Below are 144,179 nucleotides of genomic sequence, written 5' to 3'. Positions count from 1 at the left end.
GACAAAGTATTCCTAAATACTTTTGATAAAACATGTACTTGTCAATAAACCAGCGAACACTTTTGTAAACCCAACGATCATTTATGATCAAAGAAACCTCTAGATCTGAGAAAGAAATGACAGGTACTACTTCATTTGCCTTCTGCCTACCATTTTGTCTTTCTCTAAGGGGAGCTAATACTGATAACATGTGAGTCGATTCGGTTTAATCTGATGGCTTAATAATTATCTATTTACTACAATTAATCGAGTTCGTTGTTTAAGAAGAATTATCATCTTGCCTTCTTATCATATACATAATCTGTATTGTATTTCGAATGTGTTTCAGCAGCAAAATAGGAGAGCATGGAGGCCAATTGTTCGGAGGTGAACGACCGTACATTGTTCGTGTTCTTTCCTTAACTGCTTTCCAATCGAACGCTGGAACCCCCCGAGATATTTTCTCCAATCACTTCTCTTGTAGTACGTAACATTTTATACTCGGAGTTATATGGGTTTGATAGGTTACCGTTGTCGAACAATGACGGCTATCAGCCTACTCATTGGCTTGATGCGGTTCCGCTTATAAGAAAAGTAATTATATGATGGATCAGAAAAAGTAAACGTTTTTGTCAGAATTACAGAAATTCCTGTGACCTTCACCGGACGGTGCTCCTAGGGAAATTATTGTTCATCATCAACGTGGCTTGCCTCCATGCCGCGACAGTTGATTTGTGTAATGTCATTTGTCTTATTAACGGCTGTTTAATGTCGCCATTTTGAGAAACGTTATATTCAACGTCTCATTCCGAGACGGAAGGTAACGCCACACTATGCAAGCTGATCCAGATGAATTTAGGGTCACTGTCCGCACTCCGATTTATTTTCAAAACATTTCGAGTGTTCACCTAAAAAACTACAGTACAGTTTATCAGTTGCATGAATGGGAGGAAAAACGAGTAATAAACCCCTGTTTTGAGAAGTTCACGCGTTTTACAATTAATTATCAGTCCCGTGTTTTCTCAAAACACTGGCGTGGGCTTTATTATGCAGGAAGGCGTAACGTATACGCGCTGTTTGTCGAGCCGTTGATTTACATTTACGTACATTATCTGTTTAAAAGCATATATCAACAAAACAGATTGCTGTAACACGCCACCCGGCTTATAATAGTTACTGCTTCTTACCAGTGTAGGCAGCTTGTTGCTTTTGACGAATATCATTCAGTCTTTGTGTATCGTTTTGGTATATGCAACGCTTGTTACTTATTTGCTTTGTCGATGAATGATTTGCCTGTATGTCTCATTGGGTTATTTTGTAGAAATTCACGGTGTCTCACTGTTAATGATACTTAAATGTAGTGAGTATTTTTGTCGGATAACGTGCCATTTCAATTAGTGAGGTAACGGTATGTGATCCTACATTAACTAATTATACCGAGTAAACATGCATAGTATGTGATCAAAAAGAAGCTGCAAAATTTACAGCATACTGCATGTATTGAAATAAAAGAAGGCTACAAATAGAACGATCAGCGTAACGCTGCGACAAGGCATGATCTCCTGAACGATTTATTTGGCACTCTGCCTTACGAATGAACATGATGCGCAGAAGGCATTGTGTATTTTATGTTATCTTAGAGAACTTGAAACCAGGTTCTCTTCATATGAACACTATTAATTTAAGTAATTCATTAGATACAAAGATGGGTGATTGTGGTGTTTTCTTCTTTTATTATTATTATTATTTCTTTCTTTTCTCAGACGTTATGTCTGATCAAAAATGGAAAGTGACGCGGACCTTGATAAAGCGTTACTTCCTTTTAACTGTACGGTATATGTTAAATTGCATTTAGGAACTTTCGGGTAATTGAACATGTATCAATAATTACAGATTTCTGTAGTTGTATATATACGTTTGTATGTAGCTGTATTGCTTTGATGTATTGGTGGATATTGTGTGGTATGACTCCTGTAGTTGATAGTATAATTGGTATAATGTCAACTTTATCCTGATGCCACATGTCCTTGACTTCCTCAGCCAGTTGGATGTATTTTTCAATTTTTTCTCCTGTTTTCTTTTGTATATTTGTTGTATTGGGTATGGATATTTCGATTAGTTGCGTTAATTTCTTCTTTTTATTGGTGAGTATGATGTCAGGTTTGTTATGTGGTGTTGTTTTATCTGTTATAATGGTTCTGTTCCAGTATAATTTGTATGCATCATTCTCCAGTACATTTTGTGGTGCATACTTGTATGTGGGAACGTGTTGTTTTATAAATTTATGTTGTAAGGCAAGCTGTTGATGTATTATTTTTGCTACATTGTCATGTCTTCTGGGGTATTCTGTATTTGCTAGTATTGTACATCCGCTTGTGATGTGATCTACTGTTTCTATTTGTTGTTTGCAAAGTCTGCATTTATCTGTTGTGGTATTGGGATCTTTAATAATATGCTTGCTGTAATATATGGTGTTTATTGTTTGATCCTGTATTGCAATCATGAATCCTTCCGTATATATTGCCTTTTCTTAGCCGTGTGTTGGATGCGTCTTGATCGATGTGTGGCTGTGTTAGATGATACGGGTGCTTGCCATGTAGTGTTTTCTTTTTCCAATTTCCTTTCGTCGTATCTGTTGATGTTATGTGATCTAAAGGGTTGTAGAAGTGGTTATGAAATTGCAGTGGTGTAGCCGATGTATTTATATGAGTGATTGCTTTGTGTATTTTGCTAGTTTCTGCTCGTTCTAGAAAGAATGTAGGTTTTTTATATCGATAAATCCCCTTCCTCCTTCCTTTCTGCTTAATGTGAATCTTTCTGTTGCTGAATGTATGTGATGTATTCTATATTTGTGGCATTGTGATCGTGTAAGTGTATTGAGTGCTTCTAGGTCTGTGTTACTCCATTTCACTACTCCAAATGAGTAGGTCAATATTGGTAAGCATAAGTATTTATGGCTTTTGTCTTGTTTCTCGCTGTCAATTCTGTTTTCAGTATTTTTGTTAGTCTTTGTCAATATTTTTCTTTTAGTTCTTCTTTAATATTTGTATTATCTATTCCTATTTTTTGTCTGTATCTTAGATATTTATTATTATTATTTTGAACAGTTGTGTTTTCCACACATTGTTTATAAAAGGTCAGAACATGTGGAACTGTTCGAGATGGAGCACACTTTCAAGCGGAGAAGGATGACGGAAAGGAACCTTTAGTACGCATCGCAGAGTATCTTGCGGTATATGCAAGTAATTGTAGGGAAATCAGTCGCTGTGTTTCTTAGGAACTTTTATAACGCTCGCATGATGTGATTCATGGCGACATCACAATATGCAGACAGGAATTAAGCTTCTCATCTCCCAGACAGTAGTAAATTCTGCATGGTCGATCGGTGATTCCAGTTTGCTACCCACTCACCCAACGTGAAAGCGAAGGTGATCCGGTGATGAAACATTGGATACATATTCATAAGGTATTTTCAGGGTTAAATTTTTCTTTCGATTTCATATAACACCCCAAGTGAGTTATGGAATGTTTCGTTACCTAACACTGCGACTGAATCGTTTCACAAGTATACGTTTCAAATATATAGGGTCTAAAAACTTTACATAATCGGGTAAAGATGAGGAGTAGGGATAATGTAAGAATTCTAAAGGCTGAAGCTCCACCAGATTGTTTCTTAAGAGAGTGACTTTTGGGTCTTATGGAGTCATCACCGAACCAGCCCCGGCAGCATACACCACAGTAAATCTGACATTAATTGAATTTGCCATAGTTTTAATTTTTATGATGGTAGCATAATTAGAAACTAGCGAGACTATTCCCCAAATCAGTATATCAGTTTGCGAGAGTGAACGGTAGAATGTCAGAAGCGAACAACAGCACTCACGCATCCACACAATAGGAAGCAATATGGTACCGGAGAGAGGCATTTCTGAGTAGGCAGTGATCGAAGAGGTGAGGAAATTTATCTCTGGCAGTTACCCATCTGGGTGTCACGAGAAGTTACCCTCTGGCAGCTGGCTGACACACCCCTAGGCTCGTCCTATCCAGCAATTTTTTTTTTATTCCCATATCGGTATCCTTCCGACACGAAGACGAGCTGCTGTTTCATCCAGGTGACACTCGTCCAAATAAGAGAGCACCTGTGTCGAAACGTTTCTTTGTGGTCTATAGCTATTCTTCACAGCAAGATCTCAGAACTCTCACCTACTGAGCACCAACGGAACAAAGTAGAACAAAAATTGCCTCGTTCCTTACCGGCAGCCACACCCTCTGCCGAACGTTTACAACAGGTACAAGATATTTGAAATAATTGGTCACAGCCTGCTTGTGAGATCATCTGCATGCAAGAGGTATGATCGTTTGGATGCTATAAGCTAGCCTACGTTGCTACCTTTGGGGAATAAACAGTTTATTAACGTTCCCATTGTGACATGCTCTGCTATGAAAACATCCGCTTTGCCATCACGTGATACTACTGTCGGAGATCACCTATCACTCCGCTGTACATGAGGTTGAAACAGTTCTTGAGGTTTCTGCACCTTTTTTTGAATAGGGATGATAAGCATTTAACGTCCTGGCGACAATCAGGCTAGTGAAAACGTGGCACAAGATGGAACTGGAGTAAAATGAGGGAGGCAGTAGGCCGTGCTCTTTTCAAACGAACTTCCCAGCGGATGCGTTCCTCAATTTAGGGACATCCTGAAAGCACTAAAAGTGTTATGCCTCTAGAGGATTTTAAGCGCGCTCCTTTCGAATGTGAAGGAAGGAAGAAAATGTAGGGTTAAAAGTTCCGTGGATGTAGAGATCATTAGGAACAGAAGGGCACGCGGTTATGGGGGAGTAAAGGAGATCAGCCATAGTCTTTTCAAGGGACCCGTCCCAGAATTTGAGTTAAGGGGAAACATTTTGAAACCAAACTCTGGATGATCGATCAGGGGTTTGAATCCTCGTCCCCCCGAATGTGAGACCAGGGCCTAAGCTTTTGGACCACATCACTAGATGCTTTTCTTCTCCGGTAGCTTATGATGCTTACCCGGGAAACACATTAACATTTTACGACTGTTTCGAGACATCATAGAAAGAAAACGATATCATATAAAGGATAGCTATTTCTGTGTGTAGGAACTATTCTTAACCCTTGTATCAACCAAAATACTGTAGCAAGAATGATATTTTTAGTTGTACCTTTTTTACGGCATTGGAATAATCGTGATGTATGGAGTGGTAAAATGAATTTTAATGCTTTCAAAGAAAAATTTCGCAAAAATAATTGGAAATGTAGTAATAAAGGGGATAAACGCTGTCAATAAAACGCAGTTTCCCTTCATAGCCATACAAACGAAAGTGGGAACTGAAGCCTTACATTCAGATTAGATACCTTTTTATCGATATTTTAGCGTAGAGTTCCATTTAAATAATTACCAAGCACTAAGCGTCGCATCTTTCTTTACATTTGTTGAATGTCGTTAAAAAAGGACATCGCTCCATTAAGTGTTTCAATAGAGTGTTGAGGAATGTTGCGAATGTTAATCACACACAAAATAAGCCGCCGTTTTCAATGCTGTCACTTTCTGTAAGCTTGTTCCGACGTCTTTAAACGAGAACATTTCCCGGCACTCCCGAGTCACACAGTCGGGCACATCACACTACCGTTTCGAACGTCCACTTGATACTGGTTTAACGTCGAAATTGGCCAACCATGGAAATAAAGTTATTCGGTCGTATTTAGCTTACATATAATCTTTCAAACTGTTCATAAGTCTCCGTCACTACATGTAAGTAAGTTAATGTTGCCTTGATCCGTTTAGCGCATTTCAAGGGTGTATGTCAGATACACCATTAAACTAATCCATTAGATTTCGGGCGTCCAATCGCAGAAATCCTACTTTTGGTTGTACAGTATTCTTTTCGACCACCTTCGAGTGAAATGACAACTCTCACTCCGTTTTTTGAAACTCACGTCCAATAAGCAAGAATCAGGGATGCTGTGGTATCGATGTATCCATAGGGGCTGCACTGTAGCGATGTCTTTGAGAATTTATTAAAGAAAGCGCCGGATTCCGGACCTCTGTTAATTAAATTCTTCATCAAAAGGATTTCTACTGCTTCCTTCATCACTGAGTCCCAAAACGATGAAGACTACGCTCAGAATAACCGGTGTCGATGCAGTGCTCCGCCACAGATGATTCATTGGGCGGTAAAAATGTACCGTTGGTGTTTCCTGAATCTTTCATGGACAGGCTGCCATCTCCTATACAGGTCGAAAACTCATTCTAACGCTACACTTCGTGAGGATCCCATCTGTTTCTGATGACAGGCTTCCTACGTATGGCAAGAACGCCATGAATTTGAATCTCTGTGTATCATCCTCGTTATGGCCACTCTGGCCGACCGGAAAGAATCAACTGATGGCGTTAGACACAGATCAAGGCCGAATCACAGGTGAGAAAGAAATACCCGAGTATATTAAAAGTTTTTATAGCAACGTGTACAGTAAAGTCAATGATGATACCTAAATCCTAGATAAACTGGGTGCTTCTGTTTCCCAAATCCCAGAAATACTCCCGTCATGAGAGAAGCATCCTACAGGCAATTTGAAAAGAGGAATTGCTCCAGGTATTGATGATCTCTCAGTCGATATTCTAAAGCTGACGGATGAGAAATATATAAAGCATTTAGCTATAATATTTTCCAGTTGTCTGCACAGTGGGAATTTACCAAGAGATTAGAATAAAGCCAGAATAATCCAAATACATAAGAAAAGCTGTACTAAAGACACATAGAGCTGTCATCCTATCAGGATTCTGCCCATTACGTACAAAGTTTTTGCATAAAACATTCTTGGGCTTCTTGCCGCGTCAATTCAGGGAAAACCTCGAGCTTTCGAAGATTACCGTCATCGTCTTCGTCAGGAGCAACTGACTCAAAAAATTGCTACTGTGGTGGCCCAGTGACGACTTCTGATTGGTTGGGAATTACGTCAAGCTGCCGCAGATGGTGTCAACGCCTGCAATGATCGTGCCAACGCTCCCGCCGTAACGTAAACATTGCGTGGATTACGACGAATATCTCTGATTCTCCTCTGCATCGAGAGCTCGCTTCACTGTCCCGGCAAGATTATATCCGCTGTCACGGTTGAGGATTTTCTCACACACACTTATTTCTACAGCCTCCTTAATTACAGAATTACAGTATTTAGGAATTTGGCATAAAACTTTGGTCTCATCAAACAGTATTTTATGTTTGTTTGTGAGGCTGTGCTCAGCAACTGAAAATTTCTCCAGTTCTCGATTTTTAATATGTCGTTGATATTCTGCACAGCGGTCGGAAACGGTGCGGCTGAACTGACCGACGTTAATTGCTATCGGACTCGGCCTCAGGATCCCTGGGATTTTCAGCATCCCTTGTGAGTGCAATAACCTTTCATTGGTCAGTGCATTCGCACCGTTTCCGACCAGTGTGCAGAATATCAACGACATACTGAAAATCGAGAACTGGAGAAATTTGCAGTTGCTGAGCACAGCCTCACAAACAAACATAAAATACTCTTTGATGAAGCAAAAGCTTTCTATCAGGTTCCTACATACTGTGATTCTATAATTAATGTGGCTGCAGAAACAAGAGTGTGTGACAAATTCTTCAACCGTGGCAGCGGATATAACCTTAGCGGGGCTTGGAAGCAAGCTCTCGATACAGGAGAAGAGTCAAGAGATATTCGTCGCCATGTTTACGCTACGGCGGGAGCGGTGGCGCTATCATTGCAGAAGTTGACACCATCTGCGACAGCATGACGTAATTCCCGACTAATCAAAGCCGTCTTTGGGCTACGTAAGGCTACGACTGTGAGTTGTTCCAGACAAAGATGATGAAGGTAATCGTCGAAAGCTCACGGTGTTATCCCGAATCGACGCGGCAAGAAGTTCGAGAATGTTCTGTACAACAGTGCCGTCGCGAAAAACTTCGTTCCCGTACCAAGTTTTTACTAGAATTTTGAGTACTAGATTAAGCACTACACTTGACCTGGCTCAACCCACTGAGCAGCGTGGGTTCCGCTCTGGATTTAATACAACTGGTTATATTCTCACTCTAGGAGAAACAGTTTGCAAAATAAATGTTTAACATCTCCCTTCTTACCTTGCCTTTATACACTTTGGAACGACATTCGATTCGGTCAGTCATCCAGCTGTGCTTGAGGCTCTAACAGAACAAAATATAGACAGGGCTATACTAAAGTCTTATATAACACATACGAAATCTCCACAGCATTTGTGATTGTTGTTGAAGAAAGCTATGAAATTGGAAAACAAAGAGAATCCAAATTCTGTGTAACAGATTAAATAAACTGAGGTATGCTGATGATACAGTTGTATTTGCACATAGTATAGAAGAGCTTCAAATGCTGGTTAACGAATTTGCCTTAGTCTGCTCTAAAGCTGGTCTAAAATGAACTATGATAAAACCAAGATAATCATAAATGAATGGACACCGGATGGAAACAGCTGTTGGAAGTACGCATCTGAAAAGGGTCATTCAGAAATGGGAGAAACTGCAGGGTTCCTATGTTGCACGCTGGCTCAAAAAACCGCATCATCAAATGATCGAAGTGGCTGATGAGAATCATGATGATGATGCTGATATCATCTTCCTTATTTCTCGAGTCCACCTTCCGTGTAGGCCGCAGCTTCTTAAGTATCTGTTATGGAGGATAGCCATTTGCTCCAAAAACTGGAAGTGTTCTCGATTAGCTTCGGATGAAAAAATGTGGAATTTGTTTTGGGACGTCGTGAAATATTCCCGCTTGAGCGCCTATAGTTCCATAAGTTCGCTAGCTGGCGGCGCTATACGTACCCTTCAAAATGGCATCTATAACTGAAGTACGTTACGAGCATGGAGCTGTCACTGAATTTCTTTTGGCGGAGGACCTGAGCAACGCAGATATTAATAGGCGCTTTCAGAATGCCTACAGCCGGCCGAAGTGGCCATGCGGTTAAAGGCGCTGCAGTCTGGAACCGCAAGACGGCTACGGTCGCAGGTTCGAATCCTGCCTCGGGCATGGTTGTTTGTGATCTCCTTAGGTTAGTTAGGTTTAACTAGTTCTAAGTTCTAGGGGACTAATGACCTCAGCAGTTGAGTCCGATAGTGCTCAGAGCCATTTGAACCATTTTTGTTTTCATCGCAACAAGGTCGCGCAAACCCGTACAACCTCCCGCGAACCGGCTGCATACAGCTGTGATTCCTGTAATTTTGGAACGTGCGGATGCTCTTGTTCGAGGTGATCGACGGATCACAATCAAACGCTTCGCTGCACAACTGGACGTCTCTGTTGGCAGTGCTAACTCACTCGTCCACCAGTTGCGCTACTCAAAGATGTGTGCCCGCTATGTTCCTCGCTGCCATATAAGACCACAAAAAGCAACAAAGGACCATCTGTGTGGAGTCGCTTGCTCGTTACGAGGCTGATCGTAACAGTTCTTTGCGCAACATCGTAACAGGCGATGAAACATGGCTTCATCACTTCGAACCGAAAACAAAACGGCAATCCACAGAGTGGCACCACACCACCTCTTCTCCCACGAAAAAGTTCAAAGCCGCACCCTCACGGCAAATGTCTTCTGTGATTCTGAAGGGGTTATTCTGTTTGATGTCCTCCCTCACGGTGCAACGATCAACCCGGAAGTGTACAGGTGCTACCCTCAGGAAATTGAAGAAACGACTGCAGCATGTTCGTCGCCACAAAAATGCAAACGAACTTCTCCTTCTCCATGACAACGCAAGGTCTCACACAGGTCTGTGCACCCGAGAGAAGCTCAGAAAACTTCATTGGGCTGTTCCTCGTCCATTCCGGATTTCACGCTTTCCGGCTTCCATCTGTTTGGCCCAACGAAGGATGCACTAAGCGGGAAGCAGTACATGAATGATGGGGAGGTTAGCTGCTGGAGCAAAAAGCTGGCTCCGACGTCGACGAGTAGAATAGTACTACGCGGGTATACAGGCCCGCCCAGTAAGGTGGCGTAATGCCGTCGCAATGAACGGATATTATGCTGAAAAATAGTATTTTTTAGCCAAAAGAGCGAGGAAGAGCACGGTGTGTTGGAAACCTGAATAAAACCAACCTGCTATAAGAAAAAAAAAAAAAAAAAAGTTGCCTTACGTATTGAACGCTCCTCTACATCCATCATCTACACATATTCTCCGCAAGTCACCATAAGCTGCTGGTGGAGTGTACGTTGTTTCACTATTAGTCATCCATTTCCTGCTCTATTCGCAGATGGTGCCCCGTAAGAGCTGTAATTCGTGTTTTGTTGTCTTCGCGATCCTTACGCTAAATGTACGTCGGCTGCAGCAAGCAGAGCCCCTCTGCAGTCAGTCGCAAATGCCAGTTCTCTCTTTTTCTCAAGAGTGTTTCGCGAAAAGTACGGCGTTCTCCCTCCAGGGATTTCCATTTGCGTTCACAAAGGATCTACGTAATGTTCGCGTGTTGATCACACCTGTCGTTAAGCTGCACGCCACTGAATTGCTTCATTGCCCTAATCCGAATTGGTAGAGGTCCCAATAATCAAGCAGTGGTCTAGAATGGGTCGCACTAGTCTTCTACACGCGATCTCCCCTGCTGTTCTCGTTCCCTACTGTCGACCTCATGAGCTCTTCCATTTCATATCTCTTTGCAACATTACGCCTATATATTTAATCGTAATGAGTGTGTCGAGCAACACCAGTACTATATTAGAGGACTGCAAGATTTTTCTCGAATTGATCTGCATTAACTTAAATTTTTCTATATTTAGAGCAAGCTGCCGTTCATCACATCAATGGAAATTGTGTCTGCGTCCTCGTGCCGTCACAGTTACACTCCAGCGTCATCCTATTCCTTACGTATTTGAATGATCTTCCACTTGAAATTCAACAAGCAGAAATGGTGCATTATTTTATAATGAATCTCATTATACAGAACGCAACTAAAGAGACTGTTAATGATGTTCTTCCAGAGATATGTAGGAATATGAAATTTTGAGAACACACATTATGTTCAGTTCTGTGTAACAAATATAATCATGCCACATCTGATGTAGCACACGAACAAGAGTGAGTAAATAGGGTAGAATGGTCCACATCTTTGGGTAGCATTTTTATGAAAACTATAACTGGAATAAGCATACGAGGCCTGTTCAAAAACTTCCGGGATTTTCGTAATTTCCCGCTAATGGTATGTTGGAGCGATATGCAGTTGGCACCCCTGCACACGTCTCTGTTTGATGTGTAACTGCCGGAAGTTTCATTGTTGTATTTCTGTTAGTTATTGTTCAGTGCTGTATTGAGTAGAACGTCGTGTCGCATAGTTTACGAATTTCAATATGGCAGAGTTAGAGGAGCAACGCGTGCACGTTAAATTTTGCATGAAACTCAAATGGTTCAAATGGCTCTGAGCACTATGGGACTTAACATCTGAGGTCATCAGTCCCCTAGACTTAGAACTACTTAAACCTAACTAACCTAAGGACATCACACACATCCATTCCCGAGGCAGGATTCGAACCTGCAACCGCAGCAGTCGCGCGGTTCCGGACCGAAGCGCCTAGAACCGCTTGGCCACCCTGGCCGGCATGAAACTCAAGTAAACGTTTACAGAGACACAGAAAATGATGCAGGAGGCCTGGAGTGATGAATGATGAAGCGGTACTCGGTGTTACGAATGGTTCACACGGTTTAAAGAGGGCAGGACGGAAGTTAAAGATGGCACTCGTTCAGGACGCCCTGCGACGTCTACCTTCGCCTCGCAATTTGTGAAGAGCCTTTGGATCGCGCAAATGAGAGGCCTGGCCCCTGCGGATTTTTTTATTTCTAGAGTTGAAAACCCCGTTGAAATGACGAAGAATTGCAACGATATACGTGATAAAAGAATAGTCGCAATCCAGCAAGAGCCATGCCAAGATTGCTTCCGGAAGTGGAAACGGCGTTGGGAGCGGTGTATCAGTTGTGCAGGGGAGTATTTCGAAAGATACCATGCACAATAACTGAAAGGTAAGGGTAGAAAAATTTTGTGGACGAAGTTCCGGAAGTTTCTGAACAGACCTCATATTACCGAGCTTCTCAAACAATTAAGTTCAGCTACTTTTGCTCTCCACATAGTTTCTAGTCTTGTAAACAAAGGAATCAATGTACGACATACTCTGCATAATTTCACTCAATAATCTCTTAGGGAATAAGCTTCTGGAATAACTCATCACCGGCCGAAGTGGCCGTGAGGTTCTAGGCGCTGCAGTCTGGAACCGCGAGACCGCTACGGTCGCAGGTTCCAATCCTGCCTTGGGCATGGTTGTGTGTGATGTCCTTAGGTTAGTTAGGTTTAAGTAGTTCTAAGTTCTAGGGGACTAATGACCTCAGAAGTTGAGTCCCATAGTGCTCAGAGCCATTTGAACCATTTGAATAACTCATCACTTACAAAAGTACTGACATCCCAAAAGCGAGAAATACGAATAGTATGTGGTGTTCATCCGCGTCCTCTTCGAGGACAAATAGAGCATCACAATTCGAGGAAAACAGTTATGCCCATAATTACAACACTAAATGAGAAAAACGATGTTTATTATCCGTTATTAAAGCTGCCAGATGTCCAGAAAGGAGTTAAATATGCAGCAACAAAAATTCTTGATCATTTGACAAATAACGCAAAATGTCTGACAGGCAGCATAGCAAGTTTTCGGTCTGACCTAAAATCATTTCTCCTGTGCAACTCCTACGACTGATTGGACGAATTTCTATTCAAAAACTGGTGGCCTGTACAAAAATGTGAAATAAAGCTAGTTTTTAAGTGTAGTTGCATCAGTGAGGTCATAGGGGGCTATAGATAATTTCATGGGCATATCTCCAGCGTTTGGATGTCACGAACGCGTAAGCTCCTTTGTACTGTCCCTGCTTTGCAAGACGCGCGAGATGATGCGCACTGTCAATCGTGAGATGAGGAGAGACAGTAGTTAGCAGTGGTGCGCCATGAGTAATAGTACGAGATGGTCCGAATGATAAGGTTGTTGTTATATGCTGAGGAAGTGAAACATGTTGATTTACTGATTAATTATTTGAGATGAGGAAAGAGATTTTATCATAACTATTTTGATGAGTAATTTAATATAAGGTAACTGATTTCAAATTTTTTTATTATATTGCGGCAGCTCATTACGGATTCTTGGTATAGACATCCATAGACTTGACTATAGGGAAAGATGAACAGCCATGGATAATCCAAAACTGAATTTGAGGGTAAGAATAACTGTTGAACATTTAATGTCTTTTTTACGACTTACATTTCTGAGATAACAGTTTACGTTCGTCCATTCAAGAACTGCCGTTTTTTGTATGTTAATGTTTTTGGATCGAAGAAAGAGCTAATTTTTCAGTACAGAACTTTTCTAATTAGAAAAATAATTAAATTGGATGTTATAATTTATGATAAGTCGTTGTCTGTGTCCAAAGCTTATGCCAAAATATGAGTTATCACTTTTTATTCAGATTTTTTTATGGAGCAAGTATACTTTGTCTATTTTTTTAAAAAACAGAGAGCGCATTGCAGCAGGTGCATCTCAGTAGTTAATTGTAGCTCAGCAAATGTGACGCGCTTTCAAGACAAGAGCAATGTCACTGTGTTTGAATTGTGCAACAGATCAGCCAAAAAAGGGATAATATATTTTTTCCAGAGCCAGTTTAAAAGTTTAATGATACGCATTGTTGAAGTCAGACAGTACTCCTCCTATTACGAATGTTTAAACAGATAGGGAACCGGATAGGCACTCTCAAGTTAGTTTTCACAGTCAGATTTTGCAACACATTCTCGCAGACGAATTCTTATGTGGAAAGTTTAGTTTACATAAATTTACCCAAAATTTAACGAATGACATTATTTTCATTATCATAACTTCCAGGGGCTACAAGTTAATATGTTCCTAAAATGAAATTTTCGCTCTACAGCGGAGTGTGCGCTGATATGAAACTTCCTGGCAGATTAAAACTGCGTGCCGGACCGAGACTCGAACTCGGGACCTTTGCCTTTCGCGGGCAAGTGCTCTACCAACTGACGTACACAAGCACGACTCACAACCCGTCCTCACAGCTTTAATTCCGCCAGTACCTCGTCTCCTACCTTCCAAACCTCACAAAAACTCTCCTCCAAACCTTGGAGAACTAGCATTCCTGGAAGAAATGATATGTTCATTTGTGTTAAATTAATCACGTCGTGCAAACTGACTCGTTCCGCATCGTTTCGATGAAGGAATCGTTCAAATGATGTACGAAACGTGTAACTAAGAAATTATAAGTTGCAGACTGCTGCCCTCCCCATCTGCCAGATTGCTTACGTGGACAGAGAACAAAAGCTGTCCCATCCTTCTTACTTGGAGCAATCCTGACAATAACGTTGTCCCTGATGGGCACCCGCCGTTAGGAAGTTTTCGAGACACTCATACATCTGAAAACCTGTTCCGTATGTTAGGACCTTCGTTATTAGTCTGCGGTGGGGAACTGTGTCAAACACTTTCCGGAAGCGTAGGAATATGGATTTCACCTGTTCCCCTTCACATACTTCCGAAGTTTACGACATCACACAAAACGGACCCTTCCAGCGATGACAGTTTTCTGTGGTGTTATAGACACACGGTTGTTAACGTGTTGCGCGGGTTTAGCCGAGCGGTCTAAGGGGCTGCAGTCATGGACTGTGCGGCTGGTCCCGGCGGAGGTTCGAGTCCTCCGTCGCGCATGGATGTGTGTGATATCCTTAGGTTAAATAGGTTTAAGTTGCTCTCAGTTCTAGGGGACTTATGACGTCGGAAGTTAAGTTCTATAGTGCTCAGAGCCATTTGAACCATTGGAATATCAGGTGAAGAAAGAGAGTTTCAGCGGTTGCACGCTCGAAAGCCTATGGATGATACATTGCGTCGTGAAAATCTGAAGATGTGATAACGCTTCTGATATTACTGAAGCTATGACCATTTCCGTACTGAATGGCGTTCATAAACGATGCAAGAGGGTTTAATTAAATAGAAAGGACCAATATTAATGAATAAATGCAATAATTTTACTAGCTGTGTGACCGGTTACGAAGTCTCGTAACCGGTTGGCCCAGACTAGTATTAAGACGCAATCTGACTACATAAAATAAAAATAAAGAATGACAAGGTATTTCCATTAACACAATTGCTTAATTAAGTCCCCTGCAACCATAAAAGCTACGAAACAACAAAGCACAAGTGTAACTGTTCTGTGTGTGGTAGTGTGGCTCAACGTACAGGTATCTGGCTCGGTTCTTTCTCAATACGACAAAATATTTTAAACACCATTTACAATGAACTAATTGAAAAACCAGAATTACAAGTCTGATAAATGAACACGATCCAGATGCTTTGTTGACTGTACCTGTGAACAAGAGGGATTGTTATTAAAGAAAACTGTAATACCTTTTTACCTCATTATATATTGACGAAAATATTCCATTACACCAGCATCATAAATCAAAAGCCCATCTCCTTTCTCAAATATGTTCTGACAATGGCATCTTCTTCCATCTATACATTACCGAACAGTACAACATTTCAGTCAACACATCGTCTACTCTCTCGCCCAACAGAACAACGACTGCTCTCGACATCCTCTGAACTACTACTGCGCCCAGTGGAGGCGGCGGAATAATAATCTTTGGCTCAATCTCTGGCGCTGTGACTCAGTGCAGCCAGCTTTCAACGACTTACGATAATTTGATGCAGACATTCACGGCTTGTAATGAGGTTACCTCGGCCGCCAGCTCTGTCTCCCAACCTGACACTCCTTTTCCAAAGGCACCATTACCCAAGTTAAGAGCAGCCGAGCAGCTACAGGCAGCAGTCGGTAACTGACTTCCGAGAGGATGCGGTCGTGCGGGCGCAAGCGGCCGCGCTCGCTATCTGTAGCGCTACACTCACTCCGTCTATAAAGGCCAATCTAATTTCCGCCGGTCCTCGCCGGCCTCGGTGTTCCAGCAGGTGCGTCCCTTGGGGATCGAGGAGAGGGGAGGCGAAGTGAGCGACGATGCCGCTAGCCTTCCCGGTAGGTCTCTCCCTTTAAGGGCACCCTGTCCAAATCGAGGCCAGAGTCGCTTTTCTCAGAAGCCTGGCGAAACCTCGCAAAGAAGGGCTGAGGGACGTTATCGACGAATCGATTACTCGCCCACCGCTGACAGCGTGGTGAAGAGGCTAATAACACGGTGTCTTCTCGGTAGAGGCGACAGGATCACAATGCCACCGGTGGCATATCGGAGATTAGTTGAGTAAGCTGTTTGAATTTTAGAGTACGTATTAATCACGGTGATAGAGATATGTTCGTTTATAAAAACAAAACTTTCGAAGTCAGCCAGATCTACAAATAAACTGTTAAAAATGAATTTGTACCACACACATGACTTTTTTTTATTTTACGGAAACCAATTTCTCAATGCTCTTTTGACCGCAAGAATTAGCATGCACAACCACCTGTATAACTGAGGTAAAAGTAAACCACTGTTGGTGTATCTTTCTACAGCGTGCTGTATCTCCAGTTGTGATGTTTCCGTCAGAAACCACTCGTTCTTTCGCGGGTATATTTGTTAAAAGTTATTGCACCGAGTGAAGTAGCTTTTAGCGCGGCCGGCTACGGTAGCCGAGCGGTTCTAGGTGCTTCAGTCCGGAGTCGCGCGACTGCTACGGTATGAGGTTCGAATCCTGCCTCGGGCATTGATGTGTGTGATGTTCTTAGGTTAGTTAGGTTTAAGTAGTTCTAAGTTCTAGGGAACTGATGACCTCAGATGTTAAGTCCCATAGTGCTCAAAAACATTTGAACCATTTGAACCTTTAGCACGAGACAGCGAGTCGTTTAAAAGTAGGATACAAAACTATCTACCGATGCCTGGGCAGCAGTATGTAAGAGTTTAAAATTTTCAGCAACAATTTTGTGTTCGAATTGGTCGCCTCAACTGCACTGGTGGTCAACTGTAAGTGAATTAAAGCCTAATATGTGTGTTTCATGAAGATGTGTGTGTTTCCTATATGTGTTCGTTTTAATGTCGTAGCAGTCGATGCAAAGTAATACAGTCGTACAGCGGCGAGAAGGCGATTTACGGCAAAGCAGAAACCAGGGCAGCACGGAGAAAACAAAAAATGGCTCTGAGCACTATGGGACTTAACATCTATGGTCATCAGTCCCCTAGAACTTAGAACTACTTAAACCTAACTAACCTAAGGACATCACACACATCCCTGCCTGAGGCAGGATTCGAACCTGCGACAGCAGCGGTCACGCGGTTCCAGACTGAAGCGCCTAGAACCGCACGGCCACACCGGCCGGCCCGGAGAAAACAACCGTGCAACTGTCCACATCAGCATCGACAGTCGGCTGCAAATAATAATAACTGGTAAGCATTCTAGGTTATGTGAAATAGTGAATACTCTTTTTCAAAAACTTTCTCCTCGTGTTACGTGTCCTTAAGATATCGCATTCAGTTGCTGAGAAGTGCTGATTGTTGGTTGCCCCTGCATTGTACTTGTGACTTCTGTTCTGAAAGTAAACTTAAATCTTAGTGAAATGCTGAGTTTTAGTAATGAAAATGAATGTAATTAAATGCCAAAAGAAACTGTGTACTCAGTGATAACTGTTTCACTGAAACTCAATAATGAAGTACGTTATGAATGTTACGAACATGAATTGCAATGTCTGACTTGAAATATCCACAAAACAAAATACTGCTCAACACAGAAGAAAATAACTGTTTAAGGTTACCTACTCTGTTCACTGCAAATTAAGCTGCTTACTTAGCACAACACCGAACATTCTGACTACGTACTGTTTGCTCATAAGAATGCAAAGTGAAATCTGCCCTAAAAGAAAAGTAATTTACCTCATGCTCAGGATGCTGTTTTGTGTCTGCTGTACTGAAATTCTCGAAAGCAAATTGAAATCAGCAAATTCAGCAGCTAAAGAAAAATAAGGTACTAGCTACTAAATTTTTCTTTGCTTGCCCGAAACAAACTGTGGCAGCGTGTGGCGTAATGCGCAATGCACAGACGACAAAAATATTTAAAACTTTACTAAGAATGAGGGAGGAGGTGGGTTTTACTTAAAAAAAAGCGTTCTTGAAACACTGAATTCTAATTATTGTCAAAAAAGACTGTTCAATATAAGATTACTCTAACAATTACAAAATTCTCTCATTATAAAAAATTACAAATATTTAAACCAATTGCTTTATTTGGGACACAAAGTAAACAAAGAAATCAAATTAATACTAAACATGAATAATATAAGTTATCTAAGGGAGAAAGATTTCCGTCAGTTAATAGTTCTGACAAACAAAATTTCGTTCCCTGCATTGGTTACCTTAAAATATTCTTCCAAAAATCTTCTCCGTCATAAATTCAAGAAAATATCCTTACAGATAAGTTTTCGCCTCCATAATAAAGCATTCCAGATAACTCCTCCCAGATACACAAATATCAGATCTCCTTCTCTAAAACTCAATTTATCGCTACTAAGGCTCTAATAAGAATGCCCTAACGCTGCACAACTGGCTGGCGAACCAAGAGATTCAAGGATCTCATTCACTAGTCGTGCAGCGCACTCATGAATTTTTGTCACAGTACAGTACGAAATATTTACAATGGCAGAAAACATATGAAAACGTTACGAACTTGATTGTTAAAAACTGAAGGGAACGCTGTCCATTTGCTTGGAAAATGGTTCCGAATGAAATTAACACAGGTCTTATGGTCAGTACCTGCTTGGGAGATGGGCAGCTCCGTTTTGGCTTGAGAGTCAACCGTTCAAAAGTGGTAGTGGGCAGTCGGGAGCTGGCTGCAATGGTATGATGAATTCATTATTATTCATCCGGTAACTCAGGTGCGACGCGTGACTTAATGATTAGCAAAGAGTCTATCAGTATGTGGCCAATGTTAAGGATTTGCTATGAGAGAGATTATTTACGCGAATAAGTATCGGAGATTTGAGTGTCGAGATCTGAATATATTACAAGTTAATTTGAGGGTAATTTATTGCGATTTAGTTCACCAGTACTGGAAGAATTGCAAGTGCTGTTGGCCTTGGCCTTTTGAGTGTTGGAGGAGGTTTGAATGCATTTCTTTGATGTCACTGGTTTAGATCGGAAATACAGTGTTCGGAAGTAATAAAAGTAATGTCTCTGTCTAGCTCGCTCGAAGTTAGTTAATTTTGCGACTCATTTTGAAGGTTTAATTTCGTCTTCTCTGGAACTGAACAGATAGCCACGGAACCATTTGACTGAGAAAACCTGATCCGTCCACTGTGTGAACGGAAAGCTACGAGTGGCTAGACGTAACGTCTTTAGTTTTCGCGGATTATTGGTCCAACGCCTTAAGTAATTCTGTAGCCTAACCTGATAAACGTCAGCGTTTAAGCGGCAGTGGTCCTTATTGGTTTACTTTTGATATTTAGTCCGCTTGTCAGGCTGATACCAGCCCTCGTAACATATCATCGTACGACAGTACTGAGAAAGAGAAATAAAATATTGTTGTTCGAAGTTAAAGAAAAGTATATCTTGACTTATCAATACGTTGAAACCCACGTACTATCATTTGATGCTAAGGAAGAAAAAAAGATGAAATAAAGTAATTATTTTAATAAAGAATAACGACGAAATCAGAGACGTTTGACAAAAGAGATACAAGCTTTAAAGCTTGTGGAAAAATCAAAGGTATTAAAACGTGGTTATTAGTTGTGAAAACAATAAAGTTGCCTAAACTAGTATAAAAAGAAGCATAATATCACTCGGATGGAAGGAACAGAAATAATTTGCACATTATGAAAACAAAATAAGATATTGAATAGTTAATATTACCAACTATTTTGTAATTGTAACAAAGAAAGAGATTATCGATAGTCAGTCTGGCAAAGATTATATTGTTTGCGTGTAATTACGTTCATCGCTGACTTTAGAGCAAAGATTTTTCCTCTTTAAACGATAATTTTTAGCATTGATGTGCTGTAGGAAAATTGGAATAAAAATAATTTTGAAGAGCATTACTTTAATGGTACATGATTATGTGAGTACTCATTCCACGAGTCGGAAAGTTACATGAAATGAGACACAAGGAAACTAAAGACAAGTGCTACTAGTGGTCATTGTTTTATATCAATGGGAAAAGCTGAACATTTGCGCCGAAGCGGAATTCCAATGCCGGAACTGGAATCCCGGTTCACCACAAATTTTCAACTTGCCCCATTGATATAAATCAGTACCCACTGGCAGCTAATGGCTTTAATTCCTTTGTGCCTTGATTCATAGCAGCTGTAGGATCAAAGTGGTGTCTGTTCTTTAGGACATGTCGGAAACATAGTATTCCTTATTAAGTTGTTTAGTCCCAAGAAGGATTTTGTGTAGGAAACTAATATTTAGACGAATGAATGTTATCGTACCGATAAGTTTTATTAACAAATTAACGTTGTCGTCAAGTTCGTATTTTGTTTTTATTTGTTTGGAAGATATGATTCTATGAGAGGTATTCCGCACGGCATTCTGGTTACAAGTAACAAGAATATTAGCGAGCCGATTACGTTATCATGTGAATGCTAATATCATTAAAAACTATTACGAAATTATTATTAGATAAACTATGTATGTGTTGAAACAATACATGCGTAACTTACCTGGGAGTTAAACATAGAAGAGGCTAAAGTCAAAGTAACCACGTTTTTCGAAATAGTTGAACTGTAGGAGCGATCGCATGGCAACGTTCTGCGATCTTCTATCATAAAAGAAGTCAATATAGGGTTAGCGTTTCGCTCTTAGAGAAATAATATGAGCATTCGATAAATCTGAAGTTGGTGCGATTAATAGCGATATGCAACATTGTAAGATTGCAGCTGCCTCAGTTAACACAAGCCGCGCGGTATTACCCGAGCGGTCTTAGGCGCTGCAGTCATGGCCTGTGCGGATGATCCCGGCGAAGGTTCGAGTCCTCCCTCGGGCATGCGTTTCTGTGTTTGTCCTTAGGATAAGTTAGGTTAAGTAGTGTGTAAGCTTAGGGACTGATGACCTTAGCAGTTAAGTCCCATATGATTTCACACACATTTGAACATTTTTGAGTCAACACAATCTTGAAGTCGAATGATTTTATTTTAACACGACGTCTTGTAAAGCTCTATTTACTGTGATTAACACTGGTTTACTCGCGTGAGTGAAACGGCGTGACGTGAGTAATCCAAGACAACAGTGATGATGTGTGCCGAAGTGTCACATCCGACGTAGGCGATTTGCTGATTAGACTGTGCATCGTAAATGTGGAAGTCCTTTCTTAAAATAGTGTCGGTTCTAGGCGCTCAGTCCGGAACCGCGTGGCTGCTACGGTCGTAGGTTCGAATCCTGCCTCGGCTATGGATGTGTGTGATGTCCTTAGGTTAGTTAGGTTTAAGTAGTTCTAAGTTCTAGGGGACTGATGACCACAGATGTTAAGTCCCATAGTGCGCAGAGCCATTTTTTTAAAAACAGTGTTTGTGATGCAGTTAGTGAATACAGTTTCGTGTTTCACTCGGACGAAGTGTTACCTGAGAAAAACGGATGCCCACCATAATACGATACACATGACTGTTCATGGTTGCGTATTAAAGTACTGATCCTATAACAAATAAAACAAAGAATAGCAGGTGTTTAGTATGACTCATCAACAAGGCCAGTGACCAAAAGACGTACAGTAATATTTACCAGACGTCCGAGTACAGTGTTGTTCACACGGCTAGCGATACACTCGCTTATCCAAAAGTGGCTCAGTGGAATAGGCAGCAGGGGTTGCCGTAACAGGTGATCCACGTGGGAACCCAAGTTGAGAGAAAAAAGCTCTGGTCATAACGTATGTAGTAGCCTCAGGCTCCGAACAGCTAACGACATGAATATAACCATGTTAAAAATATTAACAATTCAATAACCCAAAACGTCTTAGTAATCATTGAAGGACTTCACAGTGGTATGTAAATCAATAATAAATACAATTTACTAATAAATGGGGTATATTTGCGAATATGACCACCTATGAGAATTTACGACGACGCGCGTAGTTTAGTCGCCTGCACGGTAGCTCAGTGTGTTCGGTCAGAGGGCTGCTCGCTCTCTGTAATAAAAAAACTCAGTAAAGAAATCAACGATCAACTTGAACGGATGTCTTGTGACGTCCGCCCAGACCAAATGCAACGAACAATACCGAACAAAATGAAACAAAAAAAAGTTCAGAGTTACAGCGATATCCACCTTAGATTCAGAGAAGAGGTGGTCTCCAAAGGTATCTGACGTACGACGCAATGCTGTCGTTCTTGGGCCTTCACAGTCGGTAGAATTATTAATTAAATTGTTCAGCTTTAGACAGTTAGATCTTTAAATACGTAGGAATAAAGGGTGATATTTTAATTATATTACGACGCCGGTTCCGTATATTTCGTGATTATTCTATAAGACTGAACTACCTTCAGCTAGAAACACGGCTAAATAAAAGCGTGTTATATTCAAAAGTGGCTGGGAAAAATTAGCAAAGAAATTGAAGATGATTTTAAATAGTATTACTGTAAGATTAAACTGGTGTAACACAAGCAGAGAATTAAGATTAATACAGTGAGGGATAGAAATAAGAAACTGCTATTTGACATACGTAAGTGACAGATGCAAATAATGTATTAAAATTTTGTACAATGGCCCTGAATTTGAAAGTTTTGATGACTATGTTAAAGAGGAAAAACTCATTGAGGAAAACAATGAGAGACCACTGATAAAAAAAACGGAAGAGTTGCTCCTTGCAGTAAATAGGTTAAAGTGAAATAAAGCATCGGTTGCAGATGATATCCCTGCAGAGCTCCTACGAGACCGTGATGTCGACATGAGAGAGTAATTTGTTTATTGCGGTATCTAATTGCTATCGTTAGTCTATCATACATCGTGACTTCTAAAAAACTAGAACTATTGCATTGGCCAAGAGAATTTCACAATTTATGTAACACTAGTCCATCTCTTAATGCATATGCAGCACACATGTAAGTGTTAGTAGTTAAAGAGAGGAAAAAAAAATTACACTCGAACTTAGCCAATGATCAGTTTGGCTTCTGATCAGGGAAAGGAACGAGAGAAGCAATATTTGGAAAGAAGATTAGAAGTAAACAGAATAAACATAGTTAGCGTTTACTGGCTTCGAAAAAGCATTTGATATTGTAGATTATTATTTAAAGCAATGCACAAAATAGGACTTGGCGATTAACTTCGACCACATACAAATGTCAAAGTACTGAAATGGATAGCAATAGTAGTAAGAAAGAAGCATAAATCAGAATAGGAGTAGCCGGCCGGAGTGGCCGAGCGGTTCTAGGCGCTACAGTCTGGACCTGTCCCCGCTACGGTCGCAGGTTCGAATCCTGCCTCGGGCATGGATGTGTGTGACGTCCTTAGGTTAGTTAGGTTTAAGTAGTTCTAAGTTCTAGGGGACTGATGACCTCACGAGTTACGTCCCATAGTTCTCAGAGCCATTTGAACCATTTAGAATGCGAGTAAACCAAAGGTGCCTCTATTATGTTACTTATTCAATGTGTTCGTCGAGGAGCCAATAAGAACAACGAAAGGAAATACTAATGGCAGCAAAATTAATGATATTCATGTTCACTACATCAGATTTGCCGATGACATTACAGTTGTGGCATACCCACAGAGAGAACTAATTAACGTGCTTAAGGTCTTAAATCAAGACACAACAAAATTAAAAACGTATACCAAGAAAACAAAAGTCATGGTGATACAGAAGGAAGGAGGTGGAGATAAGGACACACACAAAAATAGGCGGTGAGCAACTCGAGGAAGCAACCAAATTTCGCTATCCCGGTATCACTGTGAAGGGAAACCATAGATTTCTCAAAAAAATCAAGGGAAGAATGATATCAGCTAATGGTGGCTTCCAAAATAAGAAGAGCCTTCTACTGAACAAGCACATCAACTTCATTACTAAGAAAATATTTGTAAAGACCTTTGTATGGAGAATCGCAACATATGGATGTGGAGCCTGGGTATTAGCAAAGCTGGAGAAAGTTAGCCTAGAAGCTACGGAAATGTGATTTTGGAGAAGAATTACAACAACTGGATGGACTGACAGAGAAAAATAGGCCAGGTGCGCAGGTGCGAGTGGGACTCGCACTATGAACTTTCCGTAGAAACTTAGATATGTAGTCTGGTCATACATTGCGACAATCGAGAATCTTGTCGATTTTTGCTTGTTTCCGACATTGATATTGGCAAGATATCGATCCCGGGAATTCCAAGACTTCCGAGAAGGTTTTAAGTCTGAAGTCAGTTAACAAATGGCAAAAGGAATGTTTTTTCGTGTGATATAATTACAAATTAACGATTTTCGGATTTTCTCCTTTAGATATGCTGTGAAACTTTGCTTCTTGCCAAATTTCATGATTTTAGGTCAACGGGATGATGAGTAATTTTCCAAGTACTAAAATTTGTGACGTAAATGGCCATATATTGTGACTGCATTGACTTAGAAGCGTGCATTTATTACTCCACATAGGGACTGTGGACCTTAGTATGTGACACAAATTTCAAGTTGATACCTCAGCCCGTTCCTGAGAAAAATGGTTTTTAACATTGGGACAGACAGAAAGAAGGACAACGAAGTGATCCTACAAGCGTTCCGTTTTTACCGATTGAGGTACGGAACCCTAAAAACGAATGAGATAGTTCTATAAGAAACAGGAGAGAAGAAAGACTTACTGAAAAATTGTAGGCCAACACAAAGCAAAACTCACCCGAAAATTCGCTGGGCATCATATTCTTTTAAAAACATTTTAGAAGGCAAGAACAACGATCAAAACGAAGGGACGACCGGAGCATCCTATTTAAAATATATGATCAGTGAGATTGGATGTTCGTCATATATGAACATGGAGAACACGGCTCAATGGAGGAGGTTGTGGCCGCAAGGAGGAGACCTTTTGAAAGGTAAAAAGAATTATATAAAAGTTTTCTTTTAACTGTGGTAGAATACCCGCTTATGCAAATGGAATCACTCTCCTAAAAAGTATGAGAGTCGTAACAGGTCACGAAGCCACGAGACAGAGGCCGCGCGATAGGTCACGAGCAACAGAGCACCGCTACAGACTCAGCCAAATGTGGGGACGGGTACATGAAATAATATAGACTACCGGTCGGCGGAGAGTAAGTAACAGTATCACCGATGGAGGGTGTACTAGGGAATGATAAAAACAGAGTGTAAAGTCGCTAGGTACAAAGTGCTTTATGTAAATGTGGCATCCACCAAACAGGGACAGAACTGTAGCTGTAATGTTGCAGAATCCTGAACGGGATAATGCGTCTTGTGTACACTGCTTCGCCAGTGAAAATGTTTCGAAAGATCGGTTCAATATTAGATCATCCTCGCACTGGCACTTCATAGAAAGACGGGTTGTCAGCACTCAAAGCTGGCCGCCGAATTGGCGTACACAACAGAGACGTCATTCGAACTCCCATCCGTTACCGTGAGACGTCAAACATTGAAGAGATGGATCTTACTGGGCGCCCGCGTTCGACACTACCAACTTACGAGATGTGGCTCGTAGGTACCCCGTGTGCACCCAGCAAAACTTTTCGGTGAGAACTTGAAGAGCTGTGTCGACGCAGACAGCACATAATCTTCTCCATGCGATATCTTGGACGTCCAGGCATCCATTACGAACAACAGTACAACACCACGCCCAGACCTCACCGGCATCATAGTGCGCGAGAAAATGTACAGGGGATCGCTTCGAATGAAACATAGATCAGTGGCATCGGTTCTCTTCCTCGTGGGATGCCGGATATGTCTGACTCCCGCTGATTGGCCGTCGGAAGAGTGGAGGCGGCCAGGTACCATATCATATCTCAGGCTTGCAGTCCCAAGGATTCACCATGCAGGGCAGTCATGATTTGATCCTGTATAACGCATGAATATCGAACGCCTCTCTTCGCTGCTCGAGGGTAATGTGTGGGCTGTGTGGTATCGGGACAAAAGCATCCAGTCCTGCAGTCATTTTTTCGGCGATACGTTCGCTCTAATCGTGAACACCTTCCTCCAGAAAGCAGAAATTAACTGATTGTTATTGCCTGTGGTATCTGCTGTCATAAACCTGATTGACCATAATCGGTGTCAGCCGAATCATGCAGAGAGTAGTCGCAGAAAAACTACTCACGAACCTTGTACTCCACAGGCGTTTTATAATTCACGGATTGGAGCAAACTGAATTTAATGTTACCCCACAAAAAACGTTGATTTCATAGATAAGCACTTGCAATCAGACTACCTTCTTTTTAGTTACTGCTTTGATGCTGTGACATGCAAATGATTAGTTTTTCAGAGCATTCACACAAAGCTGGCGCTGGTGGCGACACATACAACGTGCTGACATGAGGAAAGTTTCCAACCGATTTCTCATACACAAACAACAGTTGACCGGCGTTGCTTGGTGAAACGCTGTTGTGATGCCTCGTGTAAGGAGGAGAAATGCGTACCATCACGTTTCCGACTTTGATAAAGGTCGGATTGTAGCCTATCGCGATTGCGGTTTATCGTATCGCGACATTGCTGTTCGCGTTGGTCGAGATCCAATGACTGTTAGCAGAATATGGGTTCAGGAGGGTAATACGGAAAGCCATGCTGGATGCCAACGACCTCGTATCACTAGCAGTCGAGATGACAGGCATCTTATCCGCATGGCTGTAACGGATCGTGCAGCCACGTCTCGATCCCTGAGTCAACAGATGGGGACGTTTGCAAGACAACAACCATCTGCACGAACAGTTCGACGACGTTTGCAGCAGCATGGACTATCAGCTCGGAGACCATGGCTGCGGTTATCCTTGACGCTGCATCACAGACAGGAGCGCATCCGATGGTCTACTCAACGACGAACCTGTGTGCACGAATGACAAAACGTCATTTTTTCGGATGAATCCAGGTTCTGTTTACAGCATCATGATGGTTGCATCCGTGTTTGGTGACATCGCTGTGAACGCACATTGGAAGCGTGTATTCGTCCTGTACGGGTCTTTCTGGATACAGAAAATGTTCGACTGCTGCCCTGGCCAGCACATTCTCCAGATCTCTCACCAATTGAAAACGTCTGGTCAATAGTGGCCGAGCAACTGGCTCGTCACAATACGCCAGTCACTACTCACTACTCTTGATGAACTGTGTTATCGTGCTGAAGCTGCATGGACAGCTGTACCTGTACACGCAATCCAAGTTCTGTTTGACTCAATGCCCAGACGTATCAAGACCGTTATTACGGCCAGAGGCGGTTGTCCTGGGTATTGATTTCTCAGGATCTATGCACCCAAATAGCGCGAAAATGTAATCACTTGTCAGTTCTAGTACAATATATTTGTCCAATGAATACCCGGTTATCATCTGCATTTCTTCTTGGTGTAGCAATTTTAATGGCGAGTAGTGTAGTACGGTACGTTTATTCCTTCATTCCATGCTCCCCTTTAGTCTAAGCGATACTCAAAGTGTGCCTCGTGGAGCTCTGGGGTTCCGCAGTGCCTCTGGAAGGGCTCCGCTGACTACAGTACAAAGAACAAAACACGTCAAGTCTTGTCACACACTGAGAAAATCTTGGTCTTATAAAAGTCTAAGTGCGTACTAACCAAAAATGAGGCGAGAAGGAGCATAATAAATCTACAATAATGTTACGTTCAAAAACTACAAAAACCACTGTGCCGGTATGTGGCAACTTAATACACGTCAATACACGAGCACGCAGCAGCCGTGCTAATACTGCCCCCCCCCCCCCCCCTCCTCTCTCACACACACATGGTGAACACTGCACTACGCTTTCTCCATCTCTCTCTCTCTCACCCACAAATACCTGAAACCACCGCAAAGGATTTCATAGCTTCGCTATCTAAGCTTCACCGCTTCGCTATCTGTGCTTCACCGCCTGTATAAACTCACACCGCAGTGCACAGAGTACAATTCCTACTAGAGTTTGCGTGCGATGCGCAGTCCAGTGTGGCGTGCCGAATCCGTACACCGCTCTCGGACTGCATATTCAATTCGTGTCTTCTAATTGACTGCAGTTGTAAATTTCAATATCTTGTGGTCATATTATTGTATGTATGTCATATTACAAAATTTAACTGTTGATTTTCAAAGATAGAATGGACCGTTGTCTGTAAGGTGTTCCAAAACGCCTTGCATCAAAAGTTAAACGTGATGTACTGGAAGATGCAGCATTGAGGTTTTTTGTTCAAGACTATGAGATCCAAGAAGGTGACGTAAAGACATCAAGAGCCATGGTTTGCAGTAGGGAATTTAACGACTCACTAAAGGTGAAAAAAAGGCACATTGATGAATCTTACACCAATCTCGAATTTCTTTTATTCTAATGGCTCACTCCTCTCCATGTTATACAGCAGACTTGTTCTGATTAGTTACTTGGTACCTGCTAACATCTTCTGACATTACGAAGATACGAATGGTGAATTTTTATACGTAAGAAATGTACCGGTAAATGTACAAAATATCAAAACGTGCGACGAAAAGTCAGACACAAAACAAAGTAAAATGAAAATAGTAAAAAACTCTGAAATTGCGCGTGCAATTAGCTCTCATAATGGTAATTTACAATAAAATGAAATAATAATGGTACAAACAGACTCTATAGGATAATTGTATAGAATCCCTATGCTAATGGATTATTCTTCTACTCGCTGACGAAAGAAACTAACAAGATCGGCGTTATTACTCAATCTCTGTTCTAGTCTCGAAGCTAACACCCGCTACGGCGGGCATTACGCATTGTAATTTGTAAATTTTAAATAATATATGATAATTTATGCTGACTGTGTATTTTTTCCTTCGTATGCCGAGTGACCTTCATGCAGAAATAAAAATATTATTTGTGAGGTTTTCAGCACGCTGGATAAACGACAAGAACGAACGGTCGAACAATCGACCATTCTTGGCAGACATCTTGCGTAGGAAAAAATTCATTATAAATTTCATTGCGTTCCGTCATCAACGGACCCTTTAAAAGACTTGCACCATAATTATTGCGGAAAAGAAAGTGAATATACCATTTTATGTTGTACAAAAGTGAAAACTAAGAAGATTCCATTAAGTTCAGATATTGGCCGCTTCTTGGCAAGACGAAGATTATCACGTTAAGAAAAAAGGGAAATACTTTCTTTCAGTACAAGGTTTGTTTTAATTAAATTTCACAACAGTAAAGATATACTGCAGCAATATTTTAATGTGATAACACGAAATACAATCCCTGAGACAAGGCTTATGTTTTTTTGTCAGTATGAAAGCTCCACGTAGACCTGCGTTTTAACAAATGCTAAAAGCGCATCACGCAAGGCGGTGAGTCGCGCGCTGTTGAATAATCAAGAGTTCAGAGAACTATTTTACAAAAGTATAGATTCAGGTCCCACATATTTTCGAGATTCTTTCTTGTGTCCGCTCCGCCAAATAAGTGCTCTGTTCACGCTCTTGCCGGGCGTGAATATCAGTAAAGTTAGGCGGTAGGATCTTAAACTCTTTTCGTCACCTTCATTGAGTACACGGTAAGTATACTTGAGACGGTGTTCAGACTGAGTGGTAGCGGCACAGGAAGATTATTGAGAAATCACACAAGCTATGAAGTATGCAACCCCAAATGTAAATGAAAATCCGCGGAGGCATTGTATTTGGTCAGGCAACGCACTGTACCAGCGGGCGAAACACACACTATCGCTGAGAATTTAATAAAACCTTGTGTCGTAGACATAGCACAATGAATGCTCGATAAAAAGCCTGCAATGCATCTTTGTACAGTGCCGCTTTCGAACGACACTGTTTCGCATCGAATTAACAATTTTGCAGGCTATGTTAGACAGGAACTAGTTGGTCGCCCTCAACGCAACTAATTCTTCGTGCGGATGGATGCGTGTACCAATGTTTCTAGACCGGCAATCTTGCTGATAACTGTAGACTATGCATAGAAACATGCACTGCTTATGTGTGCATTTTTACAAACTACTATACCAGTAAAGAAATTTTTAACACGATAAACAATTTTTTTTAAATAAACCATCTTGACTGAAATATTTAGAGCGATATTTGCGCAAATGGAACCAACGTAATTAATGGTAAAACAGGAGGAGCGGTAGCACTAGTAAAAAGTAAAGAGCCAAAATGCAATTTCAGCTATTATATCAGGCATAGACAAGCATTCGCGATGAAGAAGATATCGCCAAGTGTTAAAACGGTCTCGGGGAAGCAGTAAAAATAATCAATTACGTTAAATCACGTGCTTTTGAATACTGATTGTTTTCAATATCGTGTGAATATTACTGGCGCAGACATAAAACACTACTGCTCCACACCGAGGTTATACGGTTATGTTAGCGTAAAACCTTGACATGATTATGCGAACTATTAGCTGAATTACGAAATTTAAGACTGACTGCTTTTTTAAATTAAAAGACTGTTGGAGCGACGTGACTTGGTTCTCCACACTACCTCTTTGCCAAATATATTTGGAAAAATGAATGAAATAAATCTATCTTTATAAGGAAAATGAGAGGACAGCTTTAAGTACTAGCAGCAACTTAATTGCCTTAAAAAGTTAGATTTTTGGATTGTGTTCGCAGGAGAGAACTAAAAAGCTTTTTCAAAAAACAAAAAAAAAAAAAAATAAAAAAAATGGTTCAAATGGCTCTGAGCACTATGGGACTTAACTTCTGAGGTGATCAGTCCCCTAGAACTTAGAAATACTTAAAACTAACTAACATAAGGACATCACACACATCCATGCCCGAGGCAGGATTCGAACCTGTGACCCTAGTGGTCGCGCGGTTCCAGACTGAAGCGCCTAGAACCGCTCGGCCACACCGGTCGGCTAAAAAGCTTTTTAACATTGAATGTTTTCGTTGGTGAGACATTAGAATTACCAAATGAATATTTGAAGAACTGGACCATTGTCTTCTCATACGCACACGTCTTTTGGGGCGATTTCCCGAACACAATACAGAACTGAAATTGAATTCATGGGTTCCAAATCCTTTTGTAGCGAATTTGCAGAAGACAAAAAATATGTCAAACGAAATCTATGAATTGTTTTTAGAAATGACATCCGAGTTAAGCATGGAATAATTGTTCGGAAGAATGTCACTTGATCATTTTTGGTACAGGATTCGTGACGAATATCCAGAGCTTGCCACACAGGCTCTGAGGTTCTCCCGTTCGCAGTAACGTATTTGTATGAAACGGGATTCTCAGCATGTGCAACTACAAAGACATAATTAAGCAACAGATTGAAAGCTGAACCTGACAGCTCTCTCCTCCCAAGCCATCAAACACTTGGACAAAAATTTGAAAACATAACTTCATTATCTCCCATTAAACGGAATCAATTTTATCAATTTACAGTGAAATCAGTACAGTGTCATTTTTTGTATTGTATTATTGTGTGTTGTTTTGTATATGACTGTAGAAGTCTATAGTATACAATGTACTTAATTCTGTATGATTTTCATTAAATGATGATAACTAAAGAATGAACATAAAACCAGAAGTAGCTACTTATTTAGAGGCTCCGTAAAATATTTTGTATTTCAAAGATTGAGAACACCTGCTCTATACTGTTAGGACATTGGATGTATGTTTCTTTAATCAGCAATTGTATACACGCACGTTACGTATGAAGAGGCCGCGCGCAGAATTGGGGGAGGGGTTGGTGTTTGGTTTCTATTTGAACTAGGAACATGAGGTAAAAAGTTTTTAGTTTAGCCCGAACCAGCGGCCATCTGTGTAGCCATTCGAATATGCGTCTTGCTACAGCTATGCTACCATATATTAAGCAATGTTCGAACGATGAACCGGAGCTGGCGCTCAGGCAAATTGGCGAATCGATTATTTCCTTATGCAAAAGATTTAATTAGGCTGAAATTAATGTTCAGCTGATGACATCATTTGTATGTGCACCTTTCGAGGTTTACGTGCAAAAACAGAATATTGATTCATTTGGATTTTACATGCAAAAAACACGTTTTCCTGGGGGGCTTTTGAACAGCGCCATTTCTGTACCTTCAACTTGTGCGGAACGGTTCAGACTTTGCACGAAATCAGGTAAATCCAATGATCTTCATCCGTTGTCGAGATACGATCATTTAAAGGTGAACTGAACAAAACACATACAATTCGTCTTATCTGAGTTGATGCGAGGGAACTGTTTAAAGTGAATCAGATAAATAAAAAATGCTTTGAAAGCCCACTTTTAAAAACCTAGCTACATCCGGATTTTTAGGAAAAACACGATTTTTGTAAGCTTTTTACGCGCACCATTTCTATGTTTCAAACTGGTGCGAATCGGTTCAATTTATGTAAGAAGGTAGACAAATACACGTAATTAGTGGTCGTCCTGTTGTTAGTAATAGAGGCTCAGACGATTCTGCGGAGATCTAGGGTGCAAATTTCTCGACCTCCGCTATCGGGTGGAGAAACGTAGGGTCCCCCTGAATAGGTCAGGCGTGCACTACACGCAGGAAGCGGCTACAAGGGTAGCGCAGTACGTGTGGAGTGCACATGTGGGTTTTTTAGGTTAGAGAATTCTCTCCCTAGGCCCGACAAGATGCCTCCTGAGACGCAGCAAGGCAGGAGTAGGCAAAATGCAACAGGAAATAACAATATTAGTGTGCTAATAGTAAACTGCAGGAGCGTCTATAGAAAGGTCCCAGAACTGCTCTCATTAATAAACGGTCAGACTTTGCACGAAATCAGGTTGAAACCAGACGTAAACAGTAATGAAATCCTAAACTCAGATTGGAATGTATACCGCAGAGACAGGCTGGACAGTGAAGGGGGAGGCGTGTTTATAGCGATAAGAAGTGCAATAGTATCGAAGGAAATTGACGGAGATCCGAAATGTGAAATAATTTCGGTGAAGGTTGCATGGGGGCTTAATTAAATAAAATGCAATTATTTTTAATTTTAGTTTTAGTAGCTGTCTGTCCAGTTACGCAGTCTCGTAACCGGTTGGCCCTGACTAGTATTACTCCGCAATCTGACTGCATAGAATAACATCAAAGAATGAAAGGAAATTTCCGTTAACACAATTAATTAATTAAGTCCCCAGCAACTATAAAAGCTACGAAACAAAAACTCCGAAACAACAAGCACAAGTGTAACTGTTCTGTGTGTGGTAGTGTGATTCAACGAATACATCTGGCACAGTTCTTCCTCAATAAGACAAGGTATTTTACGCACCATTCACACTGAAGTAATTAAAAAAAACAGAAATACTATAATTGCACATAGAAACCAGAATTACACTCTAATACATGAACACAAGCCAGATGCTTTGTTGACTGAACCTGTGACCAAGAGACAATGTTAGTTAGGAAATTTGAAATAAAAAAAAAAAATGTTTTTTTACCTTCATATATATTGAAGAAAAATACACTCTGATCATTACAACATCCCCATTCGAACAGCATCGGCTGTCTAGCCCATCAGAACAACTGCACACGACATGCTCACAACTAGTACTGCTATCGACATCCTCTCAACAAGCACTGACTACGGCAACCTCGGAACTACTACTGCCCACAGCAACTTCTGAACAAGCACTGACAGTGGAGGCGGCGGAATAAAACTCTTTGGCGCAATCTCTAGCGCTGTGACCTTTCAAGGTCACGGTTAAAGCAGGCTCAGACATGGTAATTGGATGTCTCTATAGGCCCCCTGGCTCAGCAGCTGTTGTGGCTGAGCACCTGAAGGATAATTTGGGAAATATTTCGAGTAGATTTCCCCACCTTGTTATAGTTCTGGGTGGAGATTTTAATTTGCCGAATATAGACTGGGAGACTCAAACGTTCATAACGGGTGGCAGGGACAAAGAATCCAGTGAAATTTTTTAAAGTGCTTTATGTGAAAACTACCTTGAGCAGTTAAACAGAGAACCGACTCGTGGCGATAACATATTAGACCTTCTGGTGACAAACAGACCCGAACTATTTGAAACAGTTAACGCAGAACAGGGAATCAGCGATTATAAAGCGGTTACTGCATCGATGATTTCAGCCGTAAATAGAAATATTAAAAAAGGTAGGAAGATTATTTCTGTTTAGCAAAAGTGACAAAAAGCAGATTACAGAGTACCTGACGGCTCAACACAAAAGTTTTGTCTCAAGTACAGATAGTGTTGAGGATCAGTGGACAATGTTCAAAACCATCGTACAATATGTGTCAGATGAGTATGTGCCAAGCAAGATCGTAAGAGATGGAAAAGAGCCACCGTGGTACAACAACCGAGTTAGAAAACTGCTCCGGAAGCAAAGGGAAATTCACAGCAAACATAAACTTAGCCAAAGCCTTGCAGACAAACAAAAATTACGCGAAGCCAAATGTAGTGTGAGGAGGGCTATGCGAGAGGCGTTCGATGAATTCGAAAGTAAAGTTCTATGTACTGCAGAAAATCGTAAGAAATTTTGGTCTTATGTCAATGCAGTAGGTGGATCAAAACAAAATGTCCAGACACTCTGTGACCAAAATGGTACTGAAACAGAGGATGACATACTAAAGGCCGAAATACTAAATGTCTTTTTCCAAAGCTGTTTCACAGAGGAAGACTGCACTGTAGTTCCTTCTCTAGTCTCTAGATTGTCGCACAGATGACAAAATGGTAGATATCGAAATAGACGACAGAGGGATAGAGAAACAGTTAAAATCGCTCAAAAGAGGAAAGGCCGCTGGACCTGATGGATACCAGTTCGATTTTACACAGAGTACGCGAAGGAACTTTCCCCCCTTCTTGCAGCGGTGTACCGTAGGTCTCTAGAAGAGCGTAGCGTTACAAAGGATTGGAAAAGGGCACAGGTCATCCCCGTTTTTAAGAAGGGACGTCGAACAGATGTGCAAAACTATAGACCTATATCCCTAACGTCGATCAGTTGTAGAATTTTGGAACACGTATTATGTTCGAGTACAATGACTTTCCGGAGACCAGAAATCTACTCTGTAGGAATCAGCATGGTTTTCGAAAAAGACGGTCGTATGAAACCCAGCTCGCGCTATTCGTCCACGAGACTCAGAGGGCCATAGACACGGGTTTACAGGTAGATGCCGTGTTTCTTGACTTCCGCAAGGCGTTCGATACAGTTCCCCACAGTCGTTTAATGAACAAAGGAAGAGCATATGGACTATCAGACCAATTGTGTGATTGGATTGAAGAGTTCCTAGATAACAGAACGCAGCATGTCATTCTCAATGGAGAGAAGTCTTCCGAAGTAAGAGTGATTTCAGGTGTGCCGCAGGGGAGTATCGTAGGACCGTTGCTATTCACAATATACATAAATGACCTTGTGGATGACATCGGAAGTTCACTGAGGCTTTTTGCGGATGATGCTGTGGTATATCGAGAGGTTGTAACATTGGAAAATTGTACTGAAATGCAGGAGGATCTGCAGCGAATTGACGCATGGAGCAGGGAATGGCAATTGAATCTCAATATAGACAAGTGTAATGTGCTGCCAATACATAGAAAGAAAGATCCCTTATCATTTAGCTACTATATAGCAGGTCAGCAACTGGAAACAGTTAATTCCATAAATTATCTGGGAGTACGCATTAGGAGTGATTTAAAATGGAATGATCATATAAAGTTGATCGTTGGTAAAGCAGATGCCAGACTGAGATTCATTGGAAGAATCCTAAGGAAATGCAATCCGAAAACAAAGGAAGTAGGTTACAGTACGCTTGTTCACCCACTGCTTGAATACTGCTCAGCAGTGTGGGATCCGTACCAGACAGGGTTGATAGAAGAGATAGAGAAGATCCAACGGAGAGCAGCGCACTTCGTTACAGGATCATTTAGTAATCGCGAAAGCGTTACGGAGATGATAGATAAACTCCAGTGGAAGACTCTGCGGGAGAGACGCTCAGTAGCTCGGTACGGGCTTTTGTTGAAGTTTCGAGAACATACCTTCACCGAAGAGTCAAGCAGTATATTGCTCCCTCCTACGTATATCTTGCGAAGAGACCATGAGGATAAAATCAGAGAGATTAGAGCCCACACAGAAGCATACCGACAATTCTTCTTTCCACGAACAATACGAGACTGGAATAGAGGGGAGAACCGATAGAGGTACTCAAGGTACCCTCCGCCACACACCGTGAGGTGGCTTGCGGAGTATGGATGTAGATGTAGACGTAGATCCGTTGCCACGATACGACGATGTGAAGTTACACATAAATGCTCGTAAAATCCGACTTTACGCGAATCGCACGTACTAAGACGTTTTAAAGTGATACTGACAATAATAGAAAATGTATTCTTACTGTAACTATAAGAAAAGTTCGCAAAACTTTTTCTAGCAGCGCTTTCATAATTTGCATTTTTTGCTATTATATGCTTTGAACAAACGATGACAAGAATTTTAAGGTAAGAGATAATAACAAGATGTATGCTTTTCAGTAACTTGTTATCTGTTTCGAGAACCGTTCAGCTTGAGATATACTAAACCCTGAAGTAAGTTTATCTATGTAATATGGCTGTATCGTATGTTTATCTACGTAATATAAACTATTTACATATATTATTATCAAAAACATCGCACAGTATTTACTATCACATTCGGTGTAGCATTTATGTTTGCTGTTATTTTGTGCACTTTATTAAATATTTGCGGTTATTCTGCATATGTCTGCGTATACTGTGTCATGCGTTCATGAATAAAACGTGTTTAACTACAAAATGAAAGATTTAAAAAAGTGATGAGACAATTAAACAAAATTAAAAGACGTAAAGCGAAGCAATAAAAAATAAAATTTATGAAAAAATAAAAAAACAGGAATCCTCCTACGCACCTGCGGCGCTGATGCGGTGATGAGGCTTGCGTGTTCTGACAGTGAGGACACAGAGGCTGTACTGGACAGATTCAACCAAACCAGGCAAGTAACAGTAGAGGAGCCATACTAACGATGCGTAACCCAACCAACGGGGTTCGAAAGACAATTTAAATACCTACAGCGGATCAGTCGGCACCCAAATAAAAAAAATCTCTATACTTTACCAGATTATGGACGTCTAATGTGAAAATTATGGTACAGTAAAAGCTAGGAACCAGAATGAAAAATGCTCCTGTCATAGCACAAAAATGGCGAATGTGTCCTGCCCAGAGTTAGGGGTGTAAAAAAAGGGAACTAGCTTTTCGACTCATCTGGCCCCTTCAAAGACATTTAAGTCAAACACCTTGTCATATTCGCGGTTTTTTACGAGTTAATTCTATTTCCCCGATGTAGTGAACTTTCTTAGAAGCAAAGTGTTGGCTCACCTGCGTCTTGCAATTTATAACCTAAAGTCCCTAATACTGTGCCCAAAATCCAGAAGACTTTCCAGCAATAGTAAACAACATACAACATCATACGGCTGAAGAGCACATATGCAATAGCTAAAAAATATTTTCTGCGGGAATAAAATTTCTAAGGGTGAGTCTGTTCATGGTGGGAACGCCAAAACAATGTTTTGATTTCTGGTTGGAGGTAGTGGATGTTGATTTTTTCTTAGAGGGGACCATTTCGCCCCCAAATCAAGTCCATTTTACATTTATAGTGAGGTGTGTGAGAACAAACAGTCACAAATTTATGTGCTTCTAGAGAGTGGGATGCATCTGAAACAGGAAGTATCCGAAAATGGGGGTGAATAGGGAGTACCGCACAGCGGAGATACATGCATCCTGACGTATAAGGACACTAATAGTACTAAGTAGAAAACACGAATATGTCAAGATGTTATTATTTAAATGTCTTATTATTTTATTATTATTTAAATGTCCTATTACTTAAATGTCTTAAAATTAAAATTCAGCTTCAGCTGCCAGATAAGTCGAAAAACTAGTTTCCTACTTTTACATCCTTAACTGTGCCCAAGACATATTCGTCTTTATTGTGCCGTTACAAGAGCATATACTCGCAGTCGCTTTTAACTATGGTAGCAGGACCTTTAAAAAAGTTACACATATTTTTCCCCATGGTCAACTGGTTTTTCAAGTAAATTAGTTTATACTATTCCAAGCAGTGTCCAAAAAACCAAAAATGTTGGATGTTCTGAAGTTTCGTAATTGCACTGTGTACAAAAAATTGAAAAACTTCTTACAACAGAAAAAACAAAAACGAAAACAAAGGAGTATTTTTCACTCATACTTTATATGATTTATTATAATTTCGTTTTCCATGCTGTCAAAGTGAGCAAAGTCGCAACGAGGACCCGTCTTCATAGTTTCCAGGGATACCGTAGGACGTATAACCAATTCATATTTAGGAGCTGCTAAGCATCTCCGGATTCACTAGTATTTCTAGAAAGCAAGCTCTTAGCCAATGAGACTGGGCATTCTGTGAACAGTTTCGCAACAATATTCCACATGCCCAAATCGATTGCCGGCGATTTTTTTTATGACCTTCCGATAAACCGACAAAATTATCGTATAAAAGCTAAATTCCACCAATGGTCCCACAAGATCACGTGATGTGGACCGGCCGCCATGTCAGCCTATGTCATGTGACATCATGTGGATGCGGTAAGGAGGGGCACGCAGCCAGCACACCGCTAAATTATCTTATAGGAGGCACCGAATTCGAAAGGGTAGTATACGACATTTGTAGAATATCGGATCGTACTGATATCTAGGACTCAGTATCAAAGGACTGCATCTACAAATTGCCGATTTTGTGTTGAGGTCGTATTCGACGTCACAATGAGTGAGTATTTACATGTGTCAAGGTGTTCTATGATTTCGAAATAGAAAAATGTTTATTACATTGTTTCCTAGTTCCGTCGTTTGTAAAACAGTATACGGTTCTTTGTTTTACCAGCATAGCAATACTATATAAACAGACGTCATAGTACACTTCTAAAGAAGCAGTTTCGGTCCCAGTAATAAGATCAGAATATCGTATTTTTTTGGAATATTAGCCAATAGTTACAGCTGATTGTGAGCTTTCTTTCCTCCGTCATAAAGTCAGTTGTAGTTAGTGTTCTTACCTGATAATCTGAGAAATCAAGGCTATAGTAGAAGAAGTATAACAGAAAAAATTCACCAATCTAAAAAAGCGGAAGCAAAAGTAGACTGCAGAACCGATCTACACGACCCTGATAACTGTAGAAGAATCATTTCCCGCGAAGACCTGGCCCCCTAAGACAACGGAGAACGTGAGTAAGCGAGAATTGTTATCAGTATTTTGAAAATGCTTTCCGATAGGATAGATGCTAACATCGCAGATGTTATTTTAAGGTGAATGGGTTGGTTTTAATGTATGTATGTACGTGTCACGGGAGTGCTTCTGCATTACAAGTTACTGAGCTTATAAATTAAGTTGTATACATATTTTTGTAGAAATCATGTTTCGCCAGCAAGTAAGAATATTCTGGGTAGACGAGTAATACCAATAACACAGAAGATCTGTCTTATCACGAGAACGCACCTTCGTCAGCCGAGTGTTCTGTTACCTCTGATATCGAGAGTATTGTAACGTTTTACAAATGACAAGCTGAGCTCCAAAATGTGTGAAACAGTAACCGCAGAATACAAATATTTTGACAGTAACTATGATTCCAGAATGAGATTTTCACTCTGCAGCGGAGTGTGCGCTGATATGAAACTTCCTGGCAGATTAAAACTGTGTGCCCGACCGAGACTCGAACTCGGGACCTTTGCCTTTCGCGGGCAAGTGCTCTACCAACTGAGCTACCGAAGCACGACTCACGCCCGGTACTCACAGCTTTACTTCTGCCAGTACCTCGTCTCCTACCTTCCAAACTTTACAGAAGCTCTCCTGCGAAACTGCAGAACTAGCACTCCTGAAAGAAAGGATATTGCGGAGACATGGCTTAGCCACAGCCTTGGGGGATGTTTCCAGAATGAGATTTTCACTCTGCAGCGGAGTGTGCGCTGATATGAAACTTCCTGGCAGATTAAAACTGTGTGCCCGACCGAGACTCGAACTCGGGACCTTTGCCTTTCGCGGGCAAGTGCTCTACCAACTGAGCTACCGAAGCACGACTCACGCCCGGTACTCACAGCTTTACTTCTGCCAGTACCTCGTCTCCTACCTTCCAAATTTTACAGAAGCTCTCCTGCGAAACTGCAGAACTAGCACTCCTGAAAGAAAGGATATTGCGGAGACATGGCTTAGCCACAGCCTTGGGGGATGTTTCCAGAATGAGATTTTCACTCTGCAGCGGAGTGTGCGCTGATATGAAACTTCCTGGCAGATTAAAACTGTGTGCCCGACCGAGACTCGAACTCGGGACCTTTGCCTTTCGCGGGCAAGTGCTCTACCAACTGAGCTACCGAAGCACGACTCACGCCCGGTACTCACAGCTTTACTTCTGCCAGTACCTCGTCTCCTACCTTCCAAACTTTACAGAAGCTCTCCTGCGAAACTGCAGAACTAGCACTCCTGAAAGAAAGGATATTGCGGAGACATGGCTTAGCCACAGCCTTGGGGGATGTTTCCAGAATGAGATTTTCACTCTGCAGCGGAGTGTGCGCTGATATGAAACTTCCTGGCAGGTTAAAACTGTGTGCCCGACCGAGACTCGAACTCGGGACCTTTGCCTTTCGCGGGCAAGTGCTCTACCAACTGAGCTACCGAAGCACGACTCACGCCCGGTACTCACAGCTTTACTTCTGCCAGTACCTCGTCTCCTACCTTCCAAACTTTACAGAAGCTCTCCTGCGAAACTGCAGAACTAGCACTCCTGAAAGAAAGGATATTGCGGAGACATGGCTTAGCCACAGCCTTGGGGGATGTTTCCAGAATGAGATTTTCACTCTGCAGCGGAGTGTGCGCTGATATGAAACTTCCTGGCAGATTAAAACTGTGTGCCCGACCGAGACTCGAACTCGGGACCTTTGCCTTTCGCGGGCAAGTGCTCTACCAACTGAGCTACCGAAGCACGACTCACGCCCGGTACTCACAGCTTTACTTCTGCCAGTACCTCGTCTCCTACCTTCCAAACTTTACAGAAGCTCTCCTGCGAAACTGCAGAACTAGCACTCCTGAAAGAAAGGATATTGCGGAGACATGGCTTAGCCACAGCCTTGGGGGATGTTTCCAGAATGAGATTTTCACTCTGCAGCGGAGTGTGCGCTGATATGAAACTTCCTGGCAGATTAAAACTGTGTGCCCGACCGAGACTCGAACTCGGGACCTTTGCCTTTCGCGGGCAAGTGCTCTACCAACTGAGCTACCGAAGCACGACTCACGCCCGGTACTCACAGCTTTACTTCTGGCAGTACCTCGTCTCCTACCTTCCAAACTTTACAGAAGCTCTCCTGCGAAACTGCAGAACTAGCACTCCTGAAAGAAAGGATATTGCGGAGACATGGCTTAGCCACAGCCTTGGGGGATGTTTCCAGAATGAGATTTTCACTCTGCAGCGGAGTGTGCGCTGATATGAAACTTCCTGGCAGGTTAAAACTGTGTGCCCGACCGAGACTCGAACTCGGGACCTTTGCCTTTCGCGGGCAAGTGCTCTACCAACTGAGCTACCGAAGCACGACTCACGCCCGGTACTCACAGCTTTACTTCTGCCAGTACCTCGTCTCCTACCTTCCAAACTTTACAGAAGCTCTCCTGCGAAACTGCAGAACTAGCACTCCTGAAAGAAAGGATATTGCGGAGACATGGCTTAGCCACAGCCTTGGGGGATGTTTCCAGAATGAGATTTTCACTCTGCAGCGGAGTGTGCGCTGATATGAAACTTCCTGGCAGATTAAAACTGTGTGCCCGACCGAGACTCGAACTCGGGACCTTTGCCTTTCGCGGGCAAGTGCTCTACCAACTGAGCTACCGAAGCACGACTCACGCCCGGTACTCACAGCTTTACTTCTGCCAGTACCTCGTCTCCTACCTTCCAAACTTTACAGAAGCTCTCCTGCGAAACTGCAGAACTAGCACTCCTGAAAGAAAGGATATTGCGGAGACATGGCTTAGCCACAGCCTTGGGGGATGTTTCCAGAATGAGATTTTCACTCTGCAGCGGAGTGTGCGCTGATATGAAACTTCCTGGCAGATTAAAACTGTGTGCCCGACCGAGACTCGAACTCGGGACCTTTGCCTTTCGCGGGCAAGTGCTCTACCAACTGAGCTACCGAAGCACGACTCACGCCCGGTACTCACAGCTTTACTTCTGCCAGTACCTCGTCTCCTACCTTCCAAACTTTACAGAAGCTCTCCTGCGAAACTGCAGAACTAGCACTCCTGAAAGAAAGGATATTGCGGAGACATGGCTTAGCCACAGCCTTGGGGGATGTTTCCAGAATGAGATTTTCACTCTGCAGCGGAGTGTGCGCTGATATGAAACTTCCTGGCAGATTAAAACTGTGTGCCCGACCGAGACTCGAACTCGGGACCTTTGCCTTTCGCGCACACTCCGCTGCAGAGTGAAAATCTCATTCTGGAAACATCCCCCAAGGCTGTGGCTAAGCCATGTCTCCGCAATATCCTTTCTTTCAGGAGTGCTAGTTCTGCAGTTTCGCAGGAGAGCTTCTGTAAAGTTTGGAAGGTAGGAGACGAGGTACTGGCAGAAGTAAAGCTGTGAGTACCGGGCGTGAGTCGTGCTTCGGTAGCTCAGTTGGTAGAGCACTTGCCCGCGAAAGGCAAAGGTCCCGAGTTCGAGTCTCGGTCGGGCACACAGTTTTAATCTGCCAGGAAGTTTCATATCAGCGCACACTCCGCTGCAGAGTGAAAATCTCATTCTGGAAACATCCCCCAAGGCTGTGGCTAAGCCATGTCTCCGCAATATCCTTTCTTTCAGGAGTGCTAGTTCTGCAGTTTCGCAGGAGAGCTTCTGTAAAGTTTGGAAGGTAGGAGACGAGGTACTGGCAGAAGTAAAGCTGTGAGTACCGGGCGTGAGTCGTGCTTCGGTAGCTCAGTTGGTAGAGCACTTGCCCGCGAAAGGCAAAGGTCCCGAGTTCGAGTCTCGGTCGGGCACACAGTTTTAATCTGCCAGGAAGTTTCATATCAGCGCACACTCCGCTGCAGAGTGAAAATCTCATTCTGGAAACATCCCCCAAGGCTGTGGCTAAGCCATGTCTCCGCAATATCCTTTCTTTCAGGAGTGCTAGTTCTGCAGTTTCGCAGGAGAGCTTCTGTAAAGTTTGGAAGGTAGGAGACGAGGTACTGGCAGAAGTAAAGCTGTGAGTACCGGGCGTGAGTCGTGCTTCGGTAGCTCAGTTGGTAGAGCACTTGCCCGCGAAAGGCAAAGGTCCCGAGTTCGAGTCTCGGTCGGGCACACAGTTTTAATCTGCCAGGAAGTTTCATATCAGCGCACACTCCGCTGCAGAGTGAAAATCTCATTCTGGAAACATCCCCCAAGGCTGTGGCTAAGCCATGTCTCCGCAATATCCTTTCTTTCAGGAGTGCTAGTTCTGCAGTTTCGCAGGAGAGCTTCTGTAAAGTTTGGAAGGTAGGAGACGAGGTACTGGCAGAAGTAAAGCTGTGAGTACCGGGCGTGAGTCGTGCTTCGGTAGCTCAGTTGGTAGAGCACTTGCCCGCGAAAGGCAAAGGTCCCGAGTTCGAGTCTCGGTCGGGCACACAGTTTTAATCTGCCAGGAAGTTTCATATCAGCGCACACTCCGCTGCAGAGTGAAAATCTCATTCTGGAAACATCCCCCAAGGCTGTGGCTAAGCCATGTCTCCGCAATATCCTTTCTTTCAGGAGTGCTAGTTCTGCAGTTTCGCAGGAGAGCTTCTGTAAAGTTTGGAAGGTAGGAGACGAGGTACTGGCAGAAGTAAAGCTGTGAGTACCGGGCGTGAGTCGTGCTTCGGTAGCTCAGTTGGTAGAGCACTTGCCCGCGAAAGGCAAAGGTCCCGAGTTCGAGTCTCGGTCGGGCACACAGTTTTAATCTGCCAGGAAGTTTCATATCAGCGCACACTCCGCTGCAGAGTGAAAATCTCATTCTGGAAACATCCCCCAAGGCTGTGGCTAAGCCATGTCTCCGCAATATCCTTTCTTTCAGGAGTGCTAGTTCTGCAGTTTCGCAGGAGAGCTTCTGTAAAGTTTGGAAGGTAGGAGACGAGGTACTGGCAGAAGTAAAGCTGTGAGTACCGGGCGTGAGTCGTGCTTCGGTAGCTCAGTTGGTAGAGCACTTGCCCGCGAAAGGCAAAGGTCCCGAGTTCGAGTCTCGGTCGGGCACACAGTTTTAATCTGCCAGGAAGTTTCATATCAGCGCACACTCCGCTGCAGAGTGAAAATCTCATTCTGGAAACATCCCCCAAGGCTGTGGCTAAGCCATGTCTCCGCAATATCCTTTCTTTCAGGAGTGCTAGTTCTGCAGTTTCGCAGGAGAGCTTCTGTAAAGTTTGGAAGGTAGGAGACGAGGTACTGGCAGAAGTAAAGCTGTGAGTACCGGGCGTGAGTCGTGCTTCGGTAGCTCAGTTGGTAGAGCACTTGCCCGCGAAAGGCAAAGGTCCCGAGTTCGAGTCTCGGTCGGGCACACAGTTTTAATCTGCCAGGAAGTTTCATATCAGCGCACACTCCGCTGCAGAGTGAAAATCTCATTCTGGAAACATCCCCCAAGGCTGTGGCTAAGCCATGTCTCCGCAATATCCTTTCTTTCAGGAGTGCTAGTTCTGCAGTTTCGCAGGAGAGCTTCTGTAAAGTTTGGAAGGTAGGAGACGAGGTACTGGCAGAAGTAAAGCTGTGAGTACCGGGCGTGAGTCGTGCTTCGGTAGCTCAGTTGGTAGAGCACTTGCCCGCGAAAGGCAAAGGTCCCGAGTTCGAGTCTCGGTCGGGCACACAGTTTTAATCTGCCAGGAAGTTTCAGTAACTATGATTGTTTTGAGAGGCTGCATAGCAATATTTTCAGTTGAATTGCTTTTCGGAGAAGCACACAGACTCTGCTAGGTGATGTTTCATCTACATCTACATCTACATCTATACTCCGCGAGCCACCTTACGGTGTGTGGCGGAGGGTACTTATTGTACCACTATCTGATCCCCCCTTCCCTGTTCCATTCACGAATTGTGCGTGGGAAGAACGACTGCTTGTAAGTCTCCGTATTTGCTCTAATTTCTCGGATCTTTTCGTTGTGATCATTACGCGAGATATATGTGGGCGGTAGTAATATGTTGCCCATCTCTTCCCGGAATGTGCTCTCTCGTAATTTCGATAATAAACCTCTCCGTATTGCGTGACGCCTTTCTTGAAGTGTCCGCCACTGGAGCTTGTTCAGCATCTCCGTAACGCTCTCGCGCTGACTAAATGTCCCCATGACGAATCGCGCTGCTTTTCGCTGGATCATGTCTATCTCTTCTATTAATCCAACCTGGTAAGGGTCCCATACATTTCACTACATTTCATGTGTACTGAAGTAACCTTACCTACTTTTTCATGTTCCCTCTGAAGGGAAGAGGAAAAGAGGAAACTCTAACTGCAAAATTAAATGCAAGATGGCTCGTCATGCCCTTGTACCTCTTCAACAGACAAGTGAAGCCAGTTGAGAATTAAATGCAAAATTTTCAGAATATGAGCGTATTCATGGTTGTACGATTACACATTTTGTTCCGTAGCCGTTGATCAATATGAGTGCGGCGTAATAACCAAACATACTGAAAAGAACAGCCAAACATGTAGCTGAAAGTTTGAAGAAGATACCACGAGAAAGGAACAGTGTCATCATGTCCAGAGGAGCGCGCGATTCCGACCAACCGCCGTGTCACCCTCTGCCAGTGATATCACTTGCATGTGGTATGGAGGCCATGGGATCGGCAGAACGCTCTCCCAGCCATTGTCGGCTTTCCAGACCTTGGATCCGCTGCTTCCCTTTCACGTAACTTTTTAGTTGGCCTCGCAAGTGATCGAAACAAGTCAGCTTTTAATAAACTTGCCTTTGCGATCAAGACTGTTTTATAATTAATTTCAATTATTGCATTGTGATCTCTGAGTTACATTCTATTCTCCAGCAACGTTTTTAAAAATAATTAATTCGTAGGTAAAGTTCAAGACAGGAATCCATACACTTATTTTTAATTACTTACTTAACTTGCAAATGGCGTCAGTGTCCAGTGGTGGCGATATCTGCGTAGTTTTAATACAGCCCATCAGGACCAGGGTTGTGAAAATGACAAAGCAGATTATTATGTTTAATTTCCATTTAACGTTAATCAGTCCACAGTCACAAACACTGTCCAAAACACAACGCAAATGTAAACTCGGAATGCACATAAGAATTATGAACAGATCCTTTGTCTACCGAACTAAAACCAGTCAAAGAACTTTACATCGTGTTCACTATCTCTGATGTGGAACGAATCTGATTCAACTGGCGCCAAGCAAGAATATTATATAGCTCGCAGATTCGTCCGGAGGCTCCCATGAAGTTCTATAGATCGAATTACTGCCCCGGTTTAAATTACTGTAACATCTTCACTTTACAGTTTATGTTTCCCAAATGTAAATTCCTTTAGCGATTTGTGATTTATGGAATTAGAGTAAATATTTCTAAAGTTATACGCTTTATCTCAAAATTGATACCTTCGTGGGATATCGATTGTAAATCAGTAAAAATATAAATACGTACATCTGTTTCGGATGACTTAAAATCACTTTCCAAAGTAAGAATAAGTGATAATATAGAATAGCTCGGCCACAGCGGCCGACTGGTTTGAATTGCTCAGTAGATTGTAAAGGTCCGCCGAGGAAGTGAAACTTTGAAGCTTTTACTTCGTGAATGGAAACTTCGTCTGACAAAACCTCTCACTAATAATGTAAAAGCAAGTACTTTCTAAGATTCCGATTACAATGTTTGTTATAGAATCGGTGTAGCTAACCTGATTTTGAATACGAACATATTTGTGCAAATTACTTTTTAGGTATGCGATTTTAATTAATCGAAAAGCATCTGAATGTCTGTAAATGAAACAGAAAATAAAGGATGGCTATCAGTAAGACTCATAACGGCTCTGTCGTGAGACTGTCACACATAGCGTCCAACCACTGCGTAACGAAAATGTGCCCTGCTATAAAACGCATGTGTTGAATTTACATGAAATTTTGGTAATGAAAACTGTTCTTAATTCTCCCTGAAGAAGTTTATTTAGGCCCTACAATAGATTCTTACCTTGCAACGGAAAACTCTGCTCTGCTCTGTTTGCACTAAAAAAAGGAAGAGCTGAACGATGAGCCATAATAAATCACTGCGCGGCAGTTCGCCTTCTTTCCTTATCAATCTATTTAAACTTCCGTTTCTTTATGAGTGTAAGTTTTATGACATATTTATGGATGAATAGGAAAGTATTTTGAAATTATACTGAATGCCTTCAATGACACAGAAATGATTTATATTAACATGAACAATAACCTTTCTTATCATTGTCATGTACGTAAAATTACCCTTTGTACACAATCTTTAAATTAAATAATGTTCACTCTTTGAGTTTCTTAATGAAATAAGTACCAGAGAAGTGAGGAATCTCATTAGAATACTAAACATATGACTGATAATTGTCCTTGGGTACCAACATGTAGACATCATTAGTCACAGTGTAATCTTAACTTTTCAGTACTTACGGTATTGTAGTGCCTTTGTTATAAAGAAGTGGACCGCTCGCGTAAAGCGGGAAATTCTGATTTGAGCGCCAATATGGCACAAATTTTAACTGTCGTAATTCCATTGTACAGCTGACGGTTTCCGTATTCTCAACTGCGAACACATTTAATGTACTACAGTACTTAGTAATTATCGATTGCACCAAAATAAATTCAGTGAAAAATCACCTTTTTTTTCTACGAAAGAGCCGTCTGTCGACAAAATCTTTTCTAAATTCATCCTTTATCCTCAACCGTCACTTATAAATCAGGGAGCATCTCAATTCTCTGTGTAGTACTTCCGTTATCCAAGCTCGTTACTCTGCCACGCAAACACATTCTCTCCCTCTCTGGCTAACAAATGCTTCTGTCTCCTGCGCTCGCCCGAGACCTACTCAGTAATAATAAAACCACTGGTAGCCACAGAATACGTGTCACTCATGTGTTGGGAACGCAAAAAAACTCAAACTGGTGAACATTCCAAATCAACTGTCAAATATACCGAACACACTGGCATTTCTCATGAGATTTAGTCTTTTGTAAGCATTTATTCTGTAAGTAGGCTGTTTAGGTTTTTTTATTGGTAACGCCACCTCTGTATGAAAATCACTGGCTGTGCTGTGTGCAGTCTGTGGCTGCTTTGCATTGTTGTAATACTCGCCATTGTAGTGTTAGGCAGCTGGCTGTGAACAGCGCGTAGCATTGCGCAGTTGGAGGTGAGCCGCCAGCAGTGGTGGATGTGGGGAGAGAGATGGCGGAGTTTTGAAATTTGTCATGAACTGCTATATTTATATATGATGATATCAAGGTAAATACATTGTTTGTTCTCTATTAATATCTTTCATTTGCTAACTATCCCTATCAGTAGTTAGTGCCTTCCATAGTTAGAATCTTTTATTTAGCTGGCAGTAGTGGCACTCGCTGTATTGCAGTAGCTTGAGCAGCGAAGATTTTTGTGAGGTAAGTGATTTGTGAAAGGTATAGTTTAATGTTAGTCAGGGCCATTCTTTTGTAGGGAATTTTGAAAGTCAGATTGCGTTGCGCTAAAAAAAAAAAAAATATTGTGTGTCAGTTTAAGCACAGTCATGTATAATTGTTCAAAGGGGACGTTTCATATGGATCCTGGCAGGGTCGCCATATGAAACGTCCCCTTTGAACAATTATACATGACTGTGCTTAAACTGACACACAATATTTTTCTTTTTTTTTTAGCGCAACGCAATCTGACTTTCAAAATTCCCTACAAAAGAATGGCCCTGACTAACATTAAACTATACCTTTCACAAATCACTTACCTCACAAAAATCTTCGCTGCTCAAGCTACTGCAATACAGCGAGTGCCACTACTGCCAGCTAAATAAAAGATTCTAACTATGGAAGGCACTAACTACTGATAGGGATAGTTAGCAAATGAAAGATATTAATAGAGAACAAACAATGTATTTACCTTGATATCATCATATATAAATATAGCAGTTCATGACAAATTTCAAAACTCCGCCATCTCTCTCTCCACATCCACCACTGCTGGCGGCTCACCTCCAACTGCGCAAAGCTACACGCTGTTCACAGCCAGCTGCCTAACACTACAATGGCGAGTATTACAACAATGCAAAGCAGCCACAGACTGCACACAGCACAGCCAGTGATTTTCATACAGAGGTGGCGTTACCAATAAAAAAACCTAAACAGCCTACTTACAATTCTAATACGTACTACTTTAAAACTTATCATGTCCTGAACTGAACATTCGCATCGACGCATCAACCATCTAATTTCTCAATACCCGTATTCGTAAATCTTGCATACTTCATTGTGAATTTTATCAGTTATGGCTGCTTAGTATATGTATCATCCAACACAAAGGCATATAGAGAAATGTGTTCTTTAAACGCGTTAATATATCTCTACATCTGGATCTGCCGGTAGACTACGCACCTGTGCTATTTCTCTGACGTTATTACATTCATCGAATATATTTTGTATCATCCCTAATGGCGATGCTACGTAGAAATGAAAGGTTTTAAGTATCGTTTTCCTCAAAAATTATATAGATTTTGGGGTATCGTGAGCTGCTAAAGGAGGAAAGCAAAATTTTTGTTCAACACCATTGTACACCGACAAGCAAAGGCATTACTATCACCTGATGAACAGCACGTTGGTCCAACGCTGGAATGCAATACAGTGGCGTTTCTGCGCCATATGGATCCGGATCCGACATGTTGTTGAAGGTTCTTCGGAGGTACAGGTATGTGGCACAAAATGTCTCACAAATCCCGTAAATTACTCGCCTGTGGTCTGTGGGATGGCGCCATTAGCATCCCAGATGTGTTGTATCGGTTTCAGAAGCGGCTACTGTGGTTGCCGAGACATGAACATGTCTTCACTATCGTTCTCTTCAAACCACCGTAGAATGTTTCTGGTTTCCTGGTGCGAACAGTTGTCCTCCTGGAAGATGCCATCACCATAGGGAAAGACTCCAAGCATGAAGGGATGCAGGTGGTCCGCAATAAAGTTCACGAGGTTCACAGCTGTCTTTATACCTCCGATTAGTATCACAGGCCCTACGGGAGGCTAGGTGAACGGCCCCCATGTCATAATGCTGTTATAAACGGCCTTCGTACTTGGTGCTGTGTGTGTCACAAGCATGCGTTCACATTGGTGTGAGGGCGTTTCCGGACACAGCCATCAACCTGACGTAACGAGAAACGTGATTCATACTACCAAGCGACATCTTCTCACTGAGCCACGATCCGGTCTTGGTGTTACCGTGCCCACTGAAGTCATAAGTGATTATGTCGTTGCATCAACAAGGGAGTGGGTAGGGGTCGTCTGGTGGGGGTTCCCATGTTCAACAGTCTAGAGTGAACGGTGTGACTGGCCGCTGTGGCCGAGCTGCTCTAGGCGCTTCAGTCCGGAACCGCGCTGCTGCTACGGTCGCAGGTTGAATCCTGCCTCGTGCATGGATGTGTGTGATGTCCTTAGGTTAGTTAGGTTTAAGTAGTTTCTAAGTCTAGGAGACTGATGACCTGAGATGTTAAGTCCCATAGTGCTTAGAACCATTTGAACGGTGTGCTCTGAATCACTTCTGTCTGTGTTATATTGCTAGAGAAGGCCGAAATGCACGCTATAAGCTCACGCAGGATGGCGTGAGGTCTGAAACAGGATACGTAATGAATGCTATAAAGAAAAGTACGTAGCTTCTGGAATACTTAACTTTAATCCATCATTTGTATACATCGTTCTTGATGAGACATGCTTCATACGATAACTATCAATTGCTATGGCGCCTTGCTAGGTCGTAGCCATTGACTTAGCTGAAGGCTATTCTAACTATCTTCTCTGCAAATAAACGAGGCTTCGTCAGTGTTGCATCGCTAGCTAAGTCGTCCGTACAACTGGGGCGAGTGCTAGTAAGTCTCTCGAGACCTGCCGTGTGGTGGCGCTCGGTCTGCGATCACTGACAGTGGCGACACGCGGGTCCGACATGTACTAATGGACCGCGGCCGATTTAAAGCTACCACCTAGCAAGTGTGGTGTCTGGCGGTGACACCACAGTCTGCGCCTGCACTGTACTCTGATATCGGGTCTGGCACAGATCGCCCACCTATCCTGCTTCACAGACTGGGCAAGCCTCGACCTCCACGTTCTCTGTTGAGGCGTAGACGTCAAACACCTTGTCCCCTACTCGTGATTTTATCATCTTTCAACCACTTTCCATAGATATCACTAAAACAGCACCCAGATAATCGACCAGGGCCGCCGTTTTCGAGATGTTCGTTCCCAGGCGCCATGTCATAACTATCTGACCTTTATCAAAATCGTTTATGTAAATGGATTTCCCCATTTGCGATCTATATTGTCGCTAGAATCATTCCACATTCATCTCTGCTTCGCTTATTTGCTTTCCTTACCGTGTCAAGCAATCACAACGCTACCAAGAGGCATTTATTATAATTGCGAACGGCGGTCAGGTTATGGCACGTCTGTGAAGACGGCGTAGAAGCTCAAACTAGACACGAAAGCAGGAGGAAATATTTGATATCTTTTCCTGCAGAACCGTATCAGAATTTCCTTTAAGCGATTAAGGAAAAACCGTGAAAAACCTAAATGTCGGCGACTAGTCGAGTATTTTAATATTCGCTCCTCTTGAATGCGAACATAATGCTTTAACTACCTCCCCCCCCCCCCCCCCCCCCTCCGGACTTCGTTCGAATATGTGCTGTTAAATACATGTCAATAAGTAGGTACAACTGTGTCGAGGAGCGTTACACTTCTGTTTTCAGACGAAAATCAAAACTGATGTCAGTATTTACTAATCGAGTATTTCCCCACATCTCCAATCTTTAAAGAACCAAACTCCTACGTATAAAACGTCGCATCTCCTGTAGAATGTGTCCTACAATAACTTTATTTCCCAGGTACTTTCAGTGGTGTGTGTAGCGAGAAGTGTTAGTAGTAAAGAAGGAATAAATTTAACATCATGTCTGATGCGGCAGTTATGTTGCATGAACAGCGAAAACATAGCAATCGATAAACTTCTTTCCTTTCATCTCGTGGAGAGTGTCAGCGACATAAAGTTTCGAAAATGTTTAAAATTATGTGTAAGGTTTGTTGGAAGTTACTAAGTGCTCCCATTCTCAAATACTGGATGATTATAGTCTGGGTAATTTGTGTGCTATGTTTCACGGTAGCGAAGCTGAACAAAAGCTCATAGCTGAGTTATAGAGCGCACGTTTACTAGACTTTTTTGCTTGGAATGATCGTTCCTATTACATTCATCAATATGAACCATTCCTCTTGGGGCAATCCGAACAGTTTTAGCTTTCATTCCTTGACTTACTGTGTGAAACCTTTAACGTAAGATTATACGTCTTAATAAGTACGACAGCATTTTAAATTCTTCAGTTCAGTCTATAATTGAATCGCAAATTGTTGAAACTAAATAAGTCAGAATTTTCCATTTTCGTTTTTTTACTGAATAGTACATTTAAGAGTATAGCCTATCGTTTGGTGTTGAAATGAAACACGTCATGCTCCTACAAATGGTAGAAAAGATGGTGCTCTTTACGCTGTTTGTTGTTGAAACCAAATGAGTCACTGACTTATTTCGTTTCAACAGATGCTGCTCTTTCCCGCGCAGCATCTTTCTTCTAACACTATATGTTGTTCGGCTGTTGATAAAATTATCCATTTCCTTTTTTGTGGCACTGACAGTCTCTGTTAATGTTGGTTGAGCGGTAGTTTGTTGTATTACTATGGCTCCGAAAAGGAAGAATAGTAGTGCATATTGTGATAGAAATAAGGTAAACACAGCTCGTACCAAAGGACTGCCTTGTCGAAATTACAGAGGAGATTACGTTCCAGGAAAAGCAGTTAGAGAATCTTGGAACAACCGTAGGAAACTGTATAGATGTAAATAATATCAACATTACCAGCAATACCAATCTTGTCATAACACGTAAGCTTTCACGGTCGGCGTCTTCATTAATTAAAACTTCGGGGCTGAATTGCCGTGGTCCATACATAAAACTTCTTCTCCTTCCTGACGTTTCGTTGCCTACTGCGGGCAACGAAACGTCAGGAAGGGGAAGAAGTTTTATGTATGGACCACAGCAATTCAGCCCGGAAGTTTTAATTAATGATACCAATCTTATATTATTAATTTCCTTTGAGCTGCAGAATGAAGTGTTCTGACTCCATTGACGTAATTCAACGTGATAATATTTTGGTAAAATTTCTTGATCTTTCTACCAAAGATGCCCAGGACACACATCTGCAGCGCCTTACTGAAGCAATGGGAGTAAAGCAGAGGTGTCCTCGGAAGTCTGATCCAGAATGCTGTGAAAACTGTAGGGATGCAACGTTTCTTTACCATATAATGCTTGGAAGCGAAAGGAAACTGGTTTGCAACGAAACTTTCCTCATTATACATGCAGTGACGAATTCTCGCGTGTTTTGAATCTGTAAATTGTTACTTAAGAGGATCACACCTGTTAACAAACGCGGGAAAAACCCGAACACCAAGAAGACATCAGACAATACCCTTGCACTGATTCACGAGCGTATAAAGCCTTTCCCCACAAAAACCTCACATCATTCACAACACCTCTGAACTAAATGTGTGGATAATGCACAGTATGTCCAATGACAAATATGCAGATTGTAAAGTAAAATATTATGTTTATCGTAATTATTATCGGGACAACGTTAATTATTCCTTTGGCAGATCCCAAGTGGATGTCTGCTGTAAATGTGAAGAGCTTGAACTCAAACTGAAAAGCCCACATTTAAACGAAAGAGCCAAGCTTGTCGCCAGAGCTGAATTAAATGTTCATAAGCGTCGTAGTTCTAAATTTTACATCTCACTTCGGGATGCCAGGAGAAGAGCCCAATCTACTGATACTGTGGGAGCCATAGTTTCTGATTAAATGTGAAACTTGCCTCTTCTACATATCCCGATCCAACAGATATTCTGTCTGCGCCAGCTGTAGGTGTACTGTTTCAGCATGCATGATTTGAAAACTGAACACTCCACTGTATACTTGTAGCATGAAGGCTTAGGAAAGAAAGGTGCAAACGAAGTAGCATCTTTCATTTCTGATTACATAAAAAAACGATCTCAGTAATAATGTGACTGAGCCGGCCGGTGTGGCCGTGCGGTTCTAGGCGATTCAGTCTGGAACCGCGTGACCGCTACGGTCGCAGGTTCGAATCCTGCCTCGGGCATGGATGTGTGTGATGTCCTTAGGTTAGTTAGGATTAAGTAGTTCTAAGTTCTAGGGGACTGATGACCACAGATGTTAAGTCCCATAGTGCTCAGAGCCATTTGAACCATTTTTGAACAATGTGACTGATCTTCTTTTGTTTTCTGACGGCTGTGTCGGTTAGAACAAAAATCACACCTTTAAGCGCATGTGTAAGGGCGTGGTTCAAGCAGGAATACTCAGGAGCATAATACGCAAATTTCCAGAGAGTGGTCACTCATTCCTCCCCTGTGATAGCGGCTGTGGACTATATAACAGGAAAATAAAAACTGATGACCGCATTTCCACCCACGGAAATGATGGTCAGCAATAAAAGGAATGTGACAGTAACATTAGTTAATGGAGAGGAAGTACTAGATTTCGACAACTGGTGGCCAAAATATTTTAGAAAAAAGTGTTTTGTGTGAGACAGTGACAGAACAACGCAATGAAAAAAATCTTCTTCGTCCCGAGGAGCTTCAAAGAAATACAATACCTTCAGACAGGAGAGGTGGTTGGCCTTGCATATTTCGATGGATTAGCAATACGTTTCACTTAAGAAAAAGACGTGAGCCCATCATCCCAGGATTAATGGACAGGATTCCAATGGCCTACCCAATATACCAAGTACCTGTTTCTAGAATGAAGATGGAATATGTGAAGAAAGACATCGAATATGTGCCTGCTGCAAAGAGATCATTCTATAAAGAAGTGCTTTCTTGGCCAGTGACTGACTAAAATTATAGCTAATGTACAGTTAATCTTTATTGCTGTTAAAATAAGAGTTTGTTCTATTTTTTCAGACCATGGTAATGTATTATGAACTGCTCATACTACTAAATCCTCAAAAGCAAAAAATATGTTTGTAAATTGTTGAAACCAAATGACTCAAAAAACTCTGAAATCATTAAATATCGAAATTATGTACTATAAGTTTGTTATTTCGCTCTCAATAAAAGCAGAATGAAGTCACTTTCAGTTCTGAAAAATTCGACAAATGTAGCAATAATGCACATGGCAGTATTCAGTTTTTTGTTTCTGCTGAAAAGTGTAAAATATAGACTTATTTGGTTTTAACAATTGCCGATTCAGTTATCTGAAATCCTGAAACAAAACTTTGTTACGCCTGGAAGCCGTTAGATAGGCAACCTGCAACTGACACATGCACCGTTTTAAGCGGTTAGTAATATACAGTAATGGAACTCATGCAGAATTGAGATTTATCTTAGTGGAAGCAGATCAAGAACGGCTTCAACAGTTCGAAAGCAACTGATGACTTCCCGTTATCTGACACGTCCCATAAGGAACGCACGTTCTTGTCATTTCGAAAACCGACTCACGTTTAGAAGGAGAAGGTAACTAAACGTTTTTCGGGCATTTATGTATTTCCGCGCGCCTCAGATAACATTTCATATCCATTCATCGTGTTAGCTCACTGTCTTACTGTCTCCACTTAAAAAAAGATTGTTTGACAGGCTCTTCATACTGGAGGGAAGTTCAAGAGTAAACCAAGAAAATTTAACGAGAATGTCCATGTATTTCTCTACAAAAGGGGTCCTTATTCGACTGTAGCAGAAAAGTGTACCTTTTTGGCTTAAGATGATGATAAACTCTATGAGTAAAGAGAAATTTGGGGTTTAGGATTTGATAAAGTGGCTGAAAATCTATGGTTCAATGGTAGCATTCAGGTACAGCTTATTTAAAGCCGGCCGTGGTGGCCGATCGGTTCTAAGCTCTACAGTCTCGAACCGCGCGACTGCTACGGTCGCAGGTTCGAATCCTGCCTCGATCATGGATGTGTGTGATGTCCTTAGGTTAGTTAGGTTTAAGTAGTTCTATGTTCTAGGGGACTGATAACCTCAGATGTTAAGTCCAATAGTGCTCAGAGCCATTTGAACTTATTTAAAGTACTGAGTGAATTCCACCTCAATATAACTCCGTTTCTTGCTGTTTTATTGTTTACTATTTCGGTTCAGACCTATTTCATTGTCGCAGCACCAATTAGTTTCTTTAGAGCCCATGCTAAGCGTATTTTTTTTATCCATACTAGCACCTATGATTCGATGCTTATATGGAACGAACATATTTTCTGAACAGCGTGTCGACTTATTTCCAGACATGCGCTTGAGACTTGTTTCTCACGAGTGCTTTTGACTCCTTGATGTTTCTGGTAGTCGGTCACAGTAAACGCAGCGTTATGAGTTTTTCGGGTTGTGAAGAGCTCAATGTGACATCCTCAAAGTTTTTTGTTATTAAAACCAGACTAAGAAGTGAGCTTTAAAAGATTCCTAAATAAAGCACAACTTATTTGCTTACATTTCCGCATTTTAATGAGGTAACAGCTTCATGAGTCTAAGTTAGGTTTTAAGCGTTTACAAGTAGCTGCAGCATCAACGGAATTTATGTGTCAAAACACATGGGAGTGAATTCCTCAGTTTTGCCTTGGAGGGAATGACATAAAAATTCGAAGAAAGCCCACAAATCGAGTTATCAGAAGTTAACCACAGAAGTATGGAGTTAAGCGCAGCAATGAAGGCACCCCCTGTCAGGTCATGCAGATTGTAAACTGACACAACTGGACTCTTACGTCCGTTAGTAAGACAAAATACAAAAAGGCCTGAAAAAGAAACTTTCGTGTTATCCACTCTCTTCCCCCTCGAAAAACGATCTGAATGAAAGTCTGATATATGTACCAAGGATTCTCGCGCAAAAAGCCATTAGCCTTAATTTGTCATGCTTCTCAACAGGGTTGCCACCATTAATTACACCACGCAACAGCGTGACCTAGAAACAAGAGTTCTGGGCGGCGAGACGTCTGATATTCGAGGGAACTGCTCAGAAGAAGGGGCGTTCGTCCGACCAGTTAATGTTACTCGTACCGCAGAAAATATGAGTCACTGTTCCAACTGAGACTGACGTCTTTCGAGATTCCTAAATGGAAAACAGAAACAGAAACTTTGCTCGCGATGAGGAGGAAATCCTTGTTCGTGTCCATTTCCAGGCGCAGATTTCCCAGTTGTTACTCTATATAGGTATTTTATAGATGTAATTGCTACAGGTTAATTGATCGTCCGTAAGTTTTACATAGCTCCTACAATTCAGTCAGTTCAATAGTTTTTGATGGTGTTTCTATCAATGTCTCGTGAATGCGTGTTCCTCCTGTTTTGCGTATGCCAGTAAAAAGGTTCCCATTCGAGACGATAGTTACAATTATCAAGGAAATTAGAGTAATCACTTTGAATTCTATAGTGCACATATTAAACGCAAGAATCAGTCACGACTGTCTTGCTTTAATTATACGTGACTGCTCCCGGAGAGTAATAAGCAAGTCGGCCGCCGCGGTGGTCTCGCGGTTCTAGGCGCTCAGTCCGGAGCCGCGCGACTGCTACGGTCGCAGGTTCGGATCCTGCCTCGGGCATGGGTGTGTGTGATGTCCTTAAGTTAGTTAGGTTTAAGTAGTTCTAAGTTCTAGGAGACTGATGACCACAGATGTTAAGTCCCATAGTGCTCAGAGCCATTTTGAGTAATAAGCAGTGTCGAGTGGAATACCGCGATTACTCCATTTGCGTTGCATCAGGTTCACAGAAATCTTACCATTTCGTTTTTCACTCACTGTGAAACACCTGGACTGTAGCAAATAACACACTTTGTTGAGCAGTCATCATAAGAGTTATGATGCTGATGGAACCACAAAGTAAGTGATACCAGTGCACCTCAGAAACATAGCGGTCATTTTTCGAAGAGTATCGTACTTAAGAAAAGAAACACAACATTTGTGGAATGAGAACCATAAGGACTCTAAGCACAGAAACAAAGCTTTGAGAAATACAGATGTTTGTGAAAATTAAATTTGTAGGCAAACAATCAGTCGCCTATGTTTGATTTGTTTTGCAGCCAAGTCTGAACACCCTCTATTTCCTATAAGAAAAATCATGCACCCGTTTTATATTATGAAAATTTGGTTTAAATTTAGGATTATTGTTATCAATGTTAATCCGAAAAATTTTCATATACTGGTTAGTGGCAGTAGGGTGTTTTTGGCAGTTGTGTAGCTTGTAATTAACATGAAATTAGAATCAGAACGTAAAGAATAGGTATTAAATGCACCACTCACACAACTGCGATCAATCCCAACACTTCATGGTCCTCGTTATCATCATTTTCACGAAGCGCATACTCTGGCTTGAAGTTCAGATAAAACTGTCTGTTTAGTTTGGATATGAAATCTAATAGTTCTGTTAAGTCTACGTATTTCATGTTTGATCTAAACGTTTGGTCAAGTCTTTGTGTTTCAAGTTTGATATTTGCCTTCCACCTAAGTATTTTGGCACTAGATTTTCCAAGGCATCTTCAAACTCCGGGAAAATGACAAATTGTCGTCTGCCTCGACGTGTGTTGAAGAAAATGGTGGCCTCTCACGACTCCAGAGAAGTATGTTACTTTAAACAATAGTGCATGGTAACCTGTTCAAAACTTCATCTTTGTACAATTTTTAAAATGTATATTCTTACCACCAACATCAGCTTCTGGTTTAGTAATAACTTCGGCATCAGTCTTAAAGGTTCTGAAACCCTCGGCATACGTTTTACAGACACTAATGCTGAAACCATGGAATGTGAGACTATGATGGGGCATTCCTTCAAGAGCTTCCAGCTATTATGAAGAAATGGGCGTCAGCGTAACCAGTTAGCGTACCTACAGCAAAGAAAATTTGCGCTTTGGGCCCTTATGATAGCGAATACCAGAAAAATTGTTGATACAGCTTTTCGCAAATTTTCGTGTATGGAGTGTAGGGGTACAGTACCATAAGATCAACAGATGTCAAGAGCATGCGTACATGCTACAATTTAAAAATCGATGACAGTATGAATTAGGTCCTTATACTTCTCAACACCTTATTCATTAGTTACGGTGTTTATAGTTGTACTGAAAACGTTATATGTATCTCAAGTTACTGGCTTAGCCTATCCTTAGCGGAGGTGTGGCTCATCTGCGTTTGAAAAAAACGGTAAACTAATTGAAAATAGATAAATTTACTTATGTTTTACGTGATATTGTTTGCGAGTTACAGGTTGAAAAACAGCGGATAAGGATGGGGAAGTAAACTGGCTGTATTCTTTTCGAAGAAATGGGTGTCAGTGTAACCATTGAGCGTTCCTGCTTTGGGCCCTTATGGTAGCGAATACCAGAAGAGCAGAATACCTGAAGAGCTTGAGTGTAACCATGGAATTCTCAATGTGAATACCGACGGTCAAAATCGGTAGTGCAGTGGGGTACCACAGGCAGGAAGTCGCAAACAAAATCGCATGCACCTTACTTGAATTACTCCCACAGAAAAGAAGCAGGGTCAGTGTCACATTAGGACTATCTTCCAAGTTAAACACGGCATAAACCTGTAGCCCAAGCACCCGAAGACTATTTAGTTTACTTGAACATGAGTGTCATAGTCTGTAATCATAGTATCAGATGTTCATGTTCGGTAAAATACTATAACTCTGTAAAAACTGTGATATTTTTAACTTCTACCAGCTTGGCTAGCAGTATTTGATAGGCATTTAGGCAAATCAATCTCGGATATCAGCGAGCAACTAATGTTGCACATCACTATGGCAAATAACACCAGAAATTGAGAATACCAACATTAAGGTCTCTGAAAAAAAAATCATTGGTATGATTCTGATTCTGTTCCTAGTAGCATGGTAATCTGACTGAACTTTGTATCTTACTTCAGTAACGGTATCGCCTGAAAGCAACTGAGGTACACGTGTCAGTAATCGAACGAATAAAATACGAGTGAGATCCCCCACCCCCCTTGAGTGTTTTCGTCTCTCCAACACTTTAGATAGGCTCATGACACATTACGGTAGGTGTCATCGGCGAAATGCGCACTGTTTTCAGTAGCACCATACTCCGCCGAAATCTGTGTCACCCATAACCTAGTATCCGGAGATTGTTCGCCTGCTTCAGCTCTCAGGCGACACTGGTCATGTGTATTGGTCTGTGGCGTCGAGAGGCGGTACACAGAGAGAGGCGGTAACGCTGATTGCCGGGCCGTCCCCAGCCTCCGCCCAGTAGAAGCTCTCTTCACGAAAGATATCACCGACACACACAGCCGGCTATGCGTGCCCCGCACTAACAGCAGCCGTCGAGCCCCTTTGTGCACAAAGCCACTATTCGCTTTCAGGCTCCTTTTAGCAGTGCTCCAGCAGGGATTATAAGATTGATACCTCCGACGTTTCTAGTCCCCGCAAAGCAGGCTTGCCCTTAAGCCGTCGGCACACGGACCGTGCATCCGAGCGTTGAGCGTTGAGCCTGCCGAGTTTCTGACGTCATAGAGTGGAATAGTACGTTCGGGAGTCTTTCCGAACGTGCAGAGCAATATCTGGCATGTCAGATATTCTGAGCGTGCGTCTGAGCGTTGACCAATGAGATGGCACAACGCCACCTACGTCACACGCACACCGTCTCCCTTCAGTACACAGTTGTGAGGCGCCATATTGACATTCATTTCAAGTGTATATATGCCGTTTCTGACCACCAGCAAATTGAGAATCACTGTTAGTTGTGTGATTCGATCCAATAAATTAATGAGAAACATCATATTCGAAGCCAAAGAATTATTGTAACTTGCGTATTATGAGAGTAGGCTATTTGAAGACAGCGACACACTGTAGATCCACCCAAAATGCATTGTTCTTGGTACAATTTGTTATAATTAAATTTCAATTAATAACATAATTACCTGCGATTAACGTTTTTACCAATGGGTAAGATAATATGATTCAGCGATGGGTATTGTTGGTTTAGCGTAGTGAGTAGCGTCTCTGTCCATTGAAGAGATTTTAATGGGGCGGTGGTTCGCGTCATAACCCTTCCAAATTTTTTTTCCTAGCATTCGCGTTTTTGTTAGGTTCTGATACTTTATTATTAGTTTAATATAATTATATACTATAATATTTGATGTTATGTAAATATAAGTTCACCTTTTTTTGAGGGGTGACTTTGTCCGATTGGCTTAATCTACAGGACAGCTTGCGCTACTTGTATGAAGATATTTTGCTCCTTTTACGCTTCATAATTCACATATTGCAAAGATTCTGCTACTGAGTAGGAACAGTGATCAAGTAAGACTGACCTTGGGGTTTTACTAAAATGTGGGAATGATGAAATAATGTTTATATTATGCGGAGAAGTATTTCGAATTAGTACCACACTGTTTGTAATGGAACTTTTATAAGCCTGTGTACTTATTGATTGGACATGGTACTTTCCTTTTCGTGGACGATGAAGGAAATGTGCGTTTTAATAGAGCTAACGTGGGAATTTTACGCGCGCCCGTTGACTAAACAGTGTGATTTATGAACTAGAAACATCCCTCAACTGCCGCTGGAGTGCGTTGCGATCGCGTATACCACGTTGGGCCCCACGAACCGTATGCACAAGCCGCATCGTTCCTGAGCGTTCAGCATCGCGTTGAACTCGGCACGCTCAACGTTAACGTTCGACAGCACGGTCCGTGTGCCGACGGCTTTAGCCACCAATCTGCTTCCAATTCCATGTATTCTCGCACCGACTGCATACCAAACCAATGCCGCTTGTACACTTATTCAAGAACGACAGCTCTTTCTTAGACTACACCAATACGTTTCAGAAATCGAAATGGTTCATCAAGTTCTGTCTCTGCCTATTAACTCATAGACCAATCAGTACCACTTGCTCAGCAAAAAATTCAATACAGCTCCGCGTCTCACACTGAATATAGTCAGTGATAACATTGCAACAGCATAGCAAGCTGAATACTTTATTGAGTTTATAAGACGATGTAATACAAAGACTTTGTATCAACGCCTGCCAAAACTGCGGTAACTCCGACGAAAGCAAGTCAGCGTGACCCACAGTGAACTCCAACAGGCTCGCAAACTCACTCATCAGAACCTACAGACGAACTGTCTATGTAATTAAGTTTGTACGGAAGCCTCAGAGGGCGAGTCCTGCTCGCATTTGTCCATTTCTTTAAGTCTTAATGTGTCTACTCCGATGCAAGAGAGCGCATGACACAGGCGTAAACGTCCTAATTTGACTGTTAAGCACACACAAAAGCACGGTAGTCTGGGGCGTCCATGAACGTTCACGACGCATCTAAATCGCGACGCAGCGTCGGTGTCTGCCTTAGGCTACTTGTGCCACGTCACAATTTGGGGGACATGTTTGGCCAGCATCAAGTAGGACGGATATTTGCGTTTACTTCCTTATTCTCAAAAGTGCACAATTGTTTCCTAATAAATATTCAGCCTCACCATAGTATTTTGTTTAAAGCATTTGTTGGATTCATGACTGTAAGTGTTCAACAACAATATTAATAAGGAAAGACAGTACAATGTTCTATAGGAGTTCATAAATATAACTTGCTTCGATAACGTAATAAATGATAATCATTATTATTTCTGTCATAGTTTAAGCAGAAATATTTTTAGGAAATTTTGCTGTATACAATTATGGTACGAGAAATAGTAATAATATTAGCAGTTGTTCCTCAAACACCGTTGGAGAAGTACGTTGAAATGGTAGTATATAATAATTAGCAACGTAGTAGAACTAGACGTAACATTAGATAATAGTGGTATATGATCATGGAAGAGATGACAGCGAACGGAAACCAACGCCATGAGTAGTATTGCAATAGTTGTGGCTACAGTAACTTTAGAATGAATGCTCTTGAAATAGAAAAATAATTTCAAACTAACAACTGGCGAGCAGCTGTAAACTCTAAATGCAGACTTCAATGGTCCTTTCTGGAGATCAAGCTCTAATGGTAATATGGAAATATAAAAGTAATAACAATACAAAGTGTCTGTAGTGTCAGAGCATGAAACATTGCTGATGAAAACCCGTTTGCCCGATAGGTATTATACGTCAAAGCAGTCGACGGCCTTGCAAATTTTTAAAATTGTTAGTGAGTGTAACGTAGAGAGAGAGAGAGAGAGGGTGGGGGGGGGGGGGGGTAGCTATTCCCGCTGGCTGATTTCACACTTCCGCTTTTCCCGTGCCCATCAACAACACAAAACCCTTAATGGTCACGAGGGGGTGCTGAAAAGTAATGCCTCCGAATTTTCACTGTGAAAACTCTTATAACTTTTTAAATAAAACAAACATTATTAACATTCTTCTTCTCTGCTGGTAAACCTTTCGGGGTGTGAAGTCGTGGTCCAAGACACTCTTCTGTTCCTGACGTTTCGCCCAGGACTGCGATGGACATCCTCAGAGGCGCTCCTCCGCTGAGTCTTGCCGACTGACCGGTCGGACGTCCGAGAGCGACATAACTACTGTAGGAAAGGAGGCGTGGTCAAAGTAACACGTGATGAGCAGAGATAAAACTTAACTATCGATTGTCCTCTTGTCAGAGAGAAAACTGTCTAGCGATTCTGCAGAGCTATTGTCCATATGTCGCTAAGTTTCATTGCCTCCTCTTTCCTATTAAAATTATCCTGATGCTTATAAATTTCAATGGCTTCTCTACATAGTCGAGGATAGCAATTTGGCGTTGTAGATAAAGTTTCTGTTTCAGAAAACGTCACTTCTTGGTTTCCTGACTGAAGAGCATGCTCTGCTACAGCTGGTAATAGTCGGCAGAGGCTTTCGTGCTCTTTTAGCTGTGTATTTACGTTCCTCTTGGTAGTTCCAATATAAACTTCACCACACGTACACGGAATTTTGTATACACCACATGTCGACAGATGAGGGCGTTTATCCTTCACAGATCGAAGTACTTGACTTACTTTCTTTGTTGGTCTAAAGACCGGTCAGATGTCATGTTTCTGAAAAATCTTACCCATCTGATACGTTACTTTTTTAATAAAAGGAGAGAAACTGTATTTTTCCGTCGTTGTGGTTGATACTTGTCCTTCGGTCTTCTGTTCTTTGGTCGCAAAATTTTCTTTACCTCTTTCCTTGAGTAGCCATTGTTCTCGAAGGACCCTACAGCCAGCCTACTGAGGAAAACAAATAATCTGATTAAGTCATCTACATCTATTCAAAAAGAAGATTCAAATGGTTCAAATGGCTCTGAGCACTTTGGGCCTTAACATCTGTGGTCATCAGTCCCCTAGAACTTAGAACTACTTAAACCTAACTAACCTAAGGACATCACACACATCCATGCCCGAGGCAGGATTCGAACCTGCGACCGTAGCAGTCGCGCGGTTCCGGACTGCGCGCCTTGAACCGCTAGACCACCGCGGCCGGCTCAAAAAGAAGATAAAAGAGTTTTTTTTAAAGAGAGAAGCTATGTGTTGTAGATTGTATGGTGCACCCAAAATTCATAAAATAGATTTTCCTTTGAGACCCGTAATTAGTGCCATCAATTCTCCCACGTATGCAATAGCAAGCAATCTGGCAACTCGTTTACAACAACATATTGGGAAAACTGACTCATATATAAAAGACTCGTGTTTTTTATTAAGGAACTTGAAGGGCTAGTTCTGGCTCCTGAAGATATTCTTGTAAGTTTTGACATAGTGTCTTTATTCACTATGATTCCAGTTAACGAAGTTATGATTTTTATAGCGGATGTTTTTCCAGGACATTTGTCTGATGTTTTTAGACATTACGTTACTACGAGTCAGTTCCAGCGGGACGATGAATTTTATGAGCAACTTGATTGTGTAGCAGTGGGTAACCCATTAGGTCCTGCGATCGCTAATTTCTATATGGAGACATTCGAACAATCGGCTCTGGACAAAGCAAATAAGAAACAATCTCTATGGTACCAGTTTGTAGATGACACATTTGTACTCCGACCTGTGGAGGACAAACGCCCTCCTCTGTCGACATGTGGTGTATAGAAAATTCCGTGTACGAGTGGTAAAGTTGATGTTGGAACTGCCAAGAAGAGCGTAAGTACACGGCTAAAAGAGCACAAAAGTCTTTGCCGACTAAGAAAAATAGAGAAATCAGCTGCAGGAGAGCATGCTCTTCAGTCAGGAAACCACGAAGTAAACAGAAATTTTATCTACAACAACAAATTATTATTCAAGACTATGTATAGATGCCATTGAAATTTACAGGGTGTTTCAAAAATGACCGGTATATTTGAAACGGCAATAAAACTAAACGAGCAGCGATAGAAATACACCGTTTGTTGCAATATGCTTGGGACAACAGTACATTTTCAGGCAGACAAACTTTCGAAATTACAGTAGTTACAATTTTCAACAACGGATGGCGCTGCGGTCTGGGAAACTCTATAGTACGATATTTTCCACATATCCACCATGCGTAGCAATAATATGGCGTAGTCTCTGAATGAAATTACCCGAAACCTTTGACAATGGTTTCACATGCAGATGAGATGTACTGCTTCAGCTGTTCAATTGTTTCTGGATTCTGGCGGTACACCTGGTCTTTCAAGTGTCGGCACAGAAAGAAGTCACAGGGGTTCGTGTCTGGCGAATAGGGAGGCCAATCCACGCCGCCTCCTGTATGTTTCGGATAGCCCAAAGCAATCACACGATCATCGAAATATTCATTCAGGAAATTAAAGACGTCGGCCGTGCGATGTGGCCGGGCACCACTTGCATAAACCACGAGGTGTTCGCAGTGTCGTCTAAGGCAGTTTGAACTGCCACAAATTCACGAAGAATGTCCAGATAGCGTGATGCAGTAATCGTTTCGGATCTGAAAAATGGGCCAATGATTCCTTTGGAAGAAATGGCGGCCCAGACCAGTACTTTTTGAGGATGCAGGGACAATGGGACTGCAACATGGGGCTTTTCGGTTCCCCATATGCGCCAGTTCTGTTTATTGACGAAGCCGTCCAGGTAAAAATAAGCTTCGTCAGTAAACCAAATGCTGCCCACATGCATATCGCCGTCATCAATCCTGTGCACTATATCGTTAGCGAATGTCTCTCGTGCAGCAATGGTAGCGGCGCTGAGGGGTTGCCGCGTTTGAATTTTGTATGGATAGAGGTGTAAACTCTGGCGCATGAGACGATACGTGGACGTTGGCGTCATTTGGACTGCAGCTGCAACACGGCGAACGGAAACCCGAGGCCGCTGTTGGATCACCTGCTGCACTAGCTGCGCGTTGCCCTCTGTGGTTGCCGTACGCGGTCGCCCTACCTTTCCAGCACGTTCATCCGTCACGTTCCCAGTCCGTTGAAATTTTTCAAACAGATCCTTTATTGTATCGCTTTTCGGTCCTTTGGTTACATTAAACCTCCGTTGAAAACTTCGTCTTGTTGCAACAACACTGTGTTCTAGGCGGTGGAATTCCAACACCAGAAAAATCCTCTGTTCTAAGGAATAAACCACGTTGTCTGCAGCACACTTGCATGTTGTGAACAGCACACGCTTACAGCAGAAAGACGACGTACAGAATGGCGCACCCACAGACTGCGTTGTCTTCTATATCTTTCACATCACTTGCAGAGCCATCTGTTGTTGAAAATTGTAACTACTGTAATTTCGAAAGTTTGTCCGCCTGAAAATGTACTGTTGTCCCAAGCATATTGCAACAAACGGTGTATTTCTATCGCTGCTCGTTTAGTTTTTATTGCCGTTTCAAATATACCGGTCATTTTTGAAACACCCTGTATAAGCATCAGGATAATTTTAATAGGATAGAGGAGGCAATGAAACTTAGGGACATGTGGACAAAGCTCTGCAAAATCGCTAGACAGTTTTATCTCTGAAAAGACGACAATCGATAGTTAGGTTTTGTCTCTGACAAAGATTATGTGGGCTCATCACGTGTTACTTTGACCACGCCCCCTTGCCTACAATATTTATGTTGCTCTCGGACGTCCAACCGGTCAGTCTGAAAGACTCAGCAGAGGAGCGCCTCTGAGTATGTCCAGCGCAGTCCTGGACGAATCGTCATGAAATTAAGAGTTTCTTAGACCACGACGTCACATCCCGAAAGGTTTACCAGCAGCTTTATCATCCAGCCGTGAAAGCCTTCATTATATGAGTCTTCATCTCTGTTCTTCATGTCTACATATTTATTTCTCAACGCAGTCGCCCTGGCGACGAACACGTTTCTCCCAACAGGCATCACAGTAGAATGTTTGTTGACGCAGCCAAAACCTCACTTCTACTTGCATCGTGTCATCACTATCAAAGTGAAATCATCGAAGATGTTTAAGTTTCAGAAACAGATGGAAATCGTATGGCCCAGGGTGATCGCTGACAGTGAACCCAAGACATCGCACTATTGCAGATGCCGCAGCGTTCGTGCTTGGTTTGGCATTGCCATGTTCAGGAGGGGGTGCTGCATGTGTGGACGAACTTTTCGAATTAGACATTCGATTACAGCATATTTTTCCTCTAATCAACATAGTTACCTTGCACACAGCTATGTCGTACGATACAATCGAAGCCCTCTAGCGACAGAAGGCTCCAAGTGTGTAGATGCAAAGAATAAAGATGTACAATGTTATCTTTCGTTTAATTTAAAAAGCTGTAAGAGTTTACACATAAAAAACGTAGGCATTACTTTCCAGCAAGACCTCATGTATCTCACAAACTAAGAATTACAACTAGTGGGTGAATAGTCTCAGAGTTACTACAATCTGTGTTGGAATATGAATCTTCCTTTTATCTTAAACCATCATTGGGAAATGACTAAAGTAGATCATATTTGTGCGTCTGTGATGAACAAGACCTATAGATGCTTAATCTACTGTTAAAGGCTTACCTGGGACGACAGTCATATACTTCTAATTCTGTATCCTTCATGCGGCATACACTTACCTGCAAAAGAAACAGAAAAAAAGAACATTAGAGCTTTTGGTAATTAAGAGTTGCCGTAAATACACTATTTAGACGTCTTTTCTTTGGAAATATTTATGCGTGAAAATAAGGCTGTGGTACATGGTATATAAACAAAAGATTAAGACGTAGTATAATTCTTTCGGCCTTGAAATAGCTATAGCAAAAGAACAGGTTTAATACTGTTGTTTACATGGCCATCTTTCGCAGCAACTCTTACAATCAGTTATTACTGGTTTTTCGTCTTGAGCTTACTGCAATTAAACATCAGCATGAGTAATCAAGAACCTAAAATACTGAAATGCTTTGTCAATTAGTGAATAAATGAAATCAGCAGCAGAACCGGATTCGTATCTATGTAACAAGAACATAACTGCCAGAAATTTCCTCTAACACAATCAAAGGAAATACGCTGTTACCATAAATTTAGCAAAACGTAGATGAAGAAACATAAATCCAAAGATTAGCTCATAAACCTTGAGTCTTTCCTTATGAAGGAAAGCCATTTATATAGTAAATATCTTAAGACACTGTAGTGAGAGTTTGTTTCCTGATGAGATCGCCATTAGCGAACACAACTTTGCTTTCTATTTCTCGGTAATGTTTCGCTGAAGTTACAGCATCATCTGTGTTTTTTTATTTTGTTTCTATTAGACAACAAGAATAATACCCTTTATGGTACTGTCTGTACATAGGTATAAATTTGTTTTTAAGACGGTATTCACAAATTTGAAAACAGACGAGATTTTTTTTTCTATATACGCCTTGAAACCATATTCTGTTGCTTTTTTGTGTTCTATGCTTTGCTCTACAGTTGTTTCCTTGCCCGTTTGTCATCTGTAGCCATAGAGCACGTAAAGTAGAAAATTATTTGCCTGGATATTTACGACTGGGAATGCAATGGTACATATTACTTTAGTGTGTGTGTGTGTGTGTGTGTGTGTGTGTGTGTGTGTGTGTGTGTGTGTGTGTTTTATGGAGAACTGTGAATTAATCTATTATTTCTGTTCCTTCAACTATGCCTTTCTACATTTGGCTGATTTCCCCAGTTATTAGTTTTTGTGAGGGGACATTGCTGAAATTGTTAAGTCAGCGTTGATGTCTGTTGCTCTGTGTTTCATACCCATAAGGCGTTCGACAGTGTCAGATGGTGCAAGATGTTCGAAATTCTGAGAAAATTAGGGGTAAACTATAGGAAGAGCTGGTAATATACAACGTGTACAAGAGCCAAGAGGGAATAATAACAGTGGAAGACCACGAGTAAAGCGCTCGGATTAAAAGCAGTGTAAGAGAGTGATGTAGTCTTTCACCCCTAGTGTTCTGTCTGTACGTGGAAGAAGCAACGAGGGAATTAAAAGAAAGGTTCGGGAGTGGAACTAAAATTAAACGTGAAACGATATCAATGATACGATTCGCTTATGACATTGCTATCCTCAGTGAAAGTGAAGAAGAATTACATGATATGCTGAATGGAATGAACAGTCTAATGAGCTAATGTGTAGAGAATAAGGACTGAGTGTAAATCGAAGAATGGCGAAGGTAATGAGACATAACGGAAACGAGAGTAGCGAGAAACTTAACATTAGAATTGATGGTCACGAAGTAAATGAAGATAAGGAATTTTGCTACCTAGGCAGCAAAATAACCAATGACAGACGTAGCAAGGAATTCATCGAAAGCAGACTAGGACTGGCAAAAAGGACGTTCCTCACCAAGAGAAGTCTACCAGTATCCAACATAGGCCTTAATTTGAGGAAGAAATTTCTGAGAATGTACGTTTGCAGCGCAGCGGTGTATGGCAGTGAAACATGGACAGTGGGAAACTCGATACAGAAGAGAATTAAGGCTTTTCGGATTTCATTCTACAGTGGAATGTTGAAAATTAGGTGGACTGCTAAGGTAAGGAATGAGGAGGCTCTGTGAAAAATCGGCGAGGAAAGGAATATGTGGAAAACACTGACAAGAAGAAGGGACAAGATAGTAGTGTAGGGAAGCAGCCTACTCACGCTGTAGTAAATTCACATCAGTTTCCATTGTGTGCCAGCCAGTCTGCTGTAACTAGCTCTGACGTCATAAATGTTGCGCAATACCTTAAAAATCAAGCAAATGACCTAAAACTTTTCTAGCACGTCAGGAATAATACTAAATTAATGTGTGTTGAATATCAGTTCGATAACTTAAGTCATTTTCGAAATTTGGACGTTTTTCTGAAAAAATCATTGGCGCAACAGAAAAGAGCTAGAGACTTCAAAATTTATATTTAGATTCATCTTTCATAATGATTTAATAAAAATAGTACTTTGGATTTCACAAATTAAGATTTTAGTGGAAATTCATGATTTTGTGGTTTTCGTCTCAAAACTGAAGGAAGCAAGATAGATTAAGTAGGCTAATAAATAAGGCTAGGATGTTTAGATTTAAATAGGTTGGAGGTCCGCTATGACTATGAAGATGTGTAAAGTTTCTTTTGAATACCTATAAAATTATAGCGATAACGGATCTCAAAAGGGCCAGTTCAGAGCTCATCTACTGCGTACAGTGTAATTTAATTAATTCTCTCGCCCAGAATATTTAACTTAGCCACGTCAAAATTTTATTATCAATACTTACCTGCGTGCTGAATGCACGTTTAAATTAAGAGCTTCTTCGGCCATCAGCAAAAGAAGCTATAAATTATTATGTAACTTGAAGTGGTGCGTTACTAGCCCAGCGGCTAGTCGGGAGAGCGGATTTGATCAGGCGTTCCCTCAGCCGTCCGCACCGCGGCTTTATATATAAGAACGCTGCGCGAGGAAGAAAGGCCCCAGTTCTCTCCAGACGCTGAATGACACGCCATCTGTGTCGGTAGTCGCGTCGCATCAGTGTATCTGCTACAAACAGCCTCGGGTGCCGTATTAAGTTACTAGAGATACGCGGAACCATGAAAACATTTTATGTGAAGTGTTAATTCTGGAATGATTTTCATTATCTAGCTTCAGTTTGCGTATTGTCGTATTTTCACGTGCCGTCGCGAGACAGACATTCTACCAAATATTTAGCGTGGCGTTTGATGAAATATTTTCATCAAATTATGGCGAGCATTCTTTTTAACATTTAATTCGGACATTTATAGTTGCATCAGCGCATTAGACTCTGAACTGTTCTGTTAGTTAGGTTGTAGGGATACTTGTGTTTTTATCAGTGAATTTCAGAATATACTCAACTATTTTGGAAAACCGTTTTTGATTAGAAATCCCGGACAATATCCTAATTCCTCAGAGCTATAAGCTGCAGCTATAATGGTATCTCAATTGAAGTGGGCACTAGGATCTCTAGATACTGGCTCCATGTTTTATTAAATCACTTTCTGGGTGCCAAGAAGTAAATAGAGAGCCAGTGTTGAGAACGGCGAAAGACAGCATTAACAACATTCAAAAAGCTAGAAACTGATTCTACATGCAACTGTTTATCCAGCAATTAATTTTTACAACTAATCCGCCGCCCCACATATGGTGCATCGGCCGGGAAATCAACTAAGTGAAAGTGATTTTTAACTATTCGGATTCGCGAGTGAAATGCGACACACAACTGAGTATAAAACAGTGAAAGTGTTACGTGTGTATGTGGACGACGCAATTGGATTAACAACGCATCTGGATTGACGGAGCTGGCACTGAGTCTAGCGGTGCTGCCGGCATCGCGAGAAGCCAGTTTCGCCTCACCGCAGTCGTCCGCTGGAGCAGCCGGCGCAGCGCCTGCAATTGCGGGCCACGCAAACACACAACAGCCGTCGGAGAGCCGTCTGCAGTTCAACGTGCCACGTCGCATCAGGAATCCTGGTACGCCGAGCCGGCAACGCCATACGTCGTGCAGAAGGAACTAAGTTAAGTGGAAAGCTGTTAAAAATTTTACTAACCTGCACTAAAAGACTGTCGGCGATGGAACCGCCAAAAGAAACTGAAGTTAAACTTATATCAGAACCCATGTCTGTTGAAGGAACTGTAAATCCAGACAACGGTTCAAGTGTAAATATGCATGAAAGTAGTAATGTTAAAATGAAAAATGAAGTATTGTCTCCTGACAGTAGTGTGGGAAGGGGCAATGATTCAATAATAGAGACCCCTGTAGTAAAGCGGAAAGTAGAAATTGTAAATTTATGGGATGATAGTTTCTCTGATGAATTAAAAATGAAACAGTCATCAGAGATGGTAGAGTTTAAGAAGGAGCAGTTGGATATGACTAATCAATCAGAAGTTTCATGTAGTTTTGATGATTCTGGTATTGGAGCTAGTTTTTCGTCACCTGGGTGTGATAAAAAGCCAGCTCGTGAGCAACCCAAAGATGCTGGGGCTGTTGATTTAAATGTTATATTACAAGCAATAGCTGCCAGCAATGCTGAATTAAAGTCTGAAATAACTGAGGTCAAAAGCAGTAATGCTGAACTAAAGTATGAGATTATGGCCAGCCAAACTAATTTTAATAAACAATTGGAGGTAATGGACGATACTTTCAAGGCTGGTTGCAATAAGTTGAAAGAGGATCTAGACAGTTTGAATTGTAAAATTGATTACAATCATGAGGATATTAAGAAAAAGGTTGCTCAACAGTTTTCTGAAATGTATAAAACAGTTAAATCCGAAGTTGCTGAGGTTCGCAAAGACTTCCAAATGGAAGATGCGAAGCTGGAGCACAAGTTAACAGAAAAGATCGAGGCGGAGTCTGAACTGTGCTCAGATAGATTTAAAGATGTTAATATAAAAGTAAACATATGTCAAGCAGAAGTAGAAGCAATCAAAACTGACACTACTCATATTGTGCAAAGAGTAGATAATGTTGAAATGAAAGTAGAAAATATAAGTACTAACATTGCTAACATTGAGAGTAAAATAGCTTCAGTAACTTCTGGTAATGGTAATATACAACAAGTTGTAGCTGCAAACGCCGCTTTTATCGGGTGTCGGCAGTTCTTGCGGTTCGATCCAGATAAAAATATCCACCCGCTAGATTTCTGGAACGATTTTGAAGATGTGATTCCACAAACTTGGTCTGAACGAGAGAAAATCTCGTTTATTAGAAGCCATTTAGCAGGTGACGCCATGCGTTGGTCAGCTGATGTTATGTTAAAGTGTAAAACATTAGCGGAATTTAAAACAGCTTTCATTAATGAGTATTGGTCTAGCAATAAGCAAAATGAAGTGTTGAGAGAATTTTGGAGTGGAAAACGCTTCAATGCAGGCAAGGAATCAATTAAAGAGTTTGCTAGGTCATGGATTTCACGTTTGTCACATTTGGCGGAAAAGCTAAAACCAGAAATGATTATACTAGGTCTTGAAGCCAAACTGCCATGGTATTGGCAAACTAGAATTATATCAGCCCCTAGAGACAATCTGGATCGTTTCATTGAGTATTTGGAACGTGTAGAACGTGTTGCTGCCAATGAGGAGCAAGCACGTAATAACCGAAATGCCAATAACAATAATAGTAATTTTAGGAACGAGCAAAATGGCAATGTAAACATCAGAACAGTAGGTGTTCGTCATCCTAAGAGAGGTAGGAATTGGGGAAATAATTATCAGAACCGACAATGGCGTCCGAGGGATAATAATTTTGTTCCAAACAGAAATATGCATGTAAACAACAGTACGGAAAGCAATGCTGTGCCAGTCAACTATAATGAAACTAAAGGAAACATTAGTATGCCGAGGCAGGAAAACTAGTTCCCGTCTATGAGGACACTGGCGCTCACCAGGCGGTTACTTTTCCTATGCCAGTAGTTAAGGGAATTGGTAAGACAGATCAGAATACTCAAACTGAACATGTGGATGAAGAGTCGGTAGCACCTAAGGATACAACAGAAATATTAGATCACTCACAGTATTTGATAGATACCGTATTAGAGACGCTTTCTAAGTGGGAAGAGAAAGAGAAGGCGCAGCAGGGTAACAGTAGGGAAGAGTTACAAAATATTGAATTGTCAGGTGAAGAAGCAGAAGAAATTCATGCTTATATTTACGATGAGGATGATGTGCTCTTATCTAAAGTGCCTGTGCAGGATGTTGATAATGTACTAATAGATTTAGGACAGGAGATAAGTGGGAATGTAGAGGGTAGGCTGTTAAGGGTCGATGTACCCAGTAGCTGTGACCAGTTGTCACTTGAGAAGGAAACCGACGATAATGGTAAAAGTGGTTTAGCTGTAACTAATGTTATGCCCGGTCTGGAGGCGCAGAATCGCTCAGACTATAGTAATTTGGGTCATGTTCAGCAAACTAAATGTAATGAAGTCGTGCGGTGTTTTGATTTAAAATTAATAGACCGACTGGATAAGGCAGCTGAAAATGTAATTCAGGAAACCCCTACACACTGTGACCTAAATGTAATGAAGACAGATGTCGATCACTTTAGTTGGAGACAAATCCAAAAGGAACTACTAGATGAATTTGAGGAACCACCTGTACAACCTAGAATAAGCCACCCTATAATAATAGTGAATATGTTGGGTATCAATGTACGTTGTCTCTTAGACAGTGGAAGTGAGGTGAGTGCAATATCTCAGTCCTTATTTGATGCATTACCTGGTAAAGACAAGCTTACAGTAATGAGGGTAGCAGGACTAAGAATAATTGGTGCTACTGGCAAGGTTTCAAAAACGGTAAAGCAAGAAGCTTTACTACCATTTAACATTAATGGCAATTTAATTGATCATCCATGTTTAATTGTAAACAATCTCAGTATTGAGGTTTTAATTGGCATAGATTTCTTGTCAAAATATCAGAGTGTTGTTGACTTTGAAAGAAGCCAGTTAAAAATGGTCTTGCCAATAACCGGAGTAATTATAGTACCTTTTAGTGATAAACATGTAGTAACTGATCATGAAACTTGGGAGCTGCCTATACGAGTTCTGAAAAATAGGAGATATTGGGACGAAGGTGTTAATCTTAGTAACAGTAAGCTGAACACAGAAGAAGAAGAAGAAGAAGAAGAAGAAGCAATTATTTTAGACAAAATAGAAGCTAAATTGCAGGAAATCGATAAGATTTCAGCCAATCAGAAGGAAGAACTGAGACAGGTTCTAAAAAGGCATCATAAGGTATTTTCGGATCGACCTGGCATAGTCAAAGGATATGAATGTCAGTTACAAGTGAAACCCGGCCAAGTGTTTTTCAGGAAGCCATACCAAATACATGTAGCTAGGAAGGAGGCAGTTCGAAAGGAAATACAGAGAATGCTAGAATGGGGTGTGATTGAAAAAGCGGTCAGTGAGTACAATAATCCTCTTGTTGTTGTACCAAAAAGAGACGGGAGTGTCAGATTGGTCTTGGACGTTCGTTGGTTGAATGAAATAGTGGTTAGGGAAAGTGATAGACCGCAGAACATGGACGAGTTACTGCAAAAATTCCGGGGAGTAAAATTCTTAACGTCTATGGACATCACGTGTGGGTATTGGAATTTGCCACTGGCGGAAAGTTCAAGGAAGTACACAGCTTTCTTGTACGAAGGAGTTTGTTACCAATACCGTGTGGTACCTTTCGGACTTAATATCTCTGTTTGTGCCTTCGTACGTGTGATGTGCCATGTTTTAGGACCAGCTTTAAGTAATAAAATAACAGTCTACGTCGATGATCTGTTAATAGCAACTCCTACCTGGGAAGAACACATAGCTTTATTAGAGGAAGTGTTAGAGGCTATTGAGAGAGGTGGCATGAAACTAAAGATTGAAAAGACAGAGTGCGTTAAAGAGGAAATAGGTTTCTTGGGATATAGGATAAGTGGAAAAGGTATTCTGCCTGACCCAGGCAAGCTAGCAGTCATTGAAAAATTTGAGGCTCCCAGAAACAAGAAGCAGTTGAGATCAATGTTCGGTCTTTTCGGCTTCTATAGGCGTCTTGTTAGTGATCAGGCTTTTAATGCTCCCTGTCTTCACCTCCTGCTGAAAAAGAATACCCCTTGGGTTTGGACAGCAGAATGTTAACAGGCGTTTGAGGTGCTTAAACAATCTTTGATTAATAGTCCAATTTTGCATCATCCTGATTTTGAAAAACCATTCTGCATGTCTGTTGATGCTAGTGGCTATGGTATAGCTGTGGAGGTATTCCAAGTAGAAATAGAGAACGAACAAGAAGTGCACAAGACTATAGCTTTCGCCAGTCGATCTTTACAGGCAGCAGAGAGAAATTACGGCATCTCAGAACTGGAAGCATTAGCAATTGTATTTGGGGTACAGAAGTTTGAGCAGTATTTATTAGGTCACAAAATAATAGTTTACAGTGACCATAAGGCATTGACCTTTTTAAAGACCTGTAAATTGCGGAATGCTCGTTTGGTAATATGGTCATTGTATCTCCAGCAGTTTGACCTTGAGGTTAAATATATTCAAGGGAAAGACAATCTGGTAGCTGATGGGTTATCTAGAAGTGCAGAGCTCTGTGATGACGCGGGAATTACAGCCACCAACCTAAATGAAGTTCGAATGTTTGCATTGCACGAAGTAAAGGAAGAAAGTGCATTAAAGAGGGTGATTAAGAACTTGAGACGTGAGCAGAATGCAGATGACCAACTGAAATTAGTGAAGAGCTATTTAGGAAATGCGAACTATCCTAAGGTTTCGCAATACTATTGTTTGCATAAAGGTATTCTGTTTAGAAGGAAAAAGATAGGTGTTTCTGAGTGGAAGTTGTGCTTTCCCTCACAACATGTAGACTTACTAATCGACTATGTACACCTGAGGTATGGGCACTACGGTGCAAAGAAGTGCATTGCAAAATTACAAGAGAAGGTTGTGTTTGACAACATGTACCGCCGTGTGGCCAAGCGTCTAGCATCGTGTGTAGTGTGCCAGAAAGTCCGTGCTGCCAACACCAGAATACAAGGGGATATGCATTCAGTAGAGCCAACTGAAACCCTAGAATTACTAGCTTGTGATTTGTTTGGCCCTCTTCCTGTTTCGAGAGGTGGTTGCACCCATGTTTTTGTTATTGTGGATGGATTCAGTAAATATGTCAAGCTATACCCAATTAAAAGAGCAAATGCAAAAACATTGGTTGAAAAATTGGAAAAAGATTTCTTCGTGAACGTTGGCGTTCCGAAGAATTTGCTGTCAGACAATGGACCTCAATTTACGTCTGATAGATTTAAGGAATGTCTAGATAAGGCCGGCGTGAAACATCTGAAAATATCTGCGTATTTCCCCCAAGGAAATATGAGTGAACGTATTATGAGGGAATTGAATAGGCTTTGCAGAACTTATTGTGCTCGGAAACACTCAAGTTGGGCAGAGCACATTAAGTATTTTGAGAATGTAATTAACAACTTAAGACATGATGCAACTGGTTTTGCACCTTGCGAATTGATGTTTGGCCAAGAACCGCACAATGTGATTGCAGATATGGTAGAATTCCCTGTTCTAACGCAAATATCCACAGACGAGAAGAAACTAAAGGCTAGGGCTAATATGAGAAAAAGAGTGTTGGAAAGGAAGAAGCGTCATGACGCAAAAGCTGTACCTACTAGCTTTGAAATAGGTCAATTAGTCCTTGTCAAAACCAAAGAAAAATCAAAGAAAGTAAATGCAGAAACAAAGAAATTCATGTTCGTATACCAAGGACCTTTCAGGATAATAGGAAAACCACATGCCAATGCATATAGGCTAGAGTACCCTAAAAGTAAGAAGCTATTAGGTCTCAGGAACGTGATTGACCTAAAGAGATTCATAGGTAACCACTGAATGCTGTAGGGAGGAGGTTGTTCTGTAACCTCTACACAGTGTGGCAGCCGTGCAGTCCCAGCTGTGTGAGATCTTCTTTCCATTTCAGGTCTCACTCATTCTTCCTCTTTCCTGTCCACAAAAATTTTCGACCTCTTCTTTCCAGACATGAAAATTTTCCGTTATGACTATCAAGCCTTGAGTTATGTAACCATTCTATCTACCGATTAGTGAAGAAAAATACCTAATGTGACAAACCTAATAGTGACAAACAATAGAGAAGTATGACGTAATGAAGATGCAAAGGTATTTGAGTAACAATTATGTATAGTACCCTGGTAATATAGTAACTACAAAGTGTTGTTTTATTGGAAATGGTCCACCAACAGTAATTTAAAAAGATATATGAATTCATGTACAAGCAGGATCTGAAATGGTAGTGAAACCTGGTGTATGCATTAGAGCTAAATAAGAAATAGTAAAAGAGATTGCTTAGTGTTATGAAAAATATGCGGATAAGTTGTAAAGATAAACTCACCTGGTGTAGCAAGGAAAGGTAGTGTAATAGAATTGAGCAGTGTTTGTGGTTGAGACGTGAAGAACACGTCCCTGAAGTATTTATAAGGTTGGAGCTGGCCATTATTTTAGTGTAGTGTGTGACAGGATACACCTACACGTATTGAGGTTATGAGTTGGAGGCGTGAATGCGACCATAGGTACCCTTATGTTAGATGAGACAGAGCAGCTCATGGTGTCCTATAGGTTTAAGGAATTTAGCATTACGCTCGTCCATAATTACTTGATGCACTTTAGTGGTAGGTCTGAGAGAGACTACCTGAGGTTTCAGCGTCCGATCGCGTGGAAATGGATTGCCACGTGAGCAAACTAATCAGCTGCAATACACTATGAATATGAAATAAATGTGCTATCCTATACTTTAAATATTAATAGAGTGAGTGTTAAATAAGTACATACACTAGCAAAGTAAATAAATAACATAATGACAGACGTGAAACCTTATTTTAGCTCAGCATAAATACACTTCAAAGTAAGTAAGTACCTAAATGCAGATGTGGAACTGACAACAGCAGAGGACCAATAAGTGGATTTTGTAGTCAACTAAACGTAGTGTGTTTTGAACACTCACAACTGTACTATTACCAAAAGTTACTCACATATACAAAGAAGCTGAGAAAACAACCACTAATCATACTCATACTATCCCTAAGAATAAGGTAATCAAAGATGAGTCAGCTAAGTGAGTAAAATACAGATTTGTCAGGAATGTACCGAGCATTGGTTCAGTGTTCCGGCCCAGAAATAGTAAATTCAGATTAAATATGATTCATGATTGTATTCCTTGAGCATAGATTTTCTCTGGTACGTGAGTAACGGCGTTTTGAGCCATTTGTTTACCGATTTTATGACAGTTAAGTAACCGTAAGAGTAAAATTGAGAAAGGTTCTGTTAACTTTGTTCCAGCAACATACTGAAGGATAAAATGTATATATCCCCATTTCATTGTGACCCACCCTTAGATATTAAGCGAACAGAGTCTGAGGCACTCTTTTTGTTTGTTCTACAGGACCAACCAGATAATGGCAGCCTGGTAGCTGCGTGAAAGCGTGGAGTGACTTGGACACAACTCACAGTGACCCCTCCCCTTTCCCCCATGTAATGTAGAGAGAACGTGAAGGACGCACACCATAGCAACTTCCTCTCCTCTACCCTTGTGAATGGAAGTGTAGGACGCCAGCCAAAGCGGCTACAACCACGTGTGTAAAAAAAAAATTATTTGTGAACTTTTCTTTCAGGTTTAGAAAAGACTGCTAAGAGATAATCATCTGTTTATGTATCATGTTATTTTCTTTGAATTTGTGTATGTAAAAATGTATTTAATCTGTTTAATGGATCTAATATTTTCATAATTTTTCAATTTGTATGTGTTTGTTTGTCTAAGGCAATATGTATGCCAAAATATTTCATTGACTTTGCTTAAAATTTTGAGTAATGACATTGTTTAAAAGGCAGTGAACATGCCCACAATTTAAATAATTAATGTAGGTAATCAGTTTTCTTTAATGTTTCTACATGTTTATATTTCAATTTTGATTTTTTTATAGGGAGTTAAACTGTACTCTTGCTTCCCTTTTTGTAATTAAATTTTTTTTTCATTCATTAACATTCATAAAAAAAAATTTAAGTAGAGGGTGATGTAGGGAAGCAGCCTACTCACGCTGTAGTAAATTCACATCTAAAGTTAAAAGCCGTGTTAGGCAAGTTTTATAGCATCGATCTGTTAGACGAACCTTCTAACGTCAATTATGAGTTTATAACCGTATTTATAACTATTTAGGCATGGAAGCAGCATTGGAGTACATACTTCAGAAACGACAATCATGTTTTAGGCACTAAGTTTACGAAAGTGTGTTTACGTGGAATACAACATTGCAATATTTGAAGTAAACTGCAATATACGAGCGATAGTCATTGAAAGTTTTATTTAACACCTGGGAAAAAATACCACCTGTGGCTTGTGGGGCGCTCAACTTCGCGGTCTTCAGCGCCCATACAAAGTCCCAATTTTTAAACAGTCCAAACTGTACACAATACAACCTAGTCACAGTCACGAATGATGATGACGATGATGAAATGATGAGAACAACACAAATATCCAATCCCCGCCAGAGCAAATCCGCAACGCGGCCGGGAATCGAACCCGGGACCATGTGATCAGAGGCAGCAGCGCTAGCCACTAGAGCACGAGCTGTGGACGCGACAGAGCGAGGGGGTGCGTTTATTAGAGCTGTGAGTCTGGAGAAGACTGGAAGGTATGAAACGTACAGACAAAATAATGACTGAGGTTGTGTTACACAGGGTGAATGACAAAAGAGAGAACAATTAATGCAAAGAATTACTATGAGCAATAAAAGAAAATGGCTAGGTCATTGGGTGAGAAGAGGCTGTGTAACAGGGGTTGCACTATAAGGAATGGTGACTAAGAAGAGAACCAGGGAACAAAAAGATACCAGGTAATGGACGATATCAGGACAGATACAGCATACGCAGCTACGGAAAGCACAGTGAAAAACAGTGGGACATCATTTTCTTATAGGTTCTATTCAGCAAATACCGTATTAACCGTTTAGTTGGATATGTTTCGTGGTCATCTATCTGCCTCAAGGGGTAGTCCGCCTAGAACTGGCTGCCGCGGTCGCATCACGTGCCTTGCTCACTCATAAAACATTTCTTTGTTGATTTTAGTTAATGGATTTAAATTAAAGTACATTATTATCGAATGTAACATTCTAAAGCAGAGAGTTAATTTTTTTTCATAGAAGTACAGGTCATTTTCTGTATGAAATATTTTAAAACTAGATGACGGACACAGATGAGCTTCACTTTCTGCACACAGATAAAGTGCCTCTTTACGAAGGCCGCTTCTCGCGTATACCCCACGCCAGGTTGTTAGTCTTATCTTGACATTGCTTGCCAGAATTCTGAAAAGTCTCTGATTTTAAGACGAGTCGCTGTTGATGTCCGACGTGGACGTCCAACTGATAATCCTTGTTCTAGAGGAGATACAGCCAACTGTTCCCTGGGACTAGCCATGAAATCCGATTTATCTTTTTCGGCGCCATACCTTCTGCACAGAACAAATTAATGTTCCAATAAACGGCAACAAATCTTGTGACAGCGGTTTTCAGTCTGCTCCTGGCCATTTGGTGACCTTGAACTGGAAATCATTCCGACCCACCCTCTCATATTCTTGTTGTCATATTGTTCGTTGAAATTTCCTCTTGAAAAATGACGTCACTGAATGTGCTGAATATCATGACGTCCGTCTCCCCCTTCCATCAGCATCTGCTTACTCCTGTACGCTGTTACGCAGTCGCCGTTGTTCAGTGTTTCATTTTTCGTAGTCGGGGAACTCAGTTCTGTTTTGCTGCATAGTTCAGACTGCATCGGCGTTCTTACTCGTTAGTTTGTCAACCATATTTGGACTAGTGTTCCAGTTGACGAGCTAAATATAATAACAAATGGCTCTGAGCTCTATGCGACTTAACTTCTATGGTCATCAGTCGCCTAGAACTTAGAACTAATTAAACCTAACTAAGCGAAGGACATCACACACATCCATGCCCGAGGCAGGATTCGAACCTGCGACCGAAGCGGTCGTTCGGTTCCAGACTCCAGCTCCTAGAACCGCACGGCCACTGCGGCTAAATACAATAACAACCTGTAACCTCCCCCTCACTTATCGACCTTAATGACAGTGAAAAATTAAACCGCGTGTACCTAATGGGAATTTGGGAAAAGCAATCGTCACCGAAGTTAATCTGTCGGTAAAGAGGGAGGAAAGGGTTACATCTAAATGAAAGGAAAAATGCAAATGAAATTGGTAGAAATTAAATTTAAGAAAAGGGTAAAATTAATATAGAAAGTAAATGTGGGGTCATCACGTTAACAATTAATTGGCGTTAATTAGATATTTGAGTTTTGGGGAAAATTACAGTCGCCAGTCCTATGGACAACTACTATAATAACTGAAAAAGAAAGGTTATTGCACATATAATTAGCACTAAAATCGTGGCAACTGAAGGTTGACACGTGTTGTGTAAAAACTGAATGTTTGTAGGAAGTAATAAATTTCGCTACACTCTGACTTAACTTAGCAAAATAATGAATAAAACCGGAAAATTGAAAGTTAATTAAGTGACTGAAATTAATAGTGAGATTTGTTTCTGAAGCAGTAAAATAAGGTTAGTCTTGGGCTACCTCAACAATCATTTCAAAAGCTACTTGAATCTAGGCAATTTTGAAATAAGAGATTTGACTTTGAACCTGAATTAAATGATTCTGGACAATTAGCAATAGTAAAATTTAGTACGTACCAAGCTGAGCTGCAGTCACAGGTAAGCTAAAATATGGCAACAAAACTCGCACTCTTAATTTGTGCTTGTGTAATCTAAATATTGCAGCCAGCTATGAATACTTTAACTGAAATTTGAAATTAAAGCAGTGAAATGGAATGATATTACTTTAATGCTGGCGTTTGAATTTCAACGACACTCGGCTTCATTCCGGAAAAGGAAGGGACCCTGCTTGGTAATGCAATTGGGACAATGAGCAACAAAAGTTCATGCTACGTTGCTGTAATTTAGTGAGGAAAATTTAACAGTTTGGAAAGCTGAGGTCTGCCATACAGTTCTAAGACTACGTGCTTTTAGTCTTCCTTGTTGGTTGATTGAAGGTCTGCAGTCGTCGATCGAGGAGGTGGCGACTGTCACTCATTGTCGGCCGTCGCTGTTGCAGAAGCTGTATGTTGGCGCGCCCTCTTCTCGAACGGTAACCAGGCGAAACGGGCTCTTGATGTGCGCCAGCTAATGCTTCCCGTCCGCGACATCGTGTCAGAAACTAACATAGCAATTCGAGCGCAATTACATGCTGCCAAACCCCGAAAGCGCGGCTACTCGCGGGAACGTCACACAACACACCTGCTCCACTGCCCTGCCCCAGCCAGACTCCGCTCTGTCCGCTCTGCCCGCGCTCCACGCGGCAGATTTAACCGTACCAAAGATCCTAAACATTTTGGTTCTCCACACGACCTATCGATGTATTCGTTCGATAGCATAGTTTTCCCTAGGCAAGACCCAGCGTAAAAATAGAAATAATATTTACAAAACAAACCAATTATACATCGACATAAATGCATATATATATATATATATATATATATATATATATATATATATATATATACACAAATAGTAAACCAATTACAATATATAAAGACACAGAAATGTCATATCTACAGGTAACAAAATAAGGAAAAAATTTGTAGTACAATAGATGAAAATAGGAGGATATGCATTTCCGGCGTTACAAACCCATTCCGATGAAATCATGATGAAGAGTCGGAAAAACTTGAAAAGTTATTTTTTCTTTGCTGGCCGGAGTGGCCGTGCGGTTCTAGTCGCATAGTGCTCAGAGCCATTTGAACCATTTTTTATTTCTTCTTCAAGACAATAACTATCATAAATTGAGCCCTTACCATTACAAACAGTGAGAAATGCTACAACCAAAGAAGGAAACTTTATCTTGACTGACGGGAGGTGCCATCTAGTGGAGAAAGCATTAACTAATAACATTATAAGAAATGCCAGTATGAAACCATCATTACCATTAGCTACAATCTACATAATGCTGTGAACATACACTCCTGGAAATTGAAATAAGAACACCGTGAATTCATTGTCCCAGGAAGGGGAAACTTTATTGACACATTCCTGGGGTCAGATACATCACATGATCACACTGACAGAACCACAGGCACATAGACACAGGCAACAGAGCATGCACAATGTCGGCACTAGTACAGCGTATATCCACCTTTCGCAGCAATGCAGGCTGCTATTCTCCCATGGAGACGATCGTAGAGATGCTGGATGCAGTCCTGTGGAACGGCTTGCCATGCCATTTCCACCTGGCGCCTCAGTTGGACCAGCGTTCGTGCTGGACGTGCAGACCGCGTGAGACGACGCTTCATCCAGTCCCAAACATGCTCAATGGGGGACAGATCCGGAGATCTTGCTGGCCAGGGTAGTTGACTTACACCTTCTAGAGCACGTTGGGTGGCACGGGATACATGCGGACGTGCATTGTCCTGTTGGAACAGCAAGTTCCCTTGCCGGTCTAGGAATGGTAGAACGATGGGTTCGATGACGGTTTGGATGTACCGTGCACTATTCAGTGTCCCCTCGACGATCATCAGTGGTGTACGGCCAGTGTAGGAGATCGCTCCCCACACCATGATGCCGGGTGTTGGCCCTGTGTGCCTCGGTCGTATGCAGTCCTGATTGTGGCGGTCACCTGCACGGCGCCAAATACGCATACGACCATCACCATCATTGGCACCAAGGCAGAAGCGACTCTCATCGCTGGAGACGACACGTCTCCATTCGTCCCTCCATTCACGCCTGTCGCGACACCACTGGAGGCGGGCTGCACGATGTTGGGGCGTGAGCGGAAGACGGCCTAACGGTGTGCCGGACCGTAGTCCAGCTTCATGGAGACGGTTGCGAATGGTCCTCGCCGATACCCCAGGAGCAACAGTGTCCCTAATTTGCTGGGAAGTGGCGGTGCGGTCCCCTACGGCACTGCGTAGAATCCTACGGTCTTGGCGTGCATCCGTGCGTCGCTGCGGTCCGGTCCCAGGTCGACGGGCACGTGCACCTTCCGCCGACCACTGGCGACAACATCGATGTACTGTGGAGACCTCACGCCCCACGTGTTGAGCAATTCGGCGGTACGTCCACCCGGCCTCCCGCATGCCCACTATACGCCCTCGCTCAAAGTCCGTCAACTGCACATACGGTTCACGTCCACGCTGTCGCGGCATGCTACCAGTGTTAAAGACTGCGATGGAGCTCCGTATGCCACGGCAAACTGGCTGACACTGACGGTGGCGGTGCACAAATGCTGCGCAGCTAGCGCCATTCGACGGCCAACACCGCGGTTCCTGGTGTGTCCGCTGTGCCGTGCGTGTGATCATTGCTTGTACAGCCCTCTCGCAGTGTCCGGAGCAAGTATGGTGGGTCTGACACACCGGTGTCAATGTGTTCTTTTTTCCATTTCCAGGAGTGTATATTTCCGTCGAACCCACTGACAAGGAGCAGGCCATGGACTTCTCTATCCGTCATATCCACATTACGGATTAATATTTTCAGACATTATTGATATGGACAAACTGTGACTACATTTTCGTATTTTTCTCATTTTACCTCAAGAGACAGCATATTATGAGGCGAAAAAAGACTCCACGTAAATGGAAAGTACCTGTACCTTAACCCAGCTATCGGCTAATTCCATTGTTTGGGCGCCCTGCTATACTGTCTGATCAAAGTATCCCAAGACCTTTATATAATGCGGAATTGACCGCTAGATGGCAAGAGGGCGGACCCGCTAGTATAAAAGGAGGCGGACAGAATTGTGTAGTCAGTACCTCCCGAAAACTCGATCCTCCTCACCTGCTTGTCTCGCCCATCCTCTCCCACTCCCGCCCACTGCCACGCCTGTACTTCCATGTCCCACGTGCTCTCCATCTCTCCACACCCTCTCCCAAGGTGGCTTCCGCCAGCTCCCCTTCCCTGATGATGCCCTCCTCCCCCCCATCTACCCCTCCTACCAACTTTGATCCTCCCCTCCCACATCCTGTGTCTTTTGCTTTTGGACACCCTCCCTCCCTTCTCTCTCCTTTTCCCCCATCCCCCTTTCTCCACCCCTCTTCCCCTGGGCTTTCCCTCCCACTTCCTCCCTCCCCCCCCTATCTCCCCTGCCCGTGGCATCTCTGCTCTCCCCGCTCCCTCTCCCCCCACCCCCCCTGCTCCTCTCTTGGCAGGTCCCCGGACTCGTACACGCTTAGTGAACATTCGCGCGCTGGAGATCAATGCCTCGTGTTTCTGTATGTGCCGTCGTTTGTGCTTAAGTGGTTCAGTGTTCTCCGTTTTGTGCACCTATGTTCGCGTGTGACAATTTTCGTCTATGTATGTGTCCAAGTGTCTGAACAAATTTTATCTTGGACTCTACGCCCGTGAACGGCTCCATGTATTTTAAAAAGTGTTTGTCTTCGTTTATATGTCCACCATCTTTTTCTCTAATTGTCTTCATGTGTCTCTTTTGTGTTTCTCTATTGCCAAAGAGCGGCGTAGTATGCTGCTGCCGGCCTGCCTGTAAACAGGTTTAAAAATAACAATAAAGCAAAAAAAAAAAATTGTGTAGTCAGTCAAGCGACGCACTCAGCTGCTCGACTCGCTGCGGCTCACTTCGTTAACGTCGCTCGCGCACGCCAACGCCCCTAGCCCAACGCCATGGTTGGACGCAAGGGAAAGCACCTCGCAGCCGCACTGGAGCTTCTCATCGCCGCGATGGGGAACAACAACGGCCGCCGACGACAGCCAAAGCGCTCTAAGCGGAAACGTAAGGACGTGCAATGCTACAGGTGCCAGCAAGTGCGATTGTATGCAAGAACGCCGTCGCGCGCTTGAAGTGCGCGGCAGCACGCGATACTCGCAGTTGCACCAAACCCTGAAGGGTGGCCAGCAGATGTGCGAACTGCGGCGGTTCCCACGCGGCCAACTTGCGTAGCTGCGGCTATCTTAAAGAGTTTCACCGCCTGCCCGCCGCGACACGCTCCGTGGCGGTGTCTGGTGCCAGGACGGCCGTCCCGTCCCCCCTCGCTGGCGAGGGGTGCGAGCCGCGCCGACTGGAAGCCGCCACTGACGACGCCATGGCCGCCTTCCAAGCCGCCTTTGCGTCCAAACGGGCCGCACTTAAAGAAGATCTCGTAAGTGATCATCGTCAGCTCCAGCAGCTGCGTGAGGAGTTTGGTAGTTCTCAAGAGCTGTGGCGGCGGTCCCACGAACCGGGAAACAGGCGCCGCCAGTTACCTCCCACGTCGAGGAAGGGACTTCCGAGGAGGAGGAGCTGCCCCTGTACTTGCCGCTTCCAGATAAGCGCAGCGTGCAGCCCTTCCTTAAGAAGATCGCGGCGTCAGTCAAGGATGGGTCATACCCTCACGTGGACAACCCATATCCATTTACGCCGCCTGACGCACCCAAGCCTCCCCTTAACCACCGCCCGTGCGACCTCCGCCACACACGTGGTCTGTTGCACGAGGTGGTGTCTCGGAAGGAGCTACGAGCAATCAACGCCCGCCCCATCTTCACCCCCGACGACTGGGAGGACGTCTACCAGGTCGCCGAGAAGTGGCTGAAGGAGGAGTGGCGCTCCGGCAGAAGACAACCTGCCCCAGAGGAAGAAGCCGCCATCGTCTACTTCGAAAATCTTCGAAAGTAGCCTGAGAACCATCCGCACTAGAGGCCATCGTTACCACCATTGCTTCCATGGAGGAAAAGCAGCTTCGCTGCTTAGACTCCCGCCCCATCGGACTCTAGGTTCAGTCTGTGCTTTAAGCGAGTGAGTGAGTGTGTAGTGAGTAGAGAAATGGTAACAGTACAAAGTGTCGGCCGCGAGAGCTCAGCGGCTTCGTAGGTGGACTAGTCATTGGATGCCACTTGAGTAAGAAATCCATCAGGGACATTTCAGCTCTTCTGATGGTGAAAGAAGTCGGCTGTTGGTGATGTGACTTAGGTGAAAAAGTGAAGCTAAACTAAGACTGGGCTGATCTCATGTACTAACGGGCAGGGATCGTCGGGGATTGCCGAAGGTGGGTGTAAAAATAGCATGGAATCAGCTGAAGGAATCACTCTTCAATTACAAAGTGTTACCACCAGTCCAGCTAATACAACGACTGTGCATAGGGAGTTAAAAAGAATGGGGAGCAATGGTCGAACAGCTCCTGGTAGGTCACACATTTATGTCGTCAGTGCTAAGCGACAATTGAGGTGGCGCAAAGAGTGACACCATTGGACACTGGATAATACGAAACTACTGATTCTGAGTGATGAATTACGCTTTCTCCTGTGCCGATCCAATGGAAGCGTTTGGCTTTGGCAAATGCCTGGAGAACGTTACCTGCCGTCATGTGTAAGACCAACAGTGAATTATGGAGGGAGTGGTCTTACGGTAAGGGAGAATTTTTCGTTGTTAGGGTGTAGTGTCCCTATTGTGCTTAATAAAACGCTAAATGCGGAAGGATACGAACTTATTTTACAGCATTGTGCGCCGCTTACGGCAGAGGAGCAGTTCGGAGATGATGACTGATTGTACTAGCATGACAGTCCCCCTGTCAAAGCAGCATGTGTGAGGCAATGGATTGTAAACAATAACATTCCTGAAATGGATTGTCCTGCCCAGCCTGAAATGGACTGTCCTGCATAGAGTCCCGACCTGAACCCAACGGAACATCTTTGGGATGAGTTAGAACATTTAGTCTACTTCACACTCCAGAGTCGAAATTACTGGCTGCTTTGTTTTCGGTTCTTAATGAAGAATGGGCTGCTGTGCCTCTACAGACATGTAAATGAAATGAGCGAATGGCATCGTTGGCCGGGAGGCCGCATCTGGGGACGTTCGGCCGCCAAATGCAAGTCTTATTTCAGTTGACGCCAGAATGGGCAACTCGCGCGCCGGGGATGAGGATGAAATGATGATCAGGACAACGCAACACCTAGTCCTCGAGCGGAGAAAATCTCCAACCCGGCCGGGAATCGAGCTCATGCCCGCATGCATGGGAGGCGAGCACGTTACCACCCAGCTAAGCGGGCGGACTTCTACAGACATTCAGGCATCTGACTGAAAGGGTACTCAGCCAAGCTGTTATAAAGGCGCAGGATGGACTTACAAGTGGCGCCTGAATAAAAGAAAAAAAATGTTGCAAGGTCGTTTTGTCTCCAGTGTGTCCCAGTATCTCTGCGCCGCCGCATGTGGTTGTAGTAAGGATGTTTTCTGTTACTTTATTGTCAGAAGAGAAGAACAAGCTCTAGAAGTAAGCGAACTGTGATGGATTATTGCCATAGGTTATTCCCAATAACGTGAAATCGTAAACTCTTATTGCTACTTGTATAGAAACACAGGTTGTGCAGTGCGTATATCAACAAACATTGCTGGCTTTTTTCCACAACGGACTGAATTGCTACGTATTTCAAAATGTCTGCACATGGGGCTATTCCCGGTTGGTCCAGTTGTTAGTCTAACTGGTGTTTTCTGTAAGTTCTAGTGAACATGTTTTCTTGCTTTCTTTTCAGATGGTTCCTACGTACAAAAGGAAATAAAAGAAGTGCTTCATGGTCCCAGGAAGATATAAAACAAGCAGTAACAAGTGCTATAGGCAGCTCCCCTGGATAAAGTGCGAGCATTGTGCTGCATGGTTTCACGAAAAGTGTGTGGGCACAAAAGGACGAAAAATATTTACTTGTGGTAAATGTTTCTGGTTTTGACACTCAAATACATTGTTCGGAACAGCCTCTTGACTGGGTGGAATAGCTCCATCATTTTTATATATTGTGGTTTCTGCCTTCTTTAGATGTTTGTTTATACTTTGTTCATGCACAGGAATTTCGACTTTTTACGCAGGCTTGACGTTAATAAAATCGACAAACTGCAGAAATGAACTCCTGATTGGAAATGGAGGAAAAAAGGTCCTACGAACTTGTGTCCGTAAATGCGTCGCTGCCACGTTGGATGGTGCTGAAGAATGACGATTCCTCTGACCACGTGACGGGTGTGCCTTGTGTGTTGCAGGCTGTGTGATTGGCACAGGGTACTGAAGTAGCAGTACAATCCGATAGTCAAGTCGGGAACAAGCCATTAGGCTGCTTGTGTACGACTAAGCAGATGAAAACAGTCGAGAGGCAGCACGGCTATACCAAACAATTACACCCTCATAGGCACCAACTACATCACACAAAATTTCAAACCCTTCTTGGGCGTCTGTGAGGTCATGGTTCCCTTGAGGCAGACAAAATCGCAGGGAGGCGAAGGACTGTGCGTGCCCCAAAATTGGACTACCATGTTCTACAGGATACTGAGATGAACCCATGATCACACAAACGCCCAGAAAAGGCTTGAGATGTTGTGTGATGTGGTTTGTGTCTGAGAGGGAACTTGTTTTAGTATAGCGGGGCTGCCTCTCGGCCGTTTCCATTTACGCAAACACCATTTCGGCTTCTTCCCAATATGAATTCGGCTTCTTACAGTAAACTGCGTCAACCACACAGTCTGCAACACACAAGGAACACATGGCACCTGGCCAGAGGAATTCGTCAGCGCCGTCTACTGTGACAACGATGCATTTCCAGACACATGCTTATAGAACCGTTTAACCTCCATTTTCAGTCAGGAATTCGTTCTTGCAGTTAGTCGGTTTATTAATGTCCGCCCTTTATAGCCCCTACTGGAATGTACACTACTGGCCATTAAAATTGCTACACCAAGAAGAAATGCAGATGATAAACGGGTATTCATTGAACAAATATATTATACTAGAACTGACATGTGAATACATTATCAAGCAATTTGAGTGCATGGATCCTGAGAAATCAGTACCCAGAACACCCACCTCTGGCCGTAATAGCGGCCTTGATACGCCTGCGTCAAACAGAGCTTGGATGGCGTGTACAGGTACAGCTGGCCATGCAGCTTCAACACGATATCACAGTTCATCAAGAGTAGTGACTGGCGTATTGTGACGAGCCAGTTGCTCGTCCACCATTGACCAGACGTTTTCAACTGGTGAGAGATCTGGAGAATGTGCTGGCCAAGGCAGCAGTCGATCGAACATTTTCTGTATCCAGAAAGGCCCGTACAGGACCTGCAACATGCGGTCGTGCGTTATCCTGCTGAAGTTTAGAGTTTTGCAGGGATCGAATGAGGGGTAGAGCCACGGGTCATAACACATCTGAAATGTAACGTCCACTGTTCAAAGTGTGGTCAATGCAAACAAGAGGTGACCGAGATGTGTAACCAATGGCACCCCATACCATCACGCCGAGTGATACGCCAGTATGGCGATGACGAATACACGCTTCCAATGTGTGTTTACCGCGATGTCGCCAAACACGTATGCCACCATCATGATGCTGTAAACAGAACCTGAATTCATCTGAAAAAATTACGTTTTGCCATTCGTGCACCCAGGTTCGTCGTCGAGTACACCATCGCAGGCGCTCCTGTCTGTAATGCAGCGTAAAGGGTAACCACAGCCATGGTCTCCGAGCTGATAGTCCTTGCTGTTGCAAACGTCGTCGAACTGTTCGTGCAGATGATTCTTGTCTTGCAAAAGTCCTCGTCTGTTGACTCAGGGATCGAGACGTGGCTGCAAGATCTGTTACAGCCATGCAGATAAGATGCCTGGGATCTCGACTGCTAGTGATACGAGGCCATTGGGATCCAGCACGGCGTTCCGTATTACCCTCCTGAACCCAACCAGTTCCATATTCTGCTAACAGTCATTAGGTCTTGTGGTGTGCGTACTGTAAGACCTTCGGTACACACACCATCAGATTATTTGACTTGTTGCTCTAACGAAATAGGTGAGTGTCAGCAATATGTCTGGTGGTCTTATCGTGGTGTGTTTATCTTCTGCCGTTAGGTCAGACAATAGAAATGCCACTTGCACGCTTACAGTAGCAGATTGACGGTGACCAACTTTAAACAGAACTTGATTAATTTTTTACACACATTTATTAAAATAATAAAAAGCATAGACATTATGTAACTTGATTCTGGATGCTGTTTACAATTGACAATCTGAAGTTCCTTTGGTCTTGGTACGTTAACGTTATTCTCACATATCTCTGATACTTGACAAAGTGTCTATTCATTTATCTTCATGGCTATGTACAGGAATATGGTAATCTTATTAGGCGCAGACTGAAACTTGACTATAGACTGGTAAGACTAATGCAGACTGTTACAGACTGGTGCAGACAAATGCAGACTGGTGCAGACAAATGCAGATTGACTAATCGGAGGTCTGTACACTCATTATAATACCTCGCGTGTTCATGTATCATTGAGCGAGTGTGATCCACGAGGAGAAAAGGTTCTACGTTAGCAGCAAACTCATTGGCTGCGTTACATATTAATACGCGGATCGGCGGATGCAGAATTTGGTCCGTCTCTTAGGCAGCGCCATCTCATAGTGCGGAGACAGACGAGCGCTGCGCCTGCGCTGTTGTGCTTAGCGGGGCGCACTCTAGTGGGAAAGTTGTGTACGCGCTGGCTACGCAGAATTATGTACACAACAGATCTCGACCAACGTAAGCAGCAATGTCGCGATACGATAAACCGCAATTGCGATTGGCTACAATCCGACCTTAATCAGTCGGAAACGTGCTGTTGGTGTATGAGCAGCACGTTGTAGGTGTCGCCACTGGCGCCAACCTTGTGTGAATGCTCTGAAAAGCTAATCATTTGCATATCACAGCATCTCCTGTCGGTTAAATTTCGCGTCTGTAGCACGTCATCTTCGAGGTGTAGCAATTTTAATGACCAGTAGCGTATTCACAATTCCATAATTGTATGACAGATTTTTTTCCAGAGTTTAAGGTCATATTATGTAGGCTTACAGTTGGAATGAGCGGAATAGCCCCGCTGTACGCTGTGTGAGTGTTAACGTGTATCGGATTCTGCCTATAACAGTGCGCGACGGTGCACATTAAGTTTTGTCCTCAGTCGGTGACTGTGCCAGGACTGCAGCTGCTGTGCGTATGAAGAGACATCGGCATGCACAGTGCGGAGCGCTGCGCCGCGCTGCAGTATCGATTCGTGACGCCTCGATACGGCGCCGGCCGAACTGGCGTGCGCCGGCCACGCCTTCGCGCCCCGGAACGCGGCCGCCACTCCGCGTGTCCTGCGCGTGCGCACGCACCAGCGTAACCTCGACCCTGACCTGGGCGCGCGTCGCCCGCTTCGCCGGGTCGGAGGCTCGCCGTACGCCCATCGAGCGGCGCCGAATGCCCGCCTCCGTAGCGGTCGCCGCCGCGTCAGGCTGGAGAGTGGCAGCCGCGCCACCTGCCGCTGCGACGTTCGCCGCTGCGACTATGGCGCAGCGGGTGACAAGCGCCGACAAAAGCACCCGCATTCTGCGCGGTGCAAATAATAGTCATAATGGAACAGTTACACTGCTCAGGGACGTACTTAATTACTTTATCCACTTTTATTTTTTTACGTCTTCAGTCTTTTGTCTGGTTATATACGGCCCGTCACGAATTCCTCTACTCAACTCTACTCTTACCCTTCATCCTAAAGTAGCATTTCCTCAGTTATTTGTTGGATATATTTCAGTATCTGTCTCCAGGCGATCATCATAGGCCGCACCATCCGCTACTTCCGCCTCCATGATTTATACCTCACCATTTATGGCTGTCCTATCCACCTCACTCCTTCCCTCAAATACCTTGGCCTCATCCTCGACCGCCACCTCACCTGGACTCCCCATCTCCTTACCATCCAAAACAAAGCTCACAACCGCCTCCGCCTCCTGAAACTCCTGTCCGGCCGGACGTGAGGTCTGCATTCTTCCATCATACTTCACACCTACAAATTCTTGATCCGCCCCATCCTCTGTTATGCCAGCGTAGCTTGGATTTCCTCCCCTCCCCGGTTCTATAAAGCTCTCCAAATCCTCGAACGCCATGCACTCCGCGTCGCCTTCCGCATCCGCCTTCCGTCCCCCACGCACATCCTCTACGACCTCATCCCCTTCCCCCACCTTCTCCTTTTCCTTGAACACATCTGCACACTATATATTGTCCGCCGCCTTGATCCCCCTCACCCCCTAGTGTCTCCCTTCCTCTCCACCCCCTACCAGCTGCCGCGCCTTTACCATTGTGTCCCACCCTCTCTCCATCTCCACACCCTCCATCTCCTTTCCCAACACAACTTCCACCATCTACCCCTCCCGAATGATGAGCTTCGCCCTGACATCTACCCTTCCCACCAACTCTTACCCCATCTTCCTGCCTCCTCATCAGGGCTCCCTCTCCTCCCCCTCTCTCCTCCTGAGCGGCTTCCCCCTCCTCCTCCCCCTCCCTCTCTTGTGCCCCCTTTCAGTGTCTCTGCACTCCCTCCTGCCTTGTCTTTCCTCTTCATCTCCCACCCCATGTGTCTCCTGCTTCTCCGTGTACCCACTGACGCCCCTACTCTCTACATCCCGCCGCTTCCCCTGTTGCCCCTTGCTCTCCTCTCCTTTTCCATCCTCTTTGACGTTTCCCTCGGCAGGTCCCACCTGGCAGTTTTATTCTTCGTCGTGTGTGCTACAAGTGGGTTTCAAGTAAGTTGTTCTGGAGTGTTTTTAATATTGTGGCCGACTTTTAACCAGTGCATGTCCATTCAGTGTGTTCTCTGTGTTTTAAGAATCGCCAACTGTTTTTTTTAACTTTCTGGTGACTTTTTTAACTGTCCCCCATGAACGTCTCCATGTCAGTCTATTTTTACCTCCATTTTCTCCCTTTACTCTGTTTTATGTTCCCCTTTTTTATCGCCTTCTGTATGTAGCATTTTATTCTTATTTTAGTTGCCATGTCACCCGGCTGAAGAGCGGCAGATTGTGCCGCTGACAGCCCTCCCCTGCCTATATGGGGCAGGGGAATGAAATCACAATAAAGAAAAAAAAAAGAGTGTCTGTCTCCCCTACAGTTTCTACCCTCTACACCTCCATCAAGTACCATTCAAGTTATTTATTTGTGTCTTACACAAATCCTATCATCCTGTCCTTTCTTCCCATTAATTTTCCTTTTCCTCGCGTTTTCTGCAGAGAAACTCATTTCTTATCTTGTCAGTCCATCTACCAGGTGTATTGGTATGAAATGAGTATTTTTTTGTGAAAACGAAACACTAATTTTGAATTGAAAAATAAAAACATTTTATTCAAAGTACTGACCATTGCTTTCAATACATTTTGACCACCTTTCTGGCAATTTGTGGACACCACGCCAATAGAAATGTTCGTCTTTTGAAGCAAACCAATCAGACACCCAATTATCGACTTCTTCGTAGGAATCGAAGTGTTCCTCATCCAATGCGTGTCCCATTGATGAAAACAAATGGTAGTCGGAAGGGGCCAAGTCTGGCGAATACGGCGGTTCGGGTAGCAGCTCCCAGCCAAGTGTTTTGATTGTATCCTGAACCAGTTTTGCTTTGTGTGCAGGTGCACTATCGTGTAGAAAAATTACTTTGCCATGTCTTCTGGCCCATTCTGGTCTTTTTTAGATCAATGCATGGTACAAATTGATCATTTGTTGTCTGTAGCGATTAGTATTCACAGTTTCACCTGGTTTTAGAAGCTCTTCATACACCACAGCTTTCTGATCCCACCAAACACAGAACATTGTCTTCTTGCCGAATCCATTTGGTTTTGCAGTCGATGTTGATGGTTGTCCCGGATTAACCCATGATTTTTCCCGTTTAGGATTCTTAAAATAAAACCATTTTTCATCGCCAGCAACAATTCGATGCAAAATTGATTTTCTTTCATGTCTTTCAAGCAAAATTTGACAAATGGTTTTTCGGTTTTCCATCTGTCTTTCATTCAATTCACGTGGCACCCATTTTCCACACTTTTGTATCTTTGCCATAGCTTTCAAACGATCAGAAATTGTTTGTTGTGCAACATTTAGCCTTTCTCCATTTCTAACTCAAAGTATCATCTTCATCCCCATTGCTTGCAATTCGGCGTCTTCGAACTTTTTTGGTGGTCTTCCACGTTCTTCATTTCTTACATCAAAATCATTATTTCTGAACCGTTGAAACCATCTTTTGCATGTTGCTTCTGATAGAGCGTGATCACCATATACCTCGACATGCATTCGATGAGACTCTGCAGCACTTTTTTTTTCAAATGGAAACAAAAAATTAATGATTTCCGCAAATCATCACTTTCTGGTACAAAATTCGACATTGTTAACACGATGAAAACATATGACGTTGTTTGTTCCATGACTTGATGTATATTAAATGTCTTTGACAGATGTCATACCAACCAAACAAAAAAATATAACATTAAGGCTCGTTCACAAAAAATGTTCCCTATCGACACATTTGTATCTTAACGCTCATTTCATACCGGTACACCCGGTAATTTTCAACATCCTCTGAGGTAACAGGCGAGTTGTGCCGCCCTGAAAATATTCTAAGTTCGGAGTTGGCGTGGCTGCACGGGCCGCTCGGCGGGTGCGGGCCACGTCCTAGCAGCAACCACTTGGTGCCGATGCCGAACGTTAGCTCAGCATAAGGGGTAGCCCCAGCCCGCGGTCCAGCCACGTGGCTGGGAATTCCATGGTGATGCTGTGTCGATGAAGGAGACACGCCGAGAGTGCCAAAGATGGCGGACTTCGTAAAACCATCACGGCAGACATTTCACAGATCACATAGAAATTAATAGTAGCCAGAGGAATCATGATAGCTCAAAAAGAAACATGTACCGGGTGATCAAAAAGTCAGTATAAATTTGAAAACTTAATAAATCACGGAATAATGTAGATAGAGAGGTACAAATTGACACACATGCTTGGAATGACATGGGGTTTTTTTAGAACCAAAAATATACAAACGTTCAAAAAATGTCCGACAGATGGCGCTTCATCTTATCAGAATAGAATTAATTAGCATAACAAAGTAAGACAAAGCAAAGATGATGTTCTTTACAGGAAATGCTCAATATGTCCACCATCATTCCTCAACAATAGCTGTAGTCGAGAAATTATGTTGTGAACAGCACTGCAAAGCATGTCTTGAGTTACGATGAGGCATTGGCGTCGGATTTTGTCTTTCAGCATCCCTACAGATGTCGGTCGATCACGATACACTTGTGACTTCAGGTAACCCCAAAGCCAATAATCGCACGGACTGAGGTCTGGGGACCAGGGATGCCAAGCATGACGAAAGTGGCGGCTGAGCACACGATCATCACCAAACGACGCTCGCAAGACATCTTTCACGCGTCTAGCACTATGTGGAGTTTTTTTTTTTTTTGTTCTAATAAAACCCCATGTCATTCCAAGCATATGTGTAAATTTTTACCTCTCTATCTACATTATTCCGTGGTTTATAAAGTTTTCAAATTTATACTGACTTTTGGATCACCCGGTACATTACCATTATTTGCACGACGATTCTGACGGTGTAATCAGATTTTCAGTATCTTTATTAGTTTAAAGTTTAGTATCTGACGGAAATTATACAAGTAACACCTAGCAACGAATTTCCAAAATCTAAAAGCTTCATCCAATTTCGTCGCTCGATGTATATTTAGAAAGCTATTAGCGTAAACCTAAATTGGTATAAATTACAGGCATGTGACATGAATAGTGCATGAGTTATTGGAGGTCAAAGTGGCCTATTACTATCTATTGCGTCAGGCCATAAGTACTATTCATGAAGAGACTTTAGACTACCGGCCTACTTTTTGTTCTGTTCCTTTGATGTATGTTTATTTAATTTGTTTATGTATCTAATAATGTGTGATACAGCGTGCTTATGGTCCAGCTGTAGGAATATTTATTTAATTTCATGTTATTTAAATGTAACTTCAGTACTTAGAATGTGTTTCACTATGTTTGTGTGGGTGCATTGGCTTGAAGACATGGCGCAAGCGCTCTAGCCAATCACAGTGCTCGTGAATGGGGAGACTGGATGGAAGAGGAAGAAGAGTTCTGGGCAGGACGGCACAGGGCACGGGACACTACGGGACAGGACACAGAAAGTGCTGGACGTGAAGGCGCGACGTACAGTCGCGGGAAAGACTTCGAGTGGAGCAGTTTGCGCGTGATCGCGAGAGATAGAAATGCTTCGGAGTGCCGGCTTGTGTACTTGTGTGATTTCCGTGGCTTCTGCAGTGAAGACGTAGTACGTGTTTGGAAGCGAATATCTCGCGAGCTATGTTGTCGTTCATAATTAATTACGTGAAGTAGGAATCGATTGTCTCCCTCTTATTCAACTTATATTTTATTTAATTGCTGGACCATCGACACCAGTAAGTGTTTTGCAGATTATACCGCATTCTCTAAAGTACTTCGACTATCGTACTCATCTTTTAAAGTCGTTAAGATAGTACCTGCAGATTTTATTTAATTGCAATCTTTCATTTATAAATTTCTACGTTACATTCGCAATTGCCAAGTGATAGGAACCTTTGACCTTTCGATTCATGTGTATATTCATATTGTATACTGTAGACTCAGCAGTATTTGGCTTGTAATGCAGCAACTACGTATCCCAGCCCCTAGACAACGAAACCAGCCAAAACTTTTAATATTTCAACTTTGAGTCACAGGGTACGCAGTTGTGGGCCACAAGTCACACTTAATTTAATTTGAAAGCCCGCAATCCTTCTACAATAGGCTTTTTCCCACATTCTGTGATTCACTTCCATACACTCTCCTCAGTCTAAGTTAGATGTCTAATATCAGTAGACTTATTTTAACGGTTGTAGAACTACCATAGTCTACTGTAGACTACCATATATAAATGTAGACTACGGTAATTCTCCTAGTAGCTCTGGTCACTTACAGTCGTAACCGCATTACGAGTACCTTTAAGTTAGGTGCGTTGCATATCTGTCGGGCTTACGTAATAACGATCACTTTCTTTAGGTATGCAATGTGTCTTACTAAATTCCTCTAAAAACTCGAAGCAGTGAACCGTCTACAAACTGTGTAAAGACAAATAAAAGTGGCGAGCACATTTTTGTTCTGCATAGCTATCCTCCCGTCTGTTACTTAAAAGTAGTCAGTGTTTACAGCAAAATTGAATCTGTCAATGTTTAATTCAGTCTTTATTCGAAAATTGTTGATTTGTAATATAAAACCGAGGGATGTTGTAGTAAAAATAAAGAACACAATAGAAGTTTATCATGTAGCGCTAGGAAACACAATTTCCTCAACAATAAGATAAAATAAAAAAGCCGCAAAACAAAAATGGTTCAAATGGCTCTGAGCACTATGGGACTCAACATCTTAGCTCATAAGTCCCCTAGAACTTAGAACTACTTAAACCTAACTAACCTAAGGACACCACACACACCCATGCCCGAGGCAGGATCGAACCTGCGACCGCAGCCGTCCCGCGGTTCCGGACTGCAGCGCCAGAACCGCTAGACCACCGCGGCCGGCGCCGCAAAACAAAAAATACATCGAATATCGCTGCAAAAGTTCGTCGAACTTACATAAAAAATGTTTCTGTCATTCATAACCAACTTTCGCATTTATCAATAATAACAGGAACGTTTGCCATTGACAATGATGAAGAACGTACAAAATAACAACAGTTTTATACATACATAATGTTTGTGCATGTAAGCTGTAGTTACTACGAAAGTAATTGTTTTGATTGAGTAAAAGTTCAGAAGTTACGTGGTCAACCAAGTTTTGCTATTTATAAAATGCAATTTGTATTCCCCCCCCCCCCCCCCCCCCCCATTAACCATGACCTTGCCGTTGGTGGGGAGGCTTGCGTGCCTCAGCGATACAGATAGCTGTGCCGTAGGTGCAACCACAACGGAGGGGTATCTGTTGAGAGGCCAGACAAACGTGTGGTTCCTGAAGAGAGGCAGCAGCCTTTTCAGTAGTTGCAGGGGCAACAGTCTGGATGATTGACTGATATGGCCTTGTAACACTAACCAAAACGGCCCTGCTGTGCTGGGCACTGCGAACGGCTGAAAACAAGGGGAAACTACAGACGTAATTTTTCCTGAGGGCATGCAGCTTTACTGTATGATTAAATGATGATGGTGTTCTCTTGGGTAAAATATTCCGGAGATAAAATAGTCCCTCATTCGGATCTCCGGGCGGGGACTACTCAAGAGGACGTCGTTATCAGGAGAAAGAAAACTAGCGCTCTACGGATCGGAGTGTGGAATGTCAGATCCCTTAATCGGACAGGTAGGTTAGAAAACTTAAAAAGAGAAATGGAAAGGTTAAAGTTACATATAGTGGGAATTAGTGAAGTTCGGTGGCAGGAGGAACAATACTTTTGGTCAGACAAATACAGGGTTATAAATATAGAATCAAACAGGGGTAATGCAGGAGTAGGTTTAATAATGAATAAAAAAATAGGAGTGCGAGTAAGATAGTACAAACAGCATAGTGAACGCATTATTGAGATCAAGATAGACACGAAGCCCACGCCAACTATAGTAGTACAAGTTTATATGCCAACTAATTATACAGATGACGAAGAAATTTATGAAATGTATGATGAGATAAAAGAAATTATTCAGACAATGAAGGTAGACGGAAATTTAGTAGTCATGGTTGACTAGAATTCGATAGTAGGAAAAGGGAGAGAAGGAAACATAGTAAGTGAATATGGATTGGGGGTAGAATTTCGCACAGAGCATAACTTAATCATAGCTAACACTTGGTTCAAGAATCACAAAAGAAGGTTGTATACATGGAAGAATCCTGGAGATACTACAAGGTGTCAGATAGATTATATAATGGTAAGACAGAGATTTAGGAACCAGGTTTTAAATTGTAAGACGTTTCCAGGGGCAGAAGTGGACTCTGACCACAATCACTTGGTTATGAACTGTAGATTAAAACTGAAGAAACTTCAAAAATGTAGGAATTTAAGGAGATTGGACCTGGATAAACTGACTAAACCAGAGGTTGCACAGAGTTTCAGGGAGAGCATAAGGAAACAATTGACAAGAATGGGAGAAAGAAATACAGTAGAAGAAGAATGGGTAGCTTTGAGAGATGAAGTAGTGAAGGCAGTGAAGGCAGCAGAGGATGAAGTAGGTAAAAAGACGAGGGCCAGTAGAAATCCTTAGGTAACAGAAGAAATACTGAATTTAATTGATGAAAGGAGAAAATATAAAAATGCAGTAAATGAAACAGGCAAAAAGGAATACAAACGTCTCAAAAATGAGATCGACTGGAAGCGCAAAATGGCTAAGCAGGGATGGCTAGAGGCCAAATGTAAGGATGTAGAGGCTTATCTCACTAGGGGTAAGATAGATATTGCCTACAGGAAAATTAAAGAGATCTTTGGAGAAAAGAGAACCAGTTGTATGAATATCAAGAGCTCAGATGGAATCCCAGTTCTAAGCAAAGAAGGGAAAGCAGAAAGGTGGAAGGAGGATGTAGAGGGTCTATACAAGGGCAATATACTTGAGGATAATTTTATGGGAGGGGAAAACAATGTGGATGAAGATGAAATGGGAGATATGATACTGCGTGAAGAGTTTGACAGAGCACTGAAAGACCTGAGTCGAAACAAGGCTCTGGGAGTAGAGAACATTCCATTAGAACTACTGATGGCCTTGGGAGAGCTAGTCCTTACAAAACTCTACCATCTGGTGAGCAAGATGTATATGACAGGTGAAATACCATCAGACTTCAAGAGGAATATAACAATTCCAATCCCAAAGAAAGTAGGTGTTGATAGATGTGAAAATTACTTAACGATCAGTTTAATAAGTCACAGCTGCAAAATACTAACGCGAATTCTTTACAGACGAATGGAAAAATTGGTAGAAGTCGATCAGTTTGGATTCCGTAGAAAGGTTGGAACACGTGAGGCAATACTGACCCTACGACTTATCTTAGAAAATAGATTAAGGAAAGGCAAACCTACGTTTCTAGCATTTGTAGACTTAGAGAAAGCTTTTGACAATGTTGCCTGGAATACTCTCTTTCAAATTCTGAAGGTGTCAGGAGTAAAATACAGGGAGCGAAAGGCTATTTACAATTTGTACAGAAACCAGATGGCAGTTATGAGTGTCAATGGACATGAAAGGGAAGCAGCGGTTAGGAAGGGAGTGAGACAGGGTTGTAGCCTCTCCCCGATGTTATTCAATCTGTATATTGAGCAAGCAGTAAAGGAAACAAAAGACAAATTCGGAGTAGGTATTAAAATCCATGGAGAAGAAATAAAAACTTTGAGGTTCGCCGATGACAATGTAATTCTGACAGAGACAGCAAAGGACTTGGAAGAGCAGTTGAACGGAATGGACAGTGTCTTGAAAGGAGGATATAAGATGAACATCAACAATAGCAAAACGAGGATAATGGAATGTTGTCAAAATAAGTCGGGTGATGCTGAGGGAATTAGATTAGGAAATGAGACACTTATAGTAGTAAAGGAGGTTTGCTATTTGGGGAGGAAAATAACTGATGATGGTCGAAGTAGAGAGGATATAAAATGTAGAATGGCAATGGCAAGTAAAGCGTTCCTGAAGAAGAGAAATTTGTTAACATCGAGTATAGATTTAAATGTCAGGAAGTCGTTTCTGAAAGTATTTGTATGGAGTGTAGCCATGTATGCAAATGAAATATGGACCATAAACAGTTTAGACAAGAAGAGACTAGAAGCTTCCGAAATGTGGTTCTACAGAAGAATGCTGAAGTTTAGATGGGTAGATCACATAACTAATGAGGAGGTATTGAATTGGGGAGAAGAGGAGTTTGTGGCACAACTTGACTAGAAGAAGGGATCGGTTGGTAGGACATGTTCTGAGGCATCAAGGGATCACCAATTTAGTATTGAAGGGCAGCGTAGAGAGAGACCAAGAGATGAATACACTAAGCAGATTCAGAAGGATGTAGTTGTCAGTAGGTACTGGGAGATGACGAAGCTTGTACAGGATATAGTAGCATGGAGGGCTGCATCAAAACCAGTCTCAAGACTGAAGGCCACAACGACAACAACAAGGATATAAAATTCACAATGGACTAAAATGAATGATGTGCGGTTCTGATTATGTGCAAAACAAACAACCAAACTAGCAACAAACCAAAAAGAAGTCCTCGGGTCCTAGTTTCTCTCTTACTCATTCATTTATCTTTCGCTACAAATGGTACCAATACTATCATTAATAATACCATTCACTACATCATTTTACCAAAACTACCGAACTGTAGTTTTGGGTATAGCACAACCTTACTTCTTTTGACCAGGAATGCCCCCCTTTGCGCTTGGTAGTCTGATTTTTATGTCCTCTTTGTTTCGCCTGCCATGTATGATTTTGCTTCCATCGTAGCAGCATTCCTTACTTACGTCGTGGTCGGCAATTTTGATGTTAAATCTGTCGCTGATCTCATTTGTGCTACTCCTCATTACTTTTGTCTTTTTCAGTTTATTCTTACTCCATAGTGTGCCATCATTTAATTGTTCATTGCGTTCAACAAGCTTTGCAATTCTTCCTCACTTTCACTGATCATTGTAATGTCATCATCCATTCTTATCCCTGAACATCCTTTCTCCGTTAATTATGTCACTTCTCAAACTAGCTTTTATTTCCTTTAGTGCTTCTTCATTATACAAAACGAACTGTAGGAGGCAAAGACGGCACGTTTTTCTTATACCCTTTTAATCCTACAAAGTCGTTCATGGCCTTCTAGTTTCATCGTATCTTACTTCTCCATCTTTGTTATTGTACATATTGTGTATTACCGCTTTCTCCCTATAGCTTGCTGCTAATTTTCTTGAAATTTCGAGCATTTGTCACCATTTTTCACTGGCGAACACTATTTCTTGGTCGACGAATCCTATGAAACTTGTTTTCATTATCAAGTGCAATGTCGGTTTTTTTTACCTGGTGCCTTTAGCTTACCTAAAGCGAAACTGATCGTCATGTAACAGATCCTGATTTTTCTTTTGGCCATATGGGCACTAGAAAATGTTGCACTCCATTACAAATTGTGCAAGCGTTCGTGTATGAAACAAAGAATAATATTGGGAAGGACATGATTAACAAATTATCTTTTGTGTTGACAGGAAGCTGTAAATTTAAAACACCATTTACTTCTCCTTTTTTTCTGCAGAGAGTATGCCTTAACCACATTGACCCTCCTGATTGCTCATAACGGGCTTTTTTAACAGCAGGCAGTCGCTGTAGCATAAACTGCGCAGTGTCCTGGATCTAGCAGACTCAAATATATACACATCTGTGCAGGCCGATTAACAGTTGACAGCCCAGAAGACTGCCTGCGACACTTGAGAGGGGAGCGGGTAAAACCTCTTTGCCCTTACTCGTTTACAACCCGTGGCAGCCTAAGCTCTGTGTTACTGCTTGTCCGAAAAATATTGGCTTGTCAATTGGATTCATTCCCAGCTTTATTGTGTTGTGATGTCTTTCGTCATCCGCGGCTATAGTCTTAATTTTTATCTGACTTATTTACACCACCGATGTCATGAGTTAAAGTCCGAGTGAAACAGACGTTACATCTCCACTGCAAGCAATGACTTGATGAGACAACCTTAACATTTGCTGTGTTTAAATTAATAAAACGAAACATGTATCGTCGCGATAAAACGCATTTCGCAATTTATAGACTGTTCAAGTATTAATAAACTATTTCTACAGCCGCTTCTGATACCATGTACAGGGAGGTCGAGCGCAGACACCTGCGTGAGGTCAGGATGGCTGCTGGAAACCTGTGAGGCGTCTTCGACGTTGTTGTTGTTGTTGTTGTGGTCTTCAGTCCTGAGACTGGTTTGATGCAGTTCTTCATGCTACTCTATCCTGTGCAAGCTTCTTCATCTCCCAGTACCTACTGCAAGCTACATCCTTCTGAATCTGCTTAGTGTATTCATCTCTTGGTCTCCCTCTACGATTGTTACCCTCCACGCTGCCCTCCAATAGTAAATTTGTGATCCCTTGATGGCTCAGAACATGTCCTACCAACCGATCCCTTCTTCTAGTCAAGTTGTGCCACAAACTCCTCTTCTCCCCAATTGTATTCAGTACCTCCTCATTAGTTATGTGATCTACGCATCTAATCTTCAGCATTCTTCTGTAGCACCACATTCCGAAAGCTTCTATTTCTTCTTGTCCAAACAATTTATTGTCCACGTTTCACTTCCATACATGGCTACACACCATACAAATACTTTCAGAAACGACTTCCTGACACTTAAATCTATACTCGATGTTAACAAATTTCTCTTCTTCAGGAACGCTTTCCTTGCCATTGCCAGTCTACATTTTATATCCTCTCTACTCCGACCATCATCAGTTATTTTGCTCCCCAAATAGCAAAACTCCTTTACTACTTTAAGTGTCTCATTTCCTAATCTAATTCCCTCAGCATCCCCCGACTTCATTCGACTACATTCCATTATCCTCGTTTTTCTTTTGTTGATGCCTTCGACGTTAGTAAAACATTATTACAGTTCAGTAATTTATTTATTGTTTTTACAATCCGTTGTTATTCCGTACAAGCATCGGCTGATAGGAGGCTTGTACTTCGTACGTCGTTCAGCTGCGTGTTGGATTCTAGTTGACGTCTGTTTAGCCATTTCAGCGTCTGCACGCCCAGGCGATAGAATTAGCGACCCTCAAGTCGTGGCGGGTTGCCGCTTGGCAGGCGGCGGGCGTGCCCAGCACGGTAAGTTCGTTCTCAGACACTTGATGACCCATTAGCGATGTACCTGTTGCCGGTAGTCGTGTAGTCTCCTCCCTATGGCCTGGTAAGTTTCAGCACCCGAAGGCAACTGGAAGTTGAACCGGGACGTTGATTTGAAGAGGTCCTATTGCTCGCTTCTGTGTTGAAGTTCAGTGCTGGCAGCACCTTTCGATGCCGTGTTATCGGAAGATAGTCAATTCTTTCATCAGTAGGTTGTAGGCGACGAGCAGCGCGAAGATCATCAGGTGAAGACCATCATCTCGAGTACATCTTCGGCCAGTTCATAGACTGTGCTGAAGCATCTAGGACATAGATCTACTAGATTATCGTAATCATAGAGTCGAGTACTATCATTGTGAATGCCATCGATACAAATGATCAGCTGATGAGAACAGAAAAACTGGAGTATTTGAAGGGAGCTATGACGTGTTGGTCAGTTAGTAATGACCACCCGCGTCCTCCATATTCTGCCCTGTTCACATAAAAGGTGGTTAACTGCTGTGTAAGGTCCTCGCTACGTGTCCTTGAATAAGAGATACAGATTTTTGCACCATGTATTACGAGATAATGAAAATGCTCGTCTCTCTTCCCCTGTTTTGTTGTTGCCCTCTTCCTTCTGCTGGATGCCTTTTTCCTTACTCGGCGGACGGTATCGTAATATGTCGAGGGCCTAACGCATTTACGATACGTACGCTCCCAGATTCAAGCCTCTGTCTCTCGCGTAACTTGATATTTCCTGTGCCAATGAGAATGAGTTTTGATGAAAAAAATTCTAATTTACCGCTCGTTGCTATTCTGTGCCGTAACACACGGATGCAGAAATGAAGAAATTTGCTTTGGAAGTATCGACATCCTGCGCGAACCCAAGGCAAGGGTCATGGGGGTCAAAGAATAGTTTAAAAAATTATATATTTACATGAGTCAGTTTTCTAACTTTGTAGTGAACTTATAGAGAATAATATATCATGAAATCTAAGCACTTCGTCTTCAGGACACAAGTGGCCCGTCGGGACCGTCCGACCGCCGTGGCATCCTCAGATAAGGATGTGGATAGGAGGGGCGTGTGGTCAGCACACCGCTCTCACGGTCGTTATGACGGTTTTCTTCGACCGGAGCCGCTACTATCCGGTTGAGTAGCTCCTCATATGGCATCACGAGGCTGAGTACACCCCGAAAAATGGCAACAGCGCATGGCGGCAAGAATGGCCACCCATCAAAGTGCCGGCCATACCCGACAGCGCTTAGCGTCGGTGGTCTGACCGGGACCGATGTATCCACTGCGGCAAGGCCATTGCCACCCATGAAATCTGAGAGTCTGCAAAATGGCAAGGAAACCTAGTTTTTAGTTACTGGCCTGCCGCTAGCCCCCGTAGATGGTTTTAAGCCTGAGCGGTTGTGGAAAACGCTCTAGTCAGCTAGTGATCTCCATTCACAGGTTGGCTATATCTGCTGCTCACGCCAAATCCTACATGGTCCTGAGTCGAACAAAGTTGTGGAACGCAAGACAGAAAGAACGAACTTTCACTCAGAGAAAATATCATAACGATCCAACAACGTAGGCAGAAGCCAACGAAACAAACAGCACTCTCCCAGTTTTACAGGCTTGCATCGCCATCGTCTGCACACTTGGTGTCACCTTCATAATTGTAAGTCACATGCGGAGTGCATGTTGAGTGCACATTTGGGTTTTATACCGCGTAATTTATGAAGTCGTCATTGTTCTGGAAGTGTGTTACTATTAGGGTTTGTAAATCATCGCATTACACAATTATTTCTCCATTTTTCAAACGAAAATATTTCTCAGAAATACAAAATCTTTGAAGGTATGCTATGCGATCACTGATGTAAATTATTGTTATATTATTGTTAAATTATTGTTACTATTGTTATTACCCTACTCATGTGTTTGTTATTATTTGTGACAGGAGGCGGAGAGGTGGAGGGGGGGCGGGTGTACAGTCACAGTGAACATGGATGATTTACAGGGATAGTAGCTTACATATAGAGGAACAACAACAAACTCCGAGCTGTGTGTAGGCTCTTTCTTATTTCGCGCGGTTCCAGACTGAAGCGCCTAGAACCGCTCAGTCACACCGCCCGGACTTACGTAGTTCTAAGTTCTAGGGAACTGATGACCTCAGGTGTTAAGTCCCATAGTGCTCAGAGCCATTTGAACCATTTGAACAGCGCATGGGAAAAACGAACACTTAAATCTCCCTCTGCGAGTTCTGATTTCTTTGATTTTATTGTGATGATGATCATTCCTCTCTATGCAGGTCGGCGCCAACAAAATATTTTCACACTCTGAGGAGAAAGTTTGTGATTGAAATTTCATGAGAAGATTCTGCCGCATCGAAAAACGCCTTTGTTTTCATGACTGCCATCCCAATTCACATATCATATCCGTGACGCTCTCGCCCCTACTTCGCTATAGTACAAAATGAGTTGCCCTTCTTTAATCGTTTTCGATGCCCTCCGCTCATCCCACACCGCAAAGCAAAACTACAGAAGAGTAGTTACAAGCCTAGTGTAGACATGCGGTTTAGTAGACATGTCATTTTTCCATTGTTCTTCCAATAAATTGTTGTATTTGGTTTGGTTTACTCACAACATTATCTAGGTGATGGTTTCAACTTAAATTTTCCGTAACTGTAAACCCTGAGTATTTACTAGAATTTACAGCCTTTCGATTAGTGTGATTTATCGTGTACCCAAAATTCAGCGGATTCCTTTTGGTACTAACATGAATAACTTCACACTTTTCATCATTTAGAGTCAATTTTCACTTTTCACACCACACAGATGTTTTGTATAATCGTTTTGCAATTTGTTTGGATCATTTGATGACTTTATAAGACGGTAAATGACAGCATCATCTACAAACAGTGTAAGAGTGCTACTTAGATTGTCTCCTAAATCGTTCATGTAGATTAGAAACAGCAGAACGCCTACAACACTGCCTTGGGGAACGCCGGGTATTACTTCTACTTTACTCGATGACTTTCAATCAGTTACTATGAACTGTAAAATCACGAATCCAGTTCAACAATTGAGATAATAGTTTATAGGCATGCAATTTGATTAGAAGTCACTTGTGACGTACGGTGTCAAAAGCTTTCTGGAAATCTAAAAATATGGACACAATCTGACGTCCCCTGTAGATAGCACAAGTTACTTTGTGAGAATAAAGAGCTAATTGTGTTTGAAAAGGAAGATGGTTTCTGAATCCGTGTTGGTTGTTTGTCAATAAATCTTTTTCTTCGAGATAACTCATAATGTTGGAACACAGTACATGGTATAGAATCCTACAGCAAATCGACGTAAGCTACTTTCCAGTCTTCAGGTACAGACTATGACTGCTAAATATGGAGCTGTCGTATCAGTATAATATCAAGGGAACCTGGCTGGCATACAATCAGGATAGGAGGCCTTGCCTTTATTATCTGATTTAATGTGGGTTGCTACGCCGAGGATATCGGCTTCTAAGTTACTCATGTTAGCGGGTGTTCTTGCTTAGAAATGTGGAAATATACTTCGTCTTCTCTAGTGAAGGAATTGCGGAAAGCCGTAATTAGTACTACTGCTTTAGTGGCATTGTCATCAGTAACAACACGAGTGTTATCGCACAGTGAAGGTACTGGTTGTGTCTTTCCGCTGGTGTACTTTACATACGACCAGATCATCTTTGGATTTTTGCTAGACTTCGAGAGAGAGTTTCGTTGTGCAAAGTTTTAAAAGCACCTCACGTTGTAGTTCGCTCTAGATTTCGAGCTTCTGTAAAACTTCGCCAAGCTTGAAGGTTTTGCGTTCTTTTAAATTTGGCACGATTTTTTCCTTGCTTTTGCAATACTGTTCTGACCCGTTTAGTGTATGATGGCAGATCAGTACCATCTGTTACTAATTTATGTGATACATGTCTCTCAGTATTCGTCGATACTATTGCTTTGAATTTAAACCATCGATGTCAAGTGGAGAAACTGAAGTAAACAGCACTGAATGAATTGCGCTTAACGTGTCTTTCGCTGCTCTGCGTTAGAATATAATTTGGTGGTCTGTTATTCAGATAATGTATGTTATTTGGATAATTTTAGTTCCGTTGATATATCATTAAGGCTTGGCGTGCTCCTCACATGATCTTCCAGATATACAGGCTTAATGATTCCCTTCTCCTGAAACCTTCGTGATATGTGACTGTAACATACTGCAATGAAAAGTTACATATCGTCACAGATGGTACAGTAACTAACAACTGGGACTAAATTGTCGAACCACTAGAAAATTTCTGAAAAGTCGTATAGTTCAAAATTAAATCACAGACACAGATAGTGAATAATTAAAGTAGTGACACTTTTATAGATATGGAAGATAAGGTGTACATGGCTGTTGGACAAATAAAGAGAGGGTAATTACCTGTCAATGATGAGAAATTATTAATACTGGTGTAAAAGTACTGCAAAAGGAAACTTCAAATTTGTTTACAGATTATTTGGTACTGAGGACAAAGCCTCAAAAGCGAAAGAGTGTTGTAAATATTCTTCTTCACAAGAAAGGAGACAGGCAAGACATAAAAGAAAATCCAGACAGGTGCGAGTTTGATCGCCGACGGTTCCGTACAAATTTAATTATGTATATAGATGGTTCATCCATAACGAGAATCGATAATTTAGACGGTTTTTGCCTGTTATCGATATCAATACAGGCTAAACATCAAAATATGTGACGTTAATTGCTGTAGCCTTTGATTGCATTGACTTAAGATGCTAAATGTTTTTTTTCATCAGAAAGGGACGTTAGAGTTTAGAATGTGACATAAATTTCAACTTCATACGTCTACCCATACCTGAGAACAAGTGTTTTTAACAGTCGGATTGACAGAGGGCCAGAAGGACAGGCAGACAGACAGACATCCTATAGGGGTTCAGACTTTATCGATTGAGGTACGGAACTGTGGACTTAGCAGTCTTCTTTCAATAATGTATAAAATGTATATGGACACCAACAAAATGAAAAACGCTGGGTTTTAATCAGACGAGGCAACAAGCTAGCTCTGCAGATTGATGTAACATAGGGTGGGCAAAATGAAACTGACTGTGGATAACATTTCACACTCCTTGTAGACAGGTAACCCAACTTACATCATCCCAAACTGGGCCAGATGATGTAAGCTGGACTGCCTACCTTAAGGAGCATGGAATATTTTCTGGGGCCAGTTTCATGTTCCCCACCCTGTGGAATGTACCGCTTTCAAGTTTGAAACTGAAGAATATATACATGAATGCTACAGGTTCCATTTGACTTGATCAGGAATGTAGGAAATTCAGAAGTGCAAAAAAGGAAGAGAGTGGCGAAAGGAATAGAGGAGGGGGGGGGGGGGGGAGGGGGAGTAAAGTGGTCAGTGCGTTTTTTACCCGGAACAGTGCTGCTGCCTGCTCCTAACATACGCCATCTTTGTCATTAGTCTGACAGAGGTATTTTAGTAAAAGCTTTTCTAATTTTCGATTGGCCGATGTAAGATAACTCATTAATATTCGCTTTGTTACCTCAATTAGAAGCAAATACCTTTTACACATCAATGGCTAGATGATCTTCCTTCCGGTTTCATAGTTTCATCAGTGAACCACTAACGACGACATGGTGTCCGATCGGGAAAAGTGGCCACACAACTCGTAGAGAGAAATAGCGAAGGTGTTCACCCGTATAAGAGTTAGTTACTTTCATATATTACGCATAATGGTACAGATCAGACTAACTTCGAAACATTTTTATATAGAAAGTTGTCATCTACCATTCTATTCCTTTGTGACTATTTTCAATTAATTCGTTTATATAATTTAAAACGATCTCTGTTCTGTTTATTTGTTCTATCACAGAAGTACGACTGAAAACCGTCTACTTTAGTCGCTTGGTATTGTTTCAGGTACTAGGACATCAAGATGCTTAGAATATGTGGCCAGAAATGAGAACAAAAAACAGCGGATGGCGTTGCGATGACACGTGTCACACTACATCTCTAGGAAGGAAAAGTGGCCACTATGTAATCCTTCAGAAAATGTATTTAGTTCCAATATATAATTATTTTTCCTCTAAAATATTTATATACCTTATAATGCGAATATTCAAAATGTTTAACCGGCAAGCTTCTACTTATACGCAGGGTTTGGTAAAAATGAAATTTCTCTTATAGTGGGCACTTTACCCCACCCTACTCTACGTATGAATCGAACATATCTGAACTTTATAACTCGGATGACACAGTGCTGCTTGCCTAAGTTTCTGATGTAGACTTTAAAGACAAATGTCAGTATTTAATAGAATAGGTTTGAAAGCAGGTCTGACATCAATTACTATTTGACTAAAATAATATGTAATCGTCAAACTTAACAAAAACTAATAAAAATTAGCAATGGAGTATTGCAAATAGTGAATGCCTTTTCACATTTTGGCACAGCTGAAGATACTGAAGGATAGACAGCAGAAAAATTAAAAATAAGTGTAAAAATTGCTCTCAACTCTTTAGGAATACTGAATAGGGAGTTACAAATTAAGCTTCCTGCTTGTTTGAAAAGTAATCTTACATTGTGCGTGTGGTACTAATTTTCATTTACGTAAGTGAGGGATGGTCTTCTAATGAGAAAATTATTCAAAATATCAGGGTTACTGAGGCACAAATGGAGATATAAGTGTTGGAAATTACTGGCAGAGAAAGGAAGGTACACTAGCAGATTAGGGAACAGACTTGTGTGACAGAAGTAATTACGATCGATAAACATGAATTGGAAGTGGACAGGACATCAAGCCAGGACAATGGAAGGTCTCTGATGTACTCCAAGAGAATGGGAAAGGTAGAGACAATGACGTTACGGTAGAACGGTAGAGGCCATTACAAAACATGCAGAAGTTGCATGGATCCGCATCACTAAATATCGGGAAGGATGGGTCATATTACGATGAACTGTGTGTATATTTGAGGAGCACTCGTGAGTCCTGGTAGTTTTTTGAACTAAGAAAACAATATTCTCGACGTAATTAATGAACTGATAATGCCTGTGAAGTCCAGACTAAAAGCAGCTGTAGGAATAAAGTCGCAGGCGGCCTCAGACAAGAGAAAATACAACATCCAGTGAAGAAGAAAACTAATAGCTGCAGCGTTATAGGATGAAGTGAGCTACTCTAAGGCTACAAGAAGATAGCGTCGAAGACCAACTACCCGCTCTTGCATAGGGCAAAGCCTTTATTACGTGACCCTTCTGTGAACGCGCTCAGTTGTTAAGAGTCAGGCAAACAATGCAGTTGGAAATGATCAGCAGCTAAGAAGCCTTTAGAGCTTACAAAGCCTGTTAATCGTAATAATAACGAGAAAGATTCAAATAAAATGAACGTGTTATTGCTAAACACCGCAACACAGTACGAAAATGTGATTCTTGAATTCGCTTAACATATCTATTCAACTGTCAATTTTCTAATGGTGTATTGTGTATTACTGAATTGGGGACAAAGAAACGACGGAGAGGCTTCGCCCCGTCGTAGCCCTCAGTGGTTCACAACCCCACAACAGGCCACAGCAGTCCACCCACCCCACCATCGCCCCACACCGAACCCGGGATTATTGTTCAGTTCGGCCTCCAGTGGACCCTCCCCCCCTTCCTTCCCCCGGAAAACGTCTCATACCATCATACCAGACGATTGTAACCCCAAATGTTTGCGTAGTAAAGTAATTACGGTGCACACGTACGTGGAGACAGTGTTTGCGCAGCAATCGCTGACATAGTGTAACTGAAGCGGAATAAGGGGAACCAGCCCGCATTCGCCGAAGAAGATGGAAAACCGCCTTAAATACCGTCCACAGGCTGGCCAGCACACCGGACGTCGACACTAATCCACCGGGTGGATTCGTGCTGGGGACCGGCACGCTTTCCCGTTCGGTAAGCAGCGCGCTAGACCGCGCAGCCAGCTGGCTGGGCACGCTTCTAATGGTACATGCGGTATGCTGTACTGCTAATTGTGTAGCCAGAAGCCTCTATTGTGTGATCAACACTTATTAGAATAATTTGGTATAGGGTTATTTGTAACTACCTCCAGGGTTTTAAAAAACTGTGCTAAAACTACAAGACATAGAGACAAGTGATAAATTTTAGTGGACAGAGTACCTATAGGATTTCCATTTGTAATATGTGCACCATTAGGACCCGCCAGGTTAGTTGAGGGCGCCAATGCGCTGCTTCCTGTACTCGGGTAGCGCGTCGGCCCCGAATCCGCCAGGCGGGGCGGATTCATGACGTGTGCCGGTGTGCTGGCCAACCTGGATGTGGCTTTTAGGCGGTTTTCCACATACCACTAGGTGAATACCGGGCTGGTCCCCACATCGCGCCCAGTTACATGACTCGCAGACATATGAAGCACTCTTTCATGGTTTACACTAGACGCCGACAGCTGGGGTACACTGATTCCATCCTGGGGGGTATTGGGTGGCGGCAGGAATGGGATCCGGCCACCCCTTTAACTTAACCATGTCAAATCTGATTGCAACGATGCCGCCCTGAGGGAACTGCGGGACAAGGCACAAGTAAAAGAAGAAGAAGAATATGCGCACCATTATGGGACAAGCATGTCAGAACATGTGGAGACTTTGTATTGGCGCTTTTAATTTATTCACGCCTGGAGATAGACAATCCGATAAACAGATATCCAAAGCGGGTTTCTGTTGTACTGTTTTGATGGGTAGCAGCGGCAGCAACAGCGGCATCAATGAGTAGCACGCACATACTGACGTTTGTCGCACTACAATCGGTGTCACATGTTGAGCACCTATAATGTGAGTTAAAACTTGGAGAGAGGCCTCTGTCTGTTTTCTATATGTCTCGTAGTTTTTGTGCAAACGCCTTCTGAAACCCCAGAGGCACTTATGAATAACCTTATATTTGAAAGCAATTTGGGATCTGTTAAATGATCTACTCAGGCTAAAAACATACAATGCATACGAGTTCCTGATTATTGCAGTATGCATTGCATTATAGTTATTATATTTCTTATCTAATTAATCATTATCACATTTGCAAACCTGCACTGCCTAAGCAGATTACATGAATAATAAGCAATATATTGGAAGCGTTTCCTGAACATTATGGTATCTTCTGTAATGGTAAAATAATATTTTAATTAACAAACTCTTCTCCAAATGGGTAGGTTGCGTTCGAGGGTTTCCGTGGTATTGTTTTAGAGAAGTAGGGTTTATGTCAGCACCGTTTTTCACCATTTCCATTCCTTTTGATACCACTGATCTAAAACAACACATAATTAGATGACATTAGTACTCTTCATAATATTTCAGTAATTTCTGACGACACATTTCACATTTGTTTTACGAATTTAAACGCCTGCATCTTGCTGCAATGTATTTTGTTTCCTGTAGACGCGTGTCGTCTAGTTTACATTAAGGCTTCTTCAGTGAAATTTATAGTTATTCGTTTTTATGGCCGAAATCTGCGTTTCTTTTCATCTGGTCGTAGGGTGGAATTGGCACTGTCACTTCACTTGTGAAACAACGACGCGTTTTCTCTTTACGATCTTTGTGCTTCGTAGTTTTTATAATTTGAAAATAACTGCTGTGGAACACAACCAATAGTCTAGCACTGACTGCATGTTTTCTTACAAGAACTGTCACTTTAGTCTAGAATTTTCTGAACACTCCTTAATGTAAAAGCCCAAACGCATATAAAGCATATGACTTTGTATAGCACACATTTTTGTGAAATTCCTCGTTAATGCATACAGGGATTGACACACCGACAAGGAACCCCTTGAGTGCGAGATCGTACGTTCAGTTTTTAGAAAGGGTCATTTGAAAGTGTTGAGTTAACAATGATGAGAGGAAAACTATTGGCTGCTAACGACTCACCATGCGCATCAGGAGCGCGACGGAAAATGGGCGTCGGGAGGTGCAGATATCAACGTTCCATAGGATGTGTTAGTACACTTCACAAAATGGACATTATTGACATTCAAGAAAAGTTACAAAAAAACAAAGGAAAACACTAACATGCACCATGAACACCAAGTGTAAGATGGTTCGCCTCAGTAATCCCAAAGGTCCGCACCATGGAAGTCGAAGGCGAACTGCTGGTGAGTTACAAGCCGTGCAGGACGTTCAGTTAGCTACCCACCGTTAAAGAATGCATACAGAATCATATTGATGTAATGAGATGGTGAGAAGTGATGAAATGTGATCGTATGTAACCGAAAGCGGAACAGTCTGTCGTGGAAGTTATCCTGAAACTGGCTATCCTTTAAGGCGTAGTTGCAGACAGTGCGATACTGTGTGATTTTTATACGCAGGTCAGGAATCGAGCAAAGACAAGTTATTTTGATCAGCTACTGCCAAAAGCAGTGCTCATACCGGAGCTGTAGTTGTCTTACGCCCATTTTTCTACTCTGGCTTGCTGTGACATAATCATTTCATACTCTCGTTGCAAGATCACACACACGAGAAAGAATCGTAGGTGATAGGGAGAAAGAAAACTGGCGTTCTACGGATCGGAACGTGGAATGTCAGATCCCTTAATCGGGCAGGTAGGTTAGAAAATTTGAAAAGGGAAATGGATATGTTGAAGTTAGATATAGTGGGAATTAGTGAAGTTCGGTGGCAGGAGGAACAAGACTTTTGGTCAGGTGAATACAGGGTTATAAATACAAAATCAAATAGGGGTAATGCAGAGTAGGTTTAATAATGAATAAAAAAATAGGAGTGCGAGTAAGCTACTACCAACAGCATAGTGAACGCATTATCGTGGCCAAGATAGACACGAAGCCTATGCCTACTACAGTAGTACAAGTTTATATGCCAACTAGCTCTGCAGGTGATGAAGAAATTGATGAAATATATGATGAGATAAAACAAATTATTCAGGTAGTGAAGGGACACGAAAATTTAATAGTCATGGGTGACTGGAATTCGAGAGTAGGAAAAGGGAGAGAAGGAAACATAGTGGGGGAATATGGATTGGGGGAGAGAAATGAAAGAGGAAGCCGTCTGGTAGAATTTTGCATAGAGCATAACTTAATCATAGCTAACACTTGGTTCAAGAATCATAAAAGAAGGCTGTATACATGGATGAATCCTGGAGATACTAGAAGGTATCAGATAGATTATATAATGGTAAGACAGAGATTTAGGTACCAGGTTTTAAATTATAGGATATTTCCAGGGGCAGATGTGGACTCTGACCACAATCTATTGGTTATGAACTGTAGATTAAAACTGAAGAAACTGCAAAAAGGTGGGAATTTAAGGAGATGGGACCTGGATAAACTGACTAGACCAGAGATTGTACAGAGTTTCAGGGAGAGCATAAGGGAACAATTGACAGGAATGGGGGAAAGAAATACAGTAGAAGAAGAATGGGCAGCTCTGAGGGATGAAGTAGTGAAGGCAGCAGAGGATCAAGTAGGTAAAAAGACGAGGGCTAGTAGAAATCCTTGGGTAACAGAAGAAATATTGAATTTAATTGATGAAAGGAGAAAATATAAAAACGCAGTAAATGACGCAGGCAAAAAGGAATACAAACGTCTCAAAAATGAGATCTACAGGAAGCGCAAAATGGCTAAGCAGGGATGGCTAGAGGCCAAATGTAAGGATGTAGAGGCTTATCTCACTAGGGGTAAGATAGATACTGCCTACAGGAAAATTAAAGAGACCTTTGCAGAAAAGAGAACCACTTGTATGAATATCAAGAGCTCAGATGGAAACGCAGTTCTAAGCAAAGAAGGGAAAGCAGAAAGGTGGAAGGAGTATATAGAGGGTCTATACAAGGGCGATGTACTTGAGGACAATATTATGGAAATGGAAGAGGGCGTAGATGTAGATGAAATGGGAGATACGATACTGCGTGAAGAGTTTGACAGAGCATTGAAAGACCTGAGTCGATACAAGGCCCCTGGAGTAGACAATATTCCATTAGAAATACTGACGGCCTTGGGAGAGCCAGTCCTGACAAAACTCTACCATCTGGTGAGCAAGATGTATGAGACAGGAGAAATACCCTCAGACTTCCAGAAGAATATAATAATTCCAATCCCAAAGAAATCAGGTGTTGACACATGTGAAAATTACGGAACTATCAGTTTAATAAGTCACAGCTGCAAAATACTAACGCGAATTCCTTACAGACGAATGGAAAAACTGGTAGAATCCGACCTCGGCGAAGATCAGTTTCGATTCCGCAGAAATGTTGGAACACATGAGGCAATACTGACCCAACGACTTATCTTACAAAAAAAGATTAAGGAAAGGCAAACCTACATTTCTAGCATTTGTAGACTTAGAGAAAGCTTTTGACAATGTTGACTGGAATAGTCTCTTTCAAATTCTAAAGGTGGCAGGGGTAAAATACAGGGAGCGAAAGGCTATTTACAATTTGTACAGAAACCAGATGGCAGTTATAAGAGTCGAGGGGCATGAAAGGGAAGCAGCGGTTGGGAAGGGAGTGAGACAGGGTTGTAGCCTGTCCCCGATGTTATACAATCTGTATATTGAGCAAGCAGTAAAGGAAACAAAAGACAAATTAGAAGTTGGTACTAAAGTCCATGGAGAAGAAATAAAAACGTTGAGGTTCGCCGATGACATTGTAATTCTGACAGAGACAGCAAAGGACTTGGAGGAGCTGTTGAACGGAATGGACAGTGTTTTGAAAGGAGGATATAAGATGAACATCAACAAAAGCAAAACGAGGATAATGGAATGTAGTCGAATTAAGTCGGGTGATGCTCAGGGAATTAGATTAGGAAATGAGACACTTAAAGTAGTGAATGAGTTTTGCTATTTGGGGAGCAAAATAACTGATGATGGTCGAAGTAGAGAGGATATAAAATGTAGACTGGCAATGGCAAGGAAAGCGTTTCTGAAGAAGAGGAATTTGTTAACATCGAGTATGGATTTAAGTGTCAGGAAGTCGTTTCTGAAAGTATTTGTATGGAGTGTAACCATGTATGGAAGTGAAACATGGACGATAAATAGTTTGGACAAGAAGAGAATAGAAGCTTTCGAAATGTGGTGCTACAGAAAAATGCTGAAGAGTAGATACGTGGTAGATCACATAACTAATGAGGAGGTATTGTATTGAGGAGAAGAGGAGTTTGTGGTACAACTTGACAAGAAGAAGGGACCGGTTGGTAGGACATGTTCTGAGGCATCAAGGGGTCACAAATTTAGCATTGGAGGGCAGCATGGAGGGTAAAAATCGTAGAGGGAGACCAAGAGATGAAACATCGAGCAGATTCAGAAGGATGTAGGCTACAGCACGTGCTGGGAGATGAAGAAGCTTGCACAGGAAACAGTAGCTTGGAGTGCTGCATCAAACCAGTCTCAGGACTGAAGACAACAACAACAACAACAGGGACCTCCAACTTCTCACAGCCCAATAAATAACTTTCCAGCAAATGTACCACCATCCAGATTAAAAGTCGGTATAATTGTATACAATTGCGTCATCGCATTGATGATAGTTGACCTTGATACAAGTCTCTTGGTTCATCTAATTTACAGGGTTGCTTTCATATGCGTCTCCTGATTGGTTCACAATAAATTCTTTTTAGGGCGGTGGGATAAGTTTGTTTATCTCGTATATAAATTTTCAGACGGATACCGCAGTTTACTGTGCATCGTGAAGTCGACGCTTTGTCTGAAATTTCGTTATTTATGTCTTCCAATTCTGTACACTATTTGCAATTATGCAAGCATCCACTACTTCTCTTAAAATCACTGTAGCGCGCAATTTGATGTGCATGACGTAGTAGGGCGCCATCGTGTACATACTGTAAATTGTATCGAGCATCCTTGAAACGCGCAATCACCGTTTTTAGTAACAATTACGCCCTGTCCTCCCATGAATATCCTTATTTTGCTTATGCACAATACCGTCATATTGCTGCAGACTTATTCGAAATGTGTTCCTAATTGTGCATTTTCAACTTTTTGCAGCATAATGAATAGACCATTCAATTTCGGGCTGGCAACCGAGCAAGTAAAATTTCTTCCACTGTTATTTCGGCCGCGTATCATCCGGTCATCCTCAGAATGAGTCGCATATCAGTGGAAGAAATTTCATTTGCGCAGTTGCATGTGTTCATAATTTTTTTTTCTATGCCACGGATTATCTTGCGCGTACGTAATTATATTTAGTACCCGCTCCTTCGACAATAACTGTCCTTTACTACGTTTCGCTGGAGACGGGATTTATGGCGACCTATCAGACAAGTTTGAAGAACTACTCGTACATGGTTCGACATCTGTTTCAGTATTACTTTCACTTGTTAAGCACGTATCTTCATCATTGTACTCCTCATGCACATCATCCGCACAGTTGAGTGTATAGGACATCACACATTCCACTGACTCATCTTGATGAAACGCTAATATTTCATCTGCCTCTTCTCACTCTGTGAAATTCCTTGGGTTACTTTCTGACGAAATGTCGACTACGGTAACTGTTGCTGTACATATGAAAGGGTACAGTACCGACCGACATTGAAAATAGGTACAACATTCTTCGTTAGTCTTGTCAGAACAACATATTTTTTGTAATAATAACTCAATTTCACTGAAGCCGGGTACCAGTGTAGGAAAGAAGGGCAATTTATTTATTTATGTGATCACATGTGCACTCCCAAAAAATAAATCCTTATATCCAATTTGGTGAGATCTGCGAAATGAATGAATGTATGGTCATCTGCTAACCGTAGATAGTGAATGTGCATTATATGATCATCTTTGAGACGGTCCTTTGGTCACCTTTGGTGGAACCAAAGAGATGAAATTTACCTGAGCTTTGAGCGCCTAAAATGTGGCTGGCCAAGACGGTAACACAGTGCTCCCCCACATAGGCGGAGGTGCGAGATGACGTGAAGAACGGCCATGTTTCAGCACTGGCTCTGAGCACTATGGCTCTGAGCACTATGGGACTTAACATCTACGGTCATCAGTCCCCTAGAACTTAGAACTACTTAAACCTAACTAACCTAAGGACATCACACACATACATGCCCGAGGCAGGATTCGAACCTGCGACCGTACCAGTCGCGTGGCTCCGGACTGAGCGCCTAGAACCGCTAGACCACCGCGGCCGGCGTTTCAGCACTCTGGCGCTGGATCTTGTGTTGGTAAGACCTGTCTTAGGTGTGCTCCGTAAAGACAAAAGAGTGGAGACAATAGTACGCATGTGAAACACTTAAGAGTAGTTTGAAATAATTATTTCTCTATTTCAGGAACTTTTGGGGGGAGAATTAAATGTCAGGCAGGTAATATTAAGGGGATCGTAGTAATCTTCGGAAGTGACCAACGGTCACAATGAAACCACGTGTAGTTATAAGTTGAAATACTTGCTAGTGCTAGTACTAAGTTGTAATACTTGCGAGTGCTAGTACTAAGTTGAAATACTTCTGAGTGCTAAAGTTAAGCTGAATTACTGACGTTTGTACTATAAGTTGGAAATATTTAAGAAATGGCGTGTGCAGGACTTGAAATTAGAGATGAGTACTACCACGTGGTGAGTACTGTGTGAGTCTCAATCTGTGTATGAGACAAAGGATAAAGAGAAGTACTCGTCCATGGTATCAGTTGAGGACTCGCGTGTGTGATGAATATCATCTTAATATTACTTTGCGTGTTATGTTTCCGTGTGACGCTAGATTCAAACTCTAATACTCCGAGAGAGAAGCAGGGTGAGTCAGCCGTCTATCCAGCAACGCCATTTGGCTCGCATTGCACAGGAAGACGTGCATGTATCCTCCAGAGTTCGTAGTAGGAAAGAAAAGGTACGAAGGGGGGCAGTGTCGTGTGAAACTGGGATGAGTACTAATTGAAGTAGGAAAGCTGAAAGTAATGTGACTCTAACGTTGTGACTATTCTTTGTGTTGTATTCTATGTTGCCAGTGTGATGTATTTCATCTAATTTAAGTATGTGTGGTTTGCATGGGAGAGTAGCAAGATAGGTTCAGAGGTAGTGGGTTATGCATGCTCTTTTTTGTACCGCTCGATCTGGAGTAAATTTTCGTGATGATGGGTGTGAGAGTCGAAGTGTGAGATACAGCAAAAGATCCACCATCCTATCAAGAAAGTGCACTGTAGCGTTAGATAATTACGAGACCATAAGATACAGAATCACCAATGTAAAGCCATGCCCACTGGCCGGAGTTTCTCATGAGTAATTGAATAAAATGTAATGGTGTGTTTAAGTTATCTTTGAATCATAATAGAATTTATCGGAATAAAAAAGATAGTGAAAAGAAAAAGATTGGTGGCCTTGTTTTTCGAATAATGTGTAGTCATGATATCCAGAATTTATAATGTGTGCGCCATTCACATGCAGTGCGATGGGCACGTGTTGATCAAAGCCGTTGAATAAGAAAGAAAATGTGGTGTTGCCAGAGCGTAGTGAACAATCAGAATGGTGTAAATTACTAACAGTCAGATGTGCGTTATCCGTTTCCGTTGCGTAATATTCAAACAGGAGAATAATTTGTAGCTTAACTGTGGGTACTAGAGCTCACAATGAGTCATTGATGATTTGCGATAAATAAGAATAAATCCACTCGCTTGGCAGACCACTCATCATGCAGGCCTCACTGCTTGATGCCACAGTATGAGCAATGCATGCGGGTGCCTCTCAGATATAATGCAGTGTTTGCTTTGTTTATCATTGCCATTGCTCTGCTTTGTATCAATACCACTACCACTGTAACAATTTTGTGAGATACTCGTCGACGACGCAGTTCAACCATGCACCGTAGTCTCACGCTGTGAGCACCATTGGATACCTCTAGGCCCGACCTCTGTTGCCATTAGCAGCCAATATTGTGGTTGCGTTGTAGACAATATGTGGAGCGTCGAATGCCGTAAATATCATCGAACTTTCACGACTTCACACTCAAGGGGTTCCTTGTCACTTAGATCGCAGTAGGCCCTAGCGTCAGGGCTCAGGTGATCGTGATATCACTCATGGTCAACAGCCGAAGACAACTAACAAGTTCGTACACACCATGGCGTTACACACAAAAACGCCCACGTCTACAATAGACAACTGTTCCTTTTGGGTACCAAAAACTTTCACATAGGATACGGATGATAAAAAGGATAGCTCGTTAGGGCAACTGCAAAACTTCCAGTAAAAGTTGAGGAAATAACATCCACTAGAAGCACGTGGAGGTTTGCAAGCAACAGAACTGTGTACACGACTGCGCTAACTCGCCCATTCAAATTCGAATCAGTGCGACGGGAAGGTCCGTGACAAATGGCCGTCTAAAGGTTACGCCGTCTGCCGCAGCTGGCAAAGGTACCGCGGGACATCACACCGCGCCACTACAAAGCGACCGTGATTAATAGTGGCAGGGAGGTAACTTTCGCAATGGTGGCAGGTCGCACCAAGCAGCTGAGACGGTGATGGATGTGCTGCCGCTTCGTTGCCTGCTTAACCAAGTCACGACAAGTGGAACCTCCTCTCGCGCTTTCTGCTCGCACAACTCGCTGTAGCCTTCTGCCGTTGAATTACCGCCGGGTAACAGGGAATCGTGGTAATTTGCCTCTCGCCCACAGCACTTCCTGAGACGGACTCAAGAGCACATACTCGTTTTTATGCTACCATTATGATGATTGTGACTTTTTTAAGTATCAGTCATTAGACTGGTTGTCTTCTGCTAATCTTTCCATTCATCGCATCTTCCACGTCCGAAATTCTCAATAATCTAGTTCATCTAGTTCACGTGTTTTAAACTCTGGCTGCCCTTAGTAGTTTTTTCTTCTACTGCAACCTTCAGTGTGAGGTTCCTCGAAGCCTCTTCTTATGTTAAGTGATTTGCATATACTTCTTTCCTGTTTAGAATGTTCCCATTTCCATTTGCCTATTCGCTTAATTTCGATGACCTCGACTATACAGAAATTACGGGAAAACACAAAGAAATTACGGGGACAAGTGAAAAAATAATCTGCATAACTCAACTTCTTCTTTTTCCTAGGGTTATCCCATATCTTCGCGGAGGCGGTATGTTGTTATAGATTTGGCAGTGTTAGTGATATAGAGTGGCCGCGAGCCCTTCCTGCCACTACTACCTCCCCCCGGGTTGGAATCTGCGTAACCCCTTACTGTCTGCATCTACGTGAAAGTACGAGAAGTTTTCCTTCATGTTTGGGAATCGTGTAACTGAGGCAGGACGTGGTATCAGCCTGCTATTTACCTAGTCGGACGTGGGAAACCGACTAAAAACCACACCCTGGATGTCTGGCACACCGGCCATCGTCGTTAACCCGCTGGGTGGATTCGATCCGCAGCCAGAGCGCCTCCCCGTATCCCGGAAGCAGTGTGCTGCCATGCGGCTATACGGACGGGTCAAAAAAATATCTGCTCAACATTTTTTTTTTCTCATTTATTACTGCAGCAGTGCAATATATACAATGACATCACTTTCCAATAGTCACCCTGTTTTTCTATGCACTTGGTCCACCGTATCACAAGCATTCCAGTACCCTCAGGAAAAAGTGTTCCGATAGCACAGCAAACCACGTATCCACAGCTTCCTTCATCTCTTCATAAAAGCTGAATCTATGAGCCTTAAACCGTATTTAAGAGGACCAAACAAACAGAAATGCAACAAAGGCGAGATCAGGACTGTAGGCAGCACGCTTGAGCAACTCGAAATGCATTTTATGAAGAAAATGTGCAGTTTGGGCAACGATATGTGGACGCGCATGTCATGTAAGAAAAGAATGTCATTTGTCAATAGACCACGATGGCTGTATTCAATTGCAGGCCCCAATTCCTTGCGAAATATATCAATGTAACATTAACTGTTTGCAGTTGATCCGTTTCCAGGCAGTGTTCCAGAACTAGCCTTTGCGCGTCCCACAAAGCTGTGAGCATCATTTTTCCTGTAGAAATTTCACTTTGTAACACCACAACTCTGTCGATGATCATACATTTCCTACGCGTTTTGCGATGTTTGCTTTATTAGTTGTGCCGGATATTATTCTTGTATATATTTTGTGAAGTTACAAATGCTATTTCTTACTTAAGAAAGAGAATGTGCATGGGCTGTTAACATTTTGTAAGTAGACACGTTGGCCTATTCAGGAAAAAGCTACTGTCAAAGAGTGTAATAAATTGTAAATGCGTTATCGCTGGGCGTGTGAGCGCGCTAAAAAAGTAGAAGTTGAAAGTCGCGAGGGGACAATTGGTATCGTTAACTGTGTGTATTCGCCGTGTGGTAATGCAAAAGTGCGGAGACAAAAAAATGTGTTTCCGAAGTGCGGAGCAGTGAAAAATGAAATGGTTGTTTTGGCGGATGTTTAATATGGGCAAGCTATGGCATTTATTGGGCTCTGTACAAATGCACCAAGAGTGGTAATTCATATAACATCAAGAGTACTGTTGGGCCTTGTTATTGGCTATGGTATGGAAGATCTACTTGCGCCCTATTTACCTCTAAATGAAGCCACTCGACAAACCAACGGCATCATGAAGTGAAGTAAGATCTAGACTTTTATAGCTAGAAGTGTAATAGACTGACCAGCGTAGTTGGAATTTAATTGCTTGAATAACGATGTTTTAGTGCATATTGTCACGTAAATAATTTTCCTAAGTCATTATTCAAGTACTATCCAGCCCATTCCTTTCTATGAACCGAGATTATCAGAAAATGAAATGAAAATGAAGTGAACATTAATTTTTTAGATCATCAAAACATAAATTTTCCAACTTTTAGACATTACGTACTAATGAACTCTTTGGATGTAGTATGAATAACGTCAGAAATAGAATGATTCAAAAGCCAGTGTTAATTAATTTGCTAAAAATAGAGTAAGTATCATAATAAAAAAAATGGTAGTAAAAGTTTACGTAACTTGGACACTGAATTTCATTGTCGAAGCACAGTTCTAATTTATACCTTTTGGCATAATTTCTATCTTTTATTATAAAGAAATATGAAAGTAACTGCTAAATTCAAACAGTCTTTCTGCTTGCTACAATTACGACAGTCAGTATTACGGTGAGTAACGTAACAAAAAGTTTCTGTCCACAGCCAGTAAACAATCTTACTTTAATTGATCTTTGAAAGATAATATTATATGTTGTATGTGTTTGCTATTTGATTATTGTCTGACTACTGTGACATGTCTGGTGTGAATTACTTGAAAGTGTGCGTTAGGTACTGTTCCTACGTCATGACGTCAATAACTATTCTTACGTAAGATTGCTAACAAGTATTAAAGTTCAGTTTCAATTTAATTATTCTCGTTCCGGCGAGGAACTGGCGACCGTTAGTTACTTAATGACATACTTTAAAAATCTTTTTTCCAAATTTTTCACTAACTGCTGTTATTAAAATTTAGTTTACGTAATAAAAATATCTAAATGTAACCGAACTTTGTTTCTAATTGTCATTGATATGATACTGCGCAGTGTCGATTCGGTTATAACTTCATCTACTTATCTCGGTATTATATTATTCTTCGGAGTAGATGCATTTTCCCCACAGATTAGAGACTTTAGATACACTGTCATATAGAAAAACCTAATTAACCGGAGAGGTAGGAGGTTTACAACTTCTGCATTTCATTTTGGCTGGAGATTGGGGTATTTGTTGTTTGGTTCAAAGTGATGAATCAGTGTTTCATCTTCTGTGACGATTCGTTTCAAAATCATTCTATCGTCATTAGCATGGGCGCCCATTATGTATTAACACACTCTTACATGGTTCAGATGGCGCTCGTCATTGAGTTATTTTGGGACCCATCTTGCACAGACTTTAACGGAGCCGGAGCCTGTTACTGATGACTCGGTATGCAGAACCAGGACTAACGCACATTTGATTTGCAATTTCATCAACAGTCATTCGTCTGTTTTTCAAAATCAGACCACAGATTTGCTCAGTGTGACATCAGTAATGGATATGACCGGACGTCCTGTTCTTTCATTGTCCTTCACGCTTGTTTCGCCGGTTTTGCATGGTTCAATCCAATTCACCATGGTAAAACAACTCCCCTAAATTGTGATGCAAACCTTCAGTAGCTTTCAACTCATGGTACACCTTCAGACCTCAAAAATGGATTACAGGGCGCTATTCTTTACTGATGGAAACGGAGTGTAATGTGACTTCGCAAGAGAGCAAAGTGAAATGATGTGATAGCACCGAAAGCTGCCACAAGCTAAAATGACGGCTTCATCTAGCAACGAGCAAGCTCAGTAAGTCTTACTGCCGATACAACAAAAGTGTGGATACCGACTGAGGTATTGACACACCCTTGTACGTCATTTTTAAACTTGCTCGGCGTGTCTGATAACACGGTTTCATGCGCCTTGCCCGATTTACAAAACTGTATTACATAACATATTTCAGCAAGTGACATAGTTGTCATCAATGCTGCATGAGGTGGTCTTAGCTCTACCTATTGCCTGGCCGCTAACCACTTTTTGTGGTATTGTCAGGGCTGCACTGACATTTATAACCGAGTCAGATGCCCGGCACCTGCAAACAAATGCACACCGTAGTCGTAGAGGGTTCTTTTCCAAATTCTCAATTACTGTTGGCCCGCCCTTGTTATCGCACAGAACGAAAAGAACTTTAAAACATGGAATTATGTCATATAAAATACTGCGGAAACCGAAGTCACGGCGTAAATATTTTGGGTGAAGCTCTAGCATGTTCTCCAAAATTGAGCAGATTAGATTAAGTTAATACTTGTTCCATATATCATAAATGCGACACTTCTTAATTATGCCGAACGTGTCAGTTTAATAAATGTTTCTTTACATGTTATAATCCAACTTTTATTCAACTTTTTATGCTATAAATCTGTGATCACTAATTTATATCTAAGAATTGATCTACTGAGTAGATGGAGCTGTGGTTCAGAAATTCTTTTAATTTGTTCTTCAATGCTCGTTCGCTATCTGTCAGACTTTTGGTGCTATATGGTAAGTGAACAAAGACTTTTGTGGTAGCATAATTTATTCTTTTATGTTCGAAAGTTAGATTTAATCCAGAAAACTAATGATCAGCCTTTCTCCTAGTGTTGTACCTAAGTTGAATATGAATTAAAGCATTTCTACAACGCCCCGTTCATGACAGAGTACTTACGTTTAACTAGAAGAATTCTGTGGTTTACACCTTCAAAAGCTTTCGAGAAATCACAAAAAAATCCTAATTGGCGATGTTCGATTATTCCGAGTATTTAATATTTGATCGGTGAAGGCATGCAAAGCAATATCTGTTGAAAAGAAACCAAACTGACACTTTGTTAATACTTTATTTTTAGAAATACGTAAACATACTCTTGAATACTTCACTGCTTCAAGAAGTTTCGATACAGCTGACAGAAGTGAGATTAGGCTTTACTTGTTGGCATCAGACCTATCCCCCTCTTTATACAATGGTTTAATAATAGCATATTTCAGTCTATTTTATTTTTGAGTGAGTTTAATATTTTCCTACTGCACGAAAAGTATTATTCAACATGGTGGTGTTATTGTCAGGATTCCTTCGAGCCATAATCCGTAGGTAGTGGTCATCCACTGCAGTAGCAGCCCTTGGGCAGCCGGAGTGAGGCATGTCATCGACAGTTCCTGTCTCTCTGTATCTCCTCCATGGCTTTGGTTCACTCCGAGACGCCTGGACACTTCCTTTGTTGAGAACCCTTCCTTGCACAAAGTAACTATGCTGACGAGATCGAACCGCGGTAGTGACCGTCTAGGCATGGTTGAACCACAGACAGCATGAGCCGTGTAGCTCTTTCCTGGTGGAATGACTGGAACTGGTCGGCTGACGGAGCCCCTCCGTCTAATAGACGCTGCTCATGCATGGTTGTTTACATCTTTGGGCGAGTTTGGTGACATCTCTGAACAGTCAAAGGAATTGTGTCTGTGATACAATATCCACAGTCAACGTCTATAATCAAGAGTTCTCGGAACCGGGGTGATGCAAAACTTTTTTTGATTATGTCTGTACTCCGCACGCTATCTAATGGTGTGTGGTGGGGGTATACTTAGATACATTATTACGAGTTTCACTTCGCCCTTTGCCTGTTACAGTCACGTATGGTTCACGGGATGAACGAGTGCTGGTAAGCTTCCGTGTGAGCTCGAATCTCTCTAACTTTATCTTTATGGTCTTTTCGCGAGGATAGGAATAAGCAACGCACTGGTTTTCTCTTCTAGGAATGTACATTCTCGGAACTTCGGCACGTGACCATAATATGATGCAGAGCGCCTGTACCGAGCGAGATGGGGCAGTGGTTAGCACACTGGGCTCGCATAAGCGAGGACTACGGCTCAATCCCGCGTCCGGCCATCTTGATTTAGATTTTCCGTGATTTCGCTAAATCGCTTCAGGAAAATTCCGGGATGGTTCCTTTGCCAGGGAACGGACTACTTCCTTCCCCATCCTTCCCTAATCCAATGAGAGCAGTGACCTCACTGTTTGCCGGGCGCGGTGGCCGAGCGGTTGTAGGCGCTTCAGTCCGGAACCGCGCGACTGCTACAGTGGCAGGTTCGAATCCTGCATCGGGCATGGATGTGTGTGACGTCGTTAGGTTAGTTAGGTTTAAGTAGTTCTAAGTTCTAGGGGACTGGTGACCTAAGATGTTAAGTCCCATAGTGCTCAGAGCCATTTAAACCTCGCTGTTTGGTATCTTCCGCAAATCAACCCAACCAGAGCGCCTCTCTTGCAGCATCTGCCGTTGGATTTGGTTGAGAATCTCCATGACGCTTTCGTGCTTACTAAATTAGATTGTAACGAAAGTTGCTCCTCGTCTTTGGATCTTCTCTACTTCCTCTATCAATCCCATCTGGAATGGATCGCAGGTTGACGAGCCGAGTGTTTTGTCAGTTAGTTCCTTTGTTGACGGACTACGTCTCCTGGGGATTATTTCAATGGATCTCAGTCAGGCATCTGCCATACTCACGATGAATTTTATGTCGGCGTTCCTCTTCAAATCGCTCTGTAGGCACACTCGTAGTTACTGTATGGAAGTAACTGCTTCCAGTGACTGTTCTGTGATTCTGTAATCGTTCACTTAAGGGTTTTTATGTCTATTTATTTGCAATACATTACATTTGTTTGTGTTGAGGATCAATTTCCAGATCTTACAACGTGGCTCGATACTCCGCAGGTCTTCCAGCGTTTCGCTGCAATTTTCTAGCGTCGCTATTTCTCTGTATACAAGAGAATCATCCGTGAAAATCCTCGTGGAACTTCAGACGTTATCTACTAGGTCATTTTTATACATTGTGAAAAGTAATGGTCCTATAACACTCGCCCTGATTATGCCCGAAACCAATTTTACTTTTGAAGACTTCTCTCCGTTCACTGTTCCACGACCCACCTTGGAAACGGGAATTACCTGCTTTTGTTTTTTCTTTGTTTTTCAGTCATTAGCAGCGCTGCTCTCCTGCTTGGGGTACACAGCTTCAAGATGAGGGGCAAGTTCTTTCGCATAGTCTGTGTAGAAGGGAATTTGTGCCCCGTCAGGTCCAGCAGCCTTTTCTCCTTTGAGCGATTTCATAACTAGTGTCATGAACATGTACTAAGACAACAAGGAAAGATACATGTCCTGACAGTAGGAACAACAGTTTAAAAAGTTCACAAAATCGAACAATCTCACACGCGACAGAGAGCGCACTTATATTTACTTAACATCAGCTATTACACAAATTATTTATATTAATTTAACAAGAAAGACCAGCCTTTTAGAAGACACAAAGGTGAAGAAAAGATGTGAATATAGCGGGACGCGAACCTGCGGCCCACTGTTTCGTATTGTGACACCACTAACAACTTCACTACGCTGAAGTTGTGCAATGAGCGACATTGCATCTTACGGCACAACCTTCTGAAGGCTTTAATCGCCGATGTGTTAGTAACTGACATTTAATTACAACAAATACTACCAAGAACGACTTGTTTTTGATGGACGTTCATTGTGTTTTTGCCTTAAAACTACGTACTTCCATAACACGTGAGTTATAATATGTAAGTAACATCTAAATACTAAATTTTTTTGAATATAAACACGACCTGTCTCATCATTTTATTGCTACAAATCGTAGCAATAACGCCGGACGCGGTGGCCGAGCGGTTCTAGGCGCTTCATCCCCGAGCCGCGCGACTGCTACGGTCGCAGGTTCGAATCCTGCCTCGGGCATGGATATGTGTGATGTCCTTAGGTTAGTTAGGTTTAAGTAGTTCTAAGTTCTAGGGAACTGATGATCTCAGATGTTAAGTCCCATACTGCTGAGAGCCATTCGTAGCAATAAGGACTCGTTCTCGAGAGATCTTCAATGTGTTGTTGCTTAGAAACAGCATATGTTAATAGGGTGTAAGTTTGAACATAAAAACCCACAAAATATGGGCTTTTGATGAACTGGGTAACTACAATACTGCGTTTCTCAAGTTCTGCTTCTGACATAGGAGCGTTGTCGCTTCTTATTGATTCTGTTGTACGTGGCACGTTGCCGAAATATCTAATAACTTATTTTGTCTTTTAAATGGCGACATAGCTCTTCAAAATGAAACAGTAGAAAATGACGTCACCCAACTCGTAGAGCGCCACGTCAAATTTAGCTAACTCATCCCGTGTGACGACGGCTTTATGCAGCAGCTGCAGCGATGGCGCCCGGCAGTCCTATTATCAACACACTAGGACGCTAGCAGCCAGAAAGTCCACTAATTTTAAAGAAACAGGAAGAAAAACGTTCTTCTATATACGAACTGTCTTCGCCTGCTAGACCTAATCGCATCTTCTGCAGAGAATTATCGCGTGCATCCAGCCATCCTGCAATCGCGTTATACTAATTTCGAGACGATCAACCTCGTCTCAAACGTTCTTAGTCATAAATTCAGCGCTGAAATGGCTGCATGTTGTCAGAAATTGCACTGTGAAACGTACAATTATGAAATTTATGTTATGATGTAACGCTAAATATGTACGAGAAACAGTGCAAACATGACGAGAATAGACGCAGTACAGCGGAAAGCCAGCCAAAGTTGCAAATTTCAGGTTTTTTTAGTTGATAACTATTTTCGGGCTGGGAACCATTTAAAAATCATCGTAACAGATAATCAAAATAATATTTCCGAAAATACAAAAGCCATGTCAGTAATATATACGTATTATGAAGTGCAAATGTACAGTTGCAGCTCATATAGATTTCTGCATGCGCTGTAACTGCTCATTTGCTCTTCATAATGCATATTTATTATTGACATGGTTTTTGTATTTTTGTAAATACCATTTTCACTATCTATTACGATGATTTGAAAATCGGTTGCGGCCCGAAACTAGTCACCGAATAAATAAAAATACTGAAATTTGCAACTTTGGCTGGTTTTTCGTTTTACTGATTAATAGAAGTTGCTGACCTGCAATTATTCCAGCATGCACGAAGTTCGAAAGTAGATGCTTTTGAAATATGGTGCTACAGGATAGTGCTGTAGGTAGGTAATTAGACCAGAAAATGAGGTAGGCGAAATACCCTCAGGCTTCAAGAAGAATGTAATAATTCCAATTCTAAAGAAACCAGGTGTTGACAGGAATGAAAATTACCGAACTATCAGTTCGATAAGTCACGGTTGCAAAACACTAACACCAATTCTTTACAGAAGAATGGAAAAACTAGTAGAAGCCGACCTCGGGGAAGATAAGTTTGGATTCCGTAGAAATGTAGGAACACGTGAGGCAATACTGGCACTACTACATGTCTTAGAAGATAAGTTAAGGGAAGGCAACCCTACTTTTACAGCATTTGTAGACCTACAGAAAGTCTTTGTCAATGTCGATTGTAATGCTCTCTTTCCAATTCTGAAGGTGGAAGAGGTAAAATACAGGGAGCGAAAGGGTATTTTCAACTTTTAGAGAAACCAGATGGCAGTTAGAAGAGTCGAGGGGCATGAAAGACAAGCAATGGTTGGGAAGGGAGTGAGACAGGATAGTAGCTCATCCCCAGTGTTATTCAATCTGTGTATTGATCAAGCTGTAAAGGAAATAAAAGAAAAATTTAGATTACAAATTAATATACAGGGAGAAGGACAACAAAGAACTTGGAAGAGCAGTGGAACGGAATGCACGGTGTCTTCACAGGAGGTTATAGGATGAACATGAAAAAAAGCAAAATGAGGATAATGGAATGTAGTCGAATTAAATCAGTTGATGCTGAGGGAATTAGGTTAGGAAATGAGACACTGAAAGTGTTTGATGAGTTTTGCTATTTGGGCAGTAAAATAACTGATTATGGGCGAAGTAGAGAGGATATAAAATGTAGTCTGGCGACGGCAAGGAAAACGTTTCTGAAGAAGAGAAATTTGTTAACATCGATTACAGATTTAAGTGTCAGGTAGTCTTCCCTGAAAGTATTTGGATGGAGCATAGCCGTGTATGGAAGTGAAACATGGACAATAAACAATTTAGACAAGAAGAGAATAGAGGCTTTTGAAGTGTGGTGCTACAGAAGAATACTGAAGATTAGATGGGTAGATCACATAACTAATGAGGAGGCAATGAATAGAACTGAGGAGAAGAGGAATTTGTGGCACAACTTGACTAGAAGAAGGGATCAGTTGGTAGGACACGTTCTGAGGTATCAAGTGATCACCAATTTAGTATTGGAAGGAAGCGTGGGTGGTAAAAATCGTAGAGGGAGACCAAGAGATTAATACAGTAAGCACATTCAGATAGATGTAGGCTGCAGTAGTTACTCGGAGATGAAGAGGCTTGCACAGGACAGAGTAGTATGGGGAGCTGCATCAGACCAGTCTTTGGACTGAAGACCACAACAACAACAACAACTACTACTACTACTACTACTACTACTACTGAAGAGACACTCCATCAAATTGATGAAAAAATGATTTTAAGGGACAATTTGATTAAAAGAAGAGATAGGCTGATAAGCTACAGGCAGCGAGTTTGCGGAATAATTTGTTAATTGAGGAAATTGTGGGGGAGGGGAGAGGGACAGGTGCTAAAATATGTGGAGGGAGAGTAAGACTTTACTGCAATAAACATGTTAAAGTGGGTGCAGATTGCAGCAGTTAGACAGATCTGAAGAGTGTTCCTTGGGGTAGACTAGGTTGGAAAGTTGCACCAGTCCAGTCTTGAGACTGAAGAGCACAGGAACAAAAACAATAGAAGGTAGCCTCAGCAGATGACGAAGAATTATTTCTAATCCGCATATACTTTACATGTGCAGGGAAGAAGATGATGATTAAAAACTGGTTTACCACTGTTTTCGACCTTGGGTATAACACCTTTACCGACTGTGAATAATATTATTATTATAACTAAAATCCCGGAAATATGAAGTAATGAGTATATTATTGCATAGAAAATTCAAAAACAAAAGTTTAATACTGATAGTCTTGGATGTGAAACACTGTATGAAAATATCTCTGCCGTAGAATCTAGACTGGGCAGTTAACGTGTCTGATGGTCACACAGGATCGGAGTCTAAAATTTTTCTCAGAACGGTTAAAGAGACGGCGTCTGTTGAGTCTAGTGATGGCAAATTAAGAGTTGTGCGAACGACAAATAGCTGCTTCAATGTCGAAAACTAACATTACCCGCGCATTAAATGGCGTAATTAGGTTTAACAGAGTTTCCCCGTTACAACTTAGGCAAAATGCGAATGAAGCCAGTATCCTATAGGATGATTGCGCCAAAGAGTCTGAATTCCAGTTCTTGTCTCTTTGTGTCACACGATGGATTGCTGATACAGAAGGCTTTCTGATTTTCGAGAGTACTGTCATCTTTTGCTTGATCTTGGTGCGGAGTATTACTGGTTTCAAAAAAAAAATGGCTCTGAGCACTATGGGACTTAACATCTTAGGTCATCAGTCCCCTAGAACTTAGAACTACTTAAACCTAATTAACCTAAGGACATCGCACACATCCATGCCCGAGGCAGGATTCGAACCTGCGACCGTAGGAGCCCCGCGGTTCCGGACTGCAGCGCTAGAACCGCACGGCCACCGCGGCCGGCATTACTGGTTTCATTTAATTTTCTATACAAATATCTGTTTGGTAGTGTAAGTAGGCTGTTTAGGTTTTCATGTTGGTAACGTCATGTAGCGCTCTGTATGAGAATCACTGGCTGTGCTGTGTGCAGTCTGTGGCTCGTTGGCATTGTTGGAATATTCGTTATTGTAGTGTTGGGCAGTTGGATGTGAACAGCGCGTAGCGTTGCGCAGTTGTTGGTGAGCCGCCAGCAGTGATGGATGTGGGGAGAGAGATGGCAGAATTTTGAGAGCGGACGGTCTGGACGTGTGTCCATCAGAAAGAGTAAATTTGTAATATTGGATATCATGAACTGAGATATATATATATGATGACTTTTGAACATTATTAAGGTAAATACGTTGTTTGTTCTCTATCAAAATCTGTCATTTGCTAATTATGCCTTTCAATAGTTATTGCCTTAAGTACTTAGAATCTTTTATTCAGCTGGCAGTATTGGTGCACGCTGTATTGCAGTAGTTTGAGTAACGAAGATTTTTGTGAGGTAAGTGATTCATGAAAGGTATAGGTTATTGTTAGTCAGGGCCATTCTTTTGTAGGGATTATTGAAAGATTGCGTTGCGCTAAAAAGATATTGTGTCAATTTAGTGATGATCAGAATAAGTAAAGAGAGAAATGTCCGAGTACGTTCAGTTTTTCTCAGCCGTTTGAAAATCAAATAACGTAGCTTTTGACATTTGCAGTCGTCTTTTTATGATAACTCCAACAGTCTACGTTGTGTGACTCTGTGTTGTTAGTCACTGATATGCTGTTGTGCCCTTGTTGTCGTGACGTGAAATGGGCGGTGAAACGGAGGTTAGCACGCATCACAGCGTAGTGGGCGTGGCCCAGAGTCGCGCAGCAAGGTGTGTGTGTGTGTGTGTGTGTGTGTGTGTGTGTAGGACAGACTGTGTGTTGTCGTCGTCGTCGCTATTGCTGTGCGTGCAGATACAGATATTCCTGACAAGGTCGACATCGCCGTACAGCGCTGCGAGGCGTGGCCATGTGACGTGCTGTGCAAAACACGAGTCGTGCGGTACACCGGAATGTCCTCTATTTACGTGTCCAGTTATTTGAAAGCGCTTTTACTAAACGGATAGCATCCTTATCGTAATGTAGCAAATAAACAGTAGCTTATGTGATGTATTAGGTTGATGCTTAAGTTCGTAGCGTTTTTCCACACACACAAAAGAGATTTTAGTCATCAATAGCATGCTCTCCTTCAACATTTACCAAAGTTTGCCAACGCTGGGGTAGTTTTTCGATTCCGTGGTTGTAGAAATCACATGGATTTGAGGCTAAGAACTCCTCGAGCCACGTTCGTAGCGCATATTCATTTGGAAAGAAATTTCTTTGAAGGCTGTGCGATTGAGAGCGGAGCGCTTCAGATCAAGTGGATAACGTGGCTGCGGAATGACTTCACAACCTAGTTCATGTATAGTGTGTTTTGGCAGTCTATCTTGGAGTGGTATTACTTCACGCAGCCCCCCTGGTCGTTGTTCTTGGATTGCGGCTTCAAGGCCCCTCAGTTGTTGACAATAAATGTCAGCAGTGATGGTTACTCACCAGGTAAGCAGTTCGTTGTACACCACACAGTAGCTGTTCCACCAGATCTTTTGTGGATGCGCGCAGGCGTTTGTACGGGGAATGGCCGCTTTGTTGGGGTTCAACCATTACTTTCTTTTCCTTATTATAACATAAAATAGCATTTCTCGTTACCAGTAACGATACAGGACAGGAACTGCCGGTGTTGTTAACGAGCCAACTGATGACGAGCAAGCTGGGGTGCACGTATCATCTCCCGCTGTTTTTTTGTGATTTTTGTCTTAGAGCAAACAGTAGCCATACACCCAATTTTTGAACCTTTCCCAAATGCAAATGTCGCACGATTGTGGAATGATCACAATTCATCAAATTTCCCTGTTCTCGAGAACAGTGACGTAGAGTATTGTGGACTAATGCTTTTAAACGATCTTCATCAAATACCGTAGGTCTTCCTGAAAGTGGAGAATCACTAACGTCAAAACGAGAAAACTATTTTCTTGTCATGTTCTGTCCAGTGGTATTATTCTCATTCACGGCACGAATGTCCCTGGCTGCCGGCCGGTGTGTCCAAGCGGTACTAGGCGCTTCAGTTTGGAACCGCGCGACCGCTACGGTCGCAGGTTCGAATCCTGCCTCGGGCATGGATGTGTGTGATGCCCTTCGGTTAGTTAGGTTTAAGTAATTCTAAGTTCTAGGGGACTGATGACCTCAGATGTTAAGTCCCATAGTGCTCAGAGCCATTTGAACCATTTGTTCCTGGCTGTTTCCGCTGCTGTCAGCCCTCTACTGAACTCAAACAGAAGAATATGCCGGAAATGTTCCGATTTCGCCACTTGGCGTTCCATTTTCTAGCGTCCATAGCTCAATTGACTATCTCAAAATAGCAACAGTGAGCTGCAAATAAAAATTGACAATCGACAAATAGACCAATAGCAAACGGAATACCAACATGCACAACAAAAACGCTACGACCTTATGCACCTGCTTTGTATTTTCTTCAACAGTTTTCGACTGGTCACTAACCTTCATCAGATTTTAATAAAATGACGTATCTTCAATAGAAAAGCAACAGATTCGAAGCCGATAACCAGATGCAGTTTCTTGCATCAGTTATTATCAAGTTTGTTCGTCATAACTCAGAGGTCGTAACACACAATAATTATATGCTTACCATTCGCGGGCACATTCGAAGGTTCTTTCCATATACATAGTTTTCCAAAACTACCAAACATCATCTTTATTTTTACGTTTATTTGATTAGTTATGCATCCAGTCACAATAATTAGTTCTTGTCGTCAGCAATTAATCCTATGTAGATCTGTTCTCCGGATTTGCAAAATCAACAGCTTTAGTTCTATTTTCAGTGAATGAAGCAATAATTTCAGGTAATGAAATTTAAGTCAAAGAGAAATCTCTCGGAATCCTCAAGGAAATCACAATATAAACGACTTTAACAGCACATAAATGGAAAAGGTTTGGTAAAAGATTGCTAACGAGTACCCATAATTACGGGAAAAGCTTGAAGAATATTGATTCAGTTAGCTTAAGGTGTGAGATTTGATTATCGACTTTTGTAGAAATGACAACAAGAGCGAGGAACTGGATTAACTTCGAACATGACTTACGAAGTGTATTGGTTGACACTAAAGGAAACACAAAAAAGTTATAAATAAGCACTACAAAATGTCTCACTGAATCATTCTTTCATGGTTTTATTAAACACTCGGGAAAACCATGATTGTTATTACTTCGAGTATTAACGATGTACTATTTACCTTTCGTTACATTAAAAATGAGATTTTTCATTTTTTAATCTTTTCTTTAGTTATGTTCTAATGTTTGTGGTGTTCAGTGGCTTATTTCCGATATTGTTCAAGGGTATGGATGTCAGAAATATTGGAAACCACTGATACTGGCTAACAGGCTGTGGGTACGGTTGTTATCTACGAAATGAGGTGCTAAAATTGAATGACTTTTATCTAAGAACCTCGCTAATAAGGCGGTGTTAATGTTTAGGCCTAATGGTAAAAGTAGTTTTCCAGAGCCCTTCAGATCAGTGTTTTGGCCATGTCGCATGTTGTGGAAATTGAAGTGGCAATAAAAATGTAACCCACGTCCTCGGATGTCTGTGCAGGCGGGTGAGTACACGTGTGAGTCCAGCTCACAACACGTGCAACGGACCGGTGCCAGCTGACTCGCCGCCGTCGCCATGCCAACACAAATATGCCAACGAGACTGCTAGACGAGAATATAGCAAAACGTGACAGCGACCTTCCCGTAAAAACATGTCATGTCTCGTTCTATGTTATTGATGCAGATGCAGAACAGTTTCCCGGACTAACTCGACTGGAAATCTGCCACATTTGTGTTACTGTTCGATGTGGTTTCTCGTACGGTAGATAACACTTTTCACTCTGAACTTCTTTTTAAGAAAATGCCGAATTAAGCTTAATCCCCTGAATAATTTGACGTATGAGATGATGAAAAAATTTCACCAGAAGTTTAATGGGAAAAGTACTAGCATGAATGTGGGGGTCATGTTTTATTTCAGCTTAGTTGTCCTCTTACTGCAACATACACTGTCAGACCATGTTCGTATATAGTGTCGTTCCCATGCATGGTGGGGTATCGAAGTGCCGTAAACAGCGTCAGATGTTGAGCGTCGACTGTGGAGGACACGGAAATGTCGCCTGCTCATGTGAGACAGCGCTATCAGCCTTGGCATACTTTGAAAGGGGCCTCATTGAACATTTCCGTTTGGAGGCTGGGCGATACGTGCAACATCCAAGTTTGTGGGACAATCAAGTGGTACAGTGGCCTGATGCTGGACTGCAAGGGTGCGTGAGAGCAGGTTTCCGGTCGACAATGTCTGACCACCACAACGGAGTGTCGTCGTATTGTGCACCGAAGCCCATCGTAAACACTTAACATTTGCACTTGCCATCCAAGAAGAAGTAATGACCTCCCTGAAAAATTCTCAGTCATCCCCCACCATTGGTCGGAAAGTTGCAGCAGCCAGACTAGACCATTATCGTTCCATACATAGCCTGCCGTTAATTCCACAATTCATACGGCTGCGTTTGAGTGGTGCTGTGACCTGGAAGCATTTACTGCTGATGAATAAAATCGTATTGTGCCCAGCGGAGATTCTCTGTTCTGCACACCACGAGTGACCGCTGTCAGCTGGTATGCTGGCGTCCTGATGAGAGCTCTCACACTTCCAAGTGTGACGGAACTGCGGCTAGTAGTCCTCGTGTGTTACCTGCAGTATGACAGTATCTGGTGCCAATCTTCAACAAGACAATGCTCTTCTACACATGGCACGTGTCTCTATGAACTGTCTGCATCATGCTCAGATGTTCCTGCAGTCAGCAAGAACCCCAGAGCTGTCCCTGGTAGAACGCGTGTGGGACCAGCTCGTATGTCAACTCAGCCCCAGCACCAGTATCCAGGATATCAGGGACCAGTTGCAAGAGAAATGGGCCAGAAAGATTACAATGGCCGAATGAGACCTTCTTCAAACCGAATCAGTGCATGCATGCATCTAGGCCAAAGGGGGTGCAACGTCGTACTTTCAAGTCACCGAGCGAGGTGGCGCATTGGTTAGCACACTGAACTTGCATTCGGGAGAACGACGGTTCACACCCGCGTTCTGCCATCCTGATTTCCGTGATTTCCCTAAATTGTTTCAGGCAATTGCCGGGATCGTTCCTCTGAAAGGGTGTGGCCGTTTTCCTTCCCTAGCCCGATGGGACCGATGACCTCGCTATTTGGTCCCCTCCCCCCAAATAAACTAACGATCCAAACAACCAATTTCCAATTTCGTTAACATTTGACTCGATTATGTAATCGCGTCTCAAAAATGAGATCGACAGGAAGGGCAAAATGGCTAAGCAGGGATGGCTAGAGGACAAATGCAAGGATGTAGAGACGCATATCACTAGGGGTAAGACAGATACTGTCTACAGAAAAATTAAAGAGACCTTTGGAGGAAACAGAATCACTTGCACGAATATCAAGAGCTCAGATGAAAACCCACTTCTAAGCAAAGAAGGGAAAGCAGGGAGGTGGAAGGAGTATATAGAGGGTCTATACAAGGGCGATGTTCTTGAGGACAATATTATGAAAATGGAAGAGGATGAAATAGATGATATGATACTGTGTGAAGAGTTTCACAGAGCACTGAAAGAACGAAGTCGAAACAAGGCCCCGGGAGTAGACAACATTCCATTAGAACTACTGACGGCCTTGGGAGAGCCAGACCTAACAAAACTCTACCATCTAGTGAGCAAGCTGTATGAGACAGGCGAAATACCCTCAGACTTCTAGAAGAATATAATAATTCCAATCCCAAAGGAAGCAGGTGTTGGCAGATGTGAAAATTACCGAACTATAAGTTTAATAAGCCACGGCTACAAAATACTAACATGAATTCTTTACAGACGAATGGAAAAACTGGTAGAAGGCGATCTCGGGGAAGATCAGTTTGGATTCCGTAGAAATGTTGGAACACGTGAGGCCATACTGACCCTACGACTTATCTTAGAAAATAGATTAAGGAAAGGCAAACCTACGTTTCTAACATCTGTAGGCTTACAGAAATCTTTTGACAATGTTGACTGGAGTACTCCGTTTCAAGTTCTGAAGGTGGCACGGTTAAAATACAGGGAGCGAAAGGCTATTTACAATTTGTACAGAAACCAGATGGCAGTTATAAGAGTCGAGGGGCATGAAAGGGAAGCAGTGGTTGGGAAGGGAGTGAGACAGGGTTGTAGCCTATCCCCGATGTTATTCAATCTGTATATTGAGCAAACAGTGAAGGAAACAAAAGAAAAATTCGGAGTAGGACTTAAAATCCATGGAGAAGAAATAAAAACTTTGAGGTTCGCCGATGACATTGTAATTCTGTCAGAGACAGCAAAGGACCTGGAAGAGCAGTTGAACGGAATGGACGTCTTGAAAAAAGGATATAAGATGAACATCAACAATAGGAAAAGGAGGATAATGGAATGTAGTCGAATTAAATCGGGTGATGCTGCGGGAATTAGATTAGGAAATGAGACGCTTAAAGAAGTAAATGAGTTTTGCTATTTGGGGGAGCAAAATAAGTGATGATGGTCGAAGTAGAGAGGATATAAAATGTAGACTGACAATGGCAAGGAAAGCGTTTCTGAAAAAGAGAAATTTGTTAACTTCGAGTATAGATTTAAGTGTCAGGAAGAAGTTTATGAAAGTATTTGTATGGAAGTGAAACGTGAACGATAAATACACTCCTGGAAATGGAAAAAAGAACACATTGACACTAGTGTGTCAGACCCACCACACTTGCTCCGGACACTGCGAGAGGGCTGTACAAGCAATGATCACACGCATGGCACAGCGGACACACCAGGAACCGCGGTGTTGGCCGTCGAATGGCGCTAGCTGCGCAGCAGTTGTGCAACGCCGCCGTCAGTGTCAGCCAGTTTGCCGTGGCATACGGAGCTCCATCGCAGTCTTTAACACTGGTAGCATGCCGCGACAGCGTGGACGTGAACCGTATGTGCAGTTGACGGACTTTGAGCGAGGGCGTATAGTGGGCATGCGGAAGGCCGGGTGGACGTACCGCCGAATTGCTCAACACGTGGGGCGTGAGGCCTCCACAGTACATCGATGCTGTCGCCAGTGGTCGGCGGAAGGTGCACGTGCCCGTCGACCTGGGACCGGACCGCAGCGACGCACGGAAGCACGCCAAGACCGTAGGATCCTACGCAGTGCCGTAGGCTACCGCACGGCCACTTCCCAGCAAATTAGGGACACTGTTGCTCCTGGGGTATCGGCGAGGACCATTCGCAACCGTCTCCATGAAGCTGGGCTACGGTCCCGCACACCGTTAGGCCGTCTTCCGCTCACGCCCCAACATCGTGCAGCCCGCCTCCAGTGGTGTCGCGACAGGCGTGAATGGAGGGACGAATGGAGACGTGTCGTCTTCAGCGATGAGAGTCGCTTCTGCCTTGGTGCCAATGATGGTCGTATGCGTGTTTGGCGCCGTGCAGGTGAGCGCCACAATCAGGACTGCATACGACCGAGGCACACAGGGCCAACACCCGGCATCATGTGTGGGGAGCGATCTCCTACACTGGCCGTACACCACTGGTGATCGTCGAGGGGACACTGAATAGTGCACGGTACATCCAAACCGTCATCGAACCCATCGTTCTACCATTCCTAGACCGGCAAGGGAACTTGCTGTTCCAACAGGACAATGCACGTCCGCATGTATCCCGTGCCACCCAACGTGCTCTAGAAGGTGTACGTCAACTACCCTGGCCAGCAAGATCTCCGGATCTGTCCCCCATTGAGCATGTTTGGGACTGGATGAAGCGTCGTCTCACGCGGTCTGCACGTCCAGCACGAACGCTGGTCCAACTGAGGCCCCAGGTGGAAATGGCATGGCAAGCCGTTCCACAGGACTACATCCAGCATCTCTACGATCGTCTCCATGGGAGAATAGCAGCCTGCATTGCTGCGAAAGGTGGATATACACTGTACTAGTGCCGACATTGTGCATGCTCTGTTGCCTGTGCCTATGTGCCTGTGGTTCTGTCAGTGTGATCATGTGATGCATCTGACCCCAGGAATGTGTCAATAAAGTTTCCACTTCCTGGGACAATGAATTCACGGTGTTCTTATTTCAATTTCCAGGAGTGTAGTTTAGACAAGAAGAGAATAGAAGCTTTCGAAATGTGGTGCTACAGAAGAATGCTGAAGATTAGATAGGTAGATCACATAAAAAATGAGGAGGTAATTAAATATAACCTAAACTGGAACGACCACATAGAGGCTCTGCTGTGGGCAGAGCAAACCAAAGACTGCGATTCATTGGCAGAACACTCAGAAGGTGCAACAGGTCTGCTAAAGAGACCGCTTATACCACGCTTGTCCGCCCTATTCTGGAGTATTGCTATGCGGTGTGGGATCCGCATCCGGTGGGACTGACGGATGACACCGAAAAAGTTCAAAGAAGTGTAACTCGTTCTGTATTATTGCGAAATAGGGGAGATATTGCCACAGACATGATACGTGAATTGGAGTGGGAAGCGTTAAAACAAAGGCGTTATTCGTTACGACGGGAGCTTCTCATGAAATTTCCAATCACCAGTTTTTCCCTCAGATTGCGAAAACATTCTGTTGGCACCCACCTACATAGGGAGAAATGATCATCACGATAAAATAAGAGAAATCAGGGATCGCATAGAAAAATTTAAGTGCTCGTTTTTCCCTCGCGCCGTTCGAGAGTGGAACGATAGAGGAACCGCTTGAAGGTGGTTCTTTGAACCCTCTGCCAGGCACTATTTTGTGAATAGCGGAGTAAGCACGTAGATGCAAATGTAGAACATCACATACACTCTCTACCCCTGAAGTTTCATTTCGTTTCCTCTTCTCGTTGAGGGTGCTTCACTCTTTTTGGAATGCTGTGTATTCGTTACTATGAGGGAGAGCAATGAATAAAATCTTGTTCTTATCTACTGTAATTTCATAGAAATATTATAAATCCGTTGCACAGTTTTCAACTCATATTTTACTGGATCAAATGTAACAATCGCAGCAAGTTTATAGCTTTGTAATACAAGGTAGGTAAATTGGCCCAGAAAACATCTACTCAACTGACCTGGATCAAACCCTTGTTAATGAACAGGGTCATCACCGAAAATGCTGGAAACCGTGATTTCGATGCACCAGTCTGTTGCTGTCACAAATCAGCGCATGTGCGTCGCTCACATACCTTGTCTCGATTCCTTCGCTACGTCATTACGTTTGAGTGAGTGAATGGAGAAGACGTGTTTAGTGACCAACTGAATGCAACACAACATGGTGTTAGGGACAGAATTGTGCGTTTTCATTGTCAAGAGTTATGCAAATCATAATTCGTGGAAAACGTGGGTTGAGCTGTTTGAGACTGGGAATGTTTAGGCGAATCCTCCACACACTTTAACAAATTGACGGCATCGAATTCAGCGATGACCATTTCC

This window comes from Schistocerca serialis, chromosome 2, assembly GCF_023864345.2.
Source record: "Schistocerca serialis cubense isolate TAMUIC-IGC-003099 chromosome 2, iqSchSeri2.2, whole genome shotgun sequence".
Taxonomy (NCBI): domain Eukaryota; kingdom Metazoa; phylum Arthropoda; class Insecta; order Orthoptera; family Acrididae; genus Schistocerca; species Schistocerca serialis.
Note: the sequence above shows the minus strand (reverse complement) of the source record.